This window comes from Peromyscus maniculatus, chromosome 10, assembly GCF_049852395.1.
Source record: "Peromyscus maniculatus bairdii isolate BWxNUB_F1_BW_parent chromosome 10, HU_Pman_BW_mat_3.1, whole genome shotgun sequence".
Classification (NCBI taxonomy): Eukaryota; Metazoa; Chordata; class Mammalia; order Rodentia; family Cricetidae; genus Peromyscus; species Peromyscus maniculatus.
In genome coordinates this window covers 96,487,482-96,631,108 of record NC_134861.1, presented here as the reverse complement: position 1 = coordinate 96,631,108, position 143,627 = coordinate 96,487,482, and the positions used below count along the sequence as shown (strand labels likewise).

The following is a 143,627-nucleotide window of genomic DNA, read 5'->3' as shown; positions in this document are numbered from 1 at the left end:
CAGACAAGAGTCTCTCCTCTCCTGGCACCAGGGGGATGGATCCGAGTTGTCGAGGCCTGTCAGTAGAATAATATAAGTGTCTGAATGATTATTTTATACGTGGATTGTGGGACTGCGGGGGCTTGGGGGGGGGGACCTGGAGAGAAACTCTCCAGCTACAAATGGCACCCAACGGGTTGGCAAGAGTTTCCACCTAAAATCTGAATCACTGCTGAGCGGCGTGCTCAGCACCTTACTGCCCACTCCTGCTGATGCTCCCCCAAGTGTGAGCTGCAGAGATGGAGCAGGCTTCCTTCTGCCCTCCGTGCTCAGACATCTCCCCTGACCTTGTGAGGATGCCCTTCACGCTATGACAGTGTCCCTCTAGATGAATCGTCTACACGCAAGCCCCAGGCTAGGATGAAATGCTGCAAAAATCCTAAATGGAAAGGCTTGTTTCTCTTCCTTGCTGGTGCTGGTCGGGAGGTAAAGTCGCTGTAATTAGTTCAAGAAATCCCCTTACACTTAAGGAGATTTATGGGACAAGGATTTTAGAGTATTTCTCCTCCAGTGCTTATCTTTCCTTGAATTTGCCTCCCTCTCTTCCATCCCCCCCCCCCAAGCGCGGTGTTGAAGAAACTGCAGCCGAATGCCGGAAACTGGGGGCCATTGTGCACGTGTTTGTGGTGGACTGCAGCAACCGGATGGAGATTTACAACTCTGTGGATCAGGTGAGAACCAGGGTGCAGGGGTCTGCATATAACCACAGGTATCAGCTGACACTGGACTGGGGAATGAAAAGGTTTTCTAGGGTGGCCTAGATACCAGGCGCTCAGTGGAGTTGCTGTGTGACTGGAGGACATACATAGACTTTCTTGATATTAAAATCTACTCAGCTCTGGCCTCTGTGGCTGTTTCATATGTCAATCAAATTTGCTTTCATCAGAAGTCTGAGCAATGGCCCAGAGGAAATGACAGATCCCTTCCTTCCTTCCTTCCTTCCTTTTTTTCCTTTCTGTCTCTGTTTCTCTCTCTGCCCTTCCCTCCCTCCCTCCCTCCCTTCCTTTCTTTCTGTTTAGTTTGTTTGTTTATGTGTTTTTTTATTTGGTTGGTTGGTTGATTTTTCCAGACAGGTATTTTCTGCATAGCCTTGGCTGTCCTGGAACTCACTCTGTAAACCAGGCTGGCCTCGAACTCAAAGAGGTCTGCCTGCCTCTGCCTCCCGAGTGCTGGGATTAAAGGTGTGCACCACCACAGGCAGCTATGACAGAGGATTTATCTTCAGAAAATTTTCCTTTCTAGCTTTTTTTTAATTACATTTTGTTCTACTAGGCCTTTACTTATTTCCTCTCTGAGATTTTATTGGTTTGTGTATGGAAAACATACAGTTAATGAAGTTAAACATTGTATTTATTTAGTGTGTATGTACGTGTGTATGTGTATATGTGTACATGTGTGTGGGAGGGGGTGCACACCCCACAATGTGCATGTGGAATTCAGATGACAGCTTTTGAAAGTAGGTTCTCTCCTTCCACAATGTGGGTCCTGGGGTTGTCACTCTGGCAAATAAGAAAAAATGCCTCTACCCATTAAGCCATCTCACCATCCCAGTATAACCATTTTTTTTAAGAAAAAGTAAACATCAGGTGCTTCAATGAACCAAATCCTCTGATAAGCTACCACCTTCTTTAACCTAATTTAACTTTAAAACCCCACCAGCCTCTCTACAGATAAGTAAACACATTCTTGAAAGGTTTGGCTCAGAAAAAGATCATGTGGCCTCGGGTAGTGGAACCAAGATTAATTACTTAACACTTAAAAAACATTTTGTCAGAACTTAAGCATTAGTTTACCAGCACAAACATTAATTATTATTTACTTAAAACCTTAAATTCACAAGCTTTCATGCTACCCATGCTGTGCTGGGCACGAAATTACAGGTTTTCGCCCATTTAGCCAACCTAGTGACACTTCTTCTTCTGTGTCACTGTTAGAGCCAGCTTCTTCCTGTCTGAACTCTGAGACCTCAGGCAGGGGAATAAAAAAACAAACAGAAAAATAAAACCCTAATCTCTAGATGGCACTGTGACCAAGCTGTCACTGAAGCCATTGGGCACAGACAGAAATTGCCTCTTAGATCTGTTCTGTACTCAGAACGCTGGCAACCAGAGGAGAGGGGCAGATTGATACCCTAGATATCCGGCTTCCTGGTCACACCTGGCCGGTGGATTATCCGGGAAGTGGGTGTGGACAAAGGCAGTCTCCCCAGAGCTCAGTCTCCCCTCTTGTAGTCAGCCACGGTTTTGTGACTTGGGATGTCTGTGTGCCTCTCTTTATCATCCCTTGCACCATTCCCTCCCTCTGTGTGTTATTGGACTCAGGCATTTCTTGAAATGTTGAATCCACTTAGTTTCTGCTGGTATCAACCTTGTACTCCTTTGGGGGCTTCTGGGCTAGGAGTAGGAAGTGCAGTGGTTAGCTCAGAACACACAACCCATTAACAGTGTGCAATTGCCAAGCTATACATGATGTGTATGTCCTGGTTACAAAGTGGAGTATATGTCCTTATAATACAGGACATAAAAATGCCTCTATCCATCCGATCAATCCCTATCACTATCAGCCCCATGATCGTGTGAGAGTAACCCACCCTGTGTGTGCATTTCCTAATTTTAAAAGGTAAAGAAAGAAGTGGGTGATGTAGAAATCGTGGTAAACAATGCCGGGGCGATATATCCAGCTGACCTTCTTAGCACCAAGGATGAGGAGATCACCAGAACCTTTGAGGTCAACATCCTAGGACATTTTTGGGTGAGTGAGTCAGAAACATTTCTGGCTGGTCTGGCACCTCTTCAGTGCTGGAAACTCATTGCGTTCACAGTATTTGGGATGGGAAAAATGTAAAGTTGTTTGATTTTTTTTTAAAGTCAGGAATTGTGTAATGTGTTTGAGTAGACGAGCCATAGAGGATTTAGAGGCATCAGGATTTAGAGTTCACGTGGACATGGTACACTCAAATAAAAGCCACCTGGTTTGTTCTGTCAAACAGAATCCAACATAGAGCCCGGCATGTTCTAGGTCATCAGAAAAATGTTTATTTTTGCTAAGAGTTGTCTCTGTACATCTTTCCAGTGTTTTAGAGAAAGTATATGCTGTGTACTTCCGTTTGTGGCCTCCTTTCACAGAAATATAGAGTTGAAAAGACATCGAAATAACTAAACAGATGTGTGCAGGAGTTGGGGACACTTTGGGTTGAAGCTCTGAGATAAGGTGACATTTTGATATAACATTATCATCTATAAAGTTCATGGCTGAGAAGTTCACAATTGAGTTACAAAGAAAAAAATCTCAAAATGTTTTAATAAGTTCACAATTTTGTATTCATAGCTAATATCAGCCATATGCAGCCTATGGGCCAAACAAGCCTATTAGATCCATGGAATGCGGGAGTGTAGAAAGATGAGTCAGGAGATTTTTTTACTATTGGTTGTTTGTTAGAAAATGAAGTGTGAGTCCCTTTGGAGAGAGCATGGGGCCTTGATATTAGTGTAGCTCCTGGAGCAAATATGGATTTGAAGATCATTCTTCCTCAGCCCCTCATGCATGCTAATGTGATCCAGCCATCATGCCACTCACACTATACAGAGACCTCGTATATTAGTAATCTAATAATTAATAGCAAATCATAGCTATGTCACAAAATATGTCAAAAGATAGGGGTTTAGAGCAACCACGAATGTTCATTATCTCCTCACAGATCTGTAGGCAGGAGCTAGTTCGGAATTTGGTTTGGGCTCCAGGAATTTGCACAGAATTTGAAGGGTAGGTCTATAAAATTCTCATAAGATGCTATATTTCTAACTACATAGTGAGGCTTCTTTTGGAAACAAAAAAAAATATTTTGTTTCCCATAACATAGTGTATCATATATACTGTTATAAGAAAGAGATTTAGGTCTGTTCACTATGCCTGGTGGCTGTGGACCAGGACAGAACTCAGCTTATGCTCTTCAGTTGCCTTTATAGAAGTAGATTCTATTGAAACCAAGAACTTGTAGAATGCCAACTTACCCTTGAGGTCTGACATCTGTGGATTTATCCCTTGACAATGTTGCTCGGAACTCAGCAGTACTGTGCTTGTCTAGCATGCACAAAGTCCTCTGGTTAATCCCTAGCACTATAAAAGAAAATGATGGTAATGTTGCTTAGATGGCATGTCCAGGAAAGAGCTACTTGACGCCTTCTGAAGAGAAGAAGGGGACACGTTAGCACAGGTCCTCGGCTCCCAGTGCTGTCCCAAGCCAGCAGGTTTACCCTTCCTTTCGGTCATTTGTGTAGAAGGGACCACAGAGTCTTGCAACTATTTAATTTCTAAAGCCTCTACCTTAGCAGAAATGAAATGGCCTGCCTAGGGATCTGCCTAATGCCCAGGTCATTGTTTTTTTCTTTTTCTTTTTACATGGACCTGAAGATCATAAAAGCACTTCTTCCATCGATGCTAAGAAGAAACTCTGGCCACATTGTCACAGTGGCCTCAGTATGTGGCCACGGAGTGATTCCTTATCTCATCCCATATTGGTAGGTATTAAGCAATAGCAGTGGTGCTCTGCATTTTTGGACTTCTGAGGGGTGATTTAGTCTTCAGGCCCCCAGCTTGGGCATTTGGACACAGGGAATGTATATGGAAGGTTAGTACAACTTTCAAATGACTTCTGAAACCAGGAAATTGGCTCTAATTTTATTTTAAAATTCTTAGACTCTTTCCATGGTATCCTGACATGAGTGGATGTGGGGACAAGACACACAGCAGACTAGGAAACAAAAGCACACAGAAGCTGACAGGTATAGCGTGGCCTAGGTGCACACCTGTGTGAGCGAAAGAATTACAGAATGGCCCTGCCGCCCCAGGAGACGCAGACGCCACACACCATGTCCTGGGGACACAGACATGCTACCTGCAACACATCCCTGTGAACTCTGCGAATGGCATCTGATTTCCCTGCTTCTGCTGTATAATAATCCCGGGAACAATTTTACCAAGATATTTGGATGCAGTGGGTGCATAGGTTGTTACTTCTTTATATGCACACTCAAAACTAAATTTAACTGCAGACTAAACAATTTCTCACACTGAACATGGTCACAGGTGAGTTACATTTCAACATAGCTCAGGTTTCCATTATACACACACACAGGAGACACACACACATACACACACACACACACACACACACACACACACACACACACACACACAGGAGACAGAGACAGAGAGAGACAGACAGATAGAACGAACCTTTAACACTGATTTTTTTTTTGTCACCTGGATCAAAACAGAAATTAACACTTGTACAGATCCTTGTAAATCATAAGTTACTATTCCTATCCTATTTTATTGAATCCCCAAAGCAGCCTTATATTTTATTATCAACATTTTATAATCAGAGAAACAATACAGAATCTGGTATTAAAGATTGCACATACAAACCCACCCACACCCACACCATCTGGAGTTCTTTAACTCCAAATACTCAGTGGCATTAAGAAGCCAGAAAGACCACCAATGTCAACAGAGAAGCCATCAACCAATTAATCAAGACAGGAGAGATGTATACCATCCCACAACAGTTTGTCAATATTGGTTTCATAGTGTTTTCAATGTCTTTTACTGACTCATACTTTTAAAGATAAAACAGTAATAAACCAAGATTAAGAAAACTTTGTAAGGTTGACAGGACCATAGAAACGGCCACATACAGAATAGAAAACATGAAGCCTGTTTGTAAAGTGGTTGTTTTACTATACTTGTAGTTAGAAATTAGGAACAGGGCCCTGGGGTGTGGCAATGGTTGAATACATGTTCAGCATGTGCAGATCCCTGGGGTCAATTCCCAGGACCCCAAAAGAAAAAAAGGTACTGGGCATGTTCAAAATTCTGCTTAATCACATAAGAAAATAAAAACAAACGCTCATTTACCCTCTCAGAAAAACTGTAAGTAGCAGGCCCTGGGTCTTCTTGCCCTAAACAAACAAAGCCGTCTTCTCACAGGGGACTGAGACTGTCCTACAACTTTGCTGATGGCTGATTTTTCTCTCACAGCTCAAGCAAGTTTGCTGCTGTTGGCTTCCACAGAGCGCTAACTGCAGAACTTGAAACCTTGGGGAAAACTGGTATTAAAACTTCATGTCTGTGCCCTGTGTTCGTAAATACTGGCTTCACCAAAAACCCAAGCACAAGGTGAGATGGGGTTAGTTATGCTGACCTTGAAGCTGGAGCCCTCCCAGACATTGACACCTTGAGTAGGTCATAGGTATTTAACAAGTATGTCACCGCTGGATGGCGGTGGCGCATGACTTTAATCCCAGCATTTGGGAGGCAGAGCCAGGCAGATCTCTGAGTTAGAGGTCAGCCTGGTCTACAGCATGAGATCCAGGACAGGCACCAAAACTACAGAGAGAAACCCTGTCTCAAAAAAACAAAAACAAAAACAAACAAACAAACAAAAAAACCAAGCAAACAAAAAACAATATGTCACCTTTATTTAAGTAAATCCTGTGGCACCATCTCAACCCCTAACAGCTTTCTTACATGAGAGAGTGGGTCTCCTAAAAATCCTGACAAGTACTCAGTCTGATGCACTTGGCCAGGAGTGCCCTGCCACTCCAGGGGAAGACAAAATAGGGAAGAAAAATAAAAACTCTGTAAGATTGGCGGTCGGTCGCCCTAGAGCAACCATAGCTGCAGACACAGCAATGCACAGGGCTTGGGGATGTTCTCACTCAGGCTACTGAACCCTGAATTTCTTCCTCTAGAACTGACATTAAGGTACTCTATCAGGTGTGGCTCTAAGTCTGGATTGACGACTCCATTGCAAAATTAAAAAGGGAAGAGACAGAGTCCCAATGGTCTAAAAAGTACTGATTTCCATTGCCATGTGATGGTTTGCTAGTCCGCAAACACAGACATCTCACTCACACTTGAGCCTTCAGAAACCTCACACTGTCTCAGGGAATTAAGCTCTAACATTTACTCAGCCACACCTAGGCATGCCAACCTTGGTGTGACATTTCAAACCCATTTTTATGCTTTGGTTTTTCTCTCATTATTTTCATTAATGGGCAAGATTTTCCACTGGGCACAGGTTATGAGCATTTCTCAATGATATATGGGCACAACCTTTGGATCAAGGAATGCCATGCCAGCAGATGTGGCATATATAAAAAAGCTGTAACTTACACAAATCTTAAATTCCCATAAAACTGCGGGAGAAACAAGTCAGAAGCAAATCTTAACTACTGAACGCCTCAAAACAATACAGCTCTACGGGATACCCACACAGAGCAGGGGTGTGCTCAGCTGTAGAATAGTCTCTTTACATCCAAGAGGCCTGGAAACATCTCGTGATTCATCCTTGGCACACCCTTTTGTCCCCCACTCCCCTGTTCCTTCCCACCTTGTACTTTGTCATGATTCAATTATTTTGACCTGGTGAGCCAACACACACACATACTGGACTTGAAAGTATAAGAATGTGATAACAAGGTATCAGCGTGGGATGTAGAAAGTGTGTGTGTGGGGGGGTGACATTCATAAAGGGAATCCTGAGACATTTTAAAGCCTAATTCTAAATTTGGTGAAGAGATGGGTTAATATCCTTTGTTCATTAATTAAAAACAATAAAAACTGAGGGACTGGGGTTTTATCCCAGGGGTAGAGTGCATGCTTAGTGTGTGTGAAGTGCTGGGTCCGATCCCAGCACCCAGATGAAGAAATGCAGTATAAACAGAGATGAACTCTTTCCCCTCTTCCCATCAGGCTGTGGCCTGTATTAGAGACAAGTGAAGTCGCAAGAAGCCTGATAGACGGAATACTTACCAACAAGAAGATGATCTTCGTCCCATCCTATATCAGTATTTCTCTAGTACTGGAAAAGTAAGTACAGTGTAGAACCCTGAAATACTAACACACAAACAGAAATGTTATTACAGAGAGATTTTCAGATGTGACTGTTGCTATGGAAACTCTCTATGCCTGGAGTGAAAATTAAGTCTCCCTTGTTACTGCCTTACTCATTCCAGAGGAGGAAAATGAGCCCTCAAGTCCCCGATTCCCTTTGTAAAATACATCCTGTCTCTGCCCAAATTTTGCTCAAGACTATGCAAATTGAAGGAAAGACATTTTAAAGCATACAGGTTATGGAGACATCATAAGGGCTCTGTGTGTGTATTCATGTGTATGTGTGTGGTGTCTATGTGGGTGCAGGTGGAGGCAGGATTTCCTTCCTTCCTTCCTTCCTTCCTTCCTTCCTTCCTTCCTTCCTTCCTCCCTCCCTCCCTCCCTCCCTCCCTTCCTTCCTTCTGTTCTTTCTTTCTTTCTTTCTCTTTTTCTTTCTTCCTTCCTTCCTTCCTTCCTTCCTTCCTTCCTTCCTTCCTTCCTTCCTTCCTTCCTTGCTTTCTCTCTTTCTTTCGAGACAGGGTCTTTCATTGAGATCTGTACTCACCAATTAGGCTAGGATAGATGTCCACCAGCAGGGATGTGCCAGACCCCGTATCCCCCAACACTGGGGTTACATGCACACCACCATGCCCAGCTTTTTATGTGGCTTATGGGGATTAAACTCAGGTCCCCACATTTGTGTGGCCATCCCCCCCAAACACTTGGGTGCTCAGTGTTTGCAGTTCTTTGTGACAGTATGCATCTTAAATGTCTCACAATCCACTTCCATGTGATTTTTACATCACTTCATTTAGAATCCAAGAACCTTAGCATGGAGTCATTTCTTTCCTTCCCAGGCTCACAAGCCCCAAAGACAGCAAAATCCCATGAAACAAATTTCCTCTACACAGCTCAAAACAGGTCTCATTAGAGTGGGAAAATCCCCAAACAGGACCAGGCATGTATATGACCATGATATAAATATGATTGATTGTTCTGCCTGGGATGAGAGCGGTAACCCTGGACAAGGAGGCCCCTCAAAGCCTTTGCCTCTTTGTAGAGAGCGCAGTGTGATTTGTTTCTGGCAACAGGGCTTCTTGTTGCTCTTTACATTTAACTCCTTTTAGAGAGAGACAGTTTCGCACTCACTAGAGGCAATCACTAGTCTTTGGGGGAGTTGTTCAAAGGTCTGCAGAAGCTTTCTTCTGACCCTTGTCGTCCTCACAGCCGGGTCATCCTCACCCCTTCATTCCCACCCCCACCCCCACCCCCCGCGTCTTCCCACCCTCTCTCTGCCCAGGGGCTGACAGGGAAGTAAATCTTGCATTAGCAATACCAGTGTAATTTGAAATACGGCTTTCTGTGTAGAGCGTGCTCTTTCTGCCTCCTTCCTTCGGTACACTCTTGCTCTTCCTTCACCCGTCAGCTCAGGTTGACTAACCCTCTGGCGAGCTTCACTATCCAGCCCATGTAAATCCTCCACATTTTATTGTAGACAGCAGGTGGTTTCTGGCCAGCTGTGGCAGCACTTGGCTTGGCACAGCAATATGCTCAGAGGCAACAGGCTTTCAAAGGCTCCTTAGTTTTCCCTTTCATAAAGTGATGGGTATCCTGAACATAAGAAGGGGAGGAAGGGTGTGTGTATCATGGATTCTGAGTTCTTGGTGCCAGAATTCACCGACTCAGCAGTGAGTTCATAGCTTCAGTTTTTAGATCATTGTTGGTATAAGATCTCATACAATTTTACTATTATGAAAGAGTGGTGATCTAGCATAGGTCAGTGTAGGTGGTGGTGGGGGATGGGGAAGAAACTAAGGAAGAAGCAGATAATGGAGGAAAACTGAATTCAGGTCAGGTAAGCTTCGGGACATTTTTAAATTGACGGGATGGGGGGTGAGGGGGAGAATGCTAGTATCAAAACTGTACATTGAAATTTTCTTATCTTTTTTTCTTAATGTAGGTTTCTTCCTGAACGTGCCTTAAAAGCTATAAGTCGTATACAGAATATTCAATTTGAAGCAATTGTGGGCCACAAAACCAAAATGAAGTAACACCTGCAGAGTTGTGCATACGCCAATGACACGAACCTAGGTTTAGAGTCGATGTGTTAAAGCTCTCTTTCACGTGTGTAAAGTGCTACTGGTGTGCAAAATGTGGTTTCGGCACTAGCAGCCATCTAATGAACAAGACTGATTAGCTGACCAGGGTCTTCTGGGCTTGTAGAGATCTCAGCCTGTAGTATTTGGTAATGGCAACAGGAATATGGCAAGATAATATCTATTAAACAAAGAAGTAGAAAGATAATCAGTGTGGGTTTTATAAAATAAATTATTGCTAGATATCGAAATGTAGACCAAGGGGTGAGATAATCTTGGGCAAATGCTGACAAGTTGTAGTACTTTCCACATTGATGGAGGGGTTCGTAGTGTTCTCAGTCTGCTCTTTGTGGACAGGATGGAAACTTTGTTGCCTTGCCATATGAATTAGAAAGGAGGATTTTTATTTTGTTTTGTTTCACGATTTTTTCTTAGTGTACAGGTTTTTTTTTTTTACACCTTGTGAGTGAATAATGAAGCAATTTTATTTGCCTAATTTGGTGAAGCAAATATTTGTACAGACTTGCAATTGTGAAACCTCAACACCTTGTTCTTTACTTTAGAAAGACCTTGAACACACTTGTTTTTCTTTTTACTCTATTAGGCAATCACTAAAAATTATTCAACCGTACACGTATTAACAGCAATACAATCTCCCCCAAATAAATCCCATTATAAAGTGCAAAACCTACCTGGTTTTTGTCTGTTGGCTGTTTGGTTTGGCTTTTGTATTCTGCTGTTGGGTACTGAACCTACAGACTCGCACAGGTTAAGCCTTCTGCTCTGACCTCCCATCCATGAACTTCCGGCATTATTTCCACTTTTTGTTTTAATCCTTTTTAACTGCTGCTCGGCAGAATGCCTTGAACGTGGTGATGATCTCTCTTGCCCACTTCTCCTGCACGTTTTGAGTGTAGACATCTTCCTTACAAGTACCAGGTGCATTTCTAAATATTTGTCTATGACAACCTTCATGTTCATAATTCTCACTCCTGCCAACATCGCAGCCCCGTAGGCTACCGCCAGGGTGCACAGACCCCCAAGTAAGACTCCATCCATGTGAACCATGGAGAATTCTTAGGTTCCCGTGCACACAGTATCGTGATTTCTTGATGAGTATTTAAACAGAATCCTCCCATCTTAGCCCTCAGATGTAGAACTGTAGGTGTGTGCCACAGCACTCAGCTGAAAATAAATAACTATAAGTAATTTTGTAAATATTTAAAGTTGTTTGGGGGAATGTTTATACCCGTGGATTTTTTTTTCTCTGTAGGAAAACGTTACTACATGTTGATTGATTCCCCCAAAGGCTGAAATCTAAAAGATAAGATTCCCAGTGACAAGTGTGTGCTTAATTTTGTTTCTCACTTGGCTTGGCCGGCTCAGTGGGAAGGAGTGTAGAGAGCGGCCATGGGGATCATCTCTGGTGCCTTTCTTTGTTTCTCCGCTGCCATCTAAGGGTCCAAGAGAGACCTCAGATCCAGGGGAGACCCATGTCCCAGCACTGTTTGGGGTTGACATCGACCTCTGTCGAAGGCTTGACGTATACACTTTTGCTGGAAATAAAATGCAACCTAAACCCAGTCTGGTTCACCTTTGGAATGTGAACTTGGACAGTCAACTTGCAATACCCCAAACCCAAAGACATCTATTCCTTTTCCCCAAGTTCATGAACTCTGCCTCTTAAACACAAATTTTGTCTGTTCTGAAACACTTAATCTGCTCTGAAGGTGCAGGCTTAGACTAGGTGGATGAAGTACCACACAGCTGCTCTGGCTCAGGGTCAAGGTAAACTGTACTGAGGGTGGGCGACTGTCAGAAACACAGATGACACATTTGTCTTTCCATGAGATTAGAATTATAAATTCACAAACCACCTTCCATGGCAGCAATTTGCCAAGAAGTTTCCATTTCCCCTGAGAGCCAGCCAAGCCAAACAGAAGTTCTTTTATTCTGATCTTAACTACAAATAACTCTCAGATCACACGCCACACATCACCATGAGAATGTACATGTGTGTATGGAGAGAAGGTGTGGGTTGTAGTATGCAGGTTACCCAATGACTCAAGGAGCCACAGCGGAGTCCAGCGCATTCTAGAGAGGACTAAGGAGAGGCGGAGGAGGAAGCTGGGAGGGTTGCTGAGGGTTCCCTGGGGAGGAGAGCAGAGCTGCTGAAGATATTATCACTGAGCCCAGTACAACATCAGAGCAGTTCTGAGCTTCGGGGTTGAGCTGAGCTGCAGAAACAAGTTGGGGAACAGTGGATACTGGAGTGGAAAAGCCCTGAACCAGGCTCAGACAGACAAGTGAGCAGATGTATGGAGCAGGTCCAGATGAACAAACAGGAGATGGACAGACGGATGGCAGTCGGCCATGTCTACAATGGGGACAAGCTGAGCTGAAGCTCCCGGGAGAGTTGGGAGTTCTCTGCCTGTCGGTCCCTCGACATGCACACAGGGCGGTCAGCTGACAGGCTAGTGGAACCATTGCTGTCTCGATGTTAGAGGTTCTCCTGGTTATGGTGTCTAGGTGCAGATGTTGCGCCCTTTCTTTGGGATGTTGTGTTTCATAAGTTCTTAGGCCTGGTTTTCCTGGTGGAAAAGTCCAATAGAATAAAAGGGTAAAGCATATATATATATATATTTTTTTTTTTTTTTAAAGCGATAGGCTCAGTCTTCCTCCTGCCAGGGCAGTTCAAGTCCACAGCTGTGGCCAGGCCCCCAGGGTAATTTCTCACCATATTCTTTAATTCATTTATTTCATTTTGTTCATTTCTTTTTTATTTACAGGGTCCCTCTATGTAGCCTTATTTGGCCTGGAACCCATTATATAACTGGGGCTGGCCTCAGATTTATAGTAATCCTTCTGCTCTGCCTCTGAGAGACAGGAAACGGGTAAAGAAAACAGTTTATTACAATTTAACTAAACTCGGGAAAGAAAAAATTTTTAATTTTCTCTCCCTACTCTGTGGCAGTCTTACAATGTACAGACAAGATGAAACAGTGGTCGAGAGAGACAAAGACTGGCTGTGAGGCGGACCCGCCTGTTCTTTCCTGAGGAGGGAGGCTCTTTCACAGCTAATGTCCCAGGCTGCCTCCACTTTCATTGTGGGAGGCCCAACAGTATTAAAATCCTGCAGGAAAATGCCCAGAGTGCCCTGGCCAGGGACCTAGCTACCTGTCTCATATAGATGCCAGCAACCAAGCCCAGGTACCCACCCAGCTGTTAGTCTATGATATTTACTAAAAACGGCCATTTTATTACAAAAGCCAAACTAAATTTGGAAGTCGGAAACATAAAAGACAGAGAGGGGAAATGGCTGAGGGTCACTTTATCATCACAGTGAAAGTCGACCAATTAAACGAACTTCCTCGGTTTTTCTAAAAGTTGGATGTGCGTGGATTCTCATGGTTTCTTCTCAGTGTTTTCTTCCTGTGTCTGACGTGACTACGGGAAGTGCTTCCTGTGCTTGATACACTTAAGACAATGGCAAGGGAGCCTGGACCTTCCCACACAGGCATTTCTTACTCTGTGGCAGCGTTTGGCCATGAGCTACATGCTGGGTAGAGTTCATGGGAGGACTATGCTAATTCCATGTTGGATCTTGTTTACAAGCACATCTCAGCATCTGCTGGCTTCCCTTCAAACTCCGGAGACTGTCGGGGGTTGGCAGGAGCTGGCTGGCTGCTTGGTTGACAGTTGTCATCCTTCCCCAGGGGACCCAAACAGAGCAGATCAACAGCCATTGCTGTGGCCCTCAAACGTGGCCGGACTGTGAGTGACATTGCCACAGCTCCTAAATTCTCGTCAGAAGTTGTAGTAGCAACTGTGACTTCAAACTCACCAACTCCACGGAAGCTTAAAGAGCTGTCTACAGGAGACCCCAGACATCCCACAGCGGCTCCGACCACAACAGCTTCAGGTGACTCCCAAACCTATAACTGTTCCAGGTGTCCCTATCCAACTTACAGATATGCCCACCTAGGACAATCGCAGTAGACAGGTCCAGTGACCTGTGCAGTCTGGCACGACTAAACAAAAAGTTTGTTGTTAGCAGACAGGACACTGCACACACGTGTGACTGGATACAGAAGCTGGACACACCGGCCGCGGCCACTGTTATTTCGTGCACACACTGCAGTACCACCTTTTGGGTGGTTTTATGGCCAACTCACGATCTTCTGGGGTAGGGTCGGCTTAGCTGGTTGCACCAAGAGCAGATAACGTCGGGGCCACTAGCCCTAAACACACCTCGAAGCTATGGTTGCTAAGGGTTCCTCAAAGTGACAAGGAGCAGAAAAAGTGCAGAATAGGGAGAGCCGTAGAGAGCTGAGAAAAGGAGAAAGGAGGAGGGGCGAGGGGCAGGGGAGGGGGTGGAGGGGGTGGAGGTGATGGAGGTGGGGGGGTGGCAAATAGCTGCAAGGAGCCGAAACCACAAAGGCAAAGGGGAAAGCCTTGACCAGAGAGCCAAAGGACTCTGAAAGAGCTGCAGGTCCCTGTAGCTGGAAGAGTTCCACCAGCTTCTGAGGAACCCACACATAAGAGAGGGGGCCCGGGCTGCGGGAATTCAGAACACAGGGCAACACTAAGAGCTCAAGGCCTCTGGCACTCACGGCTCACTGCTAACAGCAAGGGAGCCACGCTCAGCCTGTCTAATAGATTTCTGTCTAATCGAGTGAGAACCTTAGCAGACAACAGTCCCCAACCTTCTTTTGAGTGTGTAACATTGTCTTTCAGCTCATATTAAAAATTAGGGACAGCTGTCAGCTTCACAATGGTTACTATGCATCAAGCCAGCGTGGGCCTTTAAAGACAAACCTCTAAGCTGTACAGCCAGGTTTGAAAGAAAACACAATCCAGTGAACGACCCAGGGCAAATAGCTGGCCTGAAATAAATTCAATAAAAAGCTTGTTTAGAAGGTGCCAGATATCCAGCTTTGGTGAACCAGTGGCTTGCACCACACTGAGTTCCTCCTAGGAGTAATCCTACTCTCTACAAAAAAGGCGCTGTTGCTGTTCCCTTGACCCGCAACTGTGTAAAGAGAAGAAAAGAAAGGGTGATAAATACTGACTGGCAAGACTGTGCGGGCACGGTGCCGAGCAAAACCTTCTGCCCACTCGGAGAGCCCATGGCTTGGCTGTGAAGAACGCCACCACCGGGTTCACACTGGGAAACATTTTTATCTTGATGGAATCAGAGCACAAGGTGGGCTCCTTTAGAGTAAGTTCTGGAATGACTCTTACTCCTTACTCTTCACAGGGGGGAGAATAGGAAGAGGATTTTCAATATTTTTATTTGTTTGTTTTCTTGATTTTTATTTTTAGAGGACATAGTTTCCTAGAAGCAGAGAGAAGCAGGAAGGAGAAAGAGGGAGATGAATAGAATTGTTTGGGGCAGGTTGGCATTCAACACATTGCACTCATTGAATGGAAGCCTGATGTATTGTGAAGATAACCCAAGATGTCCAATTCCCAATGGTTAATTAATGTAGCAAAGGTTTGCCTCTTCCACAATAGAGCAATGCAAGTGCATCCACCATCAGCCCCCACAGCCACTTCAGGGTGTAGGCATATTCTTTCTTGTTATTCAGGTGTTTACTAGGGCCTGTGAACCGTGTGAAAGAGGGTGGAGAAACTTCACCTGTTTCTTAGGAAACAACAGCCACACAGAAAGGCCCATCCATGGGTAAATGGCCTAATAATACACTACACTATTATGCAACCTTAAAAATGAAAGAAATTTAAACCCACTGCAACCAATGGGCCTTGCAGGCTTTACTCTAAGTGAAAGAAATCAGACACAAAAGACAAATCCTGCAAGTATTGTGGGATTTATCAGAAGTATCTGAAACAGTCAAGTTTATGGAGACAGATGGGGGATAGTTCCCAGCACCCTGGGAAACATGGAGTGGAAGTTACTACTTAATGTTAACAAGGTTCAGCCTGGAATGATGACTAAGTTCTGGGGACAGGTAGTGGTGACCTCTACACAGCAACATAATCATGCTTACTGTCCTCTGACCTGTACATTTACAAATAGTTAAAAGAGTAAATATTATATTTTGTGTGGGTGTGTTTACCATGAAATTTAAAGACATAAAAAGAAGGCAGCATTAGTCAGAAAGTCTTGGATTTCAGGGTTCCTGTCTACACAGTGGCTCCCCCCCAGGAGTAATTTCACAATGGGGAAGAGAGAGTACAATGTGTTGGTGAAACCTAACCACTAACTGGGAAAGTTACCGTGACTAAGGTTGGACAAAAGCACTGAGTGGGGGCACTCATAAGCCTGTTCAAATAAAACATCTCACGAGTCAATGCTTGCTCTCAATGTTGACAGTATCTCCTTACTACTTTGACTGTTAGCTTTAGAGATAACATTTACGGCACACATTATTTAACTATATTTAGTCCTATTTTATAACGCATTAGGGATTAAGTGCAAGTCACCAGTAATGCACTAGTGTTGCATTAAGAAAGAAAGCAAAGCACTTCCCCTTGGAGTCATGAATTCTCTACTTCATGCTCCCTGCACCTTCTGTCTTCCGTCTGTTGCATGACTCTGAATCTGGGCCTACCCGAAGGCTATCTTGTGAATCTGTTTGTCCCTGTATCTGTTGTATGAGCGTCTGTGTGGTTGTGTGTGTCTGTCCCTAACAAAGGGTTTGCTTGGTATTTATTGGACACCACAGAAAGCCTCACATGGGGAAGGAATGGGAGACTTTACAGAAATCTTTGACAGTTTTACAAGGGATTGAGTCACTGGCTCCGACTAATCCCGACTGGCCCAGAAAACAAACGTCATTGTGTATCAACTAATATCTATACATGGTTGATTTCAATAGCAAACATCATTGTTTATCAATTAATAACCATAAATGGTTGCTTTCACCTTTGTGATAGATTTTAGGAAGTTGCTTTCCACATCTGTATTTGCTGCTTGCAGTAAGTGATAGACATATAATCTGGGTTCAGGGCAGTGAAGAGTACACAATTTAAGAGTGTAGCTATGCATTAGCTTAGGTTGTAAAAGTTGGTTACATGAGAAATCCAAGGAAAGTAAGATTAGTTTGTTATACTGTTCCCTAAAGGAAGGTTAAACAGCCTGAGTACACAGTAGGACAGCAGTCTTAAGTCATGAGTGACCTCAAGGTGTATTATTAACTCTGGCTGTGAGGTCTAGCAAAAGTTCCAGCCTCTTAGGATGTGGAGGATATTTTCAGAATAGCATTTCCTAGCTTCTAAAGATTTTCTTTGATATCTGCCTGGAAGCATACATGACCCTGTAGCTCTTGCATTTTTCAAGCAAACAAAACCAGCATCATGTGAACAATCCCAAGGTATGCAGCCAGCTCAAACAATACCTGGACTCTCTTGGGCTATGGGTAGAGAGGCCTCTGTGTGCCTGGATGGCTAAAGAAATACCTGCATGGCATCTCAAAGCCCTCTTCTCAGAACAGTCTTTCCAATGAGTTTACTCCTTTGCAACCATAATCTGTGAAAGATGGGACCCAGCTGATCCCTAAAATGCCTTCAAGGGATTGTTCTCACTGTGTTAGTGAAAAATAATGACTTTTTTAGTGGGAAAAGGCTTTTCTGCCATCATACCTCCATTGGTCCCAATTTTGCATGATTTTCTTTTCTGGCCAAACTGCAAGTTTTTAAAACCTTTCTACCCTAATTTTGTTCCCAGCTCCTACTATCAACCTGGCAAAATGCAGCTAGCAATAACAAGGCCACAGTGTGGATGCTGGGCTGCCTCGGAACTTCCCCTGACAGATTAGTTTGTTATCTTTAAACCCAACCTTTCCCCAAACTCTTGGCCGTGGACAGACTCTAGACAAGTTTTTTTGCAATGGTGTAAGATGCAGGGTCTCAAGTCAATTCTCAGCAGGCCCTTGATCCATCTGAAACCGCAGGAACTCAGTATTTTTCCCCTACCTTCCTATTGGCATCTGGTCTCTGGAATTCCCAGTGGAATTACCCCTTACCTGTTTATAGCATCCCACAACTGCCTCTGCCCTGCATCTGCAAACTCTTCTAAAAGTTTTCCTACAAACCAACTCCAAAAGCTTCTGAACCACATCATCAGATAATAATAATAATAAAAAAAACCTCCTCGTTTCTGGGTACTAGTTTTCTGTGTTAGACTTTTCATCTCTGTGTCAAAATACTTGCCACAAACACTCAGGAGGGGAACGATGTATCTAGATTCGCAGTTTTAGAGGTTCGCATCCACAATGGCGGGGAGAGCAGCTCTCATCATGGTGGCCTGAAAACAGAGGAAGACAATAGATACCTAGTTGGACGGCTCAATTCTTTTATCCCAACCAAGCCCCCAGCCCATGAGTGGTAGCATGCATATTCAGAACAGGTCCTTTCCTTAACTGACCCTCTCTGGAAGTACCCCACATGTACTTTTAGAGGTTTGCGTTGTGAATCTTCCAGGTGCCTCTCAATCCAATCAAGTTACTCCTGGCCATGGCAGCCTAGAAACTGGTGTTTTCTATAACATGAGTTAACTGAGAGCCAGGGCAACCCAATTTCCTTACACAAGTGGAAATGGAATGTTCTCAATTTTCTCTGGAGTTTTTGTCAGGATGTGCCTGGAAGGTAGTTTTCAGCAAGACGAGAGAATAAACTAAGGCTGCATTGATCTCAAAGCCTGTGGGAGCCCACAGAGATCTGAGCTTGCTTTACCAGCAGGGCTGCATGAGAGGATGACTGGACCACGGGCCTGGGTACCAGGTGTTTGGAAGGGTCTACACTTGGTTGTATCTAGCAAGGGGGAGGTCTTTTGCCTCACCCCTTGGCATTGTTATAAAAAGTCCTTTTGAATAAAATTCTGGGCTGGGGGATAAGGATCCAGGCTCTCCTGAGGCTATCCTGTGTTTCTGTTTTTCTCCTCTCTATCCAAATCTCTTATCCCTCACTCCTCAAGAGTACCCAGGTAAAGGTGGGGACTGGTCCCCCACAAAAGCCCAAAGAGAAGCAGATACAGCAAAGGGTTGTGGCTATGGAGGCCTAAAGAATGACAACTCCAAACTGGAGCAGAAAGGACAGGGCATCCAGGGCATCCATCTGTACGCAGGACAAGAACTTACAAGGTTCCAGTGGTAAGCTGGAACCTTCATGTGCAGATAAGGACCATCAGAGAAATGAAGTAATCAGCAAAAACCATAATTATGATTCAAACTGAATTATGGAAGGAAGAGATGTGGACTATAATGTCATTAAAATTGTCATCTGTCTTATGAGAAGTGGTGGCATCCTGAGAATGCCCCCACCTTCAGACCCCCAAATCACAGGGAACATAGTTGACCAACAGGACCAGTCACTGTGTCCTACCCACCTTCCCGTGGGATCCACGCTTCCTGTGGCTGTTCAGCCAATGACTAAGAGTGGAAAACTGCTGAAGCAGGCAGCTCTCTTCCTCAGGAGGCAGGAGAGTTTCACACACTTCCCACTCATCTTGCTGAACTTTCCTAAGAACTACATGGTTGTCACAGGTAATTTTTCCTGACCTCCTTTCTCCAGCCCTTGGTAAGGCCTGCAGGGCTGCCTGAGAACCCTCACGAACTTTCTCAGTTGTCGTCACGTCCTCTTATAGGCATTTCCCTTAATATTTCTCACTTTTATATCTGTCTTTTAGAGTGTCTCAATGTGCTGGCCAGTCTCATGTCAACTTGACACAAGCTAGAGTTATCTGAAAGGAGGGAATCTCAATTGAGAAAATGTCTCCATGAGATCCAGCTGTAAGGCATTTTCTAATTAGTGATTGATGGGGGAGGGCCCAGCCCACTGTGGGTGGTGTGATCCCTGGGCTGGCGGTCCTGGGTTCTATAAGAAAGCAGGCTGAGCAAGCCATGGGGAGCAAGCCAGTAAGCAGCACCCCTCCATGGCCACTGCATCAGCTCCTGCCTCCAGGTTCCTGCCCTGTGTGAGTTCCTGTCCTGACTTCCTTTGATGAACAGTGCTATGGAACTGTAAGCCAAATAAACCCTTCCCTCCCCAACTTGTTTTTGCAGTCACGGTATTCATCCCAGCAACGGAAATCCTAACAAAGACACTGAACTGATACAGAAATCAATGATATCTGAAACTGATGCATCAAAGAGTTGTGCTCTCCCCCACTCTCCTCCTCTCTTCTCCCACCTCTCCCAAGTACCAGACGACAAGAAGACAGCTGAACGTGGCAGAGGGGCCCCGCTCCTCCGGTAGTCCTTAGCACCACCTCACTTCTAAGACACTGAGTGTCTTAGAATTTACTTGCTGAAGTAAATTGTTTAAATGGAAAATTGCCACCTTAGACAGTGGCTGCTTTGAATAATCTGAGGAAAACAGCTGTTGTCTAAATACAGTCATCTATACCTCGAGCAGTGACTGCAAAGCCTTTCTCTTTGCGGCAACAAGCTGACTCACAGACTTCCTTGCAGACAGCGTCCCCCAGAGGAGGCAAAAGAATCTGTCGCCTAAACATTGTCGACACCGTGTTTGGCTGTGTCTGTGTCCGTGTTTATAGACCAGTGGTTGTAGGAATGTTATTGGTTCCCCTCTCTTCTCATCACAAGTACACAACGCCCTTGCCTTGCTTTGGAGATTGTTGCAAATGTTTTCAGATGATCTAAACCCTATGAAGGGTCACTGGAATCGGTTAAGAGAACCCAGGGTGTTTGCAGCAAATGTTTTGTGTGCTGCAACAGTTTTCCGAGGTGTGTTTGATCATCTAACGGAGATCATCCTGGTCTATCTGGTGTGACAGTGGAGGAGTGTTTTCCCATGGTGTGTATAAACCGTTATAAAGATGACATCCAGTCCTACGTCCTTTAAATTGAGAAATTCTTGGTAAATTGACAGACTAAAATGTATACATACCACAGTTCTCTCAAACTCCTCAAAAGTGACAGCTCCTTAGAAGCTATGTCCTGGGATAAAAATTGAACAGACTAGAGAAAGTAGATGTTTGCACAGGATGCAACTTAGCTGCATAAACAGTTACCCAATACCAAAAGGTCAGTCCTAAAATCAGTTACATATAAGCAACACTGAATGGACTGAGCAGGCTGTGTCTGTGTGTGTGTGTGTGTGTGTGTGTGCGCGCGCGCACGCGCGCGCGCGCGCGCACAAGCGTGTGTGGTGTGTAATAATAACAATTAAAGAAAAAGAGGCCATGGATTTGAGGGAGACCAGCTATGGGAGAGGTTGGAGGGAGGGAAATTAGATACTTATATTTTTATTGTCCCTTTTTCCTGTGAGTTCCTGGGGTTCAAACTCAGGGCATCAAGCTTGAGGCGCATGCAGCTCTGTCTAATGAGCATTATGTTCTGTCTCATTTGGGGATTTAGTCGGTTGGTTTGGCTTCTTTGCTCTTTTGTCTTTGGATTTTTTGGTTTGAAGACAAGACCTTTCTATGTAGATCAGGCTAGCCTCAACCTTGCAGTTCTCCTGTCTTCTCAGTGCTGGGATTAGAGGGTTCCCTTCCCTTAGTTACTCATGTGGTTCCCAGTGGTTCTAGCCAGCTAACCTGGCTTCATGGAGGGGAGGGAATATGATTGCCCATTGAGTTTTATCTTAGCCACCTCACATGGAACCAGAAGAGGCAAGTATGTTTTAACAATTTAGATCTATACTTATTTTGGAAGAACTTATTTGGTAATGATCTTTTCACATGAACTTTACCTCCTTATTGACAGTGTATCATAACATTTAATTTTTTTTATTTATCTTATGTGCATATGTGTTTGGTGTGCACATATGTCTGTGCACCATGTGCATGTCTGGTACCCACAGAGGCCAGAAGAGGCCACCAGATCCCCTGGGACTAGAGTTACAGACAGTAAGCTGCCACCTAAGTGCTGAGAATTGAATCGGGGTTCACTGGAGGAGCAGACAGAGCTCTTAACCACTGAGCCATCTCTCCAGCCATATCAAAACACTTTTTTTAAAAGAGCTTACTTTTAATCTTTAATTATGTGTATATGTGTGTGGGCAGGGGGTGGTATGTGTGCCTGAGCACAGGTACATGTGGAGCCGAGAAGAGGGTGTTGGGTCTCCCAGAGCTGGAGCTACAGGCAATCGTGAACCATGTGACCTGAGTGCTGGGAACCAAACTCGAGTCCTCTGCCAGAACAATACAACAATACATGCCCTTTCTCACTAAGCTATCTCACTGGCCCCTTTGATAAAAAAAAAAAAAAAAAAAAAAAAAAAAAAAAAAAAAAAAAAAGATAGGAACCTGCTTTTCAGTGGGTAAGGTTTGGTTGTACCGTGAAGCATTTATTTACTCATTCCTCTCTTTTTCCTCAGCCAGGGCCCGTGCTTAGGATTATTTTTTAATACTAAGAAACAGCTATTTTAAAGTGCTTTACTTTTGTAGGTGTTGGGCCGAGAGATAGACGAGCTGCCCACATGATTTTCTTCAAGGCCATGGTCTTGCTGCCCTAGGAATAGAAAGCAGTGAGATTTATACTGGGTGCTGGGGTATAGCTCAGTGGTAGGATGGGGGACTAGCATTTGGGAAGCCCCCATGTTCCATCTCTAGCATGGTAAGGAAAGGGAGAGAGAAAAAGACACATACAGAGAGACAGAGAGAAATGGAGACACACACACTAAGAGAGAGACAGAGAGAGAGAGACAGACAGAAAGACAGAGAGAGACAGAGGCGCAGAGAGACACACACAGAGAGACAGAGGGAATATGAATTTGGAAGGAAGCATTAGGTTAGAATAGGCTGGATTTCATGAACCGAGATATTACTGATCAGATGACCTTTGTCCTCGGCAGAGTTGAGAAGTCTCGAAGTTAATCCGGGGAGCGGGAGAAAACCTTGCTGGCTGCACGGCGAGGATGTCTCTCAGTTCCTCCCCTGCAGTCTCAGTCTCCACCTCAGACACAAGCTCACATTGCTCACACTCCCAGTGACCAACGCTCACCTTCATCCTGAGTGCCGGGGTGTCTGTCTGTGCCGTAAGACAACAGTCACAGCCCACCACAGGCCAGCAGTAAACACAAACAAAGTACATGTTGCCTCATCTCCACGGCCACCATCGGTCTCTAAATACAGAGCATTATTGAGGGTTCCAGCTAATGCCGGGGTTCAAGTGCTTAATGAGTGGAAAAATTAAACAAAAACAAAAGAGCAGTCACAAGCCGCAAATTGGGGGAGCAGCAAACCCCCTGCTGGTTTAAAAGTCCTGGGCCCGCTCTGCCCAGACACTAATTAATATAATAAAAAGCACAGCGATCTTACTGAAAATTGACGGAGCAGGCTGCCCACGGCTTGCTGCCCACTCTCTGGAGCCTGTGTCTGCTGAGACTGTGACCAATTGTCTCCCTGGGCGGCTAAAGGAAGAGGACAAAAGTGCTTTGGCAGAGAGACCAACAGTTAACTATGCTCCTTTGATGACAGAAATGTTCTGATGCCAAGCACATACAGCATCAAGTACATCAGTCTCACTATAAAGCGTGACAGAGCTGGAGCAGATGAGGGTGTGGGCCACTGCTTACACCATCAGAAGGAACAGAGAACACCGGTGCCATCCACGTCGTAGCATTAGCCTTCTTGGAGCCTGTTCTCTGTCCCAGCTTTCTCTGCCTTCTGTGCCTGGGGCTTGTCACACACGAGGTATTTGATAAATGCTTTTAACGATGTTGGCCAAAAGCAATTGCCCATGGGCTGTGATGTTGTTCAGAGGTGTGTGACTTGCCTCAGGAGAATGAGACACTGGATTGGCGCTCTGGCACTCCAGAGCAAAACAAAACACCCTGGACTCACAGGTCTGTTACCGGTGTTGTAATGGTAGAGAGTCTGTGTTAGTTATTTGTGTTGGTTTTAAGTCAGGCGTCACTGTTGCCCAGATTGATATATACCATGCCTAGCTCAGTGTTAGATTTTTTTTTTATGGGTGGGTGTCGGGGGAGGTGTGTTTCATGTATTGAAGTCTCTCCCTTGACTCTCTGTGTAGTCAAGGATGACCCGACCTTCTTTCTGTTCCTCCTGCCTCTGCCTGCTGAGTGCTGGGATTACAAGTGTGCACCAACCATGACCGGTTCATATAGTGCTGAAGACTGAGCCCAGGGCTTTGGGCAAGTACTCCATGAACTGAACTCCATCAACAGTCCTTCAGTGTTACATCTTGATGTCTAAACCCAGAGGTCAGACATCTTTTGCTGGTTTAGGTTTAATAAGAAACATTTTTTAAAAGATTTTATTCATGGGGAGGAGGGAGCAAGTAATTGCAGGTACCAGCAGAGGCCAGAAGAGGGCATCAGATCTCCGTGAACTGGAGTTGCAGGCAGTAGATAGCTGCCAGATGTGGGTGCTGGGGCCTGAACTCAGGTCTTCTGCAAGAGCAACAAGCACTCTTGACCACTAATCCATCTCTCAAGCCTCTGTAAACAACATTTTTAAAAAGGTTTCCTATGTGCTTTATAGTTTGGTCTTTCAGAAAAAGTTCAAAGATATGAGAAGTTAAAAATATAAAAGTGAGAGAGAGAGAGAGAGAGAGAGAGAGAGAGAGAGAGAGAGAGAGAGAGAGAGAGGAAAACTGAATGACTGGGAACAGCAAGCATTAGTTTTTTTTGTTGTAACTCACCAGATGCATAACTTTTTGCTTTACATGTAAAGCTTTTTGAATTTCTTTTTTAATTTTTAAATGGATACATTCTATCTGTGCTTCTTCTGAGGCTATGGTGTTCTAATGTGATACCTGCACACATGTATAATTATCAAATTGGGGTAGGTAGCATTTCCAGCCCATCAATTATCATTTATTCATGTTGAAAGTCTTCAAACTCTTCTTTAGTTATTTGAAATGTGTAATTGGTTGTTCTTAGACTCTTGCCAGCCTACTGTGCACTTAAATATTAAAACTATCTTGATCTTTTCTCCATGCCACCTTTCTAATAACCTGCTTTACTCTCTACTTTTGTATAATTAATTTTTTTTTTTGGCTCTACAATGAGCAAAACATGGTATTCACCTTCCTGGGCCTGGCTTATATTACTTGATGTAACATCCTCCAATTCCATTTACATTTCTGCAGATGACAGATTTTTCTTCCTTATTTATAGTTCAGTAATATTCCATTGTACATATATAAGACACATTTTATCGTGCTTCTAGATAAACAATGAGAGACGCAATATAATAAGCATGCTGTGTGGTTGACACTGTAGGAAACAATGTTTCCCTTACTTACAACTTCAAATATTAGCTTTTATAATTCCTAGTTTTCCAGAAAAGAAAACTCAGAGAGTCTGTCCAAGAAGATGCTGGGATATTAGAAGTCTAACTTCAAAGGCTACTCTCTTTAAGGTGTTAGAAACAGGGCCAGGTGCGGTGGACACTTTGATCCTAGCACCTGGGAGATGGAGGAAGGTCGGTTCCTGTGAGTATGAGGCCAGCCTGGTCTACATAGTGAGTTCCAGGACAGCCGGCACTACATAGTGAAATTCTGTCTCAATGATGATGATGATGAAGAAGAAGAAGAAGAAAACAGTAAATTGTAACTTTAAAAATCCCTAATGTATGTTTTTGCCCCTTCTCAGAGCAATAAAAATTGTTATGATTTGCATATGATTTGTTCCTCTGAACTCATGCATGAATTTGATCTCCAAAGTCATGTGGCATTTATATGAAGAGGGTAGAAATTTCATCCAGGTACGGTGCTTAGAGACTGGGCCTCTGGGAAGTGACTGGTAGTGAGGGTGGAGGCCTGTGGTTAGGAACAGCAGACTTTATTGGACCTCCAGCTCCCAAACCATGACATGGAGACATTATTAATTATGAATGCTCAGCCTTAGCTTAGGCGTATTTCTAGATAGCTTTTTTTTTTTTTAACTTAAATTAACCCATTTCTATTTATCTATGTGCTATCTATGTTCTGTCCATCTGCTTTCCTGCTTCTTCTGTGTCTGGCTGGCTGGCCACTGGCGGGCTGTCAGGCTCCCCTTTTCTCTCTACCCACCAGCCCCACGTATTCCTCTTTTGCCTAGCTATTGGCTGTTCAGCTTTTTATTAGACCAATCAGGCCCCTTAGGCAGACAAGGCAAAACAGCAACACATCTTTAAATAGTTAAACAAATGCAGCAGAAACAAAAGCAACATGTCTTTTACATGGTGAAACAATTATTCTGTTCTACAACAGTTGGGGCCAGGTGGCTTCATAAGAAGAGAGAAAAAGCCACCTGTAGGCATGTATCTTCCCAGTGCTCACTGTGTGCTGCCCTGCCCTGCCCCGCCCCGCCCCGCCCCGCCTGAAATTCTGGAACATTCTGAGCATCTTAAAAGATGACAAGCAGCGTAAGAACGTGAAGTCAGGGTTCTTTGGGGAAACTTACACTATTTGTCCATGAGAACTGTAAAGAATAATAAATAACTTTAGAATACTTCAGAAATTCTCATTTGAACTTGGGCTAGAGGAATCTAAAATTAAAGGAAGAAAACCTAAGTCAGTGAACTTCATACGGGATAAACAAATTTAGAGTTTAAAGGATTTTTCCTTTACATTGTGAAAATACAGATTCCATATTACCATGACTGGGTATGTTTGGCCTCTCACAAAGTTTTTGTTTTTGTTTGTTTTTTTCACATAGTCTGTTCATGTAGCTCAAGTCCTCAGTCCTCCTTCCTCCACCTACCTTGAGCCAGGGTAGCAGGCACACAGCCACACCAGGCTCTAGCAAGGGTCTTTGTGGCTGCTACTGAGATTGGGCACATCTTTGCTTTTCTGCAAAATGAAACAAGGGTTCTCACAGCCAATGACACTGCACCCTCTGTCCTGGGGTCAGAATGCCTTCTCAAACCCAGGTACAGATTCCATACTGGTTGCACATCATTTTAAATGGAACACAAAACCTAAGAAAACCCTCCAGCAATGAAGAGTAAGCATACAGCAGAAAGGGAAGGTCCTTCCTTTGTGTTCATTCAGCACCCAGCAAATACCTACCCAGTGCCTACTGTATGCCCCACAGTGTCCTACCTAGATTCTGGAAAACTCAGAGACCAAAATAAAGATCTTCTCTTTATAGAATTTGCATTCTACAAAGGAAAAGACAACAATAACCAAAGATTATGCATTGTGTTTGAAGGTGCTAAAGAACATAGGGTGAGCTGGGCGGTGGTGGCGCACGCCCTTAATCCCAGCACTCGGGAGGCAGAGCCAGGCAGATCTCTGAGTTTGAGGCCAGCCTGGGCTACAGAGCGAGATCCAGGACAGGCACCAAAACTACACAGAGAAACCCTGTCTCGAAAAACAAAAACAAGAATATAGGGTGAGAGGTGGGCAGCACAAGTGGGGAGATTGGGTTTTTCTTTTTATTAGCATGCATTAATTATGCACAACAATAGGCTTCATTGTGATATTTACTAGCATAGATGATGTATTTTGATCATATATCCCTCTCATTATCCTCCTCTGACCCCCTCCCTCTCTCACTGGTCCTCTTCCTCTTCCCAGCTGAATACCCTTTCTCCTCTCATGCCGTGTGTGTGTGTGTGTGTGTGTGTGTGTGTGTGTGTGTGTGTGCATATGTGTGCACGTATGTGAGAGAGAGACCCAACACATTTATTTGGGGCGCCTATAAGAGCAAAAGTAAGGTGTTATTTACAGGAGCATGGACAACTTACCACCACACCCAGCTACACTTGTTTATTTAACACAAAAAACTTTTTGTAGCAGAGTTATAGTTCCAGGGGCACTATATACTTTGTCACATATTTATTTTCATTAGTTACCAGTGTAAAATGTCTTAGAATATATTTCATTTCTGTCTTAATTTGCTTTCTATAGCTGTGATAAAATACCATGACCAAGGCAACTTACAGAAAGTATGGTTTGTTTGGGCAGATGGTTCCAGAGGGATGAGAGCCCATCTCTGTCATGGAAAGGAAGTATGGCACGAGGTGGGCATGGCAGCGGGAGGGCGGGCTGAGAGCTCACATCCCAAACGACAAGTAGAAAGCAGAGAGAGCCTGAACCGCAGGAGTCTTCTAAGCTCTCAACGCCCACCTCCACTGACACAGTTCCTCCAACAAGGCCACACCTCATAACCCCCCTCACACAGTCCCACAACTGGGACCAAGTGTCCAAACATCTCAGCCCATGGGGGACATTCTCGCTCAAACCACCACAACTTCATGTATAAAGCAGTCTGCTTATGTATTTTCCAATTTTTAAACATTTATTTATTACCTTTACTTGTGTTTTGTGTCTGTGAGTATGGTGTGTACACAGGTATACCCAGTGAACTCCCAAATGTTTAATTCTATAATTTTTGTCTGTGGAATGATATGGATGTTAGCGTTAGAAGAAATATTATGACTAAATTAGATGAATCATCATAACCTACCATTAGCATGGTATGACTCCTCATTATGCCTAGAGACTTAATTGTCTTTGCCCTATAAACCCAAGGCTGGCCTTGAACTCACAGAGATCTGCCGGCTTCTGCCTCCCTCTGCTGGGATTAAAGGCCTGGGCCACCACTGCCCGGCTTGAGTTTCTTTAAAGGTACTCTTGTCTCCACCTCATATTTCTTTGCCATTCATAGCTAAAGAGAGTACAAGGACACACAGTTAGTTAGGTGTGAGATACTGGTGTGTGTAGGGGCGTGCTTTGTGGGCCGTTGTAGGAGCCCTGACTTTGAAGGGTGGAAGGTAAACCATTATGATCTTGATTTTTTTTCCCCTAGCCTCACTGTGATTCCACTGGGTGGCAAGAGTGGAAACTGGCAGCCATTGTTGCACCCAGCACATTCACCACTGGCCTTGACCTTGCGTTGCTCAGACAAGACTTCAAGACAACGTTTTCCAGGCTCAAGCCGATCCATCACCGCAGTGGAAGTTCACCCTCGCTGCCAAGCAGGCCTCTGCCGGATGAACAAATAGCCTTCCTTTCAGGGAGAGAGCAAGCTTCTGGCAGACTGATTTCGGTGTGGCCAAAGCGCCTGCTCTGAAGTGCCCCCCTCTGGGCGGAGACAAAGTAGACCCTGGCCTGGCTGGCAGGCAGTGTGAACTGAATCCCACTGTGAACAGCACAGGCTTCACTGGGCCTGCTTGGGTTGGCAGCGTGAAAAGGAACTCGGGGAGCCAAGTTCCCCATCCTGTTTTTTCCAACTTCCTCGTCAAAATAAAGTGAAAATCTCTGATTCTATTGAGCACTGAAAATAGGGCCCAGAGATTTAATAAGACACACTTTTCCAAGGAAAATAATATGGAAGATTTGGAGTTTAATAAATGTAAGCAAGGGACCGTTCCTAAACAGAGGTAGTTAGTAATAAATTGGTTTGCTCTGTTTTAAAAGAGGGGCATTTTGGGGACAATAACTTCCGTTCTCCTGAATCCTTCCAGAAAGGTTACTTTCTATTTACCTTCCTACTGGCCTTCCTTGCAATCATGATGACAAGCGAAATCCTACAGTGATTGAATGAATGGGCTTCCCTGGCAGACCCTTGGGCATTAATGCCAACTCTGCCCACTTCTTATTTTTGCAACATTGAATAAAATATTTAGCCTCTCAGAGTTCAACCTCTAAACACTAAGGCTAGGACTACAGCTATGTCCTGGGCTTGTCCCAAGGGATAGATGACTGAAAATATGACATGCTTTTTGGCATCAGGCATGTGTGGCAGAAGTTGCTACTTCATGGCAGCCAGGAAGCGGGGGGGGGGGGGGATAGGGAACAAGACACAGCTCTCCAGGGCATGCCCCAGTGACCTACACCCTTCAACTGGGCCCCACCTTCTACTTACTTATAATACCATCATAGTATGACTATGACACCAACATAGTAAAACTCCATCCAGGGATCAAGTCATTTACTAGGTCAGAGCCTCTAGGACCCAATCACTTCCAAAAGCCCCCCATTGGCAACTAAGCCAATGATGCATGAACGTGGCATTTAAAATCAAACCGTAGCAGGGAATATTTACAGAGTTGTACAACTATTAACCACTATTTTATCCCACAATGGTGTCGCACCGTGAAAAACAAAAAAGCCTTGCCCACATCGGCGGCTGCTCCCAGGTGTTCTCTTTTGTTCTTGGCGACAAACAGCTGGTCTTCACTCAGTTTCCCTTGGGTCTACCTGTTCTGGACATCACAGCAACTTAATTGGAATAGTGGAATGTTGGGGATTTTGTTTCTGACTTCTTCCACTAAGCATTATGTGGTAGTTTGAATGTAATTGGCCTCCATAATCTCATAGGGAGTATCACTATTAGGAGGTGAGTATGACCTTGTTGGAGGAAGTGTGTCATTGTGGGGGCAGGCTTTGAGGTTTCCTATGCGTAGGATACCACTCAGTGTCTCAGTTGACTTCCTGTTGCCTGTGCAAGATGTAGGACTCGCAGCTACTTCTCCAGCACCATGTCTGCCTGCATGGTGCCATGCTCCCTTCATGATGATCATGGACTGAACCTCTGAACTGTAAGAGTGCCACCCCAATTAAATGTTTTCTTCACAAGAGTTGCCATGGTCATGGTTTATCTTCACAGCAATAGAAAACCTAACTAATACACATAATGTTTTCAAAATTCATATACACTACAGCGACTATCAGAACTGTAGTGTGTGTGTGTGTGTGTGTGTGTGTGTGTGTGTGTGTGTGTGTGTGTGTGTGTGTTCTGTCTGTATGTAGCTAGAGTTTTCCTGCCTTGCCCACAGTCAGGACAAATCTCTCTCACCCGCCAGTCCCACAGCCGCTCAGACCCAAGCAAGTAAACACAGAGACTTATATTGCTTACAAACTGTATGGCCGTGGCAGGCTTCTTGCTAACTGTTCTTATAGCTTAAATTAATCCATTTCCATAAATCTATACCTTGCCACGTGGCTTGTGGCTTACGGGCATCTTCACATGTGGCTTGTCATGGTAACGGCTGGCAGTGACTCCCTCTGTCTTCCTGTTCCCTCCTTTCTCCTCTCTGTTAGTCCCGCCTATACTTCCTGCCTGGCCACTGGCCAATCAGTGTTTTATTTATTGATCAATTAGAGTAATTTGACATACAGACCATCCCACAGCATCTGTATACCTGCCTGCCTGCCTACTGATAGTCCTCATCCTAGGATGAGGTCATTTCTCAATAAAGCCCCATCGTAAGTGGCAAGTATTATAAGTCAAAAGTATATTGGACATGCCTAACCAACCAAGTATAGCTTAGCTAAATGGTATATCATGATATACCGTAGAATGTCAATTATCACCCCCAGTGATGGAATGACTGACTGGGAGCTTCCAGTCTCCAGCAAAGTCAGAGGGTGTCACACTGCAGGTCAGCAGCCTGGAGAAAGATCACATTGCAAGCCCACCCCTCTTGAATGCACAGTGGCTTCCCACCAGTGTGAGACAGGACAACAGCTAAACAATCAGACTCAGGGAACAAATTAATTGACCACATTTTCTTTATTTGTTCATCAGTTGACGAACATTTTAGTTTTCCCACTTTGCAGTTATTATGAATAATGTTTTTATAAATATTTATGTACATATTCTTATTTATCCTTCTGTGTATGCATGTGTATGTGGTTATGTGTGATGTGTGCAAATGTGTTTGTGTGTGAGGGCACACACGTGGAAGTCAGAGGGCACCAAGGGTCCGTCCTTACCTTGTTTAAGGCAGGCTCTGTCTGGTCCATTGCTGCACTGCATACTCCAGGCCAGCTGACCAATGAGGGGACTTACACCAGGCTTCGTGCAAGCTAAGAAAGCCCGCTACTACTGGCTGCACCCCAGCATTCATTTTTTGCATTTAAAATTACTTCTGAGGGATGGGGGTACAGAGCAATCATCTAGCACGTGGGAAGCCCTGAGTTGAAGCCTCACCAGTACAAACAAAATAAAACCTACGTCTGAATGCCTTCTTGTGTTTAGATGATAGAGCCCTGAGGTCTCTCCGGAGCAGAGAGGCATCATGGTGTGTGAGTCTGTTGTGGCGCTGACTGTTCACTGGGTGGTCAGAAAAGAGGACAAAGACAAGATCAGGGCCCTATCGTCCCCTTTACAGTCGGTCATATCACAGGTGAAGGAAAATGTCCCATTAGGACTTGATGCTTAACAGCGCCACCACGTCCCAATACGGCCGCAGCAGGCACCAAGTCTTTACCACATGGGCATCTGAGGGACGTTTAAGAGCCAAAGTCTCCAAACTACAGCAGCAGAAGAGGGAAACACAAAGAGAAAGAACCGTATTGGACAGGAAAGTAGTGTGTTCTTGAAGGCAGATGTGCAGCACTCTGGGGGACTGCCAGAAATTCAGAGTGCCGGGCTGAGAGAACAGAACACACCACGGTGAAAATAAACCTAGACCAGGTATAGTGGTGTGAGCCACGGCCGAGGAAGCTAAGGCAGGACAGCCTGAGCTCACCAATGTGAGGCCAGCCTGATTTTCAAAACAGGACTGGCGATGTTGCTCAGTGGTAGCATTTACCCAACAGGCAGGCACAAGTCCATGGGTTCTATTCTCAGCGCTCATCAAAGCTGCTGCTGTACACGTGCCTATTCGGAAATCAAGAGCGTGTCTTTTCCTGCTACGAGTCAAATACTCCCAAAGCTAGAGGGAAAACGACAGGAATGACCTAAGACCTTCAGAAAGCCCACCGCTGTTTTTAAACCCGCCTTCTGAGCCAGTGTGGGGCTGGCTTCCTTCAGCCCTGCTCCCTTACCAACGTGCTCCAGCAGAGGGCGCTCCAAGCGTTTTACAGTTATTCCGGTGGTGCCCTGGATTCCTTCTCCGCTACCTAATTCCAAAGGCAAGTTTTGGCCCAGTTCTTCTTGGGCCAGTTAATTGTCTGGTCCTGTTTCCCCCGAGGACCTGGTAGGCTCTGAGCAGCTTGAGTAGCGGTGCACTTAACGGCATCTCTCCATGTGGAAGTAGGTCATATTGAAACGCACACTAAGAAACACTGTCTCTCCGCTCTTCCTCTTCCTCTTCTCCACCTACACTTTCTTTCTCCCTCCCTCCCCTCGCCGTATCCCAGCCACACAGAGTAATCTTCATGTTTGAGTTGCCATAGAGCCCTCACTGGGTAATAATCTATCGATAATGATGACTCTCCCAAATATAGTTTATCCAATTCATCTCAAATGGTAGCCCAGGGTATTTTTATACCTTCATCTGGCAGTTTAAGTACATCACAGTGTTCCTACATCTAACCTGTAGACCCTCACAACGGAGATGGAGTGCTGGCTGTGGCAAACAGTTGGCTTGCCTGGGTTTTTGTAGCTTATGAGACATCTAAACAATGATGAAGACGTCTTGGAGACCTTCTAAAAGAAGCAGTTATCATGAAATAATAGTTTACATGTTCGTTTAAAAGAATAAATAAACAAGGGTCAACAAGATGGCTCAGAGGGTAAAGGCACTTTCCAGCAAGACTGAGGACCTGAGTTCTAGCCCCGGAATCCACAGGGTGGGAGGAGAGAACTGCCTCCCACAGGTTGTCTCTGACTGCACACAGATGGTGTCATGCATGCACACCACCTCTTGCCAGGCAGATAAATGTCATTTTAAAATTAAAGTTCAAAACAATAAATTGGGGCTGGAGAGATAGCTCACCAGGTAAAAGTCCTTGCCGCCCTTGCAGAAGCTTGGGTTGAGTTACCCGCACCTACGTCTAATTCCGCAGGTCTGATGCCCTCTTCTGGCCTCTTGGGGTACTGTATGCATGTGATATGCAGACATACACTCAGGCACACACATTAAATAAATACACCTTAAAATAATAACTAAAACAAGAAGGGATGGGAATGTGGTTTAGTAGTGGAGTACCCTGCCCTAGCATGCGCAGTTCAGATCCCCTGGCACCACAAAAGGAGGTTGAAAAATGCTGACTTTCTCCAGTGGGTTATCTAAAATGAGGGCATAGATGATAATGCAATAAAATGTTATATATTAAAATCTATTTTAGAAAAGCCACAGGCTTCAACGTAATATGTCAAAGTAAACACTTGGAAAGAAAGTATCTGCGTGCCCCACAGACAGGATTCTGCTGTCTCCTGCTCCTCCTCCGTTGATTGAGACAAAAGGGCCGGCTCACGGTGGTGCCCAAGTTGATCTCAGCCTGCTGAGTTCAGATTATCCAACTAAGTAGTTGATTACAAGCACATACCACCGTGATAGGCTAGGTTTCTTTTCTTTCCTTTTGAGAGAGGGTCTCACCACGCAGCCCTGGTTGGTCCGAAACATGTACTATGTAGACCAAAGTGGTCTTGAACTGCCTGCCTCTGCCTCCCAAGTGCCGGCCTTAAAGGTGTGCACTGCCACGCCCACTGCCACGCCCACCGCCACGCCTACTATAATCTCTTAAAGAAGATACAAAAAGCTCAGCTTACTGAGTAAAGATTGATCAGTTTCTTTACTGTCCATTCAAAAGACACCATTAGAAAGCAAGACTGTTAAAAGATACCTTTTAATGGGCTACCCCACAATGTGGCTGCTTGCCAGAACTAGATGATGAAATCATATTGCTAAAGACACCAAGCGCTCTGGCTGCAGGACATGGAGAAATCAAGACAGAATTGGGATAGGAACTTCTTCCCTGGTTTTACATGTCATTTTTAGGGAAATAAATGGACATCATGCTATGCAGAATAAACCAGATTAAGCAAGGTATAATGGTACATGACTTTAATCCCAGCACTGGGGAGGCAGAGGCAGGCAGATCTCTCTGTGAGTTCGAGGCCAGCCTGGTCCACAAAGTGAGTTCCAGGACAGCCAGAGCTACATAGTAAGACTCTAACTCAAACAAATAAATAAAGGTGAACCCTATGGTTTCTTTCTTATGCAGAATTTAAATTTGTGTGTGTGCGTGTGTGTGTTTTCAGGCCATAAGTATAGAAAGGGGACCACAAGAAGGGACGAAGAGATCTTAAGTGGGGAGGGTGATGGAATTCATGTCCATGTGACAGGAGAGCATAAGGGGAGAGAATATGGAGGGAGGGAGGGAGGAGAGTCAGGGAGGGGAGTCAGGGAGGGGAGGAGAGGGGGGCGATGGCTGGGGAGAGAATAAAGTACAATGTCCATGCATGAAAATGTCATGATGAAATTCATCACCGTGACGTGAGGAACCGATTGCTGTCACACAGCCACATTAGACATGCCAGAATTCTCCTTCAGATAACCACCACCCGGCATTTTAGAACATACACAATGTGATGGCTAATCTTGGTTGCCAACCATCGGAAATCAACTAAAATCCAAGCAACTGGGCACACCTGTGAGAGGTTTTCTTAACCGGATCATCTGAGGTGGGAAGACCCACCCTGAATCTGGGCCACGCCGCCTGGTGGCAGCCTTTACAAGGGGACAAGGCAGAAGGGAGCTTGCTCTTTGCCTGCTTGCCCTCACTCTGGCTGGCAAGTCCATCTACCTACTCCTGAGGCGTTCCTTCGCTGGGGTCAGAGCTCACTTGTACAGGATTCCAACGTGGGTTGAAATGGGCGGCTCTCTAGGACCTCAGCACCGGACTGGGACTGCTGAGACACCCAGCCTCATAGGCTGGACAATAGTAGGTCCTTATCCTTCCTGTCAGGAGGACCACTGTCACTGCTGGGCTGCTCGGACCAGAGCCTGTAAGCCGCTCTATTACAGCCCATCTGTCCTCCTCTCCCTGTCTCTCCTCTCCCTCTCCCATCTGTTCTCTTCCTTTAGAGAAACTGGACCAACACACACAAACATACAAGCACACAAACATACACTACCTCATTTTCTTTCCCATGTTTCCAGTTGAGACGCCCTGGTGGAGGAAGGAGAGGGGAAAGGAACTGAGCATCAGGAGTGATTGCTCGGTCACTCAGAGTCTGCTCAGGACACCGTGTTCAGGACCCTTATAAACTCTGGGAAAGAGCCTAGAAAGTACCTTGGAGTCACCTCCCCGGACAGGAAGTGAGAGGACAGTGACTCTAAGTCATCAGCTCCCTTCATCCGCCCACTGGTTGAAAGTGTCTTTGGGCAGAGGAGAGCAGAGAAATGTCCCAGCATTCCTTGCCTCCCTTGCTGTTAGGCCAGTCTGTAGATGGAAGAAGCCTTAGGTGGAGTTGCAAGGCCTGATGGGAGTTTAATTTTTTGGGTTTTTTTTTTTAATTTTATTTTATTTTACAATACCATTCAGTTCCACATAACAGGCACAGATTCTCTTGTTCTCCCCCTTCCTGCCCCCCTCCTGTTCCCCCCAGCCCATTTCCCATTCCCACCTCCTCCAGATCAAGGTCTCCCCCAAGGACTGAGATCGACCTGATAGACTCAGTCCAGGCAGGTCCAGTCCCCTCCTCCCAGATTGAGCCAAGCGTCCCTGCATAAGCCCCAGGTTTGAAACAGCTAACTCATGCACTGAGCCCAGGACCTGGTGCCACTGCCTAGTTGCCTCCCAAACAGATCAAGCCAATCGACTGTCTCACCTATTCAGAGGACCTGATCCAGCTGGGGGCCCCTCAGCCTTTGGCTCATAGTTCATGTGTTTCCATTCGTTTGGCTATTTTTCCCTGTGCTTTATCCAACCTTGGTTTCAACAATTCTCGATCATATAAACCCTCCTCTTTCTCGCTAATTAGACTCCCAGCACTCCACCCGGGGCCCAGCCATGGATGTCTGCATCCAGATTCCTCAGTCCTTGGATGGGGTTTCTGGCACAACTATTAGGGTGTTTGGCCATCCCATCACCAGAGTGGGTCAGTTCCGGCTGTCTCTCGGCCATTGCCAGCAGTCTTTTGTGGGGGTATCTTTGTGGATTTCTGTGGGCCTCTTTAGCTCTTTGTTTCTTCCTTTTCTCATGTGGTCTTCATTTACCATGGTCTCCTATTCCTTGTTCTCCCTCTCTGTTCTTGATCCAGGTGGGATCTCCCGCTCTCTTTCCCTCGACCTTCGCCCTTCATTGCTCCTAATTTTTACTGGTGTCCTCTACCGCGCCCCCAAGTTTCGGGAATGCTTGTAGGACTACATACACCCACTTGTTCTCTCTAGTGCCAATTTAAAATGATTCCCCCCACGTTATTATAAGAGTCTATTCAGAACAGGTAGGGGGGTGGGGACAAAAGGAGCAGAAGTGGGAATTAAGACCGTTACAACTGAGTTTAACTGGTGTGACCCAAGTTAGCGTGTGGAGGTAGGAAATATGCTTAACTCTTAACTCTTAAACATAAATGGACTACTTTGTCCAGCTGAAATTCTAGAGAACAAGCGATCTCTTAGATAATGGGTTTATTGAGTCATTGAAGATGCTGACCAGGAGAAAAAAAGGCTGCTCCTGTAACAGGCCCCAACAGCCCAGGGGCGAGGTGGGTGGCAGTTGGAAAACTGTGATGACCTCAAAATCAAGTGTTTTATAAAGTAATTGCGGCAGGCAAGCAGACATTGTTGACACCAGCTATAGACAGGAGGCGTGATACCCCACACCTCTTTTAGTAGGAGGGTGGGCATAAGGAGACAATTGCCACCTTTGGACTGGGGCTGCAAGCTGTGTGGTAGCAGCCACAAGATCAAGATAGGATTTTAATTAAGGGTTTAACATTAAAGAACAACAATTCTTAGTTGTGCTCCCCCCACCCCACCCTGTAGCTTGCCACTGGTTACCTGCTCCCCATAGTCCTGGTCCTTTGTGGTTACAATCAGGACAGCTCAGAATGAGATGAATTCCCGCTAGTGTGCATACACACATACATTTAAGTGGCAATAAAGAATGTAGTCTGTAATTGAGGATCCCAAGTCCAGATTCAACTGCATATTAAAACAGTTCAAAAAATGGGATGGGGAGATGGCTTAGTCGGTAAAGTGTCTGACACCCAAGTATGAGGGCCTCAGTTCCATCTCCAGCACCCACACCTTAAAAGGCTGGGTGCAGCCACATACACCTGTAGTCTCAGAGCTGGGGAGGCAGAGACAGGATGTAGTTGGAATGTTCTTTGGGCCACCAACTAGCTCCAAAATAAAGACATGGAGACTTATTATTAATAATGAATGCTTGGCCTTAGCTTAGGCTTGTCTCACTAGCTCTTTTAACTTAATTTAGCCTGTATGTCCTACTTTCCTGCTTCCTCTGCATCTGGCTGGTCGGCCCCTGGTGTCTCCTTTTCTTTCTTCCCTGAGCCTAAATTCCTCCTCCTACTTACTCTCCTTGCCTGGAAATTTCACCTATACCTCCTCCCTCGATATTGACTGTTCAGCTTTTTATTAGACCAATCAGGTGCCTTAGGTAGGCAAGGTGAAACAGCAGCACATTTTTTTTTTTTTTTTTTTTTGGTTTTTCGAGACAGGGTTTCTCTGTGTAGCTTTGCGCCTTTCCTGGAACTCACTTGGTAGTCCAGGCTGGCCTCGAACTCACAGAGATCCGCCTGGCTCTGCCTCCCGAGTGCTGGGATTAAAGGCGTGTGCCACCACCGCCTGGCTAAAGATTTATTTATTATGTATACAGTGTTCTGTCTGTATGCCTGCAGGTCAGAAGAGGGCACCAGATTTCGTATTGGATGGTTGTGAGCCACCATGTGATTTCTGGGAATTGAACTCAGGTCCTCTGGAAGAGCAGCCAGTGCTCTTAACCTCTGAGCCATCTCTCCAGCCCCCAGCAGCACATCTTTACATAGTTAAACAAATGCAAATTCAACACATCTTTACATAGTTAAACAAATACTCTGCAACAACAGGCGGGTCCTGGGGTTCACTGGCCTGCCAGCCCAGCCAAATCGGTGAGCTCCACACTCATTCTCAAAGATTAAGGAGGACACCAATGCCAATGTCTGACCTCCACCTACAACCTCCCCCCCTCACCCCTGCACTCACACCCCTCAGAAAAAAATTCCAAGAAGTTCTGAAGATCAAAGCTTAAGCTCACGGCGTGCCAGACACCACACTGAAACCGTAAGAAGAATGAGGTCATGTGTAGATACAATCAGCTGTAGCTTCGGGCATTCCACAGACCCTTAGGCCCTCTGAACGGGACTCTTATCTTTATTCCTGAAGCCTTACAACACGGAGACTACTGTTTGCATGTCATTTGGATTGTATTAGATTTCATAGAAATTTAGGAACAATTTAAAGTCTACAGGCATATGCCTGGCTATTATACAAATTTGTAGCATTTTATCCTCAGTCTCGGGCATTGGTTGGGTTTGGTGTCCAAGGTCTTCTGGGAACAAATCGTGTGCAGACCGGGATGGCTGGGTGCGTGTGGTGCTGCATCAGTGAACCCCGAAGGTTCATGGAGGTGCTCACGAAGCTGCTCACCAGCTAGCCCTTGATTTAAAGTAGGTCATCGGCTGACCCCTGGGCCAGCCCAGAGGATTATGTGACCGTTGGAAACGAAGGTGCTCTAAATGATTAGCCCAGCATGAGAAAAATATATTAGCGGCTCCTGTGCTACTTCTCTCCAGAAAGACCCTTCCAAACGTGCTTCTGCCTGCTCGGTGTCAGAAGAACCAGTCTTTATGTAGGAAAGCAACAGATGTCCTCCTCCTCTGAGCTGGGAGCTCTCCTTGAGGGCCGGGGTGTCACCAGAGGATGTTGTGGGAAGGGAAGAAAAAAGTGTCCTATTCTGACCTCCTGCATGGGGACACCACAAGCCAAGTCTTTTCTGCACGTGATCATCAGGAGACTCTGTGCACAGTGTTTTCTCCCCTCGGGTTCCGGTGCTCACTTGCCCTTTCAGCTCCTTTTTTCGAGCCTCCCCTATACTCCATTTGCGTCTTTACTAACATTGCTGGTATCACCTGAGTGTGTAACGGCTTCCTAGCAACTCCCAGGTAGTGTGAGCACAGACTGAGAGAACCTTAGGGAACTGCAGCTCTCGGGAGGAGGGATAAGATCAGGTTGCAAAAGAGGGTGATGTGGGGGGCGGGGTGCAGGAGTGTCAAATGAACACTTATTTACAATCCAGTTTTTGTCCTAAAGAAAAATAATATTTTAAGCCCCGTGTAGTGGTGTATGCCTATAACTCTAGAATTTGGGAAGTGGAAGTAGAAGGATCAGGAGCTCGAGGTTTGAGGCCAGCCTGGGCTACATGAGACCCTGTTTTAAAAGAAATAGAAAGAAGAAAAATAGTATTTTAGATTGGAGGAGACTGTTCTGGGTAAAGTTTTCGAAAGCCCTTACTGGAATGGACTGAGAGTCATAGTTTGGTAGAGTGCTTACCTACCAAGCGCAGGACCCTGGGTTCAGTCCCCACCACACACACACACACACACACACACACACACACACACACACACACACACACCAGTCCTGAGTGCCTTGGTGTGTAAACAGCTGCTTGCTGTGGGCTTGCAGCAAGAGTGTTGCACACCTTCTGCCTGGAGCGCTCTCTGGCCTTATCTCTTCAAGTTTGACAGTTGTGTGTTGCCTCCACCAGCTGGGCACATATCCAATTACTCTCTGCGCTTGGATAACTCAAGCCTCCACTGATGGCTACCAGAGCAAGTGAAACCTTTCAAACAGGCTCAACAGCATGCTGTTTTCTTCTACTACGCTGCCTTTGCCTCTGAGGAAATGGACTGAAATGCTTCCTTCTGGCTCTGCTTCCTTGAACAAGAAATATAAAATTGTAGCCTTTTTTTTTTCTTTTTTTCAATTCTGGTGTATAAGTCCCCAAAGGGAATTACTCAGAGGATGTGAAGTGCTTTCTGTATCCATATGCACAAAGATTATGGGTGTATGACTTCTAGATGTGGCTTCAAACCACTCCCAGCTTGAGCAAAGGGAAACAATTGCCTTATCTGCAAAGATTGCAGCATGACAAGCTTAGAGTTTCTATGCGAGATGATCAGGGTCTAGTGAAGTAATTCACACACCCTGTGTGATTACTCAGTCCTGTTATCTCTCAATCAGTGGTTTCCCTCTGCTCATCTCCACACGGCTTTTTTTTTTGTTTGTTTGTTTTTTTGAGACAGGGTTTCTCTGTGTAGCTTTGCGCCTTTCCTCGATCTCGCTCTGTAGACCAGGCTGGCCTCGAACTCACAAAGATCCACCTGCCTCTGCCTCCCGAGTGCTGGGATTAAAGGCATGCGCCACCACTGCCCGGCTGACATGGCTCTTGACTATTACAACTTATGCTTCCATTACAGTAAAGGGCAATCTTATATTGCTTATTACAAACAGAGGGGAAACATGAGAACTTAGGGGGCCACATGGTAATTTGGAAGCAGACATACTTTGCTTATGCAAATATTATCCTTCTTATAATGGGAATTTGCATGGCCTCAAAGCCATTAGTGAGACTGTCTTGGTGGAGGTGGCCACTTCAGATACAACCTTGAAGTGCAATCCACTACAAACTACCCAACATTAGTGTAGAACCCATTGATTTAGGGCAGCACCGTCCCCAGGAAGAGTGCCTTTACTTCTGATGCCAGGAGCAGGGGCAGGGAACCTCAGATCCCTGCCCTTCTGACTAACCAGCAACTAGTTCAGGGGATCGCATGACTCCTTGGGTTCAGTAATTAGTTAGAATCACATACAAATCAGGATTGTGCTACATTTATAATTATATTTTTAAATAAAGAACACAAATGAATATAAGCCAAATGAAGAGACAATGTAGGGTGAGGCCTGGGAAGGTACCAACCCTAGAACTTCTGGACTCTTTCCTCACGGAGTCAAGATGTATCACACCCCTAGCACATCAGTGTATTCTCAGGCACCACTGAGATTTAAAGTCCAGATTCATTGCTAGGGTTTTTTTAGGTGGACATGTCTAAGTCATAGGCCACATGATTGCACTCACCATAGGTCAGGAGGTCAGGCTAATCTCACATGAGAGAGAGAAGAAAGTTATGTAATTTATCATAACCTAATACCCAAACAGATTCTCCATTGCATACATATTGCACATGTTTCTTTGCATGATCTTAAGTCAGGGCCTGGTCTGCCATAAGTAAATACAGTGGTTTTCATTGTCTAAAGGAGAATAGTCTAGAGCTGAAATCATGGTGCAATGGCCACCAGGGACTCACAATCTTCCTATCATTTTCCCCATCCTCCTATACATGACTTCCACCCATCCTCAAATAACTTTATACTCCAAGGTAGCTCCAAAAGATATATAAGTAAATAAAGATAACTGCTAAAATCCTTCCATGAAGAAAAAGTGTAAGACACATACTTCTTGCTCTCAGCTTGCTCAATTCCTTTCAAGAAATTTTCAACAAAGTTTCACAAAACACCCAGACTTATTGCTCATAGCCAGGTAACTGTGAGAAGGAATAAGAAGTAAACTTTTGTAATCATCCCTATAAATTTCTGGAGCTCTCTAACTAAGGATGAAGGCATGGGAATGTACCCAAGAAGATCTTCCGTTTATTTTTATTGTTAAAAAAAATTTCAGAGATAAAGAGTATTATGAAGATGTCAATGTGATGTCTGAGAGCTAACATAACCCAGAACTGTATCTTAATAAAAAGAACGATGCTGGGGGGGGGGGTGCATGTCTTTAATCTCAGCACTCAGAGGCAGAAGCAGGATGATCTCTGTGAGTCCGAGACCAGCCTGGGCTACAGAGTGAGTTCCAGGAAAGGCGCAAAGCTACACAGGGAAACCATGTCTCAAAAAACCAAATAGTAGTAGTAGTAGTAGTAGTAGTAGTAGTAGTAGTAATAAAATAAAAATAAAAAGAAAGATTTTCATAGTCAGGCATGGTAGCAATGCTTGTCTGTAGTCCCAGCACTCAGGAGGCTGATAGGAAGGCTGCTGAGAGTTTAAGGCTAGCCTGGGATACATAGCAAATCCTACCTCAGCAAAAGATGTACTTTTCATAATTTGGGAAACATGGACTTGAAACATACTGCTATGAAAAACATATTGCCAGTTCCAACCGTAAGTATGAATAAGCTGGGCATGGTAGTGCAAGCCTTTAACCCCTGCACTTGGGAGGCAGAGGCAGGTGGATCTCTGAGTTCAAGGCCAGCCTGGTCTACACAGTGAGTTCCAGGATAAACAGAGCTACATAGTGAGGCTCTGTTTCAAAAAAAAAAAAAAGTATGAATGAAATTTTCCTTTGAAGCATCTTACATATATTTCAAAAATAAGTTTTTCTTTGTGTGTATGTGCATTCGTGTGTGTGTGTGTGTGTGTGTGTGTGTGTGTGTGTGTGTGTGTGTGCTGATGAACAACCCCGGGCTTTGCACACACAAGGAAAATGCTCTACCACTGAATCACACCCCTTCTTCAATTCCCAGTTGTTCGTTTTTGTTGTTGTTGTTTTGAACTGGGGTGGGGGAGGGCAAACTGCTCTTACCTTCACATTTCATACATTGCTCCAAAAAGAATTCAAGCTCCCTATATGTGCAGCCTGAGGAGTCAGATGTATGTAGACAGGATCAGGGCAAGTGAAAGGTCATTTCACTTGGGCATGGCAGAGTAGCAAAACTAATACTCTAAAATTAAAAAAAAAAAAATAGGAGACAAAGCAACAGCACATTAGTAACAAGCTAAAAAGTCTTACCAACACTGGGAATTTCCAAGGAGCACAACTGAAATCCCAGTGGCCTTCTCAAGGATGCCTTCTGTTTTAGCTTCACCCACAGACCCATCCACAAACTCCTCACATACATCTTCAGTGGAAATAAGAATGGGGAATATATTTTCCTACAGTGCCACCTCATTCAAAGCTGCCCCCTTACACCTTTCACTCAAACTTGTAACACAAATATTTAGAGCCATGGTGAGAACTAGCCATGGTTGTTTAGGAAGCAGAGTTAAAGAACTATGACAGAGTTTATGGGGGCAAAACCTTAATATAGTTACTCTTTGGCACTTGCCTGGAAATATATACAAAACCATTTGTTACACAAAGTTGACATTCATTCTCTTATTATTTATTACGAATATACTATAAATCAAGTAGTATGTTTTGAAGCACAATCCTAAGTAGTCTTATTAAATAAAAACCTGGAGTCAGATATTAGGGCGAAAGCTGAAAGATCAGAGAAGCAGAGCAGTAACCACTAGAAACTCCTTGCCCCTGTCTCTATAAATCCTCAGACTGAATGGGGGGCTGAGATCCTGTCTCCACCTGCCTTATATTCCTGTCTCCATCTCCCAAGTGCTAGGATAAAGGCATGAGATCCCAAGTGCTGGGATCAAAGGTATTAGCCAGTACCACCCTACTCTGTTTCTCTTTTAGACTGGTTCAATCTCATGTAGCCCAAGGTGGTATTGAATTCTTGATCTTCCTGCTTCCTCCTCCCAAGTGCTGGGATTAAAGGTGTGTGCCACCACTGCCTGGCCTCTATGGTTAACTAGTGGCTAGCTCAGCCCAGGCAACCTTTATTTGTCAGAACACAAACAAAATATCATACAACAATGCTTCTCTTTTCTGTCTAAGAAAATTTTCAGACAAATGAAAAAGACAGATAGCCAATTAAAATGCTTGCAGGTCAGTGCTACTGTAAGGATGAAAACAGGTCTCCATGTGTGTAGAGGGACTGTGGGGGTGGAGCAGTCTTCCTGATTAAAAGTCTAAGTGATATTGGATAGTTGTCAGGGTCATACAGGCAAAGTGGTAAGAGAAACAGTATAGGAAGCCTTTTCTTTAGATCGCCAGCTCACAAATAATGACACGGAGACTTATTATTAATTATGAAAGCTCAGACTTAGCTTACTTAGGCTTGTTCCTAATTTGTTCTTATAACTTAAATTAACCCATATTTTTAAATCTACGTTCTTTTACGTGACTCAGTTACCTTTACTCTCTACTGCCCATCCTGCTTCCTCCATGTCTGGCTGGCGACTCTGCCTTTCTTCTTTCCTGAGCTCTCTTTGTCCAGAAATTCCTAGACCTCCTGCCTAGCTATTTAGCTTTTTATTAAACCAATCACAGTGACATATCTTTACACAGTGTAATCAAATATTTCTCAACATTTTCCCCTTTTTGTCCAAATAAAATGCAAAGGGTTTTTAACTCTAATATAGAATATATAGTATACATACAAAAAGAACAATTGTCAGGTAAGAATTATATTTACAATATCCAATCCATTTGTATTTGGCAAATTTGTAGAAATTACCCTATTATTTATCTTGATGAGTTCAAAGTTTTATATCTAAACCATTTTCCATCATAATTGTATTATCAACCCAAAACTATTTTTTTAGACCTCAAAACATTTATTTAGATAAACAATTTAAGCTTTTATGTCTCTCAGCCTTGTACCCTTTATATCTTTTTTGTGGGCATTTTTCTCAATTTGGTAACAAAGAAAAGTGTAACTATAACTATCTCGTCTTCAACTCCATCAGCTATCCAAGAAGGATGTACTATTACCAGAGTAAACAGGAAGTGCAGAGCAAGCAACTTGCAAAACTACAGAAATGACAGAAATATCGGGCTGCCTGGACGTTCACCCAAGGTTCCTCCGTAACATTGGAGCATCCATCTTCAGTCTATAGGCCTAGAATGTCTGAAGTACTTCTTTGTGCTGTCCTACCTTGTCTTGGCAGAGTTTGGTAGTCACTTTCTTTTGTGTCCTGTGTATCCAGTTTGGACAGCAGTCGAGGAAAGGGCACTTTCTTGCCCAGATGGCTAGCTTTTGCCACAAAGAAAGCAAACTCCATATGGAGGTTCTTCAATGCCCATCATCTTTTTTGGAAGTAAATTGGTGCTGCCAGGAGCAGACATGTCTCACTGTCATGAAAGGCCTTATATTACTAAAACATCTTAAATACCATATTCTGTAGGTCTTTGAAATGTTTGAAGATCCCTATCTAAATATCCCTGCATGACCTTGAAAACATACCTAACATGACTATAAGTTTGATTATTATAAGTTAACTACTAACTATCAACTGTTAACTATTAATCTGACTTTTTTATTATCCTAAAAAGCTTTAAAGCACTAAAAGTTTACATTACATTATTAAATGAGGTGATTAGGAACAATACCTTAAACAAGAGTTGAAACATATATACCTGTCCTGTAGTCTTTCTTGGCTTCTTCTCTCATGTCTGCAGCCAAGATCCTCAGGAAGTCTCCCTCGGTCAAATCTGATCTTTACTAATTTTGAAGGAATCTGTAGCTTTTTGTTTCCTGTAGATACAAAGGCATAACCTCTCCCTCTAAACAACATATTTCCCAACTTCCATTCTGGAGCCAAGACATCTCTAAAGTATATAGGCTGGTTTAATTTAGCAGTGCTTTTCATAATCCAATGTTTCTCAGCAGCTGCCATTTTCTGTTCATTAGCATTTAAAAAATTCAAAATTAACAAAGCACTATTAAAGGTCCAAACTCCCTGTGCTATAATATTTTTCATCCTTATGTGAAATTCATACTTACTCTCTTTTTAAGGACTTTATTATTTTTAAACTATTTTTATGATTGTTGATACCCATCTAAGGACATTTTTAAACATACTGCACCTTTTGAGGTGCTGTGTGTCTGGACCTGGCTTTGCCGAACGCCTGCAGCCTTTTCTGACCTCGTGAGACAAATCTTAAACTGCCATCTCAGCTGCTGGGCAGCTCAGCTTGGTGCATGTCACTGGTGTAAGGCGCTGGTGTATGGTGCTGGTGTACGGCGCTGGTGTACGGCGCTGGTGTTCGGCGCTGGCAGCCGACTCCAGCCCACAGGCAGTGGTCAGTAGCTGTGTCTCTGTATACCACCAAGCCTACCCAAGAGACCACAGTCACAGGAAGCCACATTTGACTCCACGTTCCACACTTTTTTTTTTTAAGCTTTCTTGGGCCGTATGTGGACATATGTGGCCAGACTTTGGATGCCGTGTGTAGCAGGCTTTTCCTTCGGGTCACCAGCTCACCAATAATGACATGGAGACATTTTTAATTATGAAAGCTCAGCCTCGGCTTAGGCTTGTTCCCAACTAGTTCTTATAACTTAAATTAACCCACATTTTTAAATCTACATTCCTTTGTGTGGCTCAGTTACCTTTACTCTGGATCCCCATCCTGCTTCCTCCGCACCTGGCTGGTGACCCCACCTTTCCTCTTCCCAGAGCTCTCTCTGCCCAGAAGTCCCACCTGTACCTCCTGCCTACCTGTTGGCCATTTAGTTTTTTATTAAACCAATCACAGTAATATAATTTTACACATTGTAATCAAATATCTCCCAACAAAGCAGAAATCATAAAAGCCTAACCAGAAATGAAGGGACTTCTAATATTATAGAGATAAAAGTGAAGAAAGATTACCAGAGATTTATTTTGTTTTGAGATTTTGTTTATTTCTATCTTATATGAGTGGGTGTTTCATTTGCGCATACCTCTGTGCACCCTGTGAATACAGAGGCCAGAAGAGGGTGTTGTGTCCTCCAGAACTGGAGTTACATACGGCTCATTATTAGCCATCATGTGGGTGCTGAGAACAGAACCTGGGTCCTCTGGAAGAGCACTCAGTCAGTGCTCTTAACCATTGAGTCATCTCTTCAGCCAGATCACCAGAGGTTTAAAGATATCTTTGTCAGATTGATGTCATGGGTCCTGGACAGGGAAACTATCATTAATGTGTTAGTGCTGAATGAGCTGCTGAGCCAAGGCCAGGAGAGGGAGTCACCAGCATGTCTCAGAGGTGGAACACAGGAAGTAATTGCTTTTTGTTTCCATTTTTCAGTTTTGATTTTTTGAAATAGGCGTTCATACTGTAGCCCAGGTTAGCCTAAGGCTATCACTATACAGCCCACGCTGCTCTGGAAACTCTTGCTCTACCTCCTGAATGCTGGGATTCCATAACTCCTGGTTATGGAAGTAATTGTTCAGGGAAACTTACGCATGCCAGTAAAGATTGGCATGGAGAAGGGTATAACATGAATATTAAAAGGTCTTATTAATAAAAAACCCAGAGCCAGATATTGGGGTAAAAGCTGAAAGATCAGAGAATCAGAACAATCCACAGCCAACCTCACCTCCCAACTCCTCAGCTGATCCTGTTTATTTCCACGAATCCTCAGACTGAAAGCCTTGGAGTCCTCACCCCTGAGGGTCTCAGTTGAACTGCTGCGTAGTTCCTGTCTCCTCACGTCTTATATACCGTTCTCCACCCAGCCATGCCACTTCCTGGGGTTAAAGGCATGTGACTTGTGTGACATTAGCCAAGATATAAGATCTCAAGTGCTGGGATTAAAGGTGTGTGCCACCACTGCCTGGCTCTTTCCAGTGTGGCCTTGAGCTTACAGAGATCCAGATGGATCTCTGCCTCCCCAGTGCTAGGATTCAAGGTGTGTGCCACCACTGTCTGGCCGCTGTGTCTAATCTAGTGGCTGGCTCTGTCCTCTGATCCCCAGGCAAGTTTATTAGGGACACAATATATTGGGGCACAGAAGGGTGGTGGCAGGAGTTGATGGGTGGGCAGAAAGGGACATGAGCCAGTGATGTGGCCACAGTAGGGAGGTGATGGTCTTCATGGTCTTCGGGATGCTAACGACTATTTTCTCATGGCCTTTCAGCAGCTCTGTCAGGACTGGCCTGCTGCCTACAAGCTTCATCTCCATTGCAGGGGAAGGTAAAACTGCCTTCTTGATTAAGCTTTCCGAAGCCATTTGCACACAGCATCTGAAATGCTTGTGGAGGATTAAAAGCCTTTTATTCCAGGATTAGAGGTAAAGACTTAAAATATAAAATGCAAATGCCGATTGGGAATTAACATTACCATTTATTCCCACTCAGTACAATGTGAAAATGGCCCAGAAGGTCTGATCACATCCTTCCTAGCTTTTAAATTCATAGAGCTCAGGGGGAGGGGAGTCTAAGATCCCTTTTTATGGACCAACTCGTGTAGGGAGGTAAATGAAGGTTTTAAAAAAAATAAAAACTGAGAAAATACTCTAGATTTAGAAAACTACACGATTTGTTTCATTTTAGTGTATCTTGTTTTATAAAATCTATATGTTTGAAATAATTAGGTGAAATCATTGTTACGGATGTATCAATTTTTAGGAGAGGCCCTTATCCGGGCTGTGCCTCCCCATCTTTATAGTTGAGGTTTACGGTTTGCGAAGCTTGTCCTATTCTTCTTTTTTTTTTTCCCCCTCCAGGCGGTGCTGAATCTTCTGTTCTTGGTGGAAATCTTGGCAGTTTTGAATATTCCTGTTAACCCGCTTTCCATGCCAACCTTGACATTTTGCTTCTTACCTTACGCTGTTGTTCGCGCAGGAGGATACTTTGCGGGGGAAGGTCTTACTTAGAACCTGGGTTGCCACAAGTAATTAACCTGCCAGGTGCACGTGGGTTTTTGTTTGTTTGTTTTTTGTTTTTAATTTCTAAATATCATGCAGTATAAATACTTCACTTTCAAAAAAAATTGGGGGGAGGGGCGACCCTGCTATGCTCAGAGTTACAACACTTTCTTCTCACCGTACCGAAGTACCTGACCAAACAGCGTGAGGGCGAAGGATGGACTGGGGCTCTCCATTTCGGGGGGCTTGAGTTCCTCGTGGTACAGGAGGCCCGCTGAAGAGGCTCTACGCAATGGTCCCCGCCTGTGGGTGTTGTTTGAGCAGGTTATGGGACCTTTGGGGCCTAGCTGGCTTAAACAGGCCCGTGGGAGCAGGACCTTGACGCCACCTGTCTCCCTTTCAGGCCCGGCTGGAGTCTCTCCAGCTTGCCTGGGCTGGATCCAATTTGTATCTCTGTGCTCAGCCAGGCTAACAGCTGAAGTTACCTTCCCCTACCAAGACTACCACCCAGTGTTTGGCTACATTTCTAATAAGTTTTGAAGATTCTGGGAACTTTGGGATGCCCCCCCAAGGGGGGGGGGGAAAGAGTTCAGGGAATATCCTAAAATATTGCCTTGCTCTCTTCTCCTGCATTTCCAGAGACTTTATTGAAGATTTGATATATCTCATCATTTTTTTTTTTTTTTTTGCTTTAGCACTCTGTAGGAGTCAATTACTTCCTTAGTTTGCAGACGCAAGCTGTTTTGTACACGTTTTTGCAGAGCCTGCGGTGAAACGGACAAGACCAGATAGAAAACCTGGGATATATATGGATACAGGACCGAAGAGAAGAGAAGCGTCGCAAGGGGACCAGAGCGCGTGCCCGCGGGCGCGGTCCCCAGGAGGCAACCACCGAAAACTACATTTCCCAGAGTCCCGCGCGCGCCCCGCCGCCCCGCCCCCGCGGCTGTCAGGCGCGCTCCGCCGAGCCGGGCACGAGCGAGCGAGCGAGCGAGCCAGGCATCGAGCGCGTCCGTGGGGTGTCCGAGCGGGGCTGGCGCGGCGCCGGCGCGGAGCGGGTGTGGCGGCTCGGCCTGGGCGGCGGGCGAGGACAGCGAGGTAAACCGCCGCGTCGTCCCGCGCGCGGGTCTGCCCGGAGCGGCCACCCGTGCTCGCGTCGGCGAGGGGGCGGCCGGGCGGCGCCGTCCCCCCGGGGAAGCGAGAGGACCCGGAGCTGGGCCTCGCGGGCCGCGCTGTCCCGAGCGGCGGCGCAGGTGCCCGGGGTGCCCGGGGTCCCCGGGGCGGGCGGCCTGCGGGGTGTCCCCCTCCGTGGGGCTCCCGGAGCTCGGGCTGTCCGCACGGTCCTGCGGAAACCGCACCCGCGGGGGCGGCCGCCGCTCCGGGCTGAGCTCGCAGCTCTCTCCAGGGAGGGTGCCTGCTTTGTGGACTCACTTTGGGGTTCCCAGAGCCGGCGCCCGGGTGTGCGCGGTCCTGACGTTGAGGTTTACGGTTTGCGAAGCTTGTCCCATTTTTCCCCCCTCCAGGCGGTGCTGAATCTTCTGCTCTTGGTGGAAATCTTGGCAGTTTTGAATATTCCTGTTAACCCGCTTTCCATGCCAACCTTGATATTTTGCGTCTTACCTTACGCTGTTGTTCGCGCAGGAGGATACTTTTCGGGGGGGGGGGGGGGTCTTACTTAGAAGCTGGGTTGCCACAAGTAATTAACCTGCCAGGTGCACGTGGGTTTTTTTTTTTTTTAATTTTAAATACTGGTTTTCTCTTACATAAGTTAATTGTTTTCACTCTTGTTTCTGCATGTCCGGTGAGCCCTGGCCGTGCTAAGGGGCGGGTGGAATACTCCTGGCTAAGCAGAAACCCTCTGCTGCTGATGCCCCAGCCTGTATGTAACCTGCATGCAGGTAGCTTTGCTCCTTAGCTGTTGCTTTTCCACGGGCTTCCTCCTGGCACCTTTTGGTTTTGTCAGCCAAACAGACTGACCTACTTAAAACTTTAGTCATGTTGCCTTTAAAATTCCAATCAGTAGAAACAGAAATATGAAAAGAAATCACAAGATGCTGTACTGAGCTTGTACGCACTTGGTTTCATGTTTATTCTCTTAGTGTCTCCCCCGCTCCCCACGCCGCGCGCCCCCTGGGCCTTGTGCATGCTCGCAAGCTCACCACCACTGAATACATCCCAGTCCGCATTTTCACACTCACAGCTATTCTGTCAGTATTTGATACTGTTTGTGATTTGTAACGTCATATAGTCCATAATAATTCCAAATCCTAATTTAAAATCACAGTGAGTAATTAAGCAGAGCCCGTACGGAATCTCAACCTCCCCGCTGTCACATACCGCGGTCCAATCCCTCGCGGGATCAGAACCTACACTGACATTTCCTTTTCATTCAAAAATGCATCCTTTACCTTAGGGTCCGGATGGCATCAGGAGTTGAGGCGGTAACTCAGGTGAAGGAGTCCTTGCCTAACCCTAGGTACGGTGTCCAGCACTGCACAACCTGGGCTTCGTGTGGGTGCCTGGAGACCAGGGCAGGAGAGCCAGGAGTTCAAGGTCGTTCTTAGCTACACTGAGTTTACAGCCAGCCCGGGCCATAGGAGACCCTGCCTCAAAACAGCAGCAAAATCTACACAAAAAACCCAAAATGGACATTTAAGCTTCCCATTTCTTATATTCGAATTCTCAACAGAGAGTTTAATTTTGTATATGAAGAACTGAAGACATGAGCAAGAACAAATGTTTCATAAAACAACAAAATGCCACGATTTTCAGCAGTAGGCTCTTTAGCGTAACCGTATCTTTTTCTGAAAAAAGTTTATATTAAATAACGAAGCAGGCTGGGCGGTGGTGGCACACGCATTTAATCCCAGCACTCTGGAGGCAGAGGCGGGAGGATCTCTGTGAGTTCGAGGCCAGCCTGGTCTATAGATCGAGTTCCAGGATAGCCAAGGATGCACAGAGAAACCCTGTCTCGGGGGAAAAACAAAAAACAATGAAGCAAGAGGAAATCAGATACTTAAAGTTTTTAATTTTTTTTGCAGCGCTGGAGATCAAACTCGGTTGAATATTTAAAACACACTAATTATTGTTTACTGCTTCCCTGCCGACATTTTACGTGTGGTCTGTGGTCTGTCGGTTGGTTTTCTCTGCTCTGAGGAGGATATAATCGTGGACTGAGCTCACTTCTGCAATTAGTTCTGGGTGAGAATCCCTGCGCTCTACTCATTGGCTGTTTAGTCATGGCAAGTTGTTATCTGAACCTTGTTTCCTTCGCTGTGGAGGAGGATAAAAATACTGTCTGCCTCTGTGTTCCTGGAATTGTAAGGATTAATCGTTGTTATGTTCAGGAGCATTTTATGCTCCATAATCTCCAACCCTGTTGATCTCCCCACTCACATACTGTATTTTAAAATGCGGCCGGTCCAGTTGACTCTCTGGTGACCAGTGCGATGTAAACAGTCACCTTGGTTTTGTCTTTGAAGGATTGGTTGTATGAGCTTTATTATTTGCTTATGCTTTGTTTAATTGGTCCTGTAAATCAGAGGTAGAATTATGAAGGATTGGAAACACCTTGGAAACTTTTTTCCTGTCTCTGTGATTCTTTGTTGGAATCTATGGCATGCCTACAAATAGTCTTCCAGGAGCATAAGAATTCTGTGTGTATTTGTATTTTCTGGATAGTAGAGCAGATTCAACAGATACCCAAAGTGGTTCATGGCCCTCTTTCCCTCAAAGGTTCTTGTCTTTTCTTTTTTATTTTTTGGGGACATCTTGTGTAGCCTGGGCTGACTCTGAACTACCTATCTTCCTGCCTCAACTTCCCAAGTCCCTGGGATTACAGTCATTCACAATTACACCTCCTAGTCATTCACATGTACACTCACTGTGGACAGCTCAGACATGAAGGTGTACATGTGTCCTAAGACATCTGCATTCACAGAAGCAGGCAGCGAGTTGGCTTTGGTCTACAGGCAACAGTTTGACCCTGGGTTTAGGTCAGTTTGCTTCGAGTTTTAAACAACCACAGCATTACAGAGAACAGTTGCCTTGTATCTTTTGGAGAAATATGTTAGCCATGTCTAACACAAGGTGTATAAAATAGTGGCTCATAGCAGAGACTTAGGAGTCAGACTGTCTGGGATTCTCTAGCTGTGGAGGCTTGGGTGAATCACACAAAATTACTCTGAACTTCGGCTTTCCTTTAAGGTTGTGAAATTCAAATGAAGTAATATATTATAAAGTGTTTGGCTCTAGATTTAGTATACAGTAGGCATCTAGTGAATGAATGTTTTTACTTTGATAAAACATTGGCCCAGGGTTTTTGACTGGGAACACAATTCTCCAATTAATATTTTTATTTTACAGCAAAGAAAAAAAGTATGCTTTATAATGACTGACATTAGGATACAAATACTGAGAATCTTCCACAGCAAAAGATAAGGACTACTGACCTATATCACCCTGTTGTCCTTTTCTTACACTTTTACACACACACACACACACACACACACACACACACACACGAACATGCGTGAGCTATGATGACTTAAATACTTTATACACACACACACACACATATATATACATATATATATATATATATATATATATATATATATATATATATATTCATTTCAATCTCACCCAGAAAGGAACTGCTTGTATCTGTAGTGGGTAAAGAGGCTCAGAGACAGTAAGTCTATCCGACATGCACAGGTGTAGAGCAGGGTGCCCAGGAGTCAACACCGGTGAGCCCTGACTACAAAGCCCAAACCTCACCATTAGTCCAAATATGGCATTGATCCTAGCTCTGTAGGGGGTCTATGCATGTCTCAGTGAACACTAAAATGGTATTAATAATCTTCTCTCCACAAAACAAGTACTTTCCTCCTTTTTAGAGTTCTAAAGTAGAATACCCATGAAACAGCAGTATTCCCATCCTTATGCTGGTTTTTTTTTCCCGAAAATGATTACCATGTGCTATTTACACACAGCTAACTCAAACTACTGAAGTAAATATGATCTAGTTGGGTTATCCTGCAAACAAGCAGCTCGCAGATTATCTTTATGAAAAGCAACTGTGGAAAGCCACAGTTCTGCTCATTAGTCCACAAATCCCGAGGGACTTAACGGATTATGAACCTTTAACTTTGTAAAGCCCCCAGATTTCAAATAAAATACTGCCCACTATCAAAGGGGAAGGCCCAAAGGAAAGGCCATTGCTCAGTGGCGAGCTTGTGCAGCACCACAGATCCCCACACGCACTCCCTGCGAGCACTGTGAACGCTGTTGGTAACCAGAACCAGGAGCCGCCTTCACACTGCAAAGCTTTATGAAGCCCAGCGCTCCCTCGCTGCACAGGGAAACGGTGCATTTACATGGAGTTGCTTCTAAATTCTACTATAAGAGTGGATTCAAACTTAGAGATAGACTCCGCTGTTGGAATTCTCAAGACTAATTTAAGCTGTAACAAATTAAAACTATAAATTACAACCTAGTAATAGATCTATGTGAGATAGTTAAAATTTTCTGTAAAATGTACTTAATACATTCTTTCTAAACATACTGAATGCAAAATAATCATCAATTAGGATTTAATTTTACTATTCCACATGCAAAAAATATTATACAATTACAAGTATAAATATCTACTTTGAAAGGCATACATTTGGTATTCTACTGAGAACAAGAATGTCCAAATTTTAGAATAAATCAGGTTATTATTTAGCATTTAAAATAGTATTCAAACATGCTGGGCTGTAATACAGTACTGGATCACCAACTCTAATGCCTGTCCAAGCTGGCGGGCAAGGAGGGAGTAGCAGAGTCTACTGTGGTAACGATCAGTCGGTGGCCTTGCCTCCAGAAGAAGGCACTGTATTATAAACATCACCTTCCACTTCTGCAGCGAAAGCCAGCTCTACCACCCCACCCCCATTACAAAATCTGCAAGTTTTCTAGACAATTGAAGCCAGTGGTTCTTGGAATTGTGTGTGTGTGTGTGTGTGTGTGTGTGTGTGTGTGTGTGTGTGTGTGTACACGCGCGCGCAGTGTAGCTTGGCAGTAGAGGGCTTACCTATGATTTGAAAAGCCTCAAATTCAACACTTATGCCCTCCCCCATTCCTGCTCCTTTATAAACGAAAGGCTCAGGGGAGTAGGGAGCACCCCAGGAATAACACCCCAGCGTTGTCATTTCTGCGGTTTCATCACACTTTTTTTTTTTTTTTTTTTTTTTTGGCTTTTTCAAGACAGGGTTTCTCTGTGTAGCTTTGCGCCTTTCCTGGAACTCACTCTGTAGCCCAGGCTGGCCTCGAACTCACAGAGATCCGCCTGGCTCTGCCTCCCGAGTGCTGGGATTAAAGGCGTGTGCCACCACCGCCTGGCTCCATCACACTTCTTTTAAGGACTGTAAAATCAACAGAGATGCAACCGTTGTACACAGGATTTTAAAGTGTCAAAAGGGTTATGATTGCAACCCATTTAAAATACCAGCTGCAATAATAATAACCGTTAGTCATTCCCCCTTCTTAGAATTAGTTTAAAGTGCTTCGGGAATATTGTTCATATGACCCATGCCTAAAGTTCTTTGGCCCAGTATGAAATTCCCCTACATAGTTCTCTATAGTAAACAGCTTTTGAAATCAGTTCATTATGTGAGTCCAAAACAGCAATTGTATAAACATTTTTAATTTTACAAGTAGAGCTTGTATCATTTATGTGCAAGTTTTTAAAGCAGTGAGTTGGTGTCATGGGATGTGGGAGTCGTGGTAGTGAGGAGGATGGTGGAGAGAGAGGAGAGCCTTTAGTGGGGATGTCTGGTGATGGGAGTGAGCTGGAGAAGCAAGGCCAGCAGTGGAGAGTGGAGGAGGTCGAGTGTCTAAGACTAAGCTGTGCTTGCATAGAATGGGGCTCTGAGGACCTGTGGGCTGAGAGACCACACTTAGCAGCCTCATTGCCCTCCAGGCTACAACTGCTTCTCCTGTACTAGCCTGTGTGTCTGTGTTTGCCTTGAGCACATAGTTATTGCTGCTATCTGTCTGTGCCCCTCCCTGGATGATCAAGCTCCTCAACAGCAGGGTTATTACCACGTCTTAATCGTTCATTTTGGGGCTTATTTTAGTTTTTAAGTAAGATTACTTTGTACATAATTTTCTTTTGGTGGTGATTTTGAAACAGAGTTTCTCTGTTTAACAGCTCTGGTTGTTCTGGAACTCTCTTTGTAGACCAGCTGGCCTCAGTATCACAGAGATCCGCCTGCCTCTGCCTCCTGAGTGCTGGGATTAAAGGTGTGCACCACCACTGCCCAACTTGTGCATACATTTCTTAAAAAGAAAATATGATAGACTGCTTAACATAGTCAAAAAATTTCCTCACAATTAGAACCTGACTTCTTTTTTTGAGTCAGGGTCTCTCTATGTAGCCTAGACCTGGAATTTGCTATGTAGCAAAGGCATCATCAGCCTTGTACTGGTGATTCTCCTGCCGTAGCCTCCCAAGTGTTAAAGAATATATGCTACCATGCCTGACTTTGGGGTCTGATTCTTTTGAGGCTGTTTTTCTGTGTATTGGGATTTCTGAGTCTGCCAGGCTAGAGGCTCAGTGGTGCGGGCATTTTTAAGTGACCTTTGTCGATGGGTGATCTGCTTGTGGGACTTGGTGATGATAGATGCCGCTCTTGCGAATGTCTGAGTGGTAAAGCATGAAGTTGTCTGTCATGGAGTCCCAGGGATTAGTGCTTCTGAAAGCACTTAACTCTTTGTGGTCAAAGACTAGTTTGTGGAACACCATTTTCATAGAAGACATGAAAATGAAATGAATAGGGCATAAAATGTATAACTGATTATTCAGTAGATACTTGAAACTGCTCTTTCAAGTATCACTTTACCATATAGATTCCTAAAGACTCCATTTTTAAACTTACATCACTTACACCATGTCTAACCATAGATTCTGCTGTTTGTATTCATTCTTGCATCCTCAGAATCTGCAGTGGAGCCTGTGATGACTGCCTGACGGATGGATTGAATGGTAGTGCGTGGTAACAAACCTATATGACTACTGTGTAGTATCATGTTTTATTGTGTCTGTGTTCAAACTAAATTTGGTTTGTATGTGCATTCTGTAAAACTTAAAAAGTTTTTAGACTCCTAGGGAAATAGCGATTCTTGTTTGGCCACATATTATTCAGCTTTCTATCACTATAACAGAATTGTGAAGATAGTCATTTATGAAAAGAAAAGGCTAATTTTGGCTCAAAGTTTTAGAGGTTCTAGTTCATGATTAGTTTGGTTGGCTCATTGCTTTGAGCCTGTGGTAACACCAAAGATCAAGGGATGGGGGGCCTGTGTCCTGGAGCAAAACAAACAGGAAACCCGATGTGCCATAGCCTCTCTAAGAGCATGTCTCCGGCACTCTAAAACGGTGGTTCTCAACCAAGGGTCACCTAAGACCATTGGGAAAAACAGATATTCACTCTACAGTTCATATTAGCAGCAAAATTATAGTTATGAAGTAGCAACAAAAATAATTTTATGGTTGTGGGGTCGCCACAACATGAAGAACTGTATTAAAATGCTGCAGCATTGGGAAGCCTGAGAACCACTGCTCTAGGACATTCTAGTCATCCCCACCCCTTAAAGTCGCCACCACCTCCCAGGAGTGCCTCCCAAGGGAGGGGGCAAGCCTTCAAGACCCAAGCTTTAGTCACTGGGACTAGCCTGAACCTGCTTACTCTAAATGACAGCTCATTAGGACTGATTTTAAACCAGGTCAGTTTGGGGTTTTCTTCTGTTTTTTCCTTCTGTCTTTTACATGATCAGTAGGAAATAGCCTATGCTTTGGTACTTGGCAACAAATGAGGATACATTTATTTTTGCTTGGCTTTATATTCAAAATACGATAATTTGCTAGCCTTACAGCTTTATGGCATTCTCAAAAGCAGTGAGCAATGTAGTTTTCCTCAGAAAAACATAGTTCACACATGTAATGCACATATTTAGATAAAATCCATGTCCTATTAGTTCTGTATTCTAGACTTTCAGTGCATCATGGCTGTAATGAACTGAGGGATCCAGTTCAAGCAATGAAGTAATTACCATGTTTTGAATGCCTTCTTAATAAACTACTGAAGTAATGCTATCATTATTATTAAGATGGTAATAGCATCTAATATATCCTAATGCTGTGATGTTCTGCAGAAGTCCATGGAACCAACAAACTGTGGGCCAAGATAAATAACGCTTTTCTCCTTACATTGTTTATGTCAGGGAATTGTCACAGCTGCTAGAGAAGGGCCTACTACAGTTATTACAGATACTTTAAATGTTGCCAAAAGTTGTGTCTAAATGACCTACTTCATGATGAATGCAATGGAAAGGGAAGATTGCATTGTGATGGGCACACAGTACACCCAATCCAGCCTAGGAATCCGGGAGACTAAGACTTGATTAGCTTTTAAAGGTTTACTTTCATTATTTGTGTGTGTTTGTGGTTGGTGTGTGTGTGTGTGTGTGTGTGTGTGCACGTGCGTGTGCACGTGTGGGTGCATGCGTGCATGCATGCGTGTATATGTATATGTGTAGGTATGTGCACGTGAACGCAGGTGTCCACCGAGGCCAGAGGCGTTTGACCTCCCGGAGCTGCCTGACGTGGGTACTGGAATCAAACTCAGACCCTCTGGAAGCTGTGTGTGCTCCTACCTCCTGGGCCATCCCTCCAGCTGTCGACTTGATTGTTAAAGTGTGTTTGATTCTTTTTTTTTTTTTTTTTTGTAATTGGGTCTCATACTGTAGCCCCTGTTATCCTGGAACTGATTGTGTAGCTCAAGCTGGCTTAAACGTGTACAGTTCTCCTTCCTTAGTCTCCCGATGCTGGGATTGCAGGCTGGAGAAGGCTTGAGTCTTAAGAATGAGCAAGGGCTGATAAGGGCACTGGTGAAGGGCATTTCAGGAAGAGTGGATTAGAGTAAGGGGAGACGTGGAATAGCGTGGGTTATGTAGAGTATTGCATGTGGTCAAGTTAGGTCTACACAAAGGTAGGCTTGCCATCACACTTCACAAGTGTATAAAATGGTAAATGCATATTCATGCACCACCAATTTGCTGGTTTAAATTAGCCAAATGCTGATTAAAATTTTTGCTTTGGTATCACCTAAAATCTCCATCTAACTGAATTGTAAAAACAGTATAAACTGTTTTGGTTTTTTTTTTTTTTAATATTGTGTATGACTAGCACAGTTGCTACCTGTAGTAGGCATAGCAGCAGTGACTGTGTGATAGTACTGAGTCTTGCCTCACTCTGTCTGTAGTGCTGGGGTTGAGTGGAAGGCTGCACCCCAGCCCTACAGTGCTGGTTAAGAGGTGCTTCTGTCAGAGGGCCGCATGGAGTTTTGTTTCCTTTAATTTGTAAGACAAGAGTTTCATGGGAGCGGAGAAATGGCTGGGGTGAGAGCATTTGCTGCTGTTGCAGAGGACCCAGGTTCAGTCCCCATTGCCCACATGGTGGCTCAGAGCCATCCCCAACTCCAGTTCCAGGGGTCCCAACACCCTCTTCTGACCAGGGACTAGGCAAGCACACGGTGCACGTGTGTACATGCAGGCAAAACACTCTAACTCATAAAGTAAGTCTAAACAAAATGAAAGACAGTCTCATGTGGCCCAGGATAGCCTCGAATTTGCTGTGTAACTTAGGTTGGCCTTAAGCTCAAGGCAGCCTTCCTGCCTCAGCCTCCCAAGTTCTGGAATTACAGGTATACAACGTCTACACTCATCTGGAGCGCGTTCTTCTCAACTCTTCCTGGGGAAAGTGTGGTGTAAAGTAAAGTTGGCGTGGTTGGGAATTGCCTTAGTCGTTAGTTAGTACGTTACACTGGGTGAGATGTCCGGTGCCGGAAGGTGAAAAGGGAGTTAGAATAAGCTACCTTGTTTCAGCACTGTGCTCTGAAGGTGAAAAGGGAGTTAGAATAAGCTACATTGTTTCAGCACTGTGCTCTGAAGGTGAAAAGGGAGTTAGAATAAGCTACATTGTTTCAGCACCGTGCTCGCTGCTCCGTTGTTGGTCTTGTTTTCTGTGCGTCGTCATACACTTTATTTGCATGTTAAGAACATCAGCGTGTCCCGCAGTGTCTACATCAGGTCGTTAGAACCGTCTGCTTTGGTGAGTACTTTTTTTTCCACACTGCACGTTTTGTTGATTGGTACTGGCGTGCAGGGGAGTGGAGGCGCCTGTTATGTTCATTATCTTAGTGCCTCGGGGTGTCATGGGATAGACTTACATGGCCGTGTCTCCTTTTTCCTACTGCTGCTTTTTCGTTTTAAATCAACTTGATGGACTGTGAGAAGGGGTTGTTCTGCTCTCACTCCTTCCGGGGCAGGAATCTTAGAGGTAGCTGGAAAGAATGCTTGCTGTCTTTAAGCTCTGGAGCTTAGGTTTAATTGCATTGTTACTGAATGCTAATACACAGTCCTGTGTGTTGTACAGGTGCTTGTGTGTGTAGATGCGTGTGCAAGGGCATGTATCTGTGTGTGCTTGTGGAGGACAGAGGTGACCTCAGGTTGTTCTTAGGAGATGCCCACCTTGTTGGTTTGCTTAGCTGTTTGTTTGAGAGAATTTCTCACTAAGACCCGGGGCTGGGGGGTTCAGCTAGGCTGGCCATCCAGAAGCTTTGGGGATCCACTTCTTCTGCTTCCTCATCACATATTCAGCTTTTTATGTGGGTGTTGGGATCAAACTTAGGCCTCATGTTCAGTCCCTTTCCTACTGGGCTATCTCCCCAGCCCTTAGTGTAGTCTTTATAAGTTCCATATCACATTTAATTCTTTAGGCAGATTCAGATGTGTTTAAGGGAATATTATTTTCCTACCTTTGCCTTCCTGAGACACATCAAGAGACACATTTTTTCCTAGAGTGCAGGACAGACATGGAACATTGTTAAGAGTACCATTAAATATGGTTAAAAGTCAGTATTGGTGTTCATAGTAAGTTCTTACCGAAAGCACTCCTTCTGCTGTTTATTTTCATATAAATGAAAATGGTATGGGGGGTGATTGAATACCTTAATTGGCTGTTAGACTCTCCCCTGGTGTCCTGACTTCCCCAAGACAGAAAGGAGTACCAGCCAGCCAGCTGGACAACCTTATGTCACTTAGAACCCTCCTTGGGCACTCTGAGGAAGTTACACAACAATTGAAGTCCCTTGCTGCTAAGCACAGTTTGGCTTCTAAAGAGGTGGTTCTAAGGACGACTGTTTAAAAGAACTCACTCCAGACCTTCCATGCAACCATTTCCTGGCCAGAGAGGGAGCGGTTCCCCTGGGGACCTAAAGCACAGCCAAAGTTGGTACAAACACAGTTGATAATTTACTTGAAGGTCTGAAATGATTGGTGCAAACACCCATTTTCTGTTTACGCAGGTTATTATACTTACGTAGTGAACTGAATGGAAATACCTTCCTGTTTTGCCTCCTAACATTATATTCAGTTAAAAGCATCTCTCCACTCCAGTTTTTTCTTATATGCATATATATATATAATATACATACATGCATACACATATATCTCCATCCATCCATCCATCCATCCATCCATCCATCCATCCATCCATCCATTCATCATCTGTAGGGTGGACCGAGCGGCTAATGGCAGGAAAGACCCAGTGGTGGCAGTAAGCACAGAAGTGATAGTGGAATGCTGGCAGTTGAACCGCAGAGTGATGAAGCCAGATATGGCGGTGGCTCTGAAGTCAGCAAGAGAGGCAGAGGCTCAGAGAGCAGCCTGTAGCTTTGACAGCCACAGGAGAGGCAGAGCCATGCAGAGAGGCCAGCAGCTGAACAGCAGACGTGGAACTCAGCCAGGAAGCAGCCAGTGGCTTTGACAGCCACAGAAGAGGCAAGAGCCACCAGAGCAGCAGCAGAGCTGACGTGGAAGCAGAATGAGAAGGGGGAGGGTGGCTGCCGCCCCAGCATCACAGCATCACAGCATCCCAGCATCACAGCAGCAGCAAGAGGCCACAGACCAGCTGGGAAGATGGCCAGGCGAGGAATAAGAAACGTGGTGGAAGTGGAGAGAAGGTGGAGAGGCAAACCGAGAAAGGAGAAGACTGAAAACACCCAGGGGAGAATAACTGCGGACTCTGGAGACCCGGGAGCTGGAAGCACCGAGGAGGCCGCGGGATCGTGACTGCCTCGCTTAGGAGCCGCAGTTGTCAAAGACCGCTCAGGCCTAGAAGCTACAGTGCCAGCTGCCATGGCGACTGAGGAGTCCTGCTGCCCAGGGCCTCAGGAAGAACCGTAACACTCGTCACTGTGGGGCTGAGGCCTCCTGAGAGCTGTAACACTAGAGCTGCCCTGCTGCTGTGCCGAGGTATCAAGGGCTGCGGACATGGCCGAAGATCTGCCCACAAAGACCTCAGCCAGCCAATGGACAACATTCTTGTCCCTTTTCAAAGTTGGAAACATTGCATTTTTAAATAGACTATTTTAAGAGAGTTTTTACAGGCATTTTTGTGTAGGCGAGTTTATGGGGGGAGTGAATGCATGTGTGTATGTGTACATGGAGGCCAAAAGTCATTCCTCGGGCGCCTTCCTCACTTGCTTTTGACACAGGGCTGCTCACTGGTGCCTGTGGCTCACAGTTAGGCTAGGCAGGCCGCTGGTCAACTCCAGGGATCAACGTTTTTGCTCCCAGCACTGCGACCACAAGTCTGCACCACAGAATCAGCTGTGTGGGTGTTGATGTACACGTGTGGATAATATGCATAATAAATATGCTGCCATAGTTATCCAATTTTGTCATTTCCAAACTGCCCAGTCTATGCAGTTCAAACAGTTCATAATGTCCTTCCTTGCTCAGCCTCTAATCTATCTTCTTTTTCTTCCATCAGTTTTTTATATAAAGTAGGGAGAAAGAAAAATAAGACACAGAGAGCCCTCATTAAATCACTATGTGCCTGCTACACACACATGCTTTCTCACTTAGGTCCTAACAGTACTGAAGGACTAAACATCACTACCTTGCCCGGGGTCATCCCTCTAGAAAATGGTAGGAGTCAGAGCTTCAACCCTGCTGATAGATGATAAAGAGATTGGATAGATGATACAGAGTTGACTACCAGCCTGCCTAGCCTAACTGTGAGCCACAGGCACCAGTGAGCGGCCCTGTGTCAAAAACAAGTGAGGAAGGCGCCCGAGGAATGACTTTTGGCCTCCATGTACACATACACACATGCCCTTAGATGTTAGGATGGGGAGGAGGGCCATCGTGAGGTAGTCCAGGTGAGATACGAGGTGGATTTTCTAGCACACACTGAAAACGATGCTGTTCAGCGAAAGAGGGAAAAAGTGTAAGGAAACTTTCAGTTAGAATCCAGAGAAGTTGAAACCTACGTGTTGTAAACATTGGAACTCAAGCCTGGCTCAGCGTTTGAATTAGAACTGGGAAAATGGCGAGGGAACAGGAAGAGACAGCTTTAGAAGGGAAGGCGGGCATCTTAGTGTTCATGTCTGCCCTGTAGTCCTCTTCCTTGCGGTGTTCTGAGCAGGAGTGTGGTGGTAATGGTACAGTCTTCGGAGCTCTGCTGCGTGATCTGGATCTTACCTCCACCATGGTGGAGGGTTCTACTGTGTGTCCTCAGTTCATCTATAAAAAGGACAAAAGACGCTCCTCTGTGACTAGGATGCTCCTGGTAGTTAAGATGACAGTAGTATTTTCGGGGTGGTGGTGATGTCTTTACACCTTATTCTGTGAGCTGACTCACCTGTCAGGCAGCAGAGTGGCTTGTGACTATATACACGTGTACGTGCACGCTCGTGTGCATGCGCACATGACGTATATGTACTTTTGTCCTCTGAATTGTATAATGAGTTTGGTAGAATGCTGCTGTCCATTTTCTGTTTCAATTATCATATAACCAAGTTGCCCTTTTTGGTGTACAAATCTATACATTGTAGGGGATACAGGACAGTTCATCTTTAAAACCTGGTGACACCTGTAGTCACACCCTCTGTGCGCCTCTGATTTTAGCAACTACTCAGCTGTTGCTAAACCGCTCACACTGATTGTGTCCTTTTGAGAATACATAAGGGGGCTTGTGAAGTGCAGTTCATTCCCTTGTCTTGTGGACTAATGTCCCCTGTGCAGGTGTGTCACCCTGAGTTTATCCGCTTATCTCGAGATCATTTAGCTTGTTTCTAGGTTTTAGCTGTTGTGGGTAGAGCAGCTATCAAATTTTATAGCAAGTTCTTAAACAAATGTAAATGTTCCTTAATGGTAGATTGTCAGCAGTCAGTGTTTGATCATATTGCATGTTTATAGGAAAATTGTCAAAACATATTCTAGACTATCTGAACTGTGTTGTATTCTCAGCAGTAATATTTAAAGGGTCCAGGCATTTCTTATCTTTATCAGCACTTGCTAATTTTTAAAATAATCTTTGTTGCATACAGGTAAGTGGATTTCATTGTATTTTTATACATCACTATATTGTTCTTATTCGCTACCCCTGCCCTCGCCTCTCCCCTCACCTCTCCTTCCTCCTTCACCCAAATAGTCTTCCTTCATGACACACATCCTGCTGCCTCTTCTTCCCTCCCCCCTCCCTCCCCCTCCCTTCCCCTCCCTTCCCCCTCCCTCCCTTCCCCTTGCAGACCTCATTGTCTGCTCTCATGGAGCCCCTTTCCCCTGCCCCACCCCCACCACACCACTCAGGCATGTACTTGTACACATGCACATTTAAATCTAGATTCCTTGTATGAGACAAAACATACTTATCTTTCTGAGTCTCTTATTTCATGTAGTGATCTCCAGTTCATCCATATTCTTGTGAGTGTGATAATTTCACTCTTCTCTGCAGCCGAATAATGTTCTGTTGTATGCATGTACCATATTTTCTTTGGCCTTTCCTTACTGATGGGTGTGTAGATGGTTCCATGTCTTGGCTATTGTGAGGAAATGAAGCCATAAACCTAATGTGCAAGTATCTCTAGGACGCTGATTTAGAATCCTTGTGTTATAAGAGTGGTATAGCTGGATCATACAGTAGTTGTAGTTTGAGGGTTTTTGCTGGGTCCCATAGTGGCTGCACTAGTTTCCATCTCCGCCCGTATCCCACTACAGGTTCCTTTACGTCCTCATTGCCTGGAGTTTTCTTACTAGTGGTCATCTGACAGGTGAGACGGATCTCAAAGCATTTTTAACTTTCATTTTCCTGATGGTGAAGAAGGAGTTAATACTTTTCCCAGTGTTCATTGACCACGTGTATTTCTCCCTTTGAGAACTGTCAGTTCAGCTCGTGGGCCCCTTTATTGATTGGATTAGCAGGGGGTTGGTATTTAGAGTTCTTCACAGATTCTAGATAATAATTCTTTATCGGATTATAGTTGGCAGATTTTCTCCAATTCTTTAGGCGGCCGCTTCATTCTGTATTTCCTTTGAGTTGCAGAAGCTGTTTAATTTCATGCAGCCTCAGTTGTTGATTCCTGGGATTGTCTTCTGACTTTTCAGAATGTTCTTAACTATGTTAATATTGTTAATATTTTCATCTTGGCAATTCTGATAGGTGTGTGATGGTATTTTCCTCATGGTTTAAATCTACTCCTCTAAAAGAAGTGATACTGAATGTCTTTTTGTGAGGTATCTCACATATTTACCATCTGCACTGGTGATACGTTCTGAGTCCATATTTTAATTTGAGATTTTGGGTTTATTTTTTATTGAACTTGCAAGTTCTTTATAAATTTGGAGCATGTGTTGCGAGGTGACTCTCAGATGTTCTCATGTTTAAGTGTGTCTGCTTTCTCACAGTTTTGCTTACATGGCACACGGGTTCCTTATTGTTGCTGCCTGTCCCAAACATGAGTGTCCCAGGGCACTGCATGGAGGCAGGCACTTGACCACACTCCAGCCTACAGCTTCTCTCTCATTGTTAATGCAGTCCACCTCAGCGACTTTCCTTTTTAATCTCAGAACTGTAACATGAGGTTTCCTAGTCATGAAGCTTTTCTAGGTTTTCTTCTGAAAGTTTTATAATTTTAATTATAATTACACTTATGCAACATTTAAGTACTATATAAGATAAATCATGGCTTTTTAAAGCTTTATATTTGTGTGATATATAATGTGTAGTAAGTATGTTTAGTTTCATAATAAACTTTGATCCATTGTAAATTTTCATATTAAAATGAGCGTTAGGTCAAGATTTAGTTTTGTTTATATGGCTATATTGTTGTGCTGTTATTAATGAAAAGGTTTTTTTTTTCCTCTGTTGAATTGCTCTGGTGCTTCTTTGAAATTCACTTGGCTGCGTTTGCTCAGGTCGTGTGCTATTGATGTCTCTGCCCTGACTTCCCATCTTGTCATTTTGGTTTACACTGGTTTGAGAACTACAAGGACATTATTAAGGTATTGGAACTGCCACAGACCCCTTAGCTAGTCTCTCCTGCTACTGATGTGTTACTTTGATGGGATTGTTTCAATTAATCAGTACCCTTTTATTAATACATGTTTATTAATTAAGGTTGTCCTAGTTTGGTTTTTTATTGCTGTGGTAACACCATGACCAAAAGCAAACTGAGGAGGAAAGGGTTTATCACATCTTAGAGGTGTGGTCTGTCATCTAGGGCAGCTGAGGCAGGAGCGTGAAGCAGAAACCGTGGAGGAATGCTGCTTTCTGCACACTTCCTCTGGCCTGCTCAGGGACTTTTCTTATACAGCCAGGCTCACCTGTCTAGGGGTAGCACCACCCACAATGGGCTGGGCCCTCCCATATCAATCAGCAGTTAAGAAATGCCCGTGTATAGATATGATGGAGGCAGTTTCTCAATTGAGGGTCCGTATTCCCAGCTGACTGTTATTTGTGTCAAGTTGACAAGAAAACTAACCAGCACAAAAGCTGACACTTTATTCCAGTGTCCTGCTTTTTACTTTTTCCCCGTTCCAGGACCCCCAGGATGCCGCAGTAAATTCAGTATCTGTGTCTGTCTCCTTGGTCTCCTGCTGCCATGGTAACCAGCTTTCCCTCTTTTCTGCTGACTTTGATGAGTACTGGTCAGATAGCTTGTAGAGTGTCTCGTTGGCGTTTGTCTGATGCTTTTCTCATGGCCAGACTGAGGTTGTGGGCTCTGAGAGGCCGAGACAAGGGACACAGAGTGCGTTCTCACTGCAGCGTGCCGAGTTAAGGTTGTAGAAGTCCGTGAGATGAGTCAGTTGCTGTTCACCGTGATCACCTGGCTGAAGCATGTGTCAGATCTCACCACCGTGAACTCATTCTCTATTTTAACCTGTTTCATGCTGTGCTCTTTAGAGTGAGCTCACTGTGGCACTATCCACAGGCCACACCTCAGTAGTAAAGTATCTTAAGGCTTAGTTCAGTCTGTAAAAGCATTTGACTCAAAAGCATGAGAACTCAAAACTAGATGTGGAGACATGCATGCACACATAATTCCAACAATGATGGTGAGCTCAGTGATGAAGGTAGGTGGTCCCAGGAAGCTCACTGGCCAGTTAGCCTAGCCTACTGGCCAAGTTCCAGGGCAGTGAGAGACTCCATCTCAAACAAAAGGGAGAAGACACCTAAGGACTCCCACCCAGGCTTGTCCTTTGACCACCACATACATGCTACACACACACACACACACACACACACACACACACACACACACACACACACATCCTTTCTCTCCCCCCCGCCCCCCGTTCTCTCTCATGCACATATGAGTGAAAAGTCTCCATAATTTATTTGGAATCTCCACACTTACCCCTTCCTCTTTGTGGACTGAACCAAAGGGCTGCTCACAGCAGGCTCACAGCAGGCTCACAGCAGGCTCACAGCAGGCTCACAGTAGGCTCACAGCAGGCTCACAGCTGGCTCACAGCAGGCTCACAGCAGGCTCACAGCAGGCTCACAGTAGGCTCACAGCAGGCTCACAGCTGGCTCACAGCAGGCTCACAGCAGGCTCACAGCAGGCTCACAGCAGGCTCACTGTAGGCTCACAGCAGGCTCACAGCTGGCTCACAGCTGGCTCACAGCAGGCTCACAGCAGGCTCACAGCAGGCTCACAGCTGGCTCACAGCAGGCTCACTGTAGGCTCACATCAGGCTCACTGTAGGCTCACAGCTGGCTCACAGCAGGCTCACAGCAGGCTCACAGCTGGCTCACAGCAGGCTCACAGCTGGCTCACAGGCTCACAGCAGGCTCACAGGCTCACAGCAGGCTCACAGCAGGCTCACAGCTGGCTCACAGTAGGCTCACAGCTGGCTCACAGCAGGCTCACAGCTGGCTCACAGCTGGCTCACAGCAGGCTCACAGGCTCACAGTAGGCTCACAGGCTCACAGCAGGCTCACAGCAGGCTCACAGCTGGCTCACAGCAGGCTCACAGCAGGCTCACAGCAGGCTCACAGGCTCACAGTAGGCTCACAGGCTCACAGCAGGCTCACAGCAGGCTCACAGCAGGCTCACAGGCTCACAGGCTCACAGCAGGCTCACAGCAGGCTCACAGGCTCACAGTAGGCTCACAGGCTCACAGCAGGCTCACAGCAGGCTCACAGCAGGCTCACAGGCTCACAGGCTCACAGCAGGCTCACTGCAGGCTCACTGCAGGCTCACAGCTGGCTCACAGGCTCACAGTAGACTCACAGCAGGCTCACAGCTGGCTCACAGCAGGCTCACAGCAGGCTCACTGCAGGCTCACAGCAGGCTCACAGCAGGCTCACAGCAGGCTCACTGCAGGCTCACTGCAGGCTCACAGCAGGCTCACAGCTGGCTCACAGCAGGCTCACAGCTGGCTCACTGTAGGCTCACAGCAGGCTCACAGCAGGCTCACAGCAGGCTCACAGCTGGCTCACTGTAGGCTCACAGCAGGCTCACTGTAGGTTCACAGCAGGCTCACTGTAGACTCACAGCAGGCTCACTGCAGGCTCACAACAGGCTCACTGTAGGTTCACAGCAGGCTCACAGCAGGCAGTCAATCCCCCCCAGCCCCTTCTCCTCCAGCCTGAAATTATTGTTCATGAGGAGGTTGTGTATTCTCCCCCATTTGTTTACTGATTCCATCATTTATTTAAACCAGAGTTATTTCTCCTATGCTTGGGGCTGTGTAACCTGACACTGTTCCTGAAGGCATGCAATATTGAGTTTTACATTGGATATGGTAGTTCCTCAAACCCTGTTTCTGGGCCCTTAGTCTTTCCATTAGAAGATTTAGATTCCGCTTGTCAGTGTCTATTATAAAAACTTCCTGTATGGCTTGATTGGAACTGATTTAAATCAGAGTCAGTCATGTTTACTAAATTGAGTCTTCCAGCCTAGGAACTGTGGCGGCTTCCCGTTTCTTTAGGTTTGCTTCTATTTGCTTCAATAACATACTTCAGTGTGTGGGTTCTGTAAGTTTCATTGGGCTTAGACCCGAGTGTCTCCCTTTCTTAGAAGCAATGGACTTTTCTGTTTCCATCATGCATTGCCAGTACATAGAAATAGAGTTGATCTTTGCATGTTTACCTTGTGTTTTATGACCTTGTAAACTTACTATTGTTAGGTGCTCCTTAGAAATGTTTTACATCAAAAATGTCTGCTAATAGGACATAAAGGGACCTCCCTGGGGACAAAGGGCATGTGCAGATCTCAAGCCTCATCTCAGAACCTTAGCCATTGAAGTGTGACATGTTCTCTCTCCTGTCCCACCCCACCTTTTGACTTCTATCAGCTTTAATATCAGGTGTGCCATTAAACCTCGGGTACCTCCACCATAGTGTCTCTACAGTTAAACTAGGTTCAGAGAAAGAGAGAGAGAGAGAGAGAGAGAGAGAGAGAGAGAGAGAGAGAGAGAGAGAGAGAGAGACAGAGAGAGAGAGACAGAGAGAGAGACAGAGAGAGAGACAGAGAGAGAGATATGAGGATACTACAAGGATCAGACTCCTGGCACTTCTTTCTTGTTAAATGCAAATGTCCATATTTCTGCCCACTGTTATCACACACCAGGCTGTCTGTACACAGGGTAAGGTGCCAGCAGGAAGAACACAGCAGCTCATGCAGAAGCTTGTTGCTTCCTCCTCAAGGCCAGGAGAACAGAGATAGCATGTCTTCTGATACATGTCCATCATGGTGAAAGACACCACAGACATGTCCTCCTGTAAACCCTGCAGAAGAGTAAGAACACCGAGTTCCTTGTCTACAGATCCAACCTGACTCTTTTCAGCCAGTGTTGTTCCTGTCTCCCTTTCCTTCCCTTCAGTACAATTTGCACAAATCTTTAGACTCTTTGGTTCAGTATGATTTGTTATTTGAACCAGGGGATTGCACATATCCAGTTACATTGATGTGGACAGTTCTGTTTCCTTCCAATTTGTTGTGCCTTTTTATTTCTCCCATTATTGCACCAGAGGGAACTTAACATTTCTTAAGTGTTTTTCTGTACCAGACTTTTTTCTTTTGGGCCACCAACCAGCTTCCAAATCATGACACAGAGACTTATCAGTGTTCAATGCTTGGCCTAGCTTAGGCATTCTGGCTAGCTCTTTTAACTTAACTTAACCTGTTTCTGTTTATCTATCTTTTGCCTCAGGGCTTTTTACTTTTCTTTCCTTCTGTATATCTTACTTTCACTGCTCCTCCTGTCTGTCTGTCTGTCTGACGGACAGCAGCTGCTTGGCTCCTGCCCCAAGCATGTTCCTCATTCTGTCCTTCTCTCGTTCCTCCTCCTCTTGAGCTGAGATTTCTCCTCCTATTTGTTTTTTTTCTGCCCAGCAGCCCTGCCTATCCTTCTCCTGCTTAGCTGTTGGCCAGGTAGCTCTTTATTAGAACAATCAGGTGCCTTGGGCAGGCAAGGTGAAACAGATGCAACCATCTTTACATAATTAATCACACAGCCTTACATCCTTAAACAAATGCAGCATGAACAGAAGTAACCCACCTTTACACAGTTAAAGTAATATTCCACAGCATAAACAAATGTAACACATCTTTGTCCACTTAAAATAATATTCCACGGGGGCTGGAGAGATGGCTCAGAGGTTAAGAGCACTGGCTGCTCTTCCAGAGGTCCTGAGTTCAATTCCCAGCAACCACATGGTGGCTCACAACCATCTATAATGAGATCTGGCAGACAGGCAGGCAATACACTGTATATATATTAAATAAATAAAGAACAAAATAATATTTCATAACATTTTTCCTTCTCCTCCTCAATGTTCCCCTCCTTTTCCAAGTACTAGGACTAGCTACAGCATGCCCCATCCCCTAGTAGTCTTCCATTTCAGGGGTTATGTTCAGATCCTAACTCCATTTTTAGTTATTGTTTGTCAGTAGCAGAAGGTAAGGGACCAGCTTCATTCTGTCACATTTGATATCCAGGGTTTTTGTTTATTTGATTGGTGGTTTCATTGGTTTTTTTTTTTCCTTGTGGGACTGAACACATGCTAAGCAAGTCCCCTACCACTAGCCTATACCTTTAGCCCTTATTTTTATTAAGATCAGGTCCTGCTATGTAGTACAGGCTGGTTTTGAACTTGCAGTGAAGCCAAGGCTATCCTCAAACTTGTAATCCTCCTGCCTCTGCTACTAGGTCCTGGGTTTATATGTTGCCACTGTGCCCTGCTGGTATTATCATCTCTCTGTACCTTTGCCTTTTGTGTTGAAGTCTATATCTTTTAATAATCTAGCTGTTTCCATGCATTTTATTTTTTTAATATTGTTAATCTAGTTATATCTCATTTCTGTTTGGTGTATTTGTGTCTTGTGACTAAAATGGTTTTTTTTTTTTATCTAATCTAGCAATGTTTGTCTAATTTTAAAGGCACTCCTTAAGATACTTGTAGACTCATTTTCAGTGGTCACAGACAGTAAGTCCCATGAACTCTTCCTCTGTTTCCCACGGGGGTCACATCATGTGTGGCTTCAGGACTAGGGGTGTACAATGATCACTTACATTTCACCTGTCTTTTGCACTAGCTAATGTGTATGTATGTGCCATCATGTGCGGAATCATGTGACCCCTGCTGCAGTGAGGCACAGTACAGTTCCGTTAGTGAGCTGAATCTCTCTGTTCCCTGTTGAAAGCCACAGCCCCTCCTCTCTCACCTTTCCCTTTCTTTCAGAACCCGCACCTCTGCAGTCTTGTCATTTGAGACTGTTACAGACAGTGGTGCTCCTGGGTAATATGTCTCAGGACTTCTGATAGATACTGAGACTATAGATGGCATCACTTCCAAACAGACAGTTTTGCATGCAGATACTTGGAAGGAGAGAACTGACTCTATCAAGTTGTCCTCTGATCTCTACATGTGTGCCATAACACATGTGTGCCCACTTCTATACCACATACACCATCATCATCCATGAAATTTAACTTGTAACTTGAGCCCAGTAATACATTAATAGTATTTAATGAGACAGAATAATTATATGAACATACTATAATAAAAGTGCATGAATGCGGTCTCTTCCCTTCTCTCAGAATGTCTTTCTATACCATACGCTTCTTGTGATGACAATACTACAGTATGTAGGCAGTGAGATGAAGGATGGTTAAATCTGGATGTAGCATTAGGATACTGCATATGGTTACCTGGGACACACGCACTGCGATGCCACAGCAGCTACTACTAAGTGCTAATGGGTGGATATGTCTACAGATTGGATACACTAAACAAGCAAATGATTTGCATCCTGAACAGGATGGACAGGACTGGACAAGAGCTTATTCTGCTCCTTAGAATGTCCAGTTTCTGTTCAAGACCTTTGAGTTATTTGTGTCTGGTAAGTTTGTCTTAATATTTTTAGAACAGGGTTGACTGGTTTAAAGATGATTATCTTGCAAAGTGTCTACAAACCATGACTCACCCAAATTGTACCCACCAAATACTTTTGAGACTTTTATTGGAACGCAGCTGTACTCCTTCATGTATTCTCATTTGGGGCCTTTTTTTTTTTTTACTACAAAGGCAGAGGTGAGTAGCTGTGATAGAGTACAAATGACACTCAAAGCCAAAGTCATGTACTTGTTGACCCTTTGCAGAAATGGTTTGATTGCACTACTTGTTTTGTATTTGTTCTTATTTCGTTTCTGTTTCTTATGCTGGGGCTTCACAATGCACCTGCCTGAGTCTCCCAAGTGCTAGGATCATAGGTGTGTGCCACCACGCCTGGCTCTGAAGTGGGGTTGTGAACTTAAAAGAGTTGCTTTAGGGAGCTGGGGAGCTGGGTTGGTAAAATGCTTGTTGTACACGTGTGAGGGCCTGAGCTCCCCTCCTGGAGACTCTAGTCCACATTTGTTCTGTCCTAGAAGGAAGTGCAGCATGTGGAAGTGTACAATCTAATGTAGTCAAGAGTGTGGCCCACCATCACCTTCCCACGTACTGTAGCTTAGAGGTTGGTTACACTTCGTACAGGCAAGGAGATAGATACAGATGTGACCTGTTAGGGATCACCATCATGTTGTGTCTGCCACAGATATGTTAGTAACTACAGCCCATGATTTTATATCACCCACTTTGTTTCCTGACAAAGCTGAGAGATGAGATTAACAGTAAAAGAACCCCATAGACCTGACTTTCTGGTTAAGGCATTTATAGTTTTCAAAAGCTGCCTACTATTGCAAGCTTCCATCCCAACACAAACATCTGCAGCATGGTTTACAGTTTTGTAAGCGCCCCTGAAGTTTAGTGCACTTCTGTGACCCTGGGGACAGTTCTGTTTATAGGTAGAGAAACCAAGGGTTAGGAAAACTTTCAAAAAAGATCACAGCCAGTAAGTGGTAGCAGAAGGTTTAACTTAAAACCCTTTTGTCTCTTTCAGGTGGGCAGAATTGTAGCATATACCTATTAATGATATGAATATTCATCAAATATGCTTATTAGTGAAGTAAGGGTGATTTTGTATGTAAGTAGTAAATTCTCTATAGAAATGCAGATACAATGAGGTCTGCACACTTAGTTCAGATGTTCATGTTTCTGGTTGTATATCTTTAACTCTTGGAATATTCCTGTAAGTGATGCACTCACCCATTTCCCAAAAGAGATAACTAAAGCTTAAGCAGGGTCTCAGTGGTGGAATCAGTATAACGTAGAATCTATGAAGAACCTAATTCTATAAAAATAACCTTTGATTTTTGCTTTGAGTCCTCAAAGTTTCTAAGCATAAACTGTTTAGTTCACAGCTTCTGGTTTTGAAGCCAGTACATTCCATTTTTATGTCCTTTGTTTTTGTATTGAATTTTAAAGCTGTTCTTTCGATGATGTAGTTAGATGAAGTGAGTCATGTGGCATTTAGTGTAAAGCTGCAGGGTTTTCAGTATGATCAATGTGGTTACATGTATTGTATTGATGAATTATAATCATAACACCTTTTAGTTTATCTTTGCGTGTTTTTTTTTAATATTTCAGCAAACTATATAATGGCAATTGAAGGAATTTTGAAAGATGTCTAACGTTTAGTGGCTGCATCTGTCTTCTATCTTCTCACCCTTAAAAGAAGAGTAAATGGGATGTTTCAGAAGGAAGCTCCATAAAAAGAGTGTTGCAAATGGCTTCAGAGTCTACCAATGGGAAACAAGTTAGGAGTCACGTGACCAAGGGGCGTCGGCAGCCCCCGCAGCAGCCAGCGAGGAGCAGGTCTTCTGTCAGCGAGTGTGATGGCGAAGACTCCTTCATCTTTGAAGCCAACGAAGCATGGAAAGACTTCCACAGTTCTCTCCTCCGGTTCTATGAGAATGGGGAGCTCTGCGATGTCACACTGAAGGTGAGACCAACTTTTCTTTCCCCAACTTCTTCTGTGTGGTACAGAAAACGGGAGTTTCTGTACTCACATAAAAATGTTAGGTGTCATCCTTATTTGTTATGTTAGGAGTGACTTTAATCTCAGTTCTCTGTGAATCAGTGTCTCCAGTGCAGCCCAAGTCAGCCTTGAAATCATGCTTTTTCTGCCTCAAATTTCCTGCGTGTCGGATTACAGGCCTGTGCTGCTGCACTCTGCCTGGAAATGGGCACGTTGTTGTACTAATTTATTGTTATTTTTTAATTGAAACTTTTTTCATATAATATATTCTGATCACACTTTCCCTCACTTCTACCAGATCTTCCCCACTCCCCACCCACCTAACTCCACACCCTTTCTCTTTCTCTCTCTCTTTAGAAAATGAATTGGGCAAAAAACCCAAGGAGGGAGGCACCACAAACACACACAAATGCCACAAAATCAGAAACCATAACACACAAGCAAAGACTAGGAAGACAAAAACACCCAAACAAAGCAACCTGAGACAAAGAGTCTACAACAACACCACTGAGATTGTTGTGTAGGCCATTGATTGCTGGGCATGGGACCTGCCCTTAAGTGTGGTTAATATGCCCAGTGAGACTCCTTGGGAGAAAACCAGTTTTTCCTTTGTAAATGGTTATCAAGTAAAGATAGCTTCTCCACCTCTTTGTATCTTTTCAGGAGCAATTTGTAATCCCCAACAAGGCAAAATTTCTTTACTTATTCAAACATTCTTTCTAAAGTATCTGCATTTGAGTCAGCTAGTAAAATATCATCTATATAATGATAAATTATAGATTTAGGAAATTTTTTACATATTACTTTCAATGGCTGTTGTACAAAATATTGGCACAGGGTTGGGCTATTCAACATTCCCTGTGGGAGGAGCCTCCATTGATATCTCTTAACCGGTTGAGAATTATTATAAGTAGGTACCGTGAAGGCAAATCTTTCTCTGTCTTTTTCTTGTAAGGGTATTGAAAAGAAAAAGTCTTTTAAATCAATAACTATAAGAGGCTATCCTTTAGGTAACAGAGTAGGCAAAGGAATTGCGGATTGTAGAGAGCCCGATTACTTTGTTAATTGCTCTAAGGTCTGTTACCATTCTCCATTTACCAGATTTCTTTTTAATAACAAGTACAGGAGAATTCCAAGGGCTGGTTGATTCTTCAATATGCTGAGCATTTAACTGTTCTTCTACCAGCTCTTCTACACCCTGGAGTTTCTCTATTGTTAAAGGCCATTGCTGGACCCATACAGGCTTGTCTGTTAACTATTTTAAAGGTAGAGCTGTTGGTGTCTTTGGAAGATCATCAGTTGTTGTGTCTTGTTCTTGTACAACCTGGATGGCTGGTGACCACTCATTAGAATAATATCTTCTAATATTTCTCTCAGAAACGTGCTAGTTTATGATTTGTTTCTGAGGTTGGAGGGATGTTAATCTGAGTATTCCATTGTTGTAACAGGTCTCGACCCTATAGGTTCATAGCTATGTTAGCCACCTATACATTCGAGCCATCTTGCACTGTTTCACTTAAAATAATGTTCCAATTCCTAACGTTTACCTCCTGAAGAGGCCAAGTTTGATGCCAATATTCTGGTGCAATTATGGTCACATCAGCACCTGTGTCTAACAGACCAGACAACAAAACACCATTTATTTTTATTGTTAATTTTGGTCATTGTTCATTTATAGAAGTTTGCCAAAAAATTTGCTTTATGGTTTCTCCTGAATTTTCTTTTCTCTTTGTCTCAGCTGTTTCATCACCCCGAGCAGCCTGGTTTATTCCAATAGGCGTTTGGTTATTTAATTGCTCTGAGTAGGGGTTTCCTCTGTGACTGCAGAAAAGGTCTGAACTGTATTTGCTGTGGGGGCCTGCCTGAGGCCCCTCTGGGAGTTTCCAGAAGACTGAGGCAAAGTATTACCTTGCCTGTTCCTTGTTGATCTACATTCATGGGTCCAGTGTTTTCCCTTACCACACCTTCTGCCTACTCCAGAAGGAAGGGGCATTCTGTTGCCATTGTTCCTTGAAGAAACATTGTTTCTAGGAATGACCTGTTTTCAGTCCCTTTTCAAATGTCCTTGCTTTCCACATCCAAAACATCTGACATTCCTCAAACCTCTTGAAATTGCTTCTCTTATCCACATATCATCATGGTCATGAGCCTCAACATTAAAGTGTCTCTAATCCAGTCTTCCAAGCATGCAGATCTTGCCTTTAATAGCCTGATTATTCTCTTGCATGCTTCATTTGTGTTCTCAAAAGCCAAAGATTTGATTATTGTAGCATGAATCTTAAATGTTCTTATTAATAAAATCAAACCTGAGGTCAGTTATTGGGGTAAATTGGAAGATCAGAGAACCAGAACAAGCCATAGCTACCTCACCTGGCCAACTTCTCAGCTGGTCTTGTTTCCTCAGACTGGAAGCTTCTGTATCCTCATCCCAATGGCTCTCAGCTGAACTGTGCTGCTAGAAAGCCTGAAGCTTAACCAGCCAAATGCTTCTAGTTTGTGGTCCTCATGCCTTATATATCTTTCTGCCTTCTACCATCACTCCCTGGGATTAAAGGCTCGCTTTCTGGGATTAAAGGCGTGAGTCACCATGCTTGGCTGTATCCTTGAACAGATGGATTTCTGCCTCTGGAATACTAGGATTAAAGGCTTGTGCTACCTCTGCCTATCCTAAATAGTTAGTGGCTTTTCTGTTCTCTGACCCCAGATAAGTTTATTAGGGTACACAATATTTTGGGGAACACAATACCACCACATTTCCTCTCTTTTTGTCTAAAATTTAAAAAAGCTTATAACTAATACAAGAAAAACTATCCAATAAGTATATACAATATATACAGTCAAGAATTACATTAACAATGTCTAGTCCATTAACATTTGACAAATTCAGATAAAAATTCCATTTTATCTATATGAACAGATTATTATCTGGCTAGCTTCTGAATTTGGGACCATTCTCTTTACTGCTGAAGTCAGTCTTTGTAAGAAATCCATGAAGGATTCTTTTGGGTCCTGCATAACCTTTGTAAATGACTCTGTTTCCGTTCCTGCTTCCTCAGTTCTGTCCCATGCATTCAAGGCTGCCGTTTAACATAGAATTAAGGGTTTGGTTATCATATAAACATTGTCTTTGTATTGCAGCATATTGACCTTCTCCAAAAGCTCCTGGGAGATTTCCACACCCCTAGCCCTCCACTGACTTTCTATGTTTTTAGCTTCCTCTTTGAACCACATTTGCCACTGTACCTGTGCCCCTGAGTTCCAGAACAGCATTTACCAGCTCTCGCCAGTCCTGTGGTATAATCTTATTATAAGTTGACCAGGAATTTAACATTTGCTTTACATATGGGGAATGCATGCCATAAGATACTATTGCCTCCTTAAACCCTCTTAAATTTAACATTTCAATTGGAGTCCAATTATTTTGTGCATTCACTTGACCGGGTAGCTGCTGTATGGTTACCAGATAAATTAAGGTTGATTGTGTGAAAACAGGCTTTCTTTCTGTAACCTTATGATCCAATCCTGAAATAATTTCACTGTTAAATTCTTCTGTCTGAATCTGAATTTCTCTTTAATTCATTTTAACAGGTTCTAAAGCTTTTATCCTGGCACTTAAATTGTCTATCTTTTTAAACAGTAAAATAAGGATAAGGAAAGTAATGTGCATAATTGGTGTAATGTGCATCCCATCAACAATCTTCTCACATAGTTGTTCCATTTTCAGACCGCCTAAAATTTTATCAAACAAAGTCCAGTTTTCTTCTAATGTACACATAATACCCATTTTTTGTGTGTGGAAAAATAATTTTTCTCTTTTAAGTAGTTTTTCCCTTTAAAATATCTGATATCTTAATTGACTTACCAAGTCTTTGTAGAACAGTAGAAATTCGAGGGAATTTCAAAACAGTTGCCTAGCATCTGTTGGGAATCCAGAGGGAGAGAGGAAGGGGGAGGGGGAAGGAGGGGGGAGGGAGAGGGAGAAGGAGAGGCAGAGGCAGAGGCGCGCAGCCATGTGTTCTGGCTAAAAGCTAAAATACAGCCACGAGCTCCTGCTTGAGCTGAGTCGAGCCTGGGCTCTGACCTCCTTAAGCTCCGACGACATGAGTTGGCGTTTCAGCCACAAGCTGCTCTAGCTGAAGCTGCTGCAAGCACAGCCGAGTGCAGCCGGACCGGTAGCTCCGGCAGGCCTGAGTTGTTCGTAGCACCGGCTTTTTTATTTTTTATTTTAAGCCTGGGCTGCTTGAGTTGGCAGTCTGGCTGCAAGTAGCTCCAGCTGTGGGTAACTGATTGTAGCTATGGTTGGTCAGGCCTAGGGCCTAGGCCAAGCTGGGCCAGAGCCGGAGCCAGGCCACTGAGGCAGGGAGCTGGCAGGCTGCTAAGACGGTTTTTAATGAATTCTTGCCATGTTGGGCACCAAATGTAGATGTAATGGTCTTATTAAATAAGAAACACAGAGCCAAATGCAGAGTTAAAAGCCCAAGAGGTCAGAGCAGTAGCTCAGAGCTGATACTAAAACCCTTCTTACCCTTCGCTGCCACTGTCATCCTTCCCTGAGAAAGAGACCTACTTCTTGTGTGTCTGTCTTTTTATAATCTGTCTGTTCTGCTTTCTTATTGGTTGTAAACCCAACCACATGAATGCCTTGTCACTGCCTGTCTGTACAGACCTCCAGGTCTCTATGGTTGGTATTGAGATTAAAGGCATGTGTCTCCAAGCTGGCTATGTCCTTGAATACACAGAGATCTGCCTGTCATGTGATCAGGATTAAGGGGCATGTGCTACCACTGCTGGGCTGCTGCTATGGCTTGCTATTAGCTCTGACCCCCCAGGCAACTTTATTTATTAACATACAAATAAAATCACATTTCAGCACAAATGAAATATCATAATGCAGTATTTGTCTTTTGGGGTCTGAGTTACCTCAGGATGTTTTTTTTCCCCTAGCTCTTTCCATTTACCTGCAAATTTCATAATTTCGCTTTTTAACAGCTTTGCAATATTCCATTGTGCAGGTGTACAACATTGACATTTTTCATTCATCAATTATTGGATATCTCGGTTGTTTCCAGTTTCTAACTATTGTGGATAGGCAACAGTGAACATGGTTGAGCAGGTATCTCTGTGGTAGGATGTAGAGTTCTTTGGGTATACGCCCAAGAATTACAGAGCTGGATCCGAGGTACATATGCTTCCAGGTTCCTGAGGAACCCCCATGCTGATTTCCATAGTGGCTGTGCAAGTTTGCGCTCCCACCAGCAGTGGATGAGTGTCCCCCCCTCCCCCTACATCCTTGCCAGCATAAACTATCAGTTGTTTTATTGATCTTGGCCATTCTGACTGGTGTATGATGAAATCTCAAAGTAGTTTTGGTTTGCATTCCCCTGATGACTAAGGGTGTTGAATATTGAAGTGCTTCTCAGACGTTTGTGTTTCACCTTTGGGAACTCCCTGCTTAGTTCTGAACCCTATTTTTAAATTGGGGTATTTGTTTTCTTGATGTCCAGTTTTTTAGTTCTTTATAAATTTTAGATACTAAATCTTTGTCATATGTGTAATTGGCGAAGATCTTTTCCCATTCTATGGCCAGCCTCTGATGAGGTCCCATTTATTAATTGTTGGTCTTTAGTATCTGTGCTAATAGTGTTCTGTTCAGAAAGTCTTTTCCTGTGCAAGTGACTTCAAAACTATTCCCATTTTTCTTTTCTGTCAGATTCAAGGTATCTGGTCTTATGGATCCCTTGATCCATTGGGAGTTTAGTTTTGTGCAGGGTAATGGTATGGATGTATTTACATTCTCCTACATGAAGCCATCCAGTTTCACCGGTACCATTTGTTGAATGTGTCTCTGTTTTCCAGTGTGTATTTCTGCTTCTTTGTCAGAAATCAGGTATCCATAGGTATGTACACTCATACCTGATTCTTTAATTCAATTCCATTTATCAGTGTGTCTGTTTTTACTCCAATACCACACTGTTTTTATGACTGTAGTTCTGTACTACGACTTGAGATTGGTAATGGTGGTACCTCCAGCAGCTCTTTTATTATTAGGGATTGTTTTAGCTATCCTGGGGGTTTTGAGGGGCTTGTGTGTGTGTGTGTGTGTGTGTGTGTGTGTGTGTGTATGTGTATGTGTGTATGCCTGTCCATATGGAACTAAAATTGTCCTTTTAATTTCTGTGAAGACAGCTCTAAATGACATGGCTCCATCAAATCCCCTCCCTTCAGAGCCCAGGGAACCCAGTGGAAGAGGAGGCAGGAAGAGTGAGGAAGAGGGGATGGAGGACACCAGGAGAACAAGGTCCTCTAAGTCAGCTGAGCGAAGCTCATGTGAACTCACAGAGACTGAAGCAGCAGGCACAGGGCCTGCGTGGGTCTGCACCAGGTCCCCTGTGTATGTAGTATAGCTTTCGGTTTAGTACTGAATATGAGTGCTCTGCATGTGTGAATGAGCGGGGTTTCTGATACCTGAGCCTTTTCTTGAGGCTCTTTTATTTTTCTGTTAACCTGTGTGGTGGTGTGAAGGAAAATGGCCCCCATGGGGAGTGGCACTATTAGGAGGTGTGGCCTTGTTGAATAGGTGTGGCCTTGTGGGAAAAAGTGTGTCACTGTGGGCGTGGGCTTTGAGGTCTCCTATGTTCAAGCTACGCCCAGTGACACAGTTCATTTTCTGTTGCCTGCGGATCAAGATGTAGAACTCTCAGCTTCTTCTCCAGCACCATGTCTGCCTGTGCACCATGTCCCACCATGGTGATAGTGGACTAAACCTCTGATACCATAAGCCACCCAAATTAAATATTTTCCTTATAACATACTGTGGATATGGTATCTCTTCACAGCAATGGAAACCCTAAGAAAGCCTGTCTTGTCCAACTTTGATATGATAGTTTCTGTTTTATCTTTTATTTTATTTTATGTTTTGTTGTTATCTCTTAGAAGCCTGCTCTTTTCTAATGAGAGTGGCCCCAGTTGAGAGGAGGTGTGGTGGAACTGGAAAGAGTAGAGAGAAGGAAACTGTATTTAGATTATATTGTATGAGAAAATAATCTATGTTTAATAAAAGGGGAAGAAAACCTCACTCAAATGGAAATTAATAAATTAATTTAAAAATAAAAAAATTTCTGTGAAGAATTGTGTTGGAATTTTGGTGGGGATTTTATTGAATCTGTAGATTGCTTTTGGTAGGATGGCCGTTTTACTATATTAATCCTACTACTGATCCAGGAGCATGGAGATCTTTCAATCTTCTGATATCTTCTTCAATGCCTTTTTCCAATGTCTTAAAGTATTTATTATACAGATCTTTGATTTTCTTGGTAAGAGTTACCCCAAGTTATTTTCTTTTTTGGCTATTGTGAAAGGTATTATTTCTCTGATTTCCTTTTGAGTCCATTTGTCATTTATAGGAAAATTATTGATTTTGTGTATTAATTTTGTGTCCTTTACTTTGCTGAAAGTGATTATCAGATGTAGAGGATTTCCTGTGTAGTTTTTAGGGTCCTTTATGTATAAGTTCATATCATCTGAAAATAAAGATACTTTGACTTCTTCCTTTCCTATCCCTTTTATCTCCTTCAGTTGTTGTATTTCTCTATTTGAGATTTGAAATACTATATTGAATAAATTTGGAGAGAGAGGACATCCTTGCCTCATTTGTGACTTTAGTGAAAATGTTTTGATTTTTCTCTCTATTTGGGTTGACTGTGGGCTTGCTGTAAATCATCTTTATTGTGTTGAGGTATGTCCCTTTTATCTTTAGTCTCTCCATGACTTTTATCATGAAGGGGCATTGGATTTTGTTAAAGGCCTTTTCTGCATGTTATGAAATGATTATGTGGTTTTGTCTTTCAACCTGTTTATGTGATGGGTTAAATTGATCAATTTACACGTGTTAAACCATGCTTGCATTTATGGGATGAAGCCTACTTGATCATAGTGGATGATCTTATGTGTTCTTGAATTCATTTGCAAGTATTTTATTGAGAATTTTTTTGTGTCTATGTTCATAAGGGAAATTCTTCTGTAATTCTCTTTCTTTGCTGGGTTTTTATGTGGTTTAGGTATCTGAGTAACTGTGGCCTCATAAAAAGAATTAGGCAATATTCCTTCTGTTTTAATTTTGTGGAATATTTTGAGGAATGCTGTCATTAATTCTTCTTTGAAAATCTGATAGGATTCTGCATTAAGCCCATCTACCCCTGGACTTTCTTTTTGGTTGGGAGGTTCAAAGACTGTTTCTGTTTCACTAGGGTTATGGGTCTTTGTTCGTTGTTTGTTTTTCCAGACAGGGTTTCTCTGTGAAATCCAGGCTGACCTTGAACTCACAGAGATCCACCTGCCTCCCAAGTGCTGGGATTAAAGGTTTGTGCCTCCACCACCTGGCTACAGGTCCTTTAAATTGCTTATCTGCTCTTGATTTAACTTTGGTAGGTGATATTTATCAATAAATTTATTCATTTCTTTTAGGTTTTTCCAGTTTAGTGGAGTACAGATTTTTAAAGTATGTCCTTTTGAGTCTCTGGATTTCCTTGATATCTGTTATTATCTTTCCCTTTTTGTCTTTGATTTTATTAGTATGAATCTTTTCTCTCCATCTAGGTAATTTGTCCAAGGGTTTATCAATCTTAGTGATTTATTCAAAGAACCAACTCTTATTTCATTAATCCTTTTACTTTTCTTTGTTTCTGTTTTATTGATTTTAGCCCTGGTTTTTATTATTTCTTGCCATCTATTCATTTTGAGTGTTATTTCTTATTTTTGTTTTAGAACTTTCAAGTGTGATATTGAGTTGCTAACATGAGATCTCTCCAATATTTTGATGTAGGCCCTTAGTGCTATGAACTTGCCTCTTAGAACAGCCTTCATTGTGTTTCATAAACTTGGGTATGTTGTGTAGCATGAATCTTCAAAGTTCTTATTAATAAAATCAAACCCGAGGCTAGTTATTGGGGTCCATGCTGGTAGATCAGAGAGACAGAACAAGCCACAGCTATCTCACCTCACCGGATCCTCAGCTGGTCTTGTCTCCTCAGACTGGAGGCCTCTGAGTCCTCATCCGGAATGGGTCTCATCTGAATTACTGCTCAAAAGCCTGAATGCTTAACCAGCCAAAATCTTAACCAGCCAAATGCCTCTAGTTTCTGGCCCTCACGACTTATATACCTTTCTGCTTTCTATTATGGGATTTCTTTCTTTCTTTCTGGGATTAAAGGCTGGCTTTCTGGGATTAAAGGCGTGTCACCATGCTTGGCTGTTTCCAATGTGGCCTTGAACTCACAAAGATCCAGAGGGATTTCTGTCTCTGGAATGCCAGGATTAAAGGTGTGTGCTATCACTGCCTACCTAGTGGCTTTTCTGTTCTCTGACCCCAGATAAGTTTATTAAGGTACACAATATTTTGGGGAACACAATACCACCACAATGTTGTGTTTCTATTTTCATTATAAAACTTTTTTTTATTTGTCTTGACCCATTTTTCACTCAGTAGTGATTTGTCCAGTGTCCACAAGTTTGTAATCTTTCTGTTGTTTTTGTTGTTGATATCCAGCTTTAATCTGTGGTGGTTTGATAGGATGCAGGGGGTTATTTCTATTTTCCTGTATCTGTTGAAACTGCTTTGTGTCTGAGTATCTAGTCAGTTTTGGAGAATGTTTCATGAGGTGCTGAGAAGAAGCTATATTCTTTTGTGTTTGGGTGAAATGTTCTGTACATATCTGTTAGGGTCATTTGGCTGATAATGTCTGTTAGCTCCAGTATTTCTGTGTTTAGTTTTTGTCTGGATGTCCTGTCTGTTGGTGAAAGGGGGGTGGTGAAGTCTCCCACTATCAGTGTATGGTGGTCAATATATAGTTTTAACTGCAGTAGTGTCTTTTTATGAACTTGGTAACTTTTCTTGTGTTTGGTGTATAAATGTTTAGAATTTTGATGTTACATTGGTGGATATTTCCTTTGATGAATATGCAGTGTCCTTTCCTATCTCTTCCATTTAGTTTTGGTTTGAAGTCTATTTTGTCAGATATTAAAATGGATACACCAGCTTGGTTACTGTGTCCACTTGCTTGGAATATCTTTTTCTATCCTTTTGTCCTGACGTAATGTCTATCCTTGATGTTAAGGTGTATTTCTTGGATGCTCCAGAAAGATGGATCCTGTTTTCTGATCCAATTTTTAGTCTCTCTCTTTTTGTTGGGGGAATTGAGATCATTAATATTGGGAGTTATCAATAAGCACTGTTTATTGATTTTTTTTTTTTTTTGTCGTGGTATAGGGTTTCCTCTTTTGATTTACTGGTCTGAGATTATTTTTCTTGCGTGTTGTTAATTTCTTCAGGTTGAAGTTTTCCTTCTAGTTCCTTTTGTAGATCCAAATTGGTAGATACTACTTAGATTTGGTTTTATTATACAATTTTTTTTGTTCCTCCATCTATTGTGATTGATAGTTTTGCTGGGTGTATAATAATCTGGGCTGGCATTCCTGTTCTCTCAGAGTTTGTAGAACATCTATTCAGGTCTTTCTGGTTTTCAGAGTCTCCATCAAAAAGTCAGGTGTTATTCTGATGGGCCTGCCTTTATATGTTACTTGGTCACAACTTTTAATATCCTATCTTCTTCTGTATGTTTAGTGTTTTGATTATTATGTTTCATGAGGAATTTCTTTTTTTGTTCTGTCTGGTGCTCTGTTTCTTGTACCTTAAAAAGGCATCTCCTCCTTAAGGTTGGGAGAATTTCTTCTATTATTTTGTTAAAAATATTTTTTTTTTTGTGCCTCTCATCTGGGTTTCCTCTTCCTCTAGTCCTATTATTTGTAGATTTTCAGTGTTCCAGACTTCCTGGATGTTTTGTACCTGGATATTTTTAGATTTAACATTTTCTTTGACTGAGGTATCTGTTTCTACTATTTTGTCTTCAACACCCAAGATTCTCTTTTTCATCTCTGTGTGCTGTTGGTGAGGCTTACAAACTCTGAGGCACGAGTCCACAGAGGTAGGGTGTGTGTGTGTGTGTGTGTGTGTGTGTGTGTGTGTGTGTGTGTGTGTGTGTGTAAGTTTATTAAGGGGTGCATTGGGGAAACAGACTCACTAATACGGAACAAAGAAGATAGTGCTGCTGCCGATTCTGCCCATCCGGCTGCCACTGCCCTTCAGTCCCAGGCGGGAAGGGGACCAACTGCAAGCTGCTTCATGCCTCTTGACTAGGTCTCAACCACCCAAGAGAGAGTGAGTGTGCCCCCTCCTCAGCTTTAACAACATCAAGAAACACATACTAAATGTCCAGACCAAGAGTAACTGGCAAATTACAGAGAATACTCCAATAGCTGTCCTATCCTGAAGGATCTAAATCTTGTACCTGATATGCTCTTAGCTAAGATATGAGAGTGTTGTAACTGTCATCATCTAGTCTTCAACCCCATCAAACACATGAGAAGGGAAATATTACCTAAGTAAGTAGGAAACACAAGCAAACAACTTCCAAAACATGCAGTGAAATGCCAGGGACAGCTGGCAGCCTGGACAGTTACCCAAGGTTTCTCTGCAACATTGGGTCATCCACTATTGGCTACAGGCCTAGAATATCTGACAGACTGTTTTCAAAAGCAGGAAAATTTGAAAGACTGTCCTACCCTGTCTTGGCAAGGCTCAGCAGTCACTTTTCCTTGTGTCCTATACATCTGGATTGGACAGTGTACTTACTGTCAGCAGTCAAAGCAAGGGATGTTCTATGCCCAGTAGGCCATTTTTGCCAAGGAGACAAACCCCATATAGAGTGTCTTTGATGCCCATCATCCTCTCAGGAGTAGATGGGTGCTGCCAGGAGCAATTGGGTCTCACGTCAACAGAATTCTAAGTTATTAAAACATTTAAATGTCATATTCTCTGGGTCTTTGAAGTGTTTGAATATTACCTATTCATCTGAAATATCTGTTTCTCTAGAAAACCTAACTAACATGGGTATAAATTTGACAAGCATGGGTGGCTACTAACCTGTAATTCTCAATAACCTGTAGCGCTTAAAGACTAAAGTATACCCTTAGCTTTGGTCTTTGGTCATTTATAGAAGTCTGCCAAAATATTCATTTTATGGTTCCTTCTGGAATTTTTTAATCATCTTCCAAAGCTATTCTATCATCAAGAGCAGTATGGTTTTTTACAATAAGCGCTGGATCCTCTAATTGTTCTGGGGAGGAGTTTCCTCCATAGTGACAGGGAATGACTGGACCATGTTCATCTTGGGGTCCTGTGAGAGGCCTCCCAAGGCATTTCCAGATGGTGAAGGGTTGCCTTGTTTGTCTCTTGTTGATCTGCATTCATTGGTCCAATGTCCTCTTTTACCACATTGTCTGCATAATCCAGAAGGTTGGAGCCTTCTGTTTGGGTCATTCCTAGAAGAAACATTGTTTCTAGGAACTCCCTGTGTCTTGTGGTGCGATATCAATTTACTAAGGAGTGCAGTGGGGAAACAGACTCACTAATACAGAACAAGGAAGACATCACCACTGCAGATCCTGGCGGTCCAGCTGCCGCAGTCCTGTCCTTCTGCCCCGGGCGGGAAGGGGACCAAGGCAAGCTGCTTCATGACATTTGACTCTGTCTCGACCACACAAGAGAGAGTGAGCGCTCCCCCTCCTCAATTTTAATCAGAGAGGGCCACACCCATTTTTCATTTCCAGTTTTATTTCATTCTGCTGCCTGGGGTGCCAGCCTCCAGCAGCAGAGGGCTCAAAGGGAGTCCACGGAGTTGGTGGATACTAGGTTTTTTTTTTTATCTGAGGGGGTTCGGGAAAAAGACACACACTCAGGTCCTTCAGACCTCTTCTTTATCCTTTGTTTTCATTCTCTATTCTTTATTTTCCTAGTGATTTCCCCCTCTCATTCTTGATGTTTTCCTTCTAGTTCCTTTTAACTCTCCCATTCTTGATGTTTTTCGTAGCCCATTTTAACTCTCTTTATTCTTTCCCTTAAAGCTTATGTACCCCACCACAATCTTTCAGGCAGTATAAAAATTACAGTGTGATTACATTCTGTTTTTCAAGTGGATGATTACAATGAATACAAGTAAAAAGACAGCATATTTTCCATATCTCTTACATGATTAAACATTTTACGTATTACAGGTGAAAAACAAATCATCCCAAGAACCCATGTATATTCATACCCAAGCTACTTGTTATAGATTAATTGTGTGGGCAAGCAAAATATTCTTTTCAGTAAGGTCTTTTACCTGCAGGCTGCATTTTGCAGTTACAAAGAAAGGGCCAATTACTTTATTATCTTGAAAGGTAATCTTATAAGGAATCCTAAAGGAATTACAAACCTAAATTTTTATATATGAAAAAGAATCAGTCAGCTCTACTTTAAATCTTTAGGGTGCATACCCACTCAGCAATAGTTTTTTGTTTTGTTTTGTTTTTTTTTTTTTTTGGTTTTTGGAGACAGGGTTTCTCTGCGTAGCTTTGTACCTTTCCTGGAGCTCACTTGGTAGCCCAGGCTGGCCTCGAACTCACAGAGATCCGCCTGGCTCTGCCTCCCGAGTGCTGGGATTAAAGGTGTGCGCCACCACCGCCTGGCTAAGCAATAGTTTTTTATCTCAAGAGATTGAGGACAGGAATGGGTACAAGGAATTAATCATCACCTTTGATCATCAGCCAATCCTAGCAACAAAGGTGCATCAGCTAATGATAATTGGGCTATTTTGTTCTTGTTCCCTGACCTTAAAGAGTTCCACATACAACTATGTGCCTTTCTAAAACTTCAGATTGTCTTCTTGGGTTTTTAGCCTCAAAGCTATTTGACGAAATATCTTAGTCTAAGTTATTTTCAAAGCTTTGTTTCAGCTACAATGCACTTTGAAACTTGTGAACACATCTCCCAACATTAAGATTAGAAGAACTTAAACAAGCTGAGCTACTGGGACTCAGCTATTTTTCTTAATCATTAACCTAAGCCACAGTCTATGCTGCTCCTCAAAAGAAACTCACGAGTTCTAGCTGTGTGACATTTCCTTGTTTTATTTTTTATCATCAAAACTCTATTTAAACTAACATTACTTTTATCAATTAGACAATACAGCTTAGGAAGAAATCATCTTCATAATAATCCACAGGCAAAAATGGCCAGTAGAACTGGATGTTTCCATGAGATAAACACACTATATTATAGGTAGTGGGGATCTCCCCACACCCATTCCCACCATGCCAGATACCAGAGAAAGATGGCAGCATCAAACATGTAAAGGCACAGCAGAAGCAAAGACATTCTGGAGTCTGTGGTCTCTGGGCCTTGACTATCTGAGATTCACCCACCAGGAAGTTGCCCGCTGGTGGCTGACGCCTGAAATTCAATTGCCACCAGCTGCTCCTCTGACATGACCACCAGCAATATCAGTTTGGATTTTCTTTAGTGACTTTATTTCTGCTTTCATGTCTTGAACTGGATCCTGAGCTCACCTTTTCCACTCTGCTAGCTAGCCAACTTGCCCTGTGGATTGCTGTCTCTGTCTCTGGGATTACAGGCAGGCTGCCAAACTCACATGGTCTCTTTATGTGAATGCTAGGGATCCAAACTCTGGTCCTCATGCTGCATCACAAGCATTGTATCTCGGAGCTATCTCCCTAGTCCCCAAGTTGTTGTTATTAATGTGAAGTTAATAAATTAACATTATTCAGATGTTTTTAATTTGTGAATTTGAAACTCTTGATTTCTATTTTCTACCTAAAAGTCAAAATTTTTTGGTTGTTTTCTTAGCTGTTTTGCTATATGTCTGAGATTTTTACCTCTATCTCATTGGTGTAGTCTGCCCAGTTAGGTTAAAAACTTTATAAGGAAAATTTTCCCTCCATTAATTCTTTGGGATGGATTTCCAAAATACATTGTATTTTGATCATATTCAGCCCCATGCCCCATGCTCCTCCCATATCTACTACCCCATTGCAGACTCTGCCAACTTTTGTGTCGTCTTGGGTATGTGCCAGCTAGAGCATCTGGCAGACTTTTCAGTGAAGCAGGAAATATGAAGGACTGTCCTGCCTTGTTTTCGCAAAGTTCATCAGTCATTTTCTTCTGTGCCCTGCAGAATATCTGTCAGACTCTTCTGTGAAACAGGAATTTTGAAGGACTATCCTGCCTTGCTTTGGCAAAGTTCAACAGTCTTTTTCCTGTGTGTCCTGCATGTTCAGGCTGCACAGCACATTGTCAGCCGTCAAAGGCAAGAGTAGTTTCTTTGCCCAGTGGCTAACTTTGCCACAGTGAAAGCAAACTCCATAAGGAGTTTCTTCAATGCCCATCATCTCTGAAGTAAACTGGTGCTGCCAGGAGCAGATGTGTCTCATTGGCATGAAAAACTTTAGGTTAACAAAACATTTTAAATGCCATATTCCGTAGGTCTTTGAAAAGTTTGAAGACCACCTATCTAAAAGACCACACATCCCTATATGATCTGGAATGCATACCTAACATATCTACAAATTTGATTATTATAAATGACTGACCACTAATCTGTGTTCCTGATTATCCTATGTAGTTTATAATAATAGCTTTCAAAAACTAGAACTTCACCCTACATTTCCAAATGAACTACATAGGCACAATACCTCAAACAAAACCAGCCAGTACATTGCCTTCAGGTCAGATCATTTCAGGAGGTAAACTTGTTTATGTACTATTATGTTTACTAGTGGGAATATTTTTAAATTCTGTATATTTACTTATATAAGGAAAATAAGTAAATACCTTCCTTACAAGGAAAGCTGTAAAGTTATATATGAGTGAGCATGTTTACAACCTTCATTGTTCAGGTGCTAGTGAGTGGACTGAGTACTCACATGCTAAGACAAACTCCTACCTCTAAGGGGGAGTGTCTTGAAGGCAGCTGTTTTGTTGGGGAAACTGCAGGAAAATTAAATGTCTTTGGTAACTGATAAGTATTTTTATGTACCAGAAAGGAAAATACAGAAATAAACTTTACAGAATATGATAAAATACATAACAACAGAGAAGAGTTGGTACAGTAAAAGGCCAGGGGTGTGTGTGTGTGTGTGTGTGTGTGTGTGTGTGTGTGTGTGTGTGTGTATATATATGTGTGTGTGTGTTTATATGTGTATATATATATATATGTGTGTGTGTATATGTATGTGTGTGTATGTGTATATATATATATGTGTGTGTGTGTGTGTGTATGTGTGTGTATGTATATATGTGTGTATATATGTGTGTGTATGTGTGTGTGTATATATATGTGTGTGTATGTGTATATATATATGTGTGTGTGTGTGTGTATGTGTGTGTATGTATATATGTGTGTATATATGTGTGTGTATGTGTGTGTATGTGTGTGTGTATATATATGTGTGTGTATGTGTATATATATATGTGTGTGTGTGTGTGTGTATGTGTGTGTATGTATATATGTGTGTATATATGTGTGTGTATGTGTGTGTATGTGTGTGTGTATATATATGTGTGTGTATGTGTATATATATATGTGTGTGTATATGTGTGTGTATGTGTGTGTATGTGTGTGTGTATATATATGTGTGTGTATGTGTATATATATATGTGTGTGTGTGTGTGTGTGTGTAGATATATGTGTGTGTGTGTATGTGTGTGTGTATGTAGTTATCCAAAGATCTTTAGACTTTAGGATGGATATTCTAAAAAAGTACATTGGGATTGGGAGGGCATGATCACATTTAAAAAAATTTTTTTTAAATCGAGAAATTGAAATTAAGGTGTAGAAGATCCAAGTTTTATTATAATCTACATGAAAATAATTTGCTGGCTATCTTAGTTACTCTTCTGTTGCTGTGAAGAGACATTGTGCCCAGGCAACTTATAAAAGAAAGGATTTATCAGGGACTAGCAGTATCAGAGGGTGAGTCCATGACCATCATGGCAGGGAGTGTGGTATCGGGCAGGTTGGCAGGCATAGTGATGGAGCAGTAGTTGACAGCTTACATGTTGAGACAACAACCAAGAGGCAGAAAGAAAGAGAACTAACTGGGAATGGCATGGACTTTTGAAATCTCAAAGCCCTTCTCCAAAAAGGCCACACCTCCTAATCCTTCCCAAACAGTTCCACCTACTCAGAACCAAACTCTCAAATATATTAGCCTATGGGAGCCATTCTCTTTCAAACTATCACTCTAGCTATTGATTTTTATAGCTTTGGTGGGAAATTAGTATTAAAATAGTGATTCTCTGGAAATTGCACTATTATGTAATAGAGTGTTGTCAATTTTTACTTTTGTGGCTGGAAATTCAACTTAAGGCATCACACATGAAAGGCAAGCACACTACCACTAAGTTATCATCCCAGCCCTCAGATAACTGTTAAAATGATATTTTTAGGCTACCTTAAAAATGTTTACTACTTCACAAAATGATCCTCAAATATGATATAATATATAAAACAATAGTTCCGTGTGGAAAACTTGGGAGATGGAAATTACCGGACTTGAAGAAACTGGCCTAGGTTGAAGGCTAACTAGCTAAAGGGTTGCGTTATTCAGATGACCCTCGAGTCCAAGCTGCCCAGAACCTTGTCCTTGTCCACAGCATGTGTTCTCTGCTGACGTGAAGGTGAGTGAGATCTGGAACTGCCTTCTCATTGTGTGTGCTGTTTTGAACAGGTTGGCTCAAAGCTCATCTCTTGTCACAAACTGGTGCTAGCTTGTGTGATTCCCTACTTCAGAGCCATGTTTCTTTCTGAAATGGCTGAAGCCAAGCAGGCGCTGATTGAGATTCGAGACTTTGATGGTGATGCCGTGGAAGACTTGGTGAAATTCGTCTACTCTTCCCGGCTCACGTTGACAGTAGACAACGTCCAGCCTCTCCTGTATGCGGCATGCATCCTGCAGGTTGAACTGGTGGCCAGGGCTTGCTGTGAATACATGAAGTTACATTTCCATCCCTCCAATTGCCTGGCAGTACGAGCCTTTGCGGAGAGTCACAACCGAATAGACCTGATGGACATGGCGGACCAGTATGCCTGCGAGCACTTTACTGAAGTGGTGGAGTGTGAAGACTTCGTGAGTGTGTCGCCCCAGCACCTCCACAAGCTGCTGTCCTCCAGTGACCTCAACATCGACAGTGAGAAGCAGGTCTACAGTGCTGCTATCAAGTGGCTCCTTGCCAATCCCCAGCATCACTCTAAATGGCTGGATGAGACGCTTGCACAGGTAGGGCTCCCGTAGGGCCGTGAGGGCACGAGGGTACGGGGAGCAATCCACGTTGTGCATTGCTGTGTGCCGTCATGTGTCTGAAGGGGTGCAGTCTGGAGTTAACTCTTCGTGTCCTCTACAGTTCCTGCACTAAAGGTAATCTGGATATGTTGTATTGGAATGATTTTTAGCTTAAATATTTAAAATATTCATATGAAATAGTAATGGATACTGTGTTAGGAAACAGTTCTACCTGAAACCTATATCTGACTTTATTATGAAGTTTCTAAGTTTTAATGAAGCATTTTCCTAATGAAAGTGTAGCCATTCCTAAGGATTGTAGATCTGTTCTGGAAAAAAACCACATGGCATCACTTTGCATGCTGAAGTTTATTTTGAAATCTCAGGAATGTGTGTTATGATTGTTCCTGTTTGGTAACTGTGCTGTGGGTACTGTGGATAAGGAACTGACAACGAGGCCTTCCAGGGTCTGTACCCCGTGGTCTGTTTCCTTCCTGCTGTCTCCTCTTGTTCTCTTCCACCTCTTCCTCCTTTTGTTGACTTTGTTTACTGAGAAGTAAAATGATGCTACCTGAAGAGGAACAGTTTCAGTTACTTACCTTTTTCTGAATTAATGCTTTGTGAAAACTTTGTAGTTGATAAAAATACTGGATCAGGGTAGGGATGTAGCTCAGTGGACAGAATGCTTGCCTACCATGAATAAAGCCCTGGGTTTGGTCCTCAGCACAGCCCAAGGCAGACGTAGTGATGCGTGCCTGTAACCGCAGAACTTAGGAGATAAGGCAAGAGGAGCAGAGCTGGAAAGCATCCTGGGCTACACAGCAAGTTAGAGACCAGACATGGCTGCATTAAAATGTGTCTCAAAACAAAGCTAAAACCACTGGGTACTTAATTCAATATGTTGTTTGGAGACAGAGTCTCTATGGCCCAGACTGGCCTGGTACTCTGTCACTTAGACTGGCCCCAAATCCAGAACCCTTCTCTCTTGGCCTCCCATATTCTGGGGTTACAGACATGAGTCACCATGCTCAGTTATGCTCAAATTTAATAAACATTCTTAGTGGTGTTATCAAATCTTAACCTATTAAGAGCAAATTTATTTGTATTTTTATTCAGAGGAAGAAAACACATTCAAAGCATGATTATAATTGGATTTTTTAAAGCATGTGTAACAATTATTTTTCAACTTCTAACTTTCCATGCATAATTGTTCACGATCGTAGGTTCGTCTGCCATTATTGCCGGTTGATTTCCTTATGGGTGTTGTGGCAAAAGAACAGATTGTCAAGCAAAACCTAAAATGTAGAGATCTACTGGATGAAGCAAGGAACTATCACCTTCATTTGAGCAGCAAACCGGTCCCTGACTTTGAGTACACGGTCCGCACTACCCCAAGGAAGCATACGGCTGGTGAGTAAATGATGCTCACTCCAGCCACTTGCCAGAAAGGGCATTTGACGTATCTGAGGGCTGGGTTACATATGCCTAAACCTAACAGTCAGATAATTCGGGTCTGAGTGTCTTAAGGTAATAATTAGTATGTAAGTGTATGTGTGTATCCACGATTCGTAATGTACATCATTTAGTTTTACTAACACAGCACTTTCTTGGTTTTTTAGTTTGCTTTAACGAGACAGAATCCCATTGTAGCCCAGGCCGTCCTTAAACTCACGGCCCTGCCTCTGCCTCTTGAATGCTTGATCACAGTCATCACTGCTGTGCCTGCCTACACTAGCCAGTTTTTATAAAAGGCTGTGAATCCTACAGAATCTGGAGTAATAGCTTTTCCTCCGAGGTCCTCCCTGATTCTTTGGCCACCGTTGGTGCCTTTAGAGAGCTTTGTTGGAATTTGATTAGCTATGTTGCTTTGTAATCTCTTTATTGACATGTCCTTAAGAAATGGCTGAAGATGTTTAAGGCTCGTATCTATAGTGCCAAACATTGAGCTTGACACACATTACATATCCCAGCACTTGTCATTATATTTTACCAAATCAAATGAAAAGCATAAAAACATTTGTATGAAGGGCTGTTAAGCCCTTATAATTTAAAGCTCTTACATTTAAGGAGCATAATGCTTTACATTAATTATACCACTTTTAGACTTTATATTGCTCCAAGAAAAGTGTGTGTGTGTGTGTGTGTGTGTGTGTGTGTGTGTGTGTGTGTGTGTGTCTTGCCTGAAGTCCCCGTGTATCCCAGCTGACCAGGGTGAGAGAACATAAGTGAAGTCCAAGAGCTCAGCAAACGGAATCCTGTACAGAGGTTTCCTCTGCATTGTCACCCAGTAGCACTGTGGGGACCAGCCTGACACCACAGAAAGGTGCCTTCAGTATGAGTCCACCGGCTTCTGGAGATGGTCTTCTAAATAGTTAGACCATTGTTTCTCCTTTTTATGTTAGTAAATAGAATTACAGTTTTTGGTTTCAGCCAGCAGCACCTTTAGATGTCTTTAATCCCAGCACGTGTTTGAGAGAGAGCCAGGTAGATTTTTATCTTGTGAGTTTGATGCTAGCCTAGTCTACACAGTGACTATGGAAACTTCCAGGCCAACCATGTCTTTAAAAAAGGGTCCTTTTTTTTCCATCACAGAATTCTATTTTTGTGAATCCTGTCTCATACGCTTAAGATGTTTAATTAAATTCTTTAAGTTCACTGTTTTCTCTGCTTGTTTGTTTGCTGTGGGATGAAGCCCAGGGCTCCGTGCATGCTAGGCAAGCATTCTGCAAACCCAGATTTAAACTCACCGTCTCAGCAGCCTTGGTTCATGCCAACATCACCATATACCAAACATCAGTGTGTGGTCCCTTATAAGAACATTACAGAGCGGGTTTTAACAAAGGACTCAGCCTTTTATGAGGTAGATGGTGTTCTTCCATTTAGGGAAGAGACAACCAATAATAGGGCTGGAATTTTCCAAACTAAACAGAAACCACATTTGTATTCTGATATTTTTGCCTCCATTTTTGCTTTTTGTTTGTTTTTTTTCTTTCATAACATGTTCAAAGGTGACTGATGTAGTTTCGAAAAAATGTGATCTAAGAATAAGATGACATTCTGGGATTCTAATCCTGCCACTGCTAATCTTTCGAGGCCTCAGTTTATTATCAACTTGACTGTGTGATCTTGTAGGTCTCCTCTAACCTGAGCTTCTCTGACTCAAAGTGTTGAATTAGTGGGAAAGGGAGCGTGAGTGGGTCAACTTCTCCATTTCCGTAGTCACTCAGCAGACATTAAATGCCTCCTCCGTTGCAGACTCTGGAACAGGCTGTAGAAAAGCAGACAAACAGCCTGGTTGGGAACAGATAGTTGAAGAGATAAATTCAGTAGAGTGTTGCGGGTACTTTGCTGGGACCCCCAAGTGTGGGGTGACCACCGAGAGTGGTGGTGGCTACTTTGTAAGGGTCAGGAAAAGTTTTAGAGAAAATGAAGCTCAGCCTTTGTTTTAAATAGTACATAGATCGTCTTCAGGATGCCATTTAGGGGGAATGCTCTTCAGCTCCCTTTATCTCCCCAGAGTGCCAAGGACATGCCAGGCACTATCTAGTTAGTGTGCAAATGCTCACTTCCATGGTGAGCACATGCCAGGCACTATCTAGTTAAGTGTGTAAATGCTCACTTTCAAACAGCTGAGCACATGCCAGGCACTATCTAGTTAAGTGTGTAAATGTTCACTTTCAAACAGCTGAGCACATGCCAGGCACTACCTAGTTAGTGCATAACGCTCACTACCACAGTCGTACTCTAGTTTGGGATGGCGGTTGTCAGTGTATGGACATTTCAGTCACGTGTAGGTGAATGATAGTTACGAAAAGCACTGTAGGAAACTCCAAGGATGGGCGCTGGATGCATGTGCCGGAGCTTGAGCTGTTGGTAGGGTTAGACTAGAGGGCATTTATGCTGTGATAAAGGTGTCATTTGTTTTTCTTGCAGTTCTGGGGATGAATCCCAGCCCTCAGACAAACATTCCAACCCTGAGCACATCTCTAGCCCTGAGGCTTTACCTGGAAGGCACTCAGAGTGATGCACACGGTCACCCCTGGAGCCTGTTAGAAATACAATCCTTACATCTCCCCTAAATGACCAAATCAGAGACTCTGAGGGTCAGACCCCAGATCTCTACTTCATACCTTCAGATGATTCTGAATTACATCAAAGTTGCTTTTTCCTGATTGTGGTAAATAGATATAAGATGTTGTCTTAACCATTTTTATAATTCTGGGCATTTGCTGAAGTTTTTGGGTAGAGGTTATGGGAGAGTGTTGAAACAGTCTTTTATCAGATTGTCCTTGTCTTCGTTAGGGTTTTGTTGCTATGAAGAGATACCATGACCACAGCAACTCTTATAAGGGAGAACATCTAATTGAGGTGGTTTACAATTTCAGGGGCTCAGTCCGTTGTCATCATAGCAGCACATGGTAGCATGTAGGCAGACATGGTGCTAGAGGAGTAGCTGAGAGTTCTACACCCAGATCCATGGGCAGCAGGAAGAGAGAACAACACACTGGGCTAGGCTTGAGCATCTGAAACCTCAAAGCCCGCCCCCAGTGACACACTTCCTCCAGTAAGGCCACACCCGCTCCAACAACGCCACACTTCCTAAGAGTGCCACTCCCTGTGGCCCGTGGGGGCCATTGTCATTCACATCATCACAGTTCTGTTGGCAGTCTAGAAGCAAAATGGCTTCTTGGTGAGGACAGGCTGGATCTTGCAACTGAGCTGTAGCTGGTGGAGACCTGCACCGAGACAGTGGCAGCTTGAGAGGGCAGGTGTGACATGTCGGGGAGGAAGGCAGGAGATGCTGGGGCACACTGGGTCTCAGGGCTGTGCGGGCTCGGGTGGCGGCAGCATAGCTCAGGCACGTTAATGGAGGTCCCGTGATACGGACCTTCAACACAGAGACGGACCTCTCCCCAGAGTGTAGGAAGTGGTGAGGGGCAGTGTGGGAAACATGAAAACAAAGGAAACCTGGAAGTCACAGGCACCAAGAGAGGAATTTTCCAAACAGGTAAGTGAACGTATTTAACTCGGTGTTGTGTTTAGTGGGGAAACTTTAGAGGTTGATGAAGGCGGCAGATCCGCAGTGGCTGGGACAGAGGCTCTCTCTGCATTGTATGAGTATGTGTGTCCTTCTTCCTAGAGAAAAACAAGTAAAACGATTGTTAGGACTTTAGCAAGGACACTTGTAATGAGCGCGAATACAGAAAAGGATAGATAACCGATGAATCACAATCTTTGAAAAGTTCAAGGAAAGGGAACAAAAAGAAAATTCGATTTCATAACTCACTCTTTAAGAAAATTACTCAGAATTTGACATTTGTTTTCCACACCAATTAAAAATAAAGTTTTAAAAAGCCATGCTACTGATCTGTGTCTTGTGGCTTTGTCTTCAGGTGTGCTGTTCTGTGTAGGTGGTCGAGGTGGATCTGGTGACCCCTTTCGTAGTATTGAATGCTATTCTATCAACAAAAACAGTTGGTTCTTTGGACCAGAAATGAATAGCCGAAGGCGGCATGTGGGTGTGATCTCTGTGGAAGGTGGGTCTGTTGTTGCTGAATGATATCATAAAACCATGGTGCTTTTCTTAATTACATGAGCTTTGAGATTTTCTTTTTATTATTATTTTTTATTAATAATATATAAATTAAATATATTATATTATATATTAAAATATATAAATATAAAATAACAATAAATTATTGATATTATTTATTAGTATTAGTTGTAAAGTATTTTAATATATTGATGAAATTTTTGAGTGGTGGTCATTTGCTTGCCTCTGTCCACAGATGCTTGGCATGTTGGTATAGAAATTAGTATATTGGTATACAAATTATCAAATTAGTATATAAATTAGCATGTTGGTATATAAATTTTAAAATGAGCAGCTGGAAAGCAAAATTCTTGTGGCTGAGTATGGTGGCACATACTTATAATCCCAGCATTTGGAGACTGAGGCAGGAAGATTTGGGTTCCAGGCCAGCCTGAGCTACATGAACCAAGACCCTGGTTCAAGTTGCCAAGGGCTGGAAACGTGTCTCAGTGATAGAACACTTGTCTTATGTATGACATGTCCTGGGATCAATTATAATAAATATTTTAGTTCTAAATCAGTTTTAGTTTTTACTAAAATTTTCAAGAGAAGGTCCCTTGTGTCTTGGAACTCACTGTGTACCTGAGGCTGACATTGAACCTCTGATCTTCCTGCTTCTACCTCTTGGGCTGGGATCACAGGTGTGCACACCACATCTAGTTTACTCAGTGCTGGGAGCTGACCCAGGGTTTCCTGTGTGGTAGGCAAGAACTCTGTCAACTGAGCTACATTCCTAGCTCCTTAGTTATTTTTTATATATTTTAAGAGATTTTTTATTATTTATTTTGTTGTTTATTAATTTTGGGTTTTCTGAGACAGGATTTCTGTATAGCCCTGACTGTCCAGAACTCGCTCTGTAGACCAGGCTGGCCTCAAAGTCAGAGATCCATCAAGTGCTGGGATTAAAGGTGTGCCCCCATCACCACCCAGCTAATTTTATTATGTGTGTGACTGTGTGTCTGCATGTATGTATGTACACCATGTGTGTACGTGGTGCAAGAAGAGGCCAGAAGAGGGCATCAGATCCCCCTGGAACAGGGTTCTGGACGGTTTTGAGCATCAGTGTGGTGCTGTTGGGTTGTCTGCAAGAGCACCAAGCACTCCTGACTGCTGAGCCATCCCCGGCCTCTGTGTTTTCAGAAACGTTAGTCCTCCTATAAAATGAAGAAACGCTGATTCTGAAAATCCTTCTAATGATTCTTAAAATCCTTCTAATAATTTTTCTAGGGTTCCGCAATTAATTAATTTTTAGTAATGATTTAAAATCTTCTCTAACTGTACAGTGTAGGAAAATGCTGAGGCAGCTAAGGATATAGCTCGGTGACAGACCACAGTCTTCTCACTTTCTGTTGTTGATTTTTTTTTACTCAGAAAAAGGTAGATCATTTTGTATTAACAGTTTTACATTTTCCTTATTTGCTATTAGCCTTTTTTCATTTTATTGACCTGTTTTGAAAGCAGAATTAATGATTTCATTTACTATTTGATAAAGTGGGAAACCCAAGAATGATGTTTGAAAGCATTATAGCTGTACACACAAGGACATGTTTATTGAAAGCTTGCACTGATTTTTCACTTCCTACTGATGACCTCAATTCAATGTTGAACAGAAAAAAAATGTTAAAAGTTAATTTATTATGACATTCTAGTCATGTACTGTTTACATGAAATAGTAACACCTGGGAATTAAATAAAAATACTTCTTTATTTGACAGGTAAAGTGTATGCAGTGGGTGGACATGATGGGAATGAGCATTTAGGTAGCATGGAGATGTTTGATCCTCTCACTAATAAATGGATGATGAAGGCATCAATGAACACCAAGAGGTAGGTCCCTGCAAATTCTTTTGAATTGATAGTGTAAAGTTAAAAGACAATACTGAAAAAAAAATCTTATTTTGAAGTTTTTTCCTTTTTTTAGGAACGTATCCTTCTCAAGCCCATTTTGTCAAAGCATCCAAAGCCATGCTTTGTCACAATTTTTTATATTTAAGAATGGAATCATCAGGGGCTGGAGAGATGGCTCAGTGGTCAATAGCACTCTTCCAGAGAGAGGACCAGGGTTCAATTCCCAGCACCCACATGGCAGCTCACAATTGTCTGTAACTCTAGTTCAAGAGGATCAGACACCCTCACACAGACATACATGCAGGCAAAACACTAATGCACATCAAATAAATAAATGTTTAAAAAAATAATGGAATCATAAGGGTGTGGCCAGATGGATCAGCAGTTAAGGTGTGTGCTGCTCTTCCAGAGGTTCAGTTCACAGCCCCCACATCGAGCAGCTCACAACCACCTGTAACTCCAGCCTTGTGAGGCTGACACCCTGTTGTGGACTCCTCCAGCACCTGTACACACATGTGCGTGTGCACACACACTCACACACACACTTTCAAACTGGTTTGAATGGACTTACCTTTTAGTTCCCATCATGGTAGCCACAGTCTTCTGTAGGAAGCCTTGCTGCTCTTTTGGAAACTTTTTGTTTGAAAGGACTTTAGGGTTTTGTTGTTGTTGTTGTTGTTGTTGTTGTTTTTCCAGAAAAGTTGCAAATATGGTAGCATTCCTTTTTTTGTTCATTTTGTCTAATTTTATTTAAAATGCTTTTTGCACTCATTTATTTATTTGGCGGAAGAGAAGGGAGGTGCATGCCTTCCTGCACCAGGAGTGCATGTGTGGAGGTCAGGGAGAGCTCACAGGAGGCGGTTCTCTCCTTCCATCATGGTTTCCAGGGGTCAGACTCAGGTCATCAAGCTCAGTGGCAAATGCCTTTACCTGCTGAGCCACCTCAACAGCCCTGGGTATTGTGCTCTGTTTCTTTGTGTTTTGTTGCATTGTAGTGAGACAGGATCTCATGTCATACAGGTAGGCCTTACACTTGTTATCCAAGAATATGTAGAGTTCCAGGTGTCAGGTATTCTCAGCTGAAGATCATATTACCTCCTCTGCAAGACAGTTACTGCTAGTATCTCATAGACAGCTCAGGGATGCTGATAAAAGTCCTCCAATGCTGGAGCGTAGCCCTCTAGAGCTAAGAATCACCTGGCTTGAAGTTCCCATCATGCCAAGGTATATCCATATATCTTTCACCCAGTTTCCCGTATCTAACATCTCACAGCTGGAGTTTAGTGTCAGAAATAAGCATTGATGCAATGCTGCCAACTTTTGCCAGTTTCCCAATACATTTTTCTTTATAGTGTGAGTGTGTGTGGTGTGTGTGGTGTGGTGTGGTGTGGTGTGTGTGTGTGTGTGTGTGTGTGTGTGTGGTGTGTGTGTGTGGTGTATGTGTGTGTGTGGTGTGTGTGGTGTGTGTGTGTGTGGTGTGTGTGTGTGTGGTGTGTGTGTGTGTGGTGTGTGTGTGTGTGTGTGTGTGTGTGTGTGTGTGTGGTGTGTGTGGTGTGGGTGTGTGTGGTGTGGTGTGTGTGTGTGTGTGTGTGTGTGTGTGTGTGTGTGTGTGTGTACATGCGTGCATGTAAGTGCCCCTGAGGCCCGAGAGGGCATCGGATCCCCTGGAGCTGGAGATAGTTGTCTATAAGCGGGTTAACCAGACTGCCAGACATCAAACTCCAGTCCTCTGCAGGAGCAGTGAGTGCTCTTGACCCCTGAGCATCCCTCCAGCCCTCCTTATACGTTCTTAGGTTTCTGATCTGCTTCACATACCTCCTTTATGGGCTGATAATTTGATACCATATGAATAGAAATTGAAGCAGGTATTTTTGTCTTGTTTCTGACCTTAATGAAAATTCATGTAGTGTTTCTCTCAAACATGTTTCTAACTAGCTCTAAGGCTTATTACTATCTTGTTAAGAAAATAGCTCTCTCAATTTCTGTTTTCTTTACAATTTTAAAATATTTTAAATTCTCATCTTTAATAAATTGAACTATATTTTGATTATTAGAACTTATCTAAAGGGGAGAATGTTAACTACATGATTCAGTAATTTAGCCTCTTGTAAATTTGTATTAATGATTTGAATAGTAACTTCCAACATCTAGATGAAAGAGCAATTAAAATCATGTCACCAAAACAGGATTCAGAAAGGCAGTAGCCCCGGGATACAGCTCTGTGTCTTAGTGCTTCCCTAACATGCCCGAGGTCCTGAGTTCAATTCCCCAGCACCACTTAGTGCAGCCAACAGCAGCTCCCAAAACAAGCAGACCAAGTATTCTGTAGACAAAACCCTCAAGAAGTGTCAAACAAGGGTGTGTATTAAAGCCTAGAACGTATTGGTTATAACAGGACTGCGTGGTGGGAGAGAGAGTTTGTGGATGTTTTGTGCAGAATAGAGTAGCCTGCTTGTGCCTGTGTGAAACATAGACCGTAAAGGAGAGGGGTAGTGTGTCTACACTACAGTCGTCTACAGTAAAGGAGAGGGGTAGTGTGTCTACAGTACAGTCTACAGTAAAGGAGAGGGGTAGTGTGTCTACAGTACAGTCGTCTACAGTAAAGGAGAGGGGTAGTGTGTCTACAGTATAGTCTACCGTAAAGGAGAGGGGTAGTGTGTCTACAGCACAGTCTACAGTAAAGGAGAGGGGTAGTGTGTCTACAGTACAGTTGTCTACAGTAAAGGAGAGGGGTAGTGTGTCTACAGCACAGTCTACAGTAAAGGAGAGGGGTAGTGTGTCTACAGTACAGTTGTCTACCGTAAAGGAGAGGGGTAGTGTGTCTACAGCACAGTCTACAGTAAAGGAGAGGGGTAGTGTGTCTACAGTACAGTCGTCTACAGTAAAGGAGAGGGGTAGTGTGTCTACAGTACAGTCTACAGTAAAGGAGAGGGGTAGTGTGTCTACAGTACAGTCGTCTACAGTAAAGGAGAGGGGTAGTGTGTCTACAGTACAGTCTACAGTAAAGGAGAGGGGTAGTGTGTCTACAGTACAGTCTACAGTAAAGGAGAGGGGTAGTGTGTCTACAGTACAGTCTACAGTAAAGGAGAGGGGTAGTGTGTTACAGCACAGTCGTCTGCAGTAAAGGAGAGGGGTAGTGTGTCTACAGTACAGTTGTCTACAGTAAAGGAGAGGGGTAGTGTGTCTACTGTACAGTCTACAGTAAAGGAGAGGGGTAGTGTGTCTACAGTACAGTTGTCTACCGTAAAGGAGAGGGGTAGTGTGTCTACAGCACAGTCTACAGTAAAGGAGAGGGGTAGTGTGTCTACAGCACAGTCTACAGTAAAGGAGAGGGGTAGTGTGTCTACAGCACAGTCTACAGTAAAGGAGAGGGGTAGTGTGTCTACAGTACAGTTGTCTACAGTAAAGGAGAGGGGTAGTGTGTCTACAGCACAGTCTACAGTAAAGGAGAGGGGTAGTGTGTCTACAGCACAGTCTACAGTAAAGGAGAGGGGTAGTGTGTCTACAGTACAGTTGTCTACAGTAAAGGAGAGGGGTAGTGTGTCTACAGTACAGTTGTCTACAGTAAAGGAGAGGGGTAGTGTGTCTACAGTACAGTCTACAGTAAAGGAGAGGGGTAGTGTGTCTACAGTACAGTCGTCTACAGTAAAGGAGAGGGGTAGTGTGTCTACAGTACAGTCTACAGTAAAGGAGAGGGGTAGTGTGTCTACAGTACAGTCATCTACAGTAAAGGAGAGGGGTAGTGTGTCTACAGTATAGTCTACAGTAAAGGAGAGGGGTAGTGTGTCTACAGTACAGTCGTCTACAGTAAAGGAGAGGGGTAGTGTGTCTACAGTATAGTCTACAGTAAAGGAGAAGGGTAGTGTGTTTACAGTGCAGCTGTCTACATTCACAGGAGTGAAGAGAGCTCAGGGAGATTATAATCATATTGCTCTTCATGCTGTGCTGGCCATATGATGATAGCTGCATTGTTCTTTATGCTGGTCTCTATCAACTTTTAAACTTTTACTTCAGGTGCACGTTTGCAATTAATATAATCTGTTTATGCAGAAATATATGTTTATAATTTGAAAATAAAGTGTATACAGGGATGCACAAAAAAGTTGAATGATGTAAACACAGGGCTACCTTAAAGATTAGCAGGTTAGGAGTACACCCGAGAACATGCTGTGTGACAATAACTGGGACTAGAGCATCCCACACCTTTGACAGGGAGCGTAAGGAGTAGCAGAGCTGAGGTTTGCTTTTCTGATGTTTCCGGGGAAATGGGAGGGACCTGAAGCCAACTCTGAGTTAAGCGTTTATCCGCGGAGGCCTCTAAGGCTACTGTAGCATTTAGAATAGCTCAACTTTTGGTGGCTATAATTTGTCCTTTTTTATTGTCCATATAACAATGAGTTAACTTTCAGTAGGGGCTAAGTCTTCCTCTCAAAGGAAAAATAAATGCTCTTCAGAAATAAAGCAGTGCATGCAAAGCATGTGATAGGAAAATGAACATTCTTTTACGGTGTTTTTGTTTGTTTGTTTGTTTTTGTTTTTGTTTTGTTTTTTGTTTTTTCGAGACAGGGTTTCTCTGTGTAGCTTTGCGCCTCTCCTGGAACTCACTTGGTAGCCCAGGCTGGCCTCGAACTCACAGAGATCCGCCTGGCTCTGCCTCCCGAGTGCTGGGATTAAAGGCGTGCGCTGCCACCCGGCTCTTTTACGGTGTTTTAATGAAACTGCAACAAAATGAACTCATGGGTTCAGACCTGAAGTTGGCTTTTAAATCCACAGCCGACTGCTCTCTCATCAAACCACTGACTCCTCGATTATATAACTATCTATTTGGTAACTGAACACTTTGGATTTCTTTATACTATTTTGTTGGATTTTGCATTATTATTTGTCCTGAGTTTAGGGTTAGGATGTAGCTCAGGGGTAGAATGCATTCCTGTTAGATGCAAGGCTCTGGGCTCAACCCCAAGAAAAAGAAAAAAAACAGAGCTTGACCCAAGTTTCCAGTAGTCTGTACAGGTCAAGGGATCTGCGCACATGCTCAGAAACTTTAGTACATTTTAAAACATTGGAAGAAAACCACATGCTTTGATGATTATCCTCAGAAGTGGTTTGCATTGATAAAACTTTCTTCTTTTTCCTGAAACAAACTCAGATACTAAAGCATGTTTTACTCGTCTTGTTTTTACAGGAGAGGAATTGCTTTGGCCTCCTTAGGGGGCCCAATATATGCAATCGGAGGGCTAGATGACAATACTTGCTTTAGTGACGTGGAGAGGTACGACATCGAATCTGACCAGTGGAGTACAGTGGCACCAATGAACACTCCCCGTGGAGGCGTTGGCTCGGTGGCTTTAGTGGTAAGTGAAACAGCCATTTCCCATGGAGAGGCACCAACCACGTCCATGGTCAGCATGGTCTGATCCACGTCGGCAGCTGCAGGGTTGACTATATACCAAACGGCTCATGAAATACCAGTTTCCCTACGTTCTGCTCACCTGTTAGGACGTGGATAGATCCAACTGATGTGTGTTTTCCCTCCTTTAGAACCATGTTTACGCAGTGGGTGGCAATGATGGAGTGGCCTCCTTATCCAGTGTGGAGAGGTACCATCCACATCTGGACAAGTGGATAGAGGTCAAGGAAATGGGTCAGCGCAGAGCAGGCAATGGTGTTAGTGAGCTTCACGGCTGCTTATATGTTGTCGGTGAGTACATGTCATCTCTCTCATCTATCAAGACATACTGTGACAAATGCCATAAAATGACATGTAACAAACAGTTACCTCATTTAATCTCTAGTAGAATCAGTCCTGAGTGTGCTTTTGAATTTTTAAAGTTGACATTAAGGCTTCTTGATTCCAATCTTCATATTTAAAACTTCTGCCAGGTGTGGTGGCACATGCCTTAATCCCAGCACTCAGGAGGCAGAAGCAAGTGAGTCTCTGTGGTTTTGAGGTCACCCTGCTCTACATAGTAAGCTCCAGGCAAGCCAGGGATATATAGTGAGACCCTATCTCAAGCAAACAAACGAAAATCCAAAAAGAAAAACTTATATATCTAAAGTAGGGGTTGCATTTGAATGAAATATATATTTGTAATTGTAGAAACATAAATTAAATATGCTTTGCTAAAACCAATCCTAAAAGGCCTGAAGACTTGTTTTCCTTCCTGTTCATTTCAAAGCAAATAACAATTTCAAGAAAGCGAGTGGCTTTTCCGTGGGAAGCAGTGTTAGTCTTTCTATTGCCTTTTGACTGATTGAAGTGCTGGGTTAGAAGGGCTTCTAGAGCTGTGCTTCCTCGATTCTTAACCTGCATCGGAGCGATCCCCCCTGGATGAAAAGGAGGCAGCCAGGGCCTGTGTTGTGGCAGCCTCCTGAGGGCAGTGCGGTGCAGTGCATTGCTCCCGCAGGGGCATCACATGACTGAGCTGTCAGACTGTCTCTGGAGGGAGACGGTGTGCTCTCGGCATCTGCAACTGCGCCCAGCGCAGGCCTTGCTTTGTTGCCATTGGTAATCTCCCTTCCAGAGAAAGAACTATGCCCAGAGAGGTCCTTAGTGTGTTATACGTCCTGGGGCTGCTGCAGTGTACTGTGGGGTGTGTTACGGTTCTTGGTAGCAGAGGGGGTTATTGTTATTAGTGTTTATTTGCAGGTAGAAGTAATGCCAGCCTCCCTGGGCTCTTGCATGACAAAGAAGGGAAATGACCCAGTTAACCCCCTCCTCTGCACTGCAGACATTTGCAGAGACAGTGGTGTGCGATAGAGCGTGGAAACCAGAGTTCTTACAGTGTGTGTGCAACCTTTCACACTTGCAGACTCACACAGACAGGTCACCACTGTGTGTCACATGGTCCCAGGAGTGTCGTTTTTTGCTGCTACTTATGAGTCTTTGGGGCCCTTATAGCTAAAACAGATGGGATAGAAAGAACAACTCAGACTGAACATGGAAGCAACCCCCTTGGGAACTGGGCAGCTCAGTGGTAAAGCTCTTGCCTGGATGCAGGAGGCCCTGGCTTCCCTCCGAGCACTGAAATCTCCAACACTGAATACAGCCGATTCGAGTAACAGCAGCCAGACTGCGTTCTGCTTTGTCTCTTCCTCTGCCTTGATTGTTTTTTTGTTGTTTTTCTTCAGTGCTGGGGATTGAACGCAAGGCTTCTTGTGTGCTTTACTGTTGAGCTACGTCCCCAGCACTGACTCTTTTTTATTACCTAAGGAGATTACATGAAACCAATAAAGAAGACAACTCTAGAGAATGTAACTCTAACAACCCGATCTTCCACATTAACATAAGCAGTAACAACATGTTATTACAGTTGTGATGAGACTGTAATATTCTTTTTTATAATTTTTACCAAAAATCCATCTGGTTATGTACATAAAATTTATTTCATTTCAATTGGTATAAGAAAATTAACCTGCTAGAAGAGATTTACTTGAATGGACAAGGGTGGCACAGGCCTTTATTCTCAGCACTCAGGAGGCAGAGGCAGGACAGCCAGGGCTACACAGAGAAACCCTGTCTCCAAAAACAAAGTTTTACTTGATTTTTTTTTAATTTGACCTTAATGTTTTAGGCTTTTTTTTTAAATTCTTTTTGGGTTTCACATTATGCATCCCAATTCCATTCATCTGCCCATCCCTTCATCTCTGTCCTCTGCCCTTGCAACTCCCCCCCAATAAAAAAATAAAATAAAATTTAAAAGAAAAATTAACATACAAAAAAGAAAAAAGTCTCATCATGGAAGCTGTGGTGTGACCCAGTGAGTCATACAGTTTACACTTTAGTCCATACATCTTTACTTGTAAGTGTTCATTGCAATGAGTCTGGTTCAAGGCCTCTGGCATCTGCTACACCCTTGATACTGGGACTCCTCCTGGATATCCTGTTGTTGTCCTGGGTCATGGAGGTCCTGTAGCCTTGGGTCTTCAGATCCAGCCTTTCACGTGCTCCAGCAGATCATAGATGGGGTAGATGTTGGGGTGGGCCAACTCAAGCTCTGGTTCTGGGCCTGAGTGGTAGCTGGGTTGGTCAGTTTGCCTACTTTCCCTCATTAGTACCACCAGGGTGAGCTTACCCACTGCAGCGGGCAGCAAGGAGCGGGGCCAGTTCTTTGCTCTCATGCCTTCAGGTGCCAGCTCACCTGCACCCACTCCACCAGGGCCAGCTCTCCGCTCCGTGCTGCAGTTGGTGAGGTGCAGGGCCAGCTCTCCGCTCTGTGCTGCAGTTGGTGAGGTGCAGGGCCAGCTCTCCGCTCCGTGCTGCAGTTGGTGAGGTGCAGGGCCAGCTCTCCGCTCCGTGCTGCAGTTGGTGAGGTGCAGGGCCAGCTCTCCGCTCTGTGCTGCAGTTGGTGAGGTGCAGGGCCAGCTCTCCGCTCTGTGCTGCAGTTGGTGAGGTACAGGGCCAGCTCTCCTGCTCTTGTGCCCCCAAGGCCAGTTAGGCTGATCTTATTTTATCTATCTATCTATCTATCTATCTATCTATCTATCTATCTATCTATCTATCTATCTGTTTTGGTTTTTCGAGGCAGGGTTTCTCTGTATAACAGTCTTGGCTGTACTGGAACTCACTTTGTAGCCCAGGCTGGCCTTAAACTCAGTGAGATTCGCCTCCTTCTGCCTCCCGAGTACTGGGATTAAAGGTGTGCACCACCACCGCCTGGCAAGGCTGACCTTATTTTTAAGGAAATGATCACAGGGAAGCAGCACTTCCTCAGATCAGGAAAACAGGTTGAGTCACTAAAGAGAACTGCTGCTCACTTAGAGGGGACCTGGAAAAGATGGAGGTTGCAGTAACAGTTGGGCTGAGTTACGCTCTATTGAAAAGTTCTTACTCATAGACTGACTATATGACAGGAGGAAGACATGGCTTTGGCAAACATAGGTGAGGACTCAGCCATAGCCCACCGGCTCAGCAGTTGTGCTGGCAAGAATGGTTTTAGGAGGAGCCCTGGAAATGAGTGCCTTTCTCTGGATGGGCCTCCTGGTTTGGTGAGGGTCAGTGTTTCTCAGGCCTCCCTGCACACAGAGGGAGTCCATCTTGCTTGCCCCTCAGCTAGGATTATGAATGGCTGCTTCCTTCCTATAAATCGACTTTCCTACAGCAACTCCTGTTCTTTCTCACTTGAGACTTCAAATCCAGGCATGGTTTGTATACACCCACAGTCCCAGCACCGAGGAGGCTAAGACCTCTCAATTTTTGAAACCCTGCCTCAAAACCTAGAGAAAAAAAGATTCAAGCCTACTGTTAAAGTACAATACTGACTAAATAGAGTTGACTTGTAGAAAATTGTAGTTGTTGGTGGTAGCTAGGTATTAGGGTAATCTTTTTTTCTGTAAATCACTCTAAAATAGCTTTAAAAGCATATGGTGATGGCACACACCTTTAATCCCAGCACTGGGGAGGCAGATCTCTGTGAGTTCAAGACCAGCCTTGTCTACAGCATGAGTTCCAGAACAGCCAGGGCTACACAGAGAACCCTGTCTCAGAAAAACAAAAAACAAAACAAACAAACAAAAAGCTTGAGGGTTTTGTTTTGTTTTGTTTGAGACAGGGTCTCTCTACCTAGTCCTGGCTGTCCTGGAACTCATTATGTAGACCAGGCTGGCCTCGAACTCAGGCATCTGCAGGACCTGCCTCTGCCTCCGAAGTGCTGGGGTTAACGTCATGTTCTACCAGGCCCAGCAAAAGCTTGAGTTTTATAAGCTGTTGAGTTGAAACTTAGTTATCAGTTTTTATGAATGCAATTCCATTTTTTAAATATTTCTTTCATAGGTGGTTTTGATGATAACTCCCCTCTGAGTTCAGTTGAACGGTACGACCCCCGAAGCAACAAGTGGGATTATGTGGCAGCACTCACGACCCCCCGGGGAGGAGTAGGCATCGCTACCGTGATGGGCAAAATCTTTGCAGTTGGCGGTCACAATGGCAATGCATACCTGAACACAGTGGAGGCATTTGATCCAGTGCTGAACAAGTAAGTAACATCCTGTTTTCTTTAGCAGAACGTACCATTTCAAGTTATTAAGGCTGAGCTCTTTGATTGTCCTCTGGGGTCACCCTCCCTGAGTGGGTACCCAAGACCACAGGTAGAATCAAACTTGACATGGATAGATAGCTCTGCTTCCCCTGCCATGCACGCTTAAGATAAAGTTCGGTGCTGAAGTTAGGCATGGCAAACAGTGTACCATTACTAATAAAATGGAGCGTGTTTAGCAGTATGCTGAAGTATATTTGCCGGCATCACTGTTCTCATACTCTAGCACCATTATTAAGTGAAACAAAGTTTATTTGAGCAAAAGAACTTGATACCATGATAGTTGTCCAGGTCCTCAGTGACCCATGAGTGGGTAGCATCTACAGAAATGATACCCCAATAAGGGGCTATCCTAGGCAAGGCAGAACATAGCATTTAAAGCTTACCAAGTGGCTTATTTCCAGAAATGTCCGTTTAATATGGTTTACTGTAGAAAACTGAAGCTGTGGGAAGCAAAGTTGAGACAACAGAGGAATGCTCTGTTACTAATATAAAGTTTGAGGAGACCTCTTTTCCCTCTGGAAACTTGCTGTCTTTTAAAACCAGCCCCACAGTCCCGAATATTGTCTTTGGTTGGGATCCCAGTGCTCTGTGGTGACAGTCTTGTCCTGTCTTTGCAGGTGGGAGCTGGTCGGACCTGTGTCCCACTGCCGGGCCGGTGCCGGAGTAGCCGTGTGTGACTGTTTAACTAGCCAGATCCGAGATGTAGGTCATGGGTCCACTAATGTGGTGGACTGTATGTGACGGGAGGCCCAGCAGCAACTGTGCGACCACACGGGATGCTCGGGAAGACAGCCAGCACTTGATGCGGCCCCCTCTGATCTGAACGTCGGCTGTTGTGGAGTGGGTACACCTCGTGGACCGATGGCTGGAGAATGGTCGTCACAAAGCTGTGTTTCCTGCTCTAGCAAATAATGAAGCCGTCTGTCTTTGAACCCATTCTTGTTCTGAAAGACGTTTCATGTAGTGCCAAACCTTAAAATAGCAGTTTATTTTGATGAATAAAATTTAACTTATTGAGTTTTATCTGTTCTTTCTCCTGAAGATACTAGCTTCAGGCAGCAGATTTTTCCCCGAGAAGGGAAGAGTCTGCTCATCAACATAAGGACTTGAGGCTCATTCGACAAGGTGCTGATGAATTGATGTTTTGTTTTTTGTCTCTAGACGGTGACTTTCAGTTCTTGAGTGTTTACCAAGTAGGAAAATGTGTGTTTCTGAGGCATTATTGAAACCATATTAGTGTCTGTAAGAAGCCCTTTGTTTCTGTTTGGAGTTTTAGAACTACAGAACGCAGCCATGCTGGGCCCTCACCAAGTGTATACTGGCTGTTCTTAGGGCTGTTGCTTTCCATTTTTCCCATCTCATGCAACTGTGCACCTGAGAATGTCTTAGTAACAACTTTAGACTAGCGAAGTCCAGTGCCCAGTTGGGAGACTTGGAAAAGAAATGTGTGACACACATGACCACCTAGGGAAGAAAACCTCAAGGGTCCTTTCACCTTGGTCTCTGGTTTAGTCCTTGGGGTTTTGGACCTAGGATCCATTTTCTTCTTATTCTGTTATCTGTCACTGTCTTGGTTTTCTAATTGTACAAAGCTGCATTTATTTATTATCAGGAGATGAATGCATTTTTACAAAAGCCCTTTATGTAGTATAGTTTGATGATTAGTTCAAGTTTGTCATTAATTAATAAAATATGTTATTGGTAAAAACAGAGGAAATGGAAACTAGTAGTTTTTTTTCATCATTTAATACCTTGCAATGTATTTATTGAAACTTAATTTCTACAAATCTGAAACTCAGCATATTGATAATCCCACTGTGACATAACAGCTCTTCATTGTTTTTGTTTATGTGTATATGTGCATGGCACACATGTGTAGACATGTGTGCACTTGTGTTCACATTCATGTGTAGGTACAGGATTAACATCAAAGACTTTCTACATTGCTGTCCATTTTACTCGCTGAGGTAGACTCTCTCAGTTGAACCCAGAGCTCATCTATACAGCTAGCTTGCTCCAGGCATCCCCTTCTCTATTTCCAGAGTGCTGGGATTATGTATAGGCAGCTGGCTTCACCTACCTGTGTTCATGTGGGTACTGGGGATCTGAACTCTGGCCCAGTGCCTGCCAGGCATATCAAACCAAAAACAAACCCAAGTGCTCAAATTGGTATCATCTTTCATCCAGCAAATTTTAAAGTCTTCATATTGGGCTATTTTTTTCTATTGTCAAGTTTTGTTTGTTTGTTTGTTTTGTTTTTATGGAGAATGATCCATGATAGCTGTGGTTCCTGTTTCAACAGAGTAAATTTAAGTATACAGCAAGTGAGAATAAAAGACTAAATAGCAAGCCGCAGAAAGACAGGAGAGCATCACATCAGACTCTCACCATCCAGCAGAAACCCCTGGACACCTAGACACCCATAAGGAGGGTCCCAGGCCTTCTCCTTAAGTTGTTCCCACCACAGGCATTTTTATATCACAGGATAAGCAGTAGCTGAGTTTCTTAGCAAAGTGTCTGAGATGATTTGCCTCCAGTTCAAGATCTTACTTTTTAAAAAATAATTTATTTAAATTTATTTTATGTGCATTGGTATGAAGGTGTCAGATCCCTAGAATTGGAGTTACAGACAGTCGTGAGCTGCCATGTGAGTTCTGGGAATTGAACCTGGGTCCTCTGGAAGAAGGGCCAGTGCTCTTAACCTGAGTCATCTCTCCAGCCCCGATTTTTTTTACTTTTACAATGTACCTATGCTCGACACCACAGCGTCCTCACTCATGACTTGTTCTGCTTCTCTCCCTTTCTCACTGGACCAAGGAGCACAGCGGCCGCCCATCCCTGGACAGGGGTCTTGAAGGACACTCTGAGAAAAACGCACTCCGGTCTGGAGGGGAGGGGATGGCGGCAGCTTCCATTCCAGAGCCAGAGTCTCAGGGAGGTTAAGCAGCATGTGGTGGCTTGCTGGTGTAATGTGTATTGTGTGAGCCTCTGAGCGGGTTTGGCTGGGTCAGTGTTCCCTGGTGCAGCTCGCTGTATTCCAGCCAACCCTCAAAGCTTTTAGCCGTAACACTTGGCAGACTAGCTACATCTGGCTGAATGTGGAGAATGACTTGAAACGTGTCTGCTGTCAGTTTCTCATCTAATAGATTGCTGGACACTCGTGGTTACTGGCATGCATGTTGTATTTATTATCAGGGCCAAGGATCATGGCCCTGATAATAATAATTATAATTATAATAAAATATCTCATTTGATTATTTAAAATATTTTCCTTAGCAGACTCGTATCATATGTAGAGAGTTTGTGTGTACTCCATTTCTGATTTTTACTAGACAGTGGTCATCTAACATGCTACGTCTGTACCCTTGTTTCTGAAATACGAAGGACTCATAAAAGAATGTGAGATAAAGGGAACACTGGCGGTCACAAGCCTGGCCTTGCAGGCCCGACAGCAGCAGAAGAAATAAACAGGATCGGCAGGTTGTCTCCTTAAAAAGTCATGCTTTGAGGTAAGAGTGCGGTAGAGGAACAGTGTGCTTAGATGACCAGTGTGCACACAGAAACGAGGAAATGGCATTTCAGAGATGATTACTGTGGGACTCCATGTTAACCACAGATGCTAACAGCACATACCCAAAACTGCTGCAGAACAGCAAAAGTACTGAAATTATAAGTGGAAAAATACACTGGATTTTTTTTTTTTTTTTTTTGAGGCAGGATTCTCCATGTAGCTCTGGCTGTCCTGGAACTCACTCTGTAGACCAGGCTGGCCTCAAACTCATAGAGATCACCTGCCTCTGCCTCCCAAGTGCTGGGATTAAATGCGTGCCCCACCACCACCTGGCAGGAAATATTTATAAAAAAATTTTTTAATGAGGTCTTGCTGTGTTGCCTAGGCTGGCCTTGAAAACCTGGGCTTACACTTTTAATCCCAGCACTTGGGAGGCAGAGGCAGAGGCAGATAGATCTCTCTGTGAGTTTGAGGTCAGCATGGTCTACAGAGTGAGTTCCAGGACAGCTAAGATTTCACAGAGAAACCCTGTCTCAGGGGGAAAGAAAGAAACAGAGAGAGAGAGAGAGAGAGAGAGAGAGAGAGAGAGAGAGAGAGAGAGAGAGAGAGAGAGAGAGAAAAGAAAGAAAGAGAGAGAGAGAGAGAGAGAGAGAGAGAGAGAGAGGGAGGGAGGGAGGGAGAGAGAGAGAGAGAGAGAGAGAGAGAGAGAGAGAGAGAGAGAAAGGAAGGAAGGAAGGAAGAAAGAAAAAGAAAGAAAGAAAGAAAGAAAGAAAGAAAGAGAAAGAAAGAAAGAAAGAAAGAAAGAAAGAAAGAAAGAAAGAAAGAAAGAAAGAAAGAAAGAAAGAAAGAAAGAAAAGAAAGAAAAAGAAAGAGGAAAAGAAAATCTGGGTTAAGTGATGTGCTTGCCTCCACCTTCCATGAAACTGGACTGGTGCACTGGACCCAACCTCTTGTGTGCTATTTCTTCAAGACACATTTCTAGGCTCTTTGTGTGGCCCCTTTAGTCACTAAAGCCACACTTGACTGTATTGACACTCTGACTTTCTAAAGAAATTAGCATTGTCTTTCACTGGTTGATGTAACCAATTGCTTATTTTTTTAACATTTGAGTAAATATTGTTTTACTCCTAAGGAGTATAATTCATTTCCTTAATTCCTAGGTGAACTATGCTGTCAATGCCTCCATAAGAGATTGTTGCAGTTGTACAAAATGCTTGCATAAGTGATAAAATTGAGAATTTTCTTTTTGCTTTTGTTTCTCCATGACTGATTAAAAAAAAAGTGTTTAGTATCTAATCATGTTGTGTTGGTGAGGAATGTTTGAATGGGTTCTCATGCCAGGCTTTAAGGGAGGTAGTAGATTACAGGTACATCTGTGTAAGCAGGGGAGAGGCACATGGGTATGGAGGGAACTGGAGTGAGGGGAGAGCTAACACATGGAAGGGTTATGAAAAGCTTGTGGCCACTTACCGTCTCATAGTCCAGTTAAAACTGTAAGTGGAGGAGGAGGAGAGAGTGCTGGAGGTTCATATGTTAGGGTAGTGGACTGCATGTTATATGAAGGAGGAGGAGTGTGCTGGAGGTTCATATGTTAGGGTAGCAGAGTGTATGTCATATGAAGGAGGAGGAGAGTGTGCTGGAGGTTCATATGTTAGGGTAGCAGAGTACATGTTATATGGAGGAGGAGGAGAGTGTGCTGGAGGTTCATATGTTAGGGTAGCTGAGTACATGTTATATGGAGGAGGAGGAGAGTGTGCTGGAGGTTCATATGTTAGGGTAGCTGAGTACATGTTATATGGAGGAGGAGGAGAGTGCTGGAGGTTCATAGATTAAGTGGGGATTGGACAGGATGTGGAGGGGAGAAGGAGGAGAGGGGTAGTGGGAGAATTAACCAAAACTCAGGATGTATGAAAATGCCTTATGCAAACCCACTACTCAGCTAATTTAAAATGTCACTTAAAAAGTTTGAATGAAATTGCCCTGCCTGGGTGATAGTTCTGCCCCAGAAAGAAAACCACAGTGCAAGGCATGGGTGCGCCCTGGGTACCCACTGTATGCCTTTTCCTTTCCTCGTGTGTGCATGTGCGTGTCGCTTGTCAGGGTAGTCGTCACAGTAACGGGAACAAAACAAAGACACTTATTTGCTGACACAAGTTTTACATATAATGTTCACCTTAAAATATTTGTAAATATTAATTACATGTTTTTCCCTGGTCTCTGAGTTTAAAGTGTGTGTGTGTGTGTGTTCATGGAGAGGCTAATATTTCGTGTAACTTTAGTTTTTTAGCAAACTAGGAAGGTACTCTCTTTGACTGTTTGAAATTTCCAGTTCCTTCTCCATGTCCGAGATTGTGTGTCGTCTGCGCACACTGAGGTTTCAGATACTGCCTTAGTTTCCCTGTTCTCACCTGCTGTTGAGGGCGCAGAACTACCAGTTCCAGCTGGTTCCTCAAGGTGACTCCCCTGTAGCTGGAGTTTTCTCCAGTCCTGCTGGCCCACGGTCAGGACAAATTTCTCTCACCAGCCAGTCCCACAGCCACTTAGACCCAACCGACACTTACTTACATGCTTCCCAAACTCTATGCCAAGCTGCATTACTGCATGAGCTGTGCTATTCATAGCAAGGTAGTCAGGAATTGATCCCGTGAAGCCCGCAAGGACCGGACACCCCGCCCCCCCACGATTTAGACCTGCTGGTGCTGCACCAGGACCTCCACCAAAGCCCATGTGAAGAGATGGCTTCATAAAGACAAGAAAAAACACCTTGGAAAATAAAATGGGACTCACACTTTTATGTAGCATTTGAATGTGTCTATGCCGGGTGTGAATGTGGGTGTTATTTCATTTTCTCTGTGTGCTTCTGGAGACCGTAAGGCAGAACAAACTTGGTATTGTTTTAGGCTCTATATACCTTATTTTTTGAGGTAGTCTCTGCAGGCTAGCCAGCTGGTGAGCTGCGGGATTCTGTTTATGTGTGAACCAAGCTCAGCCTTTTTACGTGGTTCTGGGGGGCAACCTGGGTCAGCCAAGATTACCACACTCCTGGGAAGGTAGGAGGGCACTCACTGTGGCTTCCAGCCATGCAGACTGTTATTCGGTCACAGATGTCAAATTTTGAGCCAATCTTTTTGTTTCAAGACATGATCAGATATTTTGCTGGCTTTGAACTTTGGTCCCTCTGCCTCTTAAGTGCTAAGATTAATAAAGATGTATGTCAACCATTTAAAAACAAAAACAAAAACAAATGTTACTGTTTAGTTAACAAATGTAGCCAAAATCCCTCCCCAGGTGCTCTCCCCACTCACCTGTGTGCCTCTTTCTCATCTGGGAACCAGCGGTAGGAGGGACCGGGTCAATGTCACAGTTTGTCTTCTCTAGTTTCCCAGTTCCTGGTCTGGTGCAGGGCTTTGGGGTCAGGTTTACTGACAATTTTGTAAGTGTCAATCAGTGACTCTGTGACGCTACAGAACTATGCCAGCTCTTCATAATCCGGACTTGGAATGCTTCATCACCTCCCAGAGTTACCCCAGGCCTTCCCTTTTCTGGGCAGTGGCCACTGGTGTATTTGCCGTCTATAAATATGTCCTTTTCTGGGTAGTGAATCACATTAATGCAGTGTAGTCTTGCCTCTGGTTTACCTCACTTGGCCTCATGTTTATGAGCTCTGCCTCATGCACACTGTCACATGTATTCCAAATGGTCTTCCATTACACACATACACCACATCTTGCTGATGCCATGGTGGCTCTCTAGATCATTTTGTGGGTGAGTGCTGTGAATGATGATAAACTGTTTTTCCTTTTCTTGCCTGTAAAATTGTTGGGATTTATGTAACTTAATCTTAACTTTTTTTTTTTTGTTTTTCGAGACAGGGTTTCTTTGTGTAGCTTTGTGCCTTTCCTGGAACTCACTTGGTAGCCCAGGCTGGCCTCGAACTCAGAGATCCGCCTGGCTCTGCCTCCCAAGTGCTGGGATTAAAGGCGTGTGCCACCACCTCCCGATTTAATTTTAACTTTTTAAAACCCTGATACACTGTTATGCAATCTGGTTATACAATATTATATCCCCACCAGAAAAACAAAATTTCCCGGTTCTCTGGCATCTTATTTGATTATTTCATTCTACAAGATGTGAGGTGTTATTGTGTTTCCCGAAATATTGTACACCCTAATAAACTTATCTGGGGTCAGAGACAGAACAGCCACAATATTAAGCATAAAAGATAGGCAGTGGTAGCACACGCCTTTAATCCTAGCATTCCAGAGGCAGAAATTCATGTATTCAAGGAAACAGCCAAGCATAGTTACTCACACCTTTAATCCCAGAAAGCGAGCCTTTAATCCCAGGGAGTGATGGCAGAAAGCAGAAAGATATATAAGGCGTGAAAACCAGAAACTAGTAGTATTTGGCTGGTTAAGCTTTCAGGCTTTGGAGCAGCAGTTCAGCTGGGATTCATTCTGGATGAGGACTCAGAGGCATCCAGTCTGAGGAAACAGGATCAGCTGAGGATCCGGCGAGGTGAGGTAGCTGTGGCTTGTTCTGGTTCTCTGATCTTCCAGGGTTCACCCCAATACCTGGCTCAGGTTTGATTTTATTAATAAGACCTTCTAAGATTCCTGCTACAAAGATGTGAAATCTCATTGTCGTTAAAGCCAAAGGAAATGGTTGCCATCTAGTGGCCAATTCTGCACATTACATCTGGGAAACCTGGTCCTCATGAGAACCCTAACTTCAGAACTGGCTTGTTAAAATGTGTATTTATTTCGTGATTTTCTTTAGTTAGCATACTAAGAAGAGCCTGAGCCCAGATTTAAAATATTTCCTTCTTTACCACAATTGATACCTCAGACGCCAGGCTGGGGGCTTTTTTAATTAAAAAGAAATTGTTTATTTGGGTGGGGCTGGGGCCCTGGACAACACGTGGGAGTCAGTTTTCTCCTCCTACCATGTGATACCCAGAGACCAAACTGAGGTCGTCCAGCTTCGTAGCAAGTGCCTTTACCTGCTGAGCCATCCAACCAACTCTGATTTATACTTAACTTTACAAGGGACAATAAAATCAAGACCAAATTTTGTTCCTGATTTCATCCACCTGCACCTGCGAGGTAGCTGAGGCCGGTGGAGAGGGGGAAAGGGTGGAGCTGTCTCTGTTGACTTCACTGGACCATGGAAAGATAATAATAAAATGGCCAGATGCTGGAACTCTGTGGTTCAGTGGTAGGATGCCAGGGTACTGAGGTCCACGGCCCAGCACCAAAGAAAGGAATGGCCAGCAAGTGGGTGGCACAGTGGACTGACGGCTGCGTGTGTCAGGACAGCTTGAGGTCTACCTCTGTGATGCTCCCCAAGGAACCAACCCTCTCCCTCGTCTACTGTGTTAGCTAGTCCACACTTGGTAGGAAGGTAGTTTGGTGACATTGAAATCTGTCGTGGGAATTTGGTCTGATAACCAATTGTACTGGAGCAGCTTGGCTCAGTGGGCGTGGTCTTCTCTGGAGATTCGTGACCTGGTAAGAGCAGGGGAGAAGAGGCACCCTCCACTTCTCCCCAGCCTTGGACTGTGGAGGGCTTGCTGAAGCCACAGCTCGGTGACCTTCTCCAGACCTTCCCATCTCCCTTGGGAGCGAGAGGCGGCGACAGCTGGATCAGCAGCGGCGTTACTGATTCTGTGTCCTGAGTGCAGTGTTTTGAATAAACCTGACCTTATCTCAGACCTCCTCTCCAGCGTTAGAAACTGGGAAGTGTGAGCCAGGCATGGTGGCACACACCTACACTTCCAGCGCTTGGGCAGCCAGGGCAGGATGCTGTGGGTGGTGAGGAAACGCCCTCCGTAGTTTTCACATCGGAGCACTGGGCCCCGAGTTGGTGCCGCTGCCGGAGAGGTTGTGGACCCTTTAGGTCGGGAATCTTGCTGGAGGAAGCGCCCACTGCCGTTCTCCCCCCACTTCCTGTTCCTGCTGCCGTCTTCCCTCCCCTTTAGGGACTCTCCTCGGGATCTGTGAGCCAGAGTAACTCTCCCATTAAGTGCTGCCCGCCACGGTATTTCAGCAACAAAAAGTAACAGAGATAGTGAAACCAAGGCTATCCTGGTGCACAGACCGTTCTCAAGACCAGCCTAGAATATGTAGTGAGGCCCCATCTCAAGAGAACTTTTATGTTTGGTGTAAACTGACCCAGTCCTGAAGACGACTTGTAAAACTACACCAACATGTGGATTAGACTCTTCCAGTAAACATCATGGTGGGGCCAAGCGAACATCTCAGTCAGCTCCTCCCCAGAAGTTCATCTGACTCCAGTCAGTCCTGAGGACCAGGTGACATCACATCTGCTCCAGCTCCAGCAAAGGTCACCAGTGGAGGTGGGAAAGCAGGGCGGTGGGCCATTGACAGCTTCCTGAAGTCTAGTGTGGGTCCATAAGAGAATGGGCCACTGACGGCCTTCTTCAGTCTGTAGTGGGTCTGTGAGGCTGGGCCACTGATGGGCTCCTGCAGTCTGTAGTGGGTCTGTGAGGCTGGGCCACTGATGGCCTCCTTCGGTCTGTAGTGGGTCTGTGAGGCTGGGCCACTGATGGCCTCCTTCGGTCTGTAGTGGTCTGTGAGGCTGGGCCACTGATGGCCTCCTGCAGTCTGTAGTGGGTTTGTGAGGCTGGGCCACTGACGGCCTCCTGCAGTCTGTAATGGGTCTGTGAGGCTAGGCCACTGAGAGTCTCCTGCAGTCTGTAGTGGGTCTGTGAGGCTGGGCCACTGAGAGCCTCCTGCAGTCTGTAATGGGTCTGTGAGGCTGGGCCAAGGCACTGAGTATTTTGTTGTTATCACTTTGGTGCCAAGCAGTGGTACTTAGAGTGTAATTTGCAGGAATATTTAGCAGCAGAGATGTAAAAACCCATAATTTTTTCTTCTTAGGGGCAGCCCAGTAACAGGGAAGAGGGTTTAAAGAGGGGTTTAAATCCAGGGCAGGTACATGGCCTTTTACAGCCAAAATAGAACTGTCTGTTGGGAGCGTTTCCAGGCCCACCCTCCGGCCTGTTAGCAGGGCAAAAGCCTCCATCATCAGAGCCCTGGTGTCTCACCTAAGTCTCATTTCAGCAGAGTGCGGTCTGCTGGGAAACCACAAGTGCTCAGAGTCCTGCTCCTAAAACCAGACAGTCCAATGACCTGGTCACAGCTGGACTACAGACCTCTGCTTATAGTCCAGTCAAGAGCCACAGCATTATTTGTAGTGAATCTGAACACTGAAACGCTCCGATGGCCCCGGAGCAGAGAAGTCTCTGCGGGTAATGTAAACTCCCGAAGCATCCAAATGCGCGGTGATGGTGGGAAGGATGGGTCAGAACGCTGTCCCGCGGCCTCGGTGATGCACCTCCTGGACTCAGGGGCAGAACGGCCACAGAAAATGCACAATATATTTGAATCCATGTTGAAAACATCTGCAGGATGCCTTGAGGGCGCTGGCAGGGTGTGGATGTCACATGTGGATGTTTTCTTCGCTTCTGCCGTGATGCTGTGGATGTACTTGCAGGTGTCCAGAGAGGCACATGCTAACACTTTTAGGGGGACATGTTTGCCCCTTACCTACACTTTCCCTCAGAATGGTCGGGACGTGTATGTATTGTACTGCTTGTTCTGTTTTCTGTCTGGGTGGGGAATGTATGCATCTTTTCACTCTGTAATCCACTCCGAGACCTTATCCCCGGAAGTGGTTTGATGTTTTCTCACAAGCTTTGTTTCAGGGACAGTCACGGGCATTTCCTTTATACCAGTTCTCACCCTTCCTAACGCTGTAACCCTTTAACACAGCTCCTCACGTGGTGCTGACCCCCAGCTGTAAAGCTCTTCTCGTCGCTACTTCGTAACTGTAATTTTGCTACGGTTATGAATCATAGTGCAAATATTTTCAGAGACAGAAGTTTGGCAAATGGTCACGACCCACAGGTTGAGAAACAGCTTTCTGACACTCCCAAATTACAAATTCTCGGGATCTAAGAGACAGCTGGTTAGATCACTCAGTACAGCCACTGCTGAAATGTAAGGTTATGCAAGTCTTTGTGGGGGGGAAAAAAGTCACATACCCAGAAGACCCATCTTTGATGACCCGTCTCTCAAGGCCCCCTTCAGCTGAGATCTGTGAGTGGGCACAGGCTCCCTTTCCTACCCTACACCAGTCACCTTCACCATGGCCTTGCTCGGTGGGTCATATTCTGTCATTAGGACTAAGAGGACGAAAATGGAAAACGGGGTTAAGCCAGTCTTCTGTGGCCTTTTCAATCTGATGAAGTAGCAATCTCATAAACGACAAGACCAGAGAGGTTAAGTGACAAGTTCAAAGCCACGGAGCTAGAAAGCTGAGGCGCTGAGGTCCAAATCCAGGAAATCGGAGCCAGTGCCTGACTCTTGTCTAATGTCAAGCAACTGTTGAGGTGTTTCCTTAGGGCCAGACAGCCCCCCCCAACCCCACCCCACCCCACCCCCGGTCCCTCAGCGCTGACGGTGCTAGAGCTTGTCTGCCACAGACAGCCCCCCCCCCCCCCCCGGTCCCTCAGCGCTGAGGGTTCTAGAGCTTGTCTGCCACAGATAGCCCCCCCCCACCCCCCGGTCCCTCAGCGCTGACGGTTCTAGAGCTTGTCTGCCACAGCAAACCAAGAGAGGCTCCTAGCGTTCAGGACGGCATTTCTTCCCCACACCAACAATATAGACATGCTGTGAACACAGCGGAGCATCACTCTGACCGTGGCTGGCAGCTTGGCATGGCGACGTGTGCCAGCGCTGGGCAGGTGAGGCAGGCAGACCTGTGAGCCTGAGCTCAGCCTCGGGCTCCAGACAGACCCTGGCCAGCAAACAAACAAGAATCGCCATATTTGGGCAAATTAAAAACCACAGGCTCAACTCCAGTGATTTCTCTAAATTTTTATTAAATATTTTTTTTCCTACAGTTTGATCTTGTGGAAAGGAAAGACTGTGAAGATGAACAAGTCAATAATTACATTTTGTAAAACAGCACTTAATCCTCATTACAGAGAAAAACAAAAGATCTGTGGCACATTTTCTTTGGAAGGACCTTTTGCAGATTTTCTCCTTAGAAAAAAAAATTCTCTCACAGATCATGTCTGCCTCTTTCAAAGGATTCTACAAGGCAGCTAAATTTTATTCACAAAAGCCCCAAGTTTACAGTTCCGTTTCTGAAGCTGATAAAAATGTGGTGTTTCCCTTATTCTTGTATACCTTCCCGGGAGCAGCGATTTTTCCCGAGCTCACATACAAACCATCGGATTAGTGAGAGCTGGCACATTGTTTCATGGTAATCAAAGAAAAACTCATTATTTTAAAGACATACCAGTGGTTTTCATGATCACCTGGACAACCTATTCATTTTTAAAGCAATTTTAATAATACCAAGATTTGACTTTCCTCTAACATTATAAGAAAGTAAATATATAATATATAATATAATATATAATGGTAATAAATAAAAAAGGGAACTCTGCTCAGGTATCATCCAAAATATGATCACATTCAGAAAAAATTAAAACAAGATTCGGGGACACACATGCACACACCCCAACATGAACAGTGTGTACTTGATATCGTGGGGGTGTGTACTATTAGCAATACACACACATCATGGCCTGAACAAAGGCAAACTTAATACTGCCTGTATTGAGTATTGCTGAAACACCTAGGCAAAGCGAGTCCATCTTCCTTAGGTCAACCACCGCGTGGCCCAGCAGCGCAGCGTGGCCTGCCTGTCGGCGTGGCCTTATTCCAGTGTCCTACGGACAGATGTAGCAACATGCAGGCCCCGGGAGCGCTAGGCTTCCTTCCTGTCCTCTGGCTCCCTCAGGTGGGGAAAGAGGCCCTTCTTCATCACGGTAACTGCTGATGCCAGATGCACAGTGGGACAGAATATAGTGTGATTCACCCCCAAGGATCTACAGCCACCTGAAGACATGTGCTTGCCAGTGCATCCTCAATAAGAGCACGGCCACGAGGCAACTGTTCCCAACGGCAAGGCGCCGTGGCTGGACCACACACTGGAGGGTTACCTGGTAGAAATACCACTTACGGACTTGGAAGGAGAATCCCGACACCATGGCCTTCTGCCCTTGAACTTCCCTTCCACAGGACAACAAGTTAAAGGCACAGGTAAAGTCCTCACACCCGTTATCTCCAAATGGACCAGAACCAACCAACAGCCCAGCACCTCCACAGCTCATTCTCCGGGGAGAAAAATCGACACTTCTGTGTTTCTAGAAGGAGCCCACAACATTCTTAGATTTAAATATTGCTAAAGTTTTTAAAGACTGAAACAGATGAAGTGGTACATTTTCAACGATGTTTTGTAGTGTTGGGAAAATAAATCATTAAGAGAAAGAAGTAATCTGTAGGAGGCATGGAAAGATTTTTTTTTAAGCCCAACTCATTTAGCTTAAGATGCACAAATACTCCTCAAACTTCACAAAACAGGAAAGTAAACATAAACCCTTGAAGCCGTGGCAAACCGGACAGCATTACTTCAGAAACTGTTTGGTCAACAAAGGCACAAGTACGTCTAGATGAATCTCTCGTCCTGTGCATCAGAGCCCGTCGCTGTGGGGCCCGCGGTGCTCTGTAAGCAGGAATTCTAAGATCGAGGTCCTGTCCCTCACATCAATACACAAGGTGTCAGTTAAGGCACGTTTTCAATTAAGATGGGGAAGAACCCACTCTAAACGTCCTAAGATCTAGAATTAGAGAACAGAGGCGTGGGTGGGGTCCTGCCTGTCTAGAGGATGGACAAACATGGTCAAAACAGCTACAAAATAAATCAGGTGCTTCCCATGCGATCATATGGATGCACTGGCTGGGCTGCACACACTGCTCCTCCTCCTCCTCCTGCTCCTCCTGCCCCCCCTGCTCCTCCTCCTGCTCCTCCTGCTCCCATGGGGCCTGCCCTCCTTAACAAAGAGCAACCGGCTTTAGCCACGTGCTTTTATTATCTAACAGGGCTTTCACAAGTATCCAATTTTAATTATTTCTGAAAACATTCAACACTTGGGAAAAACGGTGTCCCTCTACTTCCTGTTGCAGCCAGACAGGCCATACACACCCTTCGTAGTGGGAAAGACAAGATTCATGTTCACTCCCAATACGCTGCCTACTTCACCATGAAGTATATGCTCTTCTGTGGCTATGGGACCTCGCACATTCAAAGGGTTCATTTTACAGTCCTTCCAAATGAATCACCTGGGGGGGGGGGGGAGTTGCCTTTGGGAACTGTAAGCTTATAGTGGAAAGTGCAAACGGTTGGAAAGGTTCTTCAGGCTTCCACCACGAGCAGTGACGCACTGACAGCCACTGCGTGTCCACTCCAGTAAAAGGGCGGCCGGAGACCTGATCGCTTTAGGACAGCGTTGCGGGGAACCTCTCTACAGACCACACTGGTACAAACGGGTCTGTCCAAATTCGTTAGTTTTCAAGGTACAAACAAAACTGTAGTAAACTGGGGAGAAAACAATCCAGTACAAAGGATGAGGCGGCCCGTTCTTCCTACTGGCTGGGTGTGTTCAGTCAAGGGGCGCAGCGGCCTGCCGGCAGGACGAACGGACAGACGGACGGACGGACACACACACACACACACACACACACACACACACACACGTGCTTTGGCACAATGTGCCTCGACCAGACCCAACCACAGCCCTGTGACCGGCAGCTTGTTCTAAAGGTACAGCCCTTGCTGTCCATAGACGAGCAACGGGAGAAGGGAAAAGATCCTCAAGAGTCCACAAGCCAACGCTGCTCAAGAGGTGACCAAGTGCCAGGGAAGCCTGCCACATGCTGCAGCTCAGGTAACTTTAAGGAAACGTGGCTTTGCTTCAGCCCGTTAGTAAAAGCTGCTTCGTCAGATCACGGCCACAGTCCATGCTCAGATGTAGCCAGCCGTTCTCTGGCTTTATCCAAAGCACGATGAAAGGCTCAGGACACACAAACACCCGGCATCACACCCACCTCCAGCCCATGTACCAAGAAAGTCTTCCCATCCATCACCCAAGCGACCCCGGGCACCCTCACTACGATGGGCCTCCCGTCTCCACTCTCTACGGATACAGACACACGGCGTGGCTGGTAGGAAGTGGAGACAGGAAGTGAGGAGAGCAAACAGCAACCAGCCCTATAACACGTGCAAATTCTACCTTCTGGAAGGGGTAAAAGAATCGGCTTCTAAAGAACACTGCACTGAAGAGTATTCCAGTAATAACCTTGAGTTTCAGTGAAAGGCCTGTGCTTATGGGCAGGTGTGAATTCTGAGCGTGTCCTTTCACTTCCTGTCCAGTGGACTTGGTTTAATGTGGGCGGGGTAGAGCTTGGGAAGGTCCCAGGTTCTCTTCAACGTCACCGAGTCACGGTACCTGAGAAGATGGTGAATTAATCCCCCCCAAATCTCCACATCCTCTCAGGGAGGCAGTGTCCCCTGGATAATCAAGGGCTTTGGAAAGTTGAGTTTTGCTATAAATATAATTTGTAGCAGAAAAATACAGCCTCTGTAGGAAGATCGAGTTCGTCCACTGACGCACCAGTTGCCACGGCTCTGGCGGCACCTGGGGCTCTAGGAGACAGATGACGCCCGAGGCAGACACTGGCTCCCTTCGCCCCCACACACCGTGGGAAATGAAAAACAATCGAGGGCGCTGCTGAGCCAGTCGCTTTCCAGGAGTGTGGCAGCAGGAAGTAGGAAGCTTCCTGGGATGCCGTGCCGGGAAGACGGTAAGATGGACCCTGGATCTAAATGCTGCCGCTCCTCTCGGCTGACCTGGGATGCTCTCAGTGCAGCCAAAGAGACCAGAGCTAGACAGTGTGCAGGACTCTAGGCACTGGGGGAGGAGGGAAGAGGGGAAACGTCACCTTCAATCTTCTAAATGATAACACTCAGTGTCAGAGCCACTGTTCACTGCCGGAAGTGAGGCACAGTGGAATCCTTCACAACTTCTATTTTACAGGTGGTCATTAGGATTTATTAAACAATGTTTTCTTTAAAACTTGAAAAGAAAAAATATATACCCATAAAACCCTTCACCAAAAATTATTATTATTTAAAAAAAAAAAAATTCCTTCTGGAAGTGAACTAGTGTGGCTACTGAGATGACAGGAATCTGCCTCTCTTCCTTTCGGTTGCAGCTTGTATCCTATTGTCCAAACCAACAGAAAATAAAAACAAGAAATGTGTCTCGACCATTCATACGCCAGTCAGGCTCCATTGCACTTCTGTCCTTCCGCTGGGAAAGGCAGATCGTTTACCATCGTCCGCTCTGCTAACCAGTGTCCAGCTGATGGCCACGCAGGCTTGTGAGTGTACGTGGGCAAGCGTACAGGCCATTTCACGGCGCTTCACTTCTTGAGTGTCGTCGACATCCCGATCAGACAGTCGTCTACACTGGATCAAGGCTTCCAATTGTGCAAAGACATTCCAAGGCATTGGGTAAGCCCAGCCTGCGTTAGGGGGCTTTGGGGGCTTGTTTCAGCCGCTGCAGACCCTGTCTCGTGTAGTGCACCAGGTCCACCAGGCTGCTGTTGAGGGCCAAGACACGCACCTTTGTGCTGAGCTGAGCAAAGAATTCTGCAATGAAACCCAAATCACACAAGAGTAAATTTACATGTACAGCATAAAATTAAATGAAGACCAATAGTCCAGGGCCAGTATCCCCACAATATCCTGCGGCTCGCCTAGCATGCTCGTCGGTAAGTGCTGGCTAATTCTTGTCAGCCCACCTCCTCCTGAGTTGAATCTGTAACGCACGCCTAGCACAGTGGTGTGTGTAGTGTCCCAGTGATGCATTGTGATCAAGGAATGCACAAGAGGAGGCAAAGAGGCTGTGGGGAAATCGGAGAGCTACAGCACCGGCCATCTTCTTCTCCCGGGAAGATCTAATGGTGGTCACCGGGCACTTGTGTGTGTGAACTTTGGCACGGGCACCATTCACTTTCCCTGACTCAAACCTGGAGCTGCCGGTCCTCCCCAGACAGGTCTCAGTAATAGTGTGCGCTACGCTGTACGTCTCGGACTGTAGCCAGTCATCTTAACATGCTGACAACGAACCGTCTGTGCGGCTTCACCTCGCATGTGCTGGGCTGAGGGACATCCGGCCCGCACCTCTGCTCCAGCTCCGCCCCCTGGCTAGCGGTTCAGTTCAGGCTGAGACAATGATGCCAACATGTGCGGAGAGGCAGAGTGCTAAGGCCAAGTCTAATTTGGCTCGGCAGAGATCCGGCCTCAGAAATCTAGCTCACACCACAGACCTCGAGGAAGATCTGCAACCGGTTAGGAAGCGGAGCGGAGGGATAAGAAGAGAGGCTACCTATCTCCTCCGCTGCTTCATGAGACAGAACGTCAACAGGAACCAAAACACCTCCCACCGCCAGGCCACCCCGGCCACTGCCAGGGCCCCTCACCTTTATTCTTCTTTGTAAGGGCCTCCGCCTGTTCCCAAAGGTCGAAGGCCTTAAGGACGTGGGATGTGATGGTGACGTACGAGGAGGTCATGTTCTGGATGGTGACCGGGGTACTGATGGTGGCCGGCCCCCCACTGCTCCCCATGCTACCAGCACTTGACTGGGACCCTACGGAGCTGGCAGGAGAAGGCGTCGGGGAGAGGGGGGACGGAACGCCTGTGCTTCTGCAAGGATGGAGAGAGACTTGGTTAGTCACGTAAACTAGCAGGTTAAGTTTCAGGGTGTGCTCCCCCAAAACAATAATCGCTGCTAAAGACACCCTTAAAAGATCACAGGCACATCTGGAAGACTGACTGGGTTCTCACCCCGAGCTGTGCCTCCACTCGGCACTAAACCTTGTCAGACCCGACTCTCCGACCTGTGGCCGTACCACAGGGCCAACACTTGAACCACTTTCTATGCGTTTCTCCTTCGTTCTCTGGGTCACAGCAGCACAGAGGTAAAGTGCATGCCTGCATCCTACTCCTCCTGAGCCAGTAAACACAGACTGGAACAGACGAGCGGCGGGCTGCGCACAGGGCGTGAGGTTCAGGAGCCCCAGCACTCTCTCCTGTCCCTGGCTGATGGCCGGCCTGGTCCTACAAGCTCACGTGCTTCAGTTGGGCCCGAGGAGGACAACAGCTCAATCACGGAAGCGTGATAGAAGATGGGAAGACGGGGCAGAAGCCGGCCGCACAATCAGAGCGGTCGATGCCAAACACTAGAGCGGGAGCTGCCCGGGGTGGGGGGCTGCTGCATCCCGGCAGCTGTGAGGGTCGTCACAGAGAAGCTGTCCTAGCGAAATCACGTGAATGACAGACAGCAGATGCTCTCGGACCAGACTCCTTCATCACGATGTGGTTTTGTTTGTTTGTTTTTAATATGGAGTACTTCGCAGACTTGCATGTCATCCTTGCACAGGGCCATGCTAATCTGTGTATCATTCCAATTTTAACATACGTGCTGCCCGAGGGAGCACAGGATGTTCTTTAAGAGGCCACTTGACGCCCCTCCTTTTTTGATTGCTAGACATGGGTCTGAATTATATTTAATGCTCTCTAAAAGCAAGGCCCAGGAGGAACAGGACTCCCTGAGGAATACAAGAAACAAAACACACAGGTGCAGTGCTGCATACACTCAGGACATGAGGCAAAAAGGGCACAGGTTCGAGGCCAGCCTGGGCTATCAGTGCGGTCCTGTCTTAGAACAAACAGCGCTGGGCTAGACCATGAGGAACCACATCCCAACGTTCACGCTCACCCGCAAACAGCCTAAGGATTCTGTTTGTCAGCATCTTACAGCAAACGTGAGCAGTTTCTGTTCAGACTATGGGTCCTGGGAAGGGCCAAGTACACATGGTTCTCGGCAGCTCTTGTTTACTGAAATGTCAGGAAGATTTATCAAAGTAAGGAGAGGGGACACCAGTTTCTGTTGGTGTTGGTTTGCCTCCAGGAGTTGTGTGAGCTTAGACACCTAAACACGCTTGAAATGCCAAACTGATGCTTCTATAATGGTCTGCAGTTATACTTTCCCATTGTCCACAGCTTAACTTGAGCCATGCCTGAAAATATCACTGTTCATCCGGATTCAACAGGGAGGGCACAGTCTCATTACTGTGTTGTTAAAATTGTTCTACTATTGTGTGCGCTGAGATAAAAACCAAGAGACCCGCACTGGCTCAGCACTGCACTGCCCCAGAGCCCACACAGGCTCAGCACTGCACTGCCCCAGCGCCCACACTGGCTCAGCACTGCACTGCTCCAGAATCCATACAGGCTCAGCACTGCACTGCCCCAGCGCCCACACTGGCTCAGCACTGCACTGCCCCGGAGCCCACACTGGCTCAGCACTGCACTGCCCCAGAGCCCACACTGGCTCAGCACTGCACTGCCCCAGAGCCCACACTGGCTCAGCACTGCACTGCCCCAGAGCCCACACTGGCTCAGCACTGCACTGCCCCAGAGCCCACACAGACTCAGCATTGCACTGCCCCAGAGCCCACACTGGCTCAGCACTGCACTGCCCCAGAGCCCACACAGACTTAGCACTGCACTGCCCCAGAGCCCACACTGGCTCAGCACTGCACTGCCCCAGAGCCCACACTGGCTCAGCACTGCACTGCCCCAGAGCCCACACTGGCTCAGCACTGCACTGCCCCAGAGCCCACACTGGCTCAGCACTGCACTGCTCCAGAACCCACACTGGCTCAGCACTGCACTGCCTCAGAGCCCACACTGGCTCAGCACTGCACTGCTCCAGAACCCACACTGGCTCAGCACTGCACTGCCCCAGAGCCCACACTGGCTCAGCACTGCACTGCTCCAGAGCCCACACTGGCTCAGCACTGCACTGCCCCAGAGCCCACACTGGCTCAGCCACTGTTACTAATCTCCTACAGCTCCTGCCTTCTCAACTGAACTTGTATAGCAAAAGATGCAGCTTGGGGGAGGCTCAGAACTGTAACTTGAGGCCACCCACTGGGAATCGTGGGATGTACCTATTGGCAGGTAAGAGAGGATCACTGTACCTTGCATGGTATCTCATCAAAGTAAATTTAGTTTATACCCGTTTCCCAGAGGGTCAAAAGGAGCTAATGGTTAAAGTTTAAGCAGCCAGTACACATGAAGGTGAACTGCAGGATTTGTGAAAAACTCAAGATCACAAACACATAAAACATTGCACAAGCAATAGGTGAATGACTTGACTGTGTGCTGTTTAACCACACTTGCCTTGCCATGCATGGAGAAGGTGCCTGGGCCGCTTTGGAAGAACTCTTGAAGTGGTCACTGAGCGTGCGAGAGTACTTCATGACCACGTCCTTTTTACAGCGAAACATCGCCATGTTCACCAGGGACTGGCAGCGCAAACTGTGAACACAAACAGGGTTCCCGTGAACTGGGGATGACCTCACGGCCAGAGCTCCTGCCAGTCAGCCCTTGGGAGCACGGCGGGGTCTCCTCTCTGGCGGGGGAAGTCGTCTCCAGCACCTCACCGCCGCGCTGCACGCCACCACCAAAAGTAAATGTTGGCAGAAAAACAAACGCGCGCGCGCGCGCACACACACACACACACACACACACCACCTGACTCCTGAGACCAAAGCAGCCCCCCAGGGGCAGAAGAGCACAGGAGACACCGTTTCCTGATGGCCGCTCACTTGCCTCTGCCATGATTTTCACTTTAAGAAAATAAATGTATATCCAGGTGTGCTAGCAGCACACACCTTTAATCCCAGCACTGGAAAGGCAGAGGCAGGCAGGTCTCTACATAGACCAGGCTGGCCTCAAACTCAAGAGTTCCAGGACAGCCAGAGTTATGGAGAGACCTTGTCTCCAAAAAAAAAAAAAAAATTTTTTTTAAAGATAATTTTTAATCAAAGGAAAGTGCTATTTATACAACAAATGAAAATGTACGTACCATAAAACGGCAAATATCTTTTCTTGTGCTGGCGCCGTGGTATCTGAGAAGGGTTTTAGTGACATTGTGAACCTGCAGGGAGATGCAAAGGTGCCTGGGGTTAATTAACCAGGCCGGTTACAGGAGCCCAGGTTTGCTGGCTGTGCTGGCTCCCTCTCCCATCTTCCAGAGGACGTGAAGACGTGCGCAACACAGAAGCCGCTCAGAAGACCTGGCCCCCAGCCTGCTCTCTCCTGAAACCAAGCTTGGCCACATCCTCGATAAACCCCCAACGAAACGCAGGGAGCATGTGCTTGAGAAGACAGCCGATATGAAACCTAAGCTGGGAAAACTGCCCCCCCCCCCCGACTCGGCGTCCTCTTCACAGCACTTGGCAAAATGACCCACTTGCACCCGGTCATCTTGTGCTCCCTCATCTAGAACACACTTTCATCAGGACAAGAAAAAATCTGTGGACCAACCCAGAGCCTGGGTCCTCTCTTTAGATGTCTTCACATCCAGTGAGGGGAGAGACAGATTTGGAGGATGGCAGACACCCCAACACTTACTTAATGAGGTCTACAGTTTCCGAGTACACAGCGTACGCCGACTTGGCCGAGCTTTCTGACTCGGTGGCCATCCCACACTCGATATAGGACAGGACAGCTTCCAAATACTTGAAGGCCTTTCCAGCCTTGTCCGCCTGTGGGAGAAGAACACGGGCTTTGTGAGGCCACAGTGAGCTCTCAGTATCTTCCTTCTCTACTGTCTTTATTTACTCCTGATCAGAAAGACACGAGAAAGAATAACAGAACAAGACGAATAGTTATAGCAGTCAGCTCTGACCCATGAAAAGTGGCTTCTAGCAAAACATGACTCTTAGAACTCCACCGGGCACCAAGGGCACCGCCCCGTTAGCGATGGCAATGGCCACTCATTGGATACCTCTGAGAAGCAGGCAGCCAGCACGTTCACAGAACAGACACGAGTGTCTTGATGGAGGTCGGGGTTTATCATCTTATAGGCATCTTATATAAAATATCTAACGGATCACTTGATGGCTATTTGTCTCCTTTGGCACGTTGGTTTTTTTGTACAAGGACATGCCCTGGGCCGACAGGGACAAACTCTCAAGGTCCCCTCCGGGAAATGTTGAAACAGAAACAACCAGATTCTGGTGGTCTGCCCAGTCCCGAACCCATGAGTGGCATGCAGCCAATTCAGCCCAGCAGAAATGTGGTGAACAGCCCGCGTCTCTGCACGTGGCGTATGTGGCACACACTGAGAGCAGCTGGCTGACATGGGCCGCTTGTAGGTTTTACTAATGCTTCAATCTGATGTGTTCAAAAGGGGAGAAAACAGCAAAGACACATGTTGGAAGCATGGAGGCAGATCCACCTTAGGCTGCTCTGGTTTCCACGTGCTGCTGCTGCTGCTGCTGCTGCTTCTATGTGCCAGCGATAGGGATGCAGCAGCTCTTCCCCCGCTGCGCATCTTACCACTGGAGGGACCGACGAGGGTGTCCCATGCACATCCGAGGGCACACACAAGCATGCGCCTGCGCTGCAGACACTCTATAAAGCTTGGTATTTTTCCTAGAGAGCATAAGCTCAGAAAAATGAGTGACAGGAAGAATGCAAGTCAGACTGATGTGCCTCGATCAGCCGTGTGGATCGTTACTAGTTTTCCTCATTGGTGAGGCTCGAATTCCCTTTGTTTTCGTGGATATGGCTGCTTTGCCTGCACGTGTGTATGTGCACAGTGAAAACGTGCTGTGCCTGCAGAGGCCAGAAGGGGGCGTCAGATCCTCTAGACTTTGAGTTACAGGTGATCGTGAGCTGCCATGTGGTGCTGGGAACCGAGCCTAGGTCCTCTGCAGGAGCGGCAGGTGCTCTTAACTCCTGTGACCAAGCCCAGGACTCCAATTCCCAAACCCAAACATTTAAAACAATTTCTCTTGGGCAGTTTCCAAAGTGACTATTACCCTTGGTGTAGAAATGAAGTATCGTATACCAACCAGGCCCGGCCCACTTCCTTAAGGGCTCTGTGAGGCTAACAAGGGCACGCCTGTCACAGCTCCTGCAGCATCTTGGAGAGTGGGGAAGAGGCAGTGGAAAGGGCGGCACTGTTTGGCACAGGCTGAGCCGCCACACAGCCCGGGGTAGGGTGGGGTCAGTCCTAGGGCCAAAGGGCACCCAGATCCCTCACAGCACCAAGCACGGGAGGTAACCAAGGGCCACTTTATCTGGTAAACAGGGGACTTGCGACCTGGGGTAGAAAGGCACAGGCCAAAGTCCTGGTGGCCTACAGGGGGCAGCTGAGTCAGGTCACAGAGAGCCCACAGGCCTGCATGCATGTGGGTCTGCAGGGGCAGTCTGTCCGGAGTGCCTTCCAGGAGGCCAATGAGAGGCTCGGCGGGCAAGAGAGCGTGCTGCCACGCCTGGGGACATGGTCTGACCCGGGGACCCACACGGCGGGCAGAGAGGCCTGACCCCTGAGAGTTGCTTCTGACTATGGCACAACCCCAATAAATGTAAGACCCGGGGCACATGCCACCCCACCGAACTGCTGCAGGGATGTAAGGACACACTTGGTATCTACAGGAAAGCCCCTGGCAAGTGAGGCCATGTTTACAGTCTGCACCCGGCACTGCCTTCCCTCAGATCGGTGCACAGGATCGCTCTGGGAGGCAAAGAGGCGTCCTCACCTTGTGCAGTGTGAGGGTGGGGAGACTGACCGAGTAGTAACCCGTTCTGTACATCTCAAGGGCTGACTTAGTGGATTGGGAAGAAAGCATTTATACACTACACGAACATCACACAGATCAGCTTCCATCTGGAAGTCTGTACACAATCAGACTGAACTAATGGAGCAAGGAACACAATTCCCCTAAAACACCCCAGGCCTCGGCCATTACGACCTTGACTGTCCTGCTCACAATGTGGCTAACAGAAGCCATCCTCCTCCTGCTGCCCCCCGCCCCAGGACCCCCATGCAGAGTCTTCCTACCGGCTGCCCCACCCCCATACACACACACTTTTTTGCTCCTTGATCAGAGACTGTTCAACCAAGGGCGTAAAAACCGGACTGACCATGGCCTCTGCTTTGCACTTCAACTTTTTAGCCTCCTTCATGTGAGAGTCAGCTTGCTGTCTGCAAAAAATAAAGAAGACAAGACAGGTGTGGGTCACACAAACCTAAAGTCTACCCGGGGGCAAGAGAAGAGGAAAAGGAGAGGGGGCGTGGCAGGGAGAAGGGAGGGGGCGGGGCTTACCTGTCAGGCTTCACTTGTGGCTTCCCTGGTTTACAGTTACCATTTGGCGAAGAAGGCACTGGGAAAGGGTTTGCAGCTTCTCCAGAAGACCCCTTTAAAACACATGCACATCACCCCCTCAGTGGACAGGACCATCGCCCGGGCTGCAACAGCCCTCCCCGAGCCCAGGAGAGCAGTGTGCCGAGTAAGTCAGAGTAAGTCAACCCACAGTCCAGCTCGGTTCAGCACTTCCACTTAACTGAAGCTACAGGGAAGAGCAGGTAACACCCAGCAGAGCAGCCCCACCCCCAACTTGCCCCAGGCTAACTGGAAGCCAGGCCGCCTGATTTATTTCCCGTTAGGATCAATAATTGAAGTATTTGAGATTAAAGTTCCAAATGAAGACCTGAACTAACCCATTTCTTAAGCCAAGCATGTGACAGAAACACATGAAAGCTAACGTGACTTTTCTCTGGTTCACTTAACAAAGGGCCCTCCCACCCGGGCCCCCCCAACCTCCCCACCCCACCCCCATCTGCACTAAAACAGATGGATGTCCTGACCACACTCCTGCCCCGCCCACCGCTGCGGCTGCTTACTTTGTACTCGGAGCCCCTGGCCTGTACTTTTCTGTGCTTGGGAACGGAAGGGTCCTTGGAGTTGTTCTTGGTGCTGCTGGCACTTTTGGGAGGGTCCTGACTACAGGTGTCTGCGTCCGGCTTTGACCGCTTGTGTGCAGTTTTGGTTGACTTCTGGGAGGAGGAGGAGGACGACGACGACGACGACGAGGAGGATGGCACAGGTGGAGGAGGAAGCATTTCCTTTCTGGAGGACTCTGAGGAGGGCCTGGGTGTCCTGCAGAGGAAGACAGTCAGAGCAGAACACTTAGCACGGCTGAGCTCGTTTACAGAGGACCGAACGGTCACCGGCACAGGACTGCAGCGCCACAGAGCATGTAACTATGCTGCAGGAGGGCCCGTTTGGGGGGCGCTTTGATGCTCTGTGAAGTCTGACCCTCAGTAACAAACTAAGCTGGAAGACTCTGACCATCTCCACCTCTCACCTATCTGTATCTGAACCCAACAAACAGGCAAGCTCAGCTGCCGCCACATCTGTCACTCTCCTGTATCTGATGGCATGCTCCCCCTGCTCGGCCCCACTCCCAAAATGCACTTGTGATGCACTTGTGTTTGCTGGGTCTCTTGTGAGGCAATTTCAAATAAGTTACTTTTTATAGTCACTGTTATATATATATATATATATATATATATATATATATATATATATATGTATGTATATGTATATATATATGTATATGTATATACACACACACATATATAGAGAGAGAACATACATATATAACATATATACATACTATATAAATATATTTATAGTCACTATAATCAATAGTCATATTGACACTACTATTATCATCTGTCATTTCTCTCACACTCACAAACACATGAAGGCTGTGTAGCTCCTACTCATCCCTAAGACAGAGCACTGAACTTGAATCCCAAGTCAAAGCAAGACCCAGCAGGAACCCCAGGGCTTTGAGCAAATGTTACCCATTTCCCATCCTGCTAAATAAATAAATAAATAAATAAATAAATAAATAAATAAATAAATAAATAAATAAGAGCAGGAAAACAGTGATGGTACTCTTCTTATCTGTCCTATGCCTATCCTTAGCAGGTATAAGGCCCTGAGTTCATCCTCAACACCACTAAAGAAAGGTTTTCTAAAGAAAACAGTAATCCTCAGTATTTAGGAAAAGCTCCTTAGTGGAAATGTTTCCGATAAATCTAGGTCTGCTGTCAGAGGAGTGAGTGTCAGCTCTCACGAGGCCTTCGTGGACGGGACCCTAGGGCGCTGCCTCTAGTACGGAAGAAAGCCTTCTGTCCCGGCCCCGTGGCCTGGCTAACCATCCGGGGCTCTTCCCACCGGCCATACTCACTTTGTTTTGGAAGATTCGGGGTGGGAAGATGAAGGAGCACAGTGCGGCTGGACTTCCTTCTCCAGTCTGACTCTCTTGTTATCATGGTCTTTCTCGGAGTCAGCCTGCTGTTGCAAGGGAATAAGCACAGTGAGTGTTAGGAACCACCACACAGACGGAGGAGGCGCAGATGCGGCGGCAAAGGGACCTAGGTGACGACTGGGGACATCTTGCAGATGGCGCCCTCACGCACACTAGAGACCGCGTGTGATGCGGGTGGAGAAAGCAACCTAACACAGTGATGGACTTCGGTGACGCTGTCCGAGTGTACGTAATGTACTTTGATCAGTTCCTTCTCTTGGCCATCCTTGATGCTTGGGGGTTCTTCTCCTACTTTACGTCACTCCTGTGTGTGTGTATAGTCTTCCTACTTCATATATATATATATATATATATGCAAGGAAGGAAGGAAGGAAGGAAGGAAGGAAGGAAGGAAGGAAGGAAGGAAGGAAGGAAGGAAGGAAGGAAGGAAAGAAAGAAAGAAAGCGAAAGAAAGGGCATAGTCCTGTCTATGTAGTTCCATCTGTCCTGGAACTCACTGTGTAGACCAGGCTGGCCTCAAATGGAGAGAAATCTACGTGGCTTACATTTTAAGGTGGCTAATGAAAAACAGTCACCTGTGTGGTTCACTCCCACCTTACTGGGCGGCACCAACCCAGTTATCTAAAGGTGACCCGCACACTGGGCTCTACACTGATTTCTTCCCCTCACTTGGCGTTCCATAGATGCTGTGTTGGTGCTTGTCTCCTCTTCTCCCATCTCCCCCTGCTACCCCCCATTTTCACGTCATATATGTCCTCTTACTCCCCACCCCACCTGGCAAGAGCTCGTCTTCCATCTCCCTCCTAGTTTTACTGGGGCTTTAACTTCTCATTAACCAACATAGAGAAGGGATGATAATCACAAAGTGGAGAGAATAAAGACAGTTGTTGCAGCCTGGCGGTGGTGGCGCACGCCTTTCATCCCTGCACTCGGGAGGCAGCAGCAAGAGGATCTCTGTGAGTTCGAGCCCAGCCCGATCTACAGAGAGAGAGTCTCTTTCAGGACAGCCAGGGCTACATAGAGAAACCCTGTCTTGAAAAACAAAGACAAATCAGCTGTGGCTGAAGAGTCGGCTCCGTGTGTAAGAGCTTACTTGTACACGCATGAGGACATCAGTTCAAATCCTTAGAACCTGGCACCTGGCTTCACAGGCTCGTCATGAGGGTGCCTTGTAGTTCAAAGGAAACCAGAGGCAGCGCTTTCTAAAACTGACAGTCACTTGGGGCCACAGGTTCTGACTCATGGAAAGATCCTGGGAGCTTGGCTATGATGGTGGAGACAAGAGGGTCTGAGGAGGAACCTAAGACCCTGGAGAAGGGGTGAACATGGGCACTGGGCAGGGGGCATCACTGAGCAATGGAGGTGAGAAGCCAGAGGAACGCTGTAACCGCCCTACTGCGTGCAGTCACCAGAGTCAGAATTTTGATCTGAATCTTCTCAGGACATATGTGTACACAGAAGAACGAGCGAGGGAGAGGACGGACCAGTGGACAGCAGCAGCTAACACGCATCTACTGAGCAGCCATGAGACTCTGAGCCTCTCTGGATCTCAAGAAGATCCACTAGAGGAGAGAAAATAGAGCAGCTTTACCTCTTCCTGGTTAGGCAGACACGGGTACTGATGAGGTAAGCCAGCCTTCCCTGCCACATGGCTGCCATGCTCTCCAGCCAATAACCAGGCAGCAAGAAAGGAAACCTGGAAGACTTTAGTAAATTCTAAGGCATCAGATGTCACATCCGTGACTGGTAAGGACAAAACTTGGGGTTACTGATCTGGGGGGATTAGGGTAAGAAAGGACAGCTGGACTTTGGATCGAAGTCAAAGGCAGAAGTAACTGTGCCAAGCATAAGAAACGTACCTTTTCCTATCAGACACAATGACGTCCCTTCCTCTGTCAACATAAATAAAGGAGTATATAAATGCACTGATCCCCGCACCAAAGGTGATGGTTTCTTAGTTAATGAAACAATTGTGTCAAGAGCAAGGCTTCAGTGAACTCCTTCATTCCATTATTTGTTGAAATGACCAGTAAGAAAGATCACCTATTTATTTAAATAAGCCTACACTTATAATCCCAACACTTGGGAGGCTAAAGCAGGGTCTGGGCTTCCAGGCCAGCCTGGGCTACATGGTGAGAACAATATAACAAGATCAAAGCAGTACCCACTTATGTGAGGGGCAATCTTCAGGTGAATGGATGAAATGAACTGTCATCTACAGAAGAGGTGAGCACACAGTAGGGCTCCATGTGGAGCTCAATGTCTGCTAGAGTCTTAGAATGCTTCCAACTCTGGTGTTTTTTGTTTTGTTTTCAAATCAGAGAGGCATAATCCTAGCTTAAGAAAAGAAAGTAGATGTTAGTACTTGAACTTCTAAACTGCAGTCAACAGTTTGAGTGAGGAGTATTCAGTTCAAGTATATTTACCTAAGTTTCTCCACTGTGCCTCAGAACTCTTCCTAACCCAGTTCCCTCAGGGGCCACATCTGATGGCTTCATCACAGCTATTAACACCACCGAGTCTTTCTTGTTGCCTGGCTTATAGTTTGCATGGCTGGAGATTGAATCCAGGGCCTTAAAAATGCTAGGGAAGTGTTCAAACACTGAGCTCCATGCCTACCCTACCGTGTGGTCTCTGATATTCATGAGTATGAAGGTTAAAAAGCCTTTAAAGACTCTGCGAATCCTCTGAGAATTTTTACTAAATTTCGTAACAGGAGAGGGAGAAGCTCTGAGGGGTCTTTAAATAAACGGCACAAATGTGAAAGATTTGGAACACTCTTAAATGTCCCTGACTACATGTTTAGAAAACCTTTTCTAATGCTCACACTGAAAGTGAAGGCCTTCACAACCTAAATTTGGGAATAGTCTCAAGTTAAAAAGAAGTCAGGATAACCTCTGGCCCAGCGCCAGGTTCCCAGGTCTGCACACCAGGTGACCCACTGGAGCCAGGGAGGCCTGAACGGCCGTCACGGTGCTGACGCACAGAATGAGTGGCATACGTAATACCTCCCACACGGAAGGACGTGTGACTCTGAGGGGTAAACACAGCAGCTGGCTTTTTATTCTTACCTATCTGAAAGCTTCCTGGTCAAGCTGCTAACTAATGACACACTTCAGGCAAGAATTCCTGGAGACCTTGTCCATGCTAGCCGCGCTCACAGCACACCCGAACAAACTCTCTACCCAAGCATCAGCGTCCGTGAGCGCAACGATGCGCTCCACTGCTTCCAGCCCTGGGGGCATCAGGATTGCCTAGGAATTTAAAGAATACCAGAGGGGGAGGGCCCCCTGCTGTCCCCGGGTGACTAAAATGTGGTCAGGCTTTATCACAGCCAGGATTTAAACCAATGGGTTCCATCTTGACCTGTCTCACAGTCAGACTCCTCAGTGCTTGCCAGAGCTTTGTGTATAAAGTGAGGACATGACTGCTCTGAGGTATGGTTGAGGGGAAGGTTTTTATTGTAGGTGTGAGGGAGAGAACAGCCAGAGGCATCTGGAAGAGTCCAGAGCAGGGAGAGAAAGCAGTAGACTGAACCAGGACATGAGGGGGTGGAGAAGTGAGGGAGGAGGGGAAGACAGAGAGGAAAAAGGAGAGAGGGCAAGAGGAGGACGGGACCAAGAGCCATAAGAGTGTACGGCCCCAAGGCAGGGTTGTATAGAATCAGAAGCTGGGACTGGGAAGCCCATGAGCTGGAGAAGTTTAGGGTGGTGGGCAAGATAGATCTGTGAGGAGCCAGGATGCCAGCATGGACTCTGTAACAAGTATTTGCTGCGGTGCTGAGGGAGCCTGGAGGCCAGCGTGCACTTTGGTGTGCTGGCAGGCACCAGAGTTAGCACCTGTTCTCAGTTTCTTTTGGACCAGACACTTCGAAGAACTCAATGAAGTGAACTCAACTGTGCGCAATTAAGATGAGGAAATCATAACTGCTCCATGCGCTGAACAAAATGCTTCCCTGGGCCTAACCTAAATGAGCTTTCCCTGAGCTGTGCCTGCAGGGTCACCTTCTTCCAAAGGGCAGGCCCTGTTCTTAGAGATGAGAGGGAGGAGCCGGCCTAGACCCCACGGACGGCTGGGATCGGCTCTATCTAACAAGGCAGCACAAGACATAATACCCCCTCGGCTGCAGTGGAAAGCAGAAAGGCAGACAAATCGTCTACAGAAAATAATCCAAGGCAGCTAAGAGGGGATGTGACGGAGACCTGCTACCAGGAGCAGGTAAACTAGTGTATCCTTGACACATGCCCAGAGACAGCAGATGCAGGAACACTCTTTCCTAAACAGGACCACCACAGATTCCTTGATAACTTTTTTGTCACAGACAGACAGACACAGACACACACTCCACATCTCATTCTGAAAGCTTTTCAATCTTTCTGGCTAGGTGATGCAGAACTTTAATTGGGAGACAGGAAGAGGCCGGTCGGTGATTTCTGGGAGTCTGAGGTCTGCCTGCTCTACATGACATGTTCCTGGACAGTCAGGGCTACACAGACAGACTGTCTCACCTCTACAGCCCCTCCCAAAAGCCTTCCTGGCTCTTCTAGCTCAAACAGCATCTGCAGCAAGCACCTGAGTCACCCCAAAGGCGTTGCCCACAGTGCATGTGCTGGTCACGGAGACTCTGGCGTCTCCGACAACCGGGTTCTGGAGAGGAGTCGCCCTTTCCAGTTTGCTAGAGTCGTGCTGTATCTTTAAACAGGTGGATAAATCAGCTGGGCCTCAGGCACGACAGCAAGCTTCACGGCCCTTCCTGTTATTTTCAGCTCCTGTCCCACTGCTGAGTAAGACACTTGTCATATACTCAAGAGTGCTAAATCTCATCCCGTCAGCATGACAGTCTTTTTGTGCTTTTGTGTCAAGATCTGGGCAGGGAGTAAGAGCGCCCGGGGGAAACACTCCCTAGTCTTACCTCATCACAAAGAAGCAAAAAAAAAAAAAAAAAAAAAAAAAAGAGAGAGAGCTCAACAGTTTAGAGTAAAGACGACACTGCCCAAACAGCAGCATGCCTAACTAATAGAAAGTCTCAAATAAGGCAGGTTTCCCATGAAAACCATACCAAACAGCAGGTGCCCAGAAGTCTGCAGCTCACCCTACCAGTTCGCTTTCCTCAAGATCTCTTTTCCATATGCTTTAATAGTTCTAGTAACAAAGCAGGGATCATGAGAGCAATTCTTTAAAAATTCAGAATACTAATCATCATTCCAATTCACGGAAGACCTCAATTTCCAGGACAAAACATCATATGGCAGAGAGCGAACAGTGATCTCTGCATGCATAAAAATGTGCCCTCAGAGTGCGGCAGGGTGTGGAGAAAGCTTACTTCTTCAGTGACTCGGGGCCCCGACACACGTGACTGCCTGCAGAATGGGAAGAGGGTACAGGCCGACAGAACCCGGAGGGGCAGCAGGTCCACTACCGCTCAGGCCAATGGAACCCGGAGGGGCAGGTCCAGTGCCGCTCAGGCCAACAGAACCCAGAGGGGCAGGTCCAGTGCCGCTCAGGCCAACAGAACCTAGAGGGGCAGTCCAGTGCCGCTCAGGCCGACAGAACCCGGAGGAGCAGGTCCAGTGCCGCTCAGGCCAACGGAACCTGGAGGGGCAGGTCCAGTGCTGCTGGCAGGGCAAAGGCTTCAGCCTCTGCTAGACAACTCAAAGATCCCTGGCCATGCACACACCGCCAGGCACGTCTCCGTACTCACCTTTCTCTTCCTGGTCACTCTGCCACCATGCACACATGCACACACCGCCAGGCACGTCTCCACACATGCACACACCGCCAGGCACGTCTCCGTACTCACCTTTCTCTTCCTGCTCCCTCTGCTGGAGCTGTCGCAGCTCCTCTTCTCCGAGTCAGGCTTCTTCGCTGCTGCCAGCTGCCTGTCTTCCGCTTTCCGAGGGCGACCCCCCTTCCCCGGGGGCTGGGGAATCCGGGTGAGAAGGTCGAGGGTTATCTTCACCACCAAGCTCGTCGGTGGTGGAGCGTCCCTGAGTGGTGAGAGCAACTTGGTGTCTCCCAAGGGTAACAGGAGTCTGTCTTTCCGCCCGTCCTCCTGGACAATCACCGCCTGTCGGCAGCCACTAGTCCTGACGCCACTGCCGCCCCTGCCGCCGTGGGGTGGACCCTGGCTCTGAGACAAGGCGACAAGAGCAAAGTGCTCAGGGTTCCTGTCCCCAGCATTGTCCTTGGGAGGCTGAGGGCCTGAGAGCGCCTTGGAGGGGGCCGGGGAATTCTTGTGCTTCCTCTTCTCGTTGGGGGTGGGCACAGCTGCCTGCGGCTTGGGCCCGGCTGCCTGGGGCTTGGGTGCAGGAGCCTCAGGCTTAGGCTCCCTATTGCCCACAGCACGAGGCCTGCCTTTCGTCTTCACCTTGGGTTTGTCTTTGGAAGTCTGCTCTTTTGAGCCATAGGGAAAGGGTCCAGGTTCACCGTCCACCTGCACGTTGGCCTGG

At 45.0% G+C, this 143,627-nt stretch overlaps 3 protein-coding genes and 1 non-coding gene across 18 annotated transcripts in view; 2 read left to right on the top strand and 2 right to left on the bottom strand.

The window, feature by feature from the left end:
* Positions 1 to 10,697, top strand: part of Hsd17b13 (hydroxysteroid 17-beta dehydrogenase 13) — a 13,085-nt gene extending 2,388 nt beyond the window's left edge. Inside the window, exons 2-7 of the mRNA XM_006975423.4 lie at positions 603 to 710; positions 2,659 to 2,790; positions 4,450 to 4,556; positions 6,079 to 6,216; positions 7,795 to 7,911; positions 9,875 to 10,697. Coding sequence (XP_006975485.1) covers positions 603 to 710; positions 2,659 to 2,790; positions 4,450 to 4,556; positions 6,079 to 6,216; positions 7,795 to 7,911; positions 9,875 to 9,965 — 693 coding nt within the window. The 3' untranslated portion in view covers positions 9,966 to 10,697. The remainder of the gene's footprint in view (positions 1 to 602; positions 711 to 2,658; positions 2,791 to 4,449; positions 4,557 to 6,078; positions 6,217 to 7,794; positions 7,912 to 9,874) is intronic.
* A 38,268-nt stretch (positions 10,698 to 48,965) lies between these two features.
* Positions 48,966 to 112,235, top strand: Klhl8 (kelch like family member 8). Of its 11 annotated transcripts, none has more exons than XM_076546820.1 (12): positions 50,075 to 50,207; positions 50,633 to 50,805; positions 52,151 to 52,310; positions 74,479 to 74,833; positions 92,489 to 93,037; positions 94,264 to 94,450; positions 98,434 to 98,577; positions 100,349 to 100,460; positions 105,667 to 105,835; positions 106,023 to 106,182; positions 110,254 to 110,455; positions 111,136 to 112,235. In XM_076546820.1, the coding sequence occupies exons 4-12, from the start codon at positions 74,618 to 74,620 to the stop codon at positions 111,257 to 111,259; spliced, it is 1,863 nt and encodes a 620-aa protein (XP_076402935.1). In that variant the 5' UTR covers positions 50,075 to 50,207; positions 50,633 to 50,805; positions 52,151 to 52,310; positions 74,479 to 74,617; the 3' UTR covers positions 111,260 to 112,235. The 11 variants fall into 11 exon arrangements, with proteins under 11 accessions (XP_076402937.1, XP_076402931.1, XP_076402935.1 ...); XM_076546819.1 differs by having other exon boundaries at positions 50,633 to 50,821; XM_076546826.1 differs by lacking the exon at positions 52,151 to 52,310 and adding an exon at positions 66,417 to 66,503 and having other exon boundaries at positions 50,090 to 50,207; positions 50,633 to 50,821.
* A 14,865-nt stretch (positions 112,236 to 127,100) lies between these two features.
* Positions 127,101 to 143,627, bottom strand: part of Aff1 (ALF transcription elongation factor 1) — a 169,231-nt gene continuing 152,704 nt past the window's right edge. For 3 of the 5 annotated variants that reach the window (XM_042257744.2, XM_042257747.2, XM_042257748.2), the window contains 10 exons: positions 142,979 to 143,627; positions 137,098 to 137,204; positions 135,740 to 135,995; positions 135,162 to 135,253; positions 134,980 to 135,040; positions 132,457 to 132,590; positions 131,909 to 131,980; positions 131,221 to 131,358; positions 128,453 to 128,676; positions 127,101 to 127,619 (listed from right to left, as the gene is read on the bottom strand). The exon at positions 142,979 to 143,627 is cut by the window's right edge and continues 335 nt beyond it. In XM_042257744.2, the coding sequence (XP_042113678.2) occupies positions 127,498 to 127,619; positions 128,453 to 128,676; positions 131,221 to 131,358; positions 131,909 to 131,980; positions 132,457 to 132,590; positions 134,980 to 135,040; positions 135,162 to 135,253; positions 135,740 to 135,995; positions 137,098 to 137,204; positions 142,979 to 143,627 (1,855 nt within the window). In that variant the 3' untranslated portion in view covers positions 127,101 to 127,497. The remainder of the gene's footprint in view (positions 127,620 to 128,452; positions 128,677 to 131,220; positions 131,359 to 131,908; positions 131,981 to 132,456; positions 132,591 to 134,979; positions 135,041 to 135,161; positions 135,254 to 135,739; positions 135,996 to 137,097; positions 137,205 to 142,978) is intronic. The other 2 variants (XM_042257745.2, XM_076546815.1) reach the window with 1 other exon arrangement.
* On the bottom strand, positions 129,368 to 129,470 carry LOC121821014 (U6 spliceosomal RNA). Its single transcript, XR_006061724.2, has one exon. It is a non-coding gene; the product is annotated as a U6 spliceosomal RNA (small nuclear RNA).

Excerpts from the sequence above, each read along its gene's own strand:
- Klhl8 (XM_076546822.1), top strand. The coding sequence starts at position 74,618 with ATGGCTTCAGAGTCTACCAATGGGAAACAAGTTAGGAGTCACGTGACC. Across the intron at positions 74,834-92,488 it reads TCTGCGATGTCACACTGAAG|GTTGGCTCAAAGCTCATCTC; the intron begins GTGAGACCAACT and ends TGTTTTGAACAG. Across the intron at positions 100,461-105,666 it reads GCATCAATGAACACCAAGAG|GAGAGGAATTGCTTTGGCCT; the intron begins GTAGGTCCCTGC and ends TTGTTTTTACAG.